Source organism: Arachis hypogaea, chromosome 15 (assembly GCF_003086295.3).
Source record: "Arachis hypogaea cultivar Tifrunner chromosome 15, arahy.Tifrunner.gnm2.J5K5, whole genome shotgun sequence".
NCBI classification, from domain to species: Eukaryota; Viridiplantae; Streptophyta; class Magnoliopsida; order Fabales; family Fabaceae; genus Arachis; species Arachis hypogaea.
This window is the reverse complement of record NC_092050.1, coordinates 120,728,358-120,872,536: the sequence shown is the minus strand read 5'-3', so window position 1 is coordinate 120,872,536 and position 144,179 is coordinate 120,728,358. Positions and strand designations below refer to the sequence as shown.

The window sequence follows — 144,179 nt, the reverse complement described above, 5'->3', positions numbered from 1 at the left end:
AGCTTTGCACCTATTCTCCTTTGTTCACAATCTTTGATTCATAATGCTGTGAAGTGCATGCACCACCTCAACAGAGTCATCCACAGTCCACACCTCTTTATCTCTTCTTCTCAACTGTCTTTCAAACCATGCATGAAAGCACTCCCTTGTTTTTTTTTCCCTCCCAATAATTACAAACCCAAGCAGTTCAAAGCACCCAAAAAATTATTTAAACTATATGGAAATATGCTGCCACAAAAAATCCACAATAACCTAAAAATATTTAAACTACCCTCACCTACAACTAATCCAAAACTTAAATAAACCAAACCCCGGCAATAACTAACCCCACTTAATAATTCAGAACTTAAACAATAACAGCATCACGTAATTATCAATATCTTGTTATCCATTGAGAACTTTTATTGATATGCACATATAACTCTAACAACTTTACAACAACTCAAGCATGTAATATCATCCATTTCAATAACTTTAATAATTTCTATGAGCTAATTAATTACAAATTAAGGCTCATTTTTTTTATATGAATGTTATGCGTGTGTTGTACTTTGTTATGGATATGGGATGTGTTATACATTGAGATGATGGCTGTTTTTTTTAATTGACAGGGTAAAAATCAGACTGTTCAATTTTTTTATTGTTGATGTATTGATACAAATCAGACAGTCCGATTTGTATGAAAGACTTTCGATTTGTAGGTGTTAAAATATTTTATATGGTTAAATGCGAATTGGACCATCCGATTTATATCCTTATATATATATATATATATATATATATATATATATATATATATATATATATATATATATATATATATATATATATATATATCCCTACCCGAGTTGGTAGAACTTTCTCTTTTTCTTCATTTCACCATCGTTCACATCTTCAGAAGTCTCCCACTCGTCTTCTTCTTCTGCTTCAAAAATTCAAACTTCTTCTGATCTGTTTCAAAAAAATACACTGAGTTTGAATATTTCAATGTGAGGTAATATATATAAGATGGACGATAGAGTTTTGTTGAAAGTATATTATCACAGTCAAATTTTGTTACAAATTTTTGAAGGAGTAAAATTTGTATGTGAAAATTCGTTGGAGATTGTTATTTCATTCACACTCTAATTTGAGAAACTGAAAGGTATAGTATGATCTGTAAGAAGATAAATCCTCAAATATCAAGGAAAATTTCATGTATTTTGTACAGGTATATGCTATTCAGTATTTGGTGGATTCTTTCAGTTTCAAACTAAATATGTGACTGATGAAACGAGCATGCAAGAAATGTTTTCAATGTATATTGAAACTCGCTCTCAGATATCATTCATTGAGTTTTATATTGAGTTCGAACAATTTGAAGTCGATCGACAAATTGAACGGGAATATTACAATAGTGATAGCGAGAAAGAGTTTGAAAATAACTATGAGGTCGTTGATCCAAATGGAGCGAAGATCAAGCTAAATGCACAATATGAAGGCAGATGTGGCGAAAATGGCAAATGTATTAGCAAACCAGTATCTATTTGAGGAATAATCTTTCATACGCGTGCTGAATTTAGAGGCCATGCACCAAAATTCTCTAAATATATGAATACAAGTATGTGTTAGATATTTGTATGAGAGATTACAATTTTGTTATTTTTTGTATTATTTGATTGATTAAGTACTTATGTAACATGTGAATGCATAATTAGGTAGCATTTGTTTACATATTTGTTTGGTTAAATTTGAGATAATAACCTTATTAGGTTTGAATAAGTTTTTAGTTTAATTTAAAGTAATTACTTGAGTAGAAATAAATACAATGTATATATTTATAATGTATAATTTTAATATAAATTTATAAATATTTATTTATGATTTATAACAGATAGGTGAATTTAAATTTTACTTATTTAATATTTATTTATTAAACATTTAATTCATGGTGTCGTTGTATCAGAATTTTCTGTTATCGCTGACGATGAATTTGCCGTGGGAATGGAATTCAATTCCAAGAATGCTGTCGTTACGACGATGAAAGATTATACCATTCATAGAAGTGTAGACTACCGAGTATATGAGTCAGAGCCAATGACATTTTATGCCAAATATACACAATACGGCTCAAGATGTAATTGACTGATCAGGGTTAGCATGATCCGCAGGAAGTACCATGTTGGGTTATAAGGAGGTGCAATGATAGCCACATTTATACTAAAGCCACAATTTCTCAAGACTATTCAAAGCTGAATTCCAACACAATTGCAGAAGTAATAAAGCCGTTGGTAGAGGCTGACCCGTCTATAAAGGTGAAATTAGTTATTATAGAAATACAGTCGAAGTTCAATTACACCATCAGTTATTGCAAAGCATAGTTGGCAAAACAAAAGTCAGTGAAAAAATATTCGGAGGTTGGGAAGTATCGTATGAAGCTTTGCCCATATGGTTTGTGGTCATGTGTCATAAGGAGCCATCAAGAGTCGTGCATTTTGAAACTATGCTTGCATATCAGGGCGACGACTTAGTAACTGATATTCAGGTATTACATCGAGTCTTCTGGAGTTATAATCTTTGTATTAGAGCATTCAGATATTGTAAGCCAGTTGTCCAGGTGGATGGAACTCACTTGTGTGGAAAATATAAAGGTTGTTTGTTGGTTGCAGTTTCACAGGATGGTAACAATAATATCTTCCCAATTGCATTTTCCAACGTGGAGGGAGAGATTTCTGATGCATTACACTTTTTTCTTAGTAACTTGCGACAGCATGTGGTGACTCAGGATAGTATGGGAGTTATCTCTGACCAACACGAATCCATCAGTTTAGCTATTGCCCATAGTAACGGAGCTTGGTCGCCTCCTAGAGCTTTTCATATGTTTTGCATCAGGCATACAGAGTCGAATTTCTTGAGAAAGTTCAAGGCACCGTACCTGCAAGCTTATCGTCAATATAGGTAACTTTGAATATGTTGAAGTTTGCTATTACCAGTTACAATTATAATGGTTCTCATTTATAGTTAGACTTTGTTTTTTTTTCAATTTCGCAGGATATTCGAGGACGAGTCACGAATACGACATGCATTATTAGCTTTTACGAGAATGGGGTGATGTTTACACTAACTGGTTAAACCGAATCCCACGCGAACAGTATGCATTGGCATTCGATGGTGGTTACAGATGGGGTGATATGACGACGAATCTAGTGGAATGCATCAATTCAGTCTTGAAGGGTGCACACAATTTCTCTGTTACTGCACTTGTCAAGGCAACATTTTACAGGCTTAATGAGTTGTTCACCTAGAAAAGAGCCGAGGCTGAGGCTCACATTAATGCTAGACATATTTTTTCTGAGCTTGTGACCTCAAAATTGCATGCAAATCAATGTGCATTGGGAAACATCCAAGTTAATTGCTTCGACAGGCTGAATGAGGTCTTTGAAGTATGTGAGATGCTAAGTGGATTGGAGTATGCCATTGACCTTCGTCGATAATATTGTGACTGTGGTGAATTTCAGGTGGACCGGATTCCATGTCGACTTGTATTTGCATGTTGTGCGAATCAACGGCTAGATTGGCAAGTGTAGGTTCATGATGTTTATAAGATGGAGCAAATTCAAAGGGTTTACCAAGCTAGGTTTAGGCCATTGGGGAATCCCACTACATGGCCTGCTTACCACAGACCTCGGTTCGTACGAAATCCATTTCTCAGACGATTACCAAAGGTCGACCAAGGATGACACCTTCTTGAACGAAATGGACACGTGAATGTTACGTGGTCCTAGGCGACATAGGCAACATGGGGAAGGGCCACAGCCGTAGTAGATGCTGTCAGCCCGATGGTGCAATTGCCGGTCCTAATACTCAATAGAGTTATATATTTTATCTAAGTATTCTATTAGGGTTGCAATTTTTATATTGTATCCAAGTCCTCTATGATATTTGCAACTTTATATTTTATCCAAGCACTCTATGACATTTACAATTTTATATTTTATCCGAGTACTCTATGAATTGCACATTAATTCTACGTAGAAAAGTTAAGTTAACAACAACCACACCAAATGAATTCACATAGTCATGAAACATAACTCTAAAAACATACTACTTTTTCATCGCCCACTTTACATATTTCACCAAATTTTTGCACTTTTTGGCTACCCTTTTAAATGTGGACAGGGTGTATCGATTAGTGCTACAACGTGGCGGATCAGCTCTAAGATTGTGGCCTTTGCCTATATCAGCTGGAGTTGATTCCTCACCTGTCCCTGCACCTGTACCACCTACATAACCATACAAATACATCATATACATCAACCCGATTACTTGAATATAAGAAGTAACATTGCATTTACCAACCAAAAAAAACAAATATGAATACTAGGTAATCAAACAACAAACTATTAAACCTGCACTAAGCCTTAAACCATTACCACGATTGTAATCGTCATTGTGGGATTCCTAATCGGCATCCTCATCCTCGTCCTCATCTTCATCCTTATCGTCATCCTCACCATCTGGGGGCTCTACTAGATAGTCATTAGTCTCGTGATCAATACATTTAGTGTTTTCTTCTATTAGACCCATTGAAACATATCATGGATTCTCACTGTGTAAAATCCCTCGACCCTAGTCACTCCTACTAGAGTCTCCAGATACTCTCCCTCCAGAATTACCCAAGGAAGTGCGGTATGGATGCCTCACATCCAAGGAATACCTATCCGATATCATATCAGGCTGATGGCTAGATTGTTATTGGCCTGGATCTGCAGCCATGAACCCAAGTAACTGGCTAAATGAAGCTCTTTCTCTTGTGTCAAACTGTGAAACATTCCAATACTACTGATGTAATGGGTATGACGCTACGGGATAAACTGTGTCTGAGGAATATATGGGTCGAGGACTGTGGTTATTGTGGTGGTGGCGGTGGCAGTGACTGTGGCTCCTGCTCTTGATTCTTATAATCACCAATAGGATTGTCCTTTTCATTCTCTTGCACCACAAGATCCGACAAGCTCAAGCAGTTGCCATATTTTGCACGATACCCATACATGTAAATCTCTAAGGGATGATGTGGAGGCATGGGAAGCTCAATAAGAATGTGACTATATCTGTTCGTGCACTGCATCACCCAAAATAAATGAGTGGTGGCTGTGGACAAGTCAAAATTCTTAGGACCTGTTAGGACTTCTTCGTGTGCTTTGTCTAGACACCATTTCTGATGAAGAACTCCCTGGATGAAACCAAACTGTTGTTTAAACCTATCAGTTACATGCCACTCAATGCATTCGAATTATATCAATGGTACCGTAGCGCTTTACACAACTAAGTGCTAACGAATGTCTGCAGGAATTACATCTGGCTCAATGCGATTAATACCATAGGCCTCCCACACAAACTTGACACAATAAGAGAAACAGATGATTACACACCAAATAATAATAAGATTCAACCCTAAACAAACACTTATTTAATGAAAATATACTTGGCCTTATTGTAAATCATCTAGCGACTTTCTAAAGTGAGCAAGACTAAGAAATCTATATCGTCAGTAAACACGCTCCTAGTTACGCCACCTAATATGATTTATTTTGTTAACAGAATTTCATCCTAAATATGAAAATACGATGTTACTCGATAATTGTACTTGTTTGCAAGCGGAAAATGGCGAGATGACTAAGAATCGGCGAAAGAAATAGTAGACAATATTTATGTTAATTAAATATCTAACAATAAATAAAAAATTATTAAAATTTAAAAATATAATATTTATTAAATCTAATTTACAAAAACTCTACAATAATAACTTAACTTCTAATAATAATTAATAAAACTAAATATAATTCTAATAATTATTACTAAATACTCTAAACATATATTTTCTAAAAATCTGCTACATTAGCCCAGTACTAACATTATCATTGACTAAAATATTCACTAAATATATATATTTCTAACTACTATACACACTATCATTAACAACATTAATTTCTAACATTATTAACAATATTTTTGTTAAATTAAAAAATTTAAAATACTAACTTACATAATAAAAAATGGTAGAAATAATTAATAATATAAAGTTCGGAATGATCTACAACTTTAGTTTTTTGTTTTCTTGGCATAGTGGTTCTTTGTTAGAAGCTTGAAGAACATTGATAATGAAGAGAAGAGAGAAAATGGGGTTGGGGTTCTGTGAATATGGAAAGAGACTTGAGAGAGAATGACTTCAGGAGAGTGGAGAGTGGGTTCGAAGAGAGTGATAGAGGAGGGAGCTTTAGCGAGGAGGGCCATCTTGCATGCGCGACATGTGGCTTGTATCATACAAATCAGACGGTCCGATTTGTGTACCCTAAATTAGATTGTCTGACTACTATACCTTGAACTCAGACCATCCGATTACTTATAATCTGACATCACAGCTATATAAAACATCTAAGTCTCCAATAACTACGTCCTACACTATTCTAACCTCCATATCAAAATTAAAAAATGACAAATTAACTCTAATTAAAATCAATTTTATCGCAAAATAATACTTAGTAATCAAAGAACAAACAAAATATTCTAATCCTCTTACCAAGAGGCTTTAAGCAATGTCATCGTAATCATTCCATCATCAATCAATCACAACCAAACATAATCAATTCCAATAAAATCCTCATAGTTAGATAACTTAGGATTTTGAGTAAAATAAAACTTCTACCTCTAATAGTGATTGAAAGCAGCAACGGACAAGGGCAATTGCAACAACATTAGCTTTAAACAGAGAAAAGGATGCTCCAGTGGTTAGAATAGACGCAACCTAAGTAGGAAAAGCAAGGAAGTAGCAAGGGATGTGCAAGATCAAGAGTAAATAGGGTGAAGCAGAAGCCGCAAGCTCAACAACGAGTCTAAACAAGCCACAACAAAGGCAAAACAAGAGAAATAATGATGGCAGTTGCAGCGACGGCAGGAAAAGTTTCTCCCTCCCCTATCGCAGTTTTTCTCGTTGTCTATCCCTCTCATTGCTCCCTCTTTCATCTAGGTCTCTCTCTCTCTCTCTCTCTCTCTCTCTCTCTCTCTCTCTCTCTCTCTTCATTCACTTCTTGATCGGCGTCGTCTTCGCTTCCTTCCCCGTCGATGGCGATGGCGGCCCTCATCCTCACAGGCACCACCTTTTGCTCCCCTTCTTCTTTCTCTCATTTAATTTCCCCATGCTTCTCTCTTTGTTCTCACTATTCTTTTCTTTGTCTTTGTATGTTCTCACTTCTCAGTGTGTGTGTCAGTGATAGGGGTGGGAATGGGGCAAGTAGGGACGTGTTTTTGCCCTACCGACCCCGTCCTGTCCTATAATAACCCGCATAAAATCCGCCACACTCCTACCTGCGGGTAGTAAAAAGTTGAACCCTAACCCGTCCTGCCCCTATAACTATTAAAATCTAACAAATAAAATAAAATTTTAAAATTTATATAACCATCATCATATAAATAACATAAATTAAGGCAAAAATTTAAATATGATACAATATTGTTAATTATTTTACGAATTATTTTATATATATTACATATATATACTGGGGCGAGGTCCGACCCCGCCCCATCCTACCCAAGATCCAGCCTCGCAAAAAATTCGCGCTGAACGGATAGGAGCGTGGTGGTTATCCACGAATTCGGGTAAGGTTGCCACTCCTAATGAGCAAATTAGGAGAAATTAGGGTTAGTCTTAGGGTTAGGAAAAAAGGAATAAAGGTAGTTTAGAAATTTTAAGAAAATATAGGATATAAATTCTTAATTATGCAAATAAAATTATATAGTTTTTTATTATTTTCTAATCACTTAAATTTTAAAATTTAAATATTTAATTATTTTAAAATTATATAAAAATATTAATTAATTTAAATGTAAATTATCAAAATATGAGTTAATTGTTTTAGTAAAATAATTTTTAGAAATAAAATCTTAAATAAATGAAATATGGATAATTTCAAGATTTTAGTAAAAATTAAGAACTTTAAATTTCGATTTTATTTTATCCTCCAATCACTTAAATTTTAAATTCTAAATTATGGATAATGCTTTATTATAAGAATAATTACTCATGAACCGTTACTACTTACTAGTCAAATTCAATTTGACATAAATAAAATTTTAAATTTTTTATTACAAATAATTTTAAAAACCAATAACCATTAAATTTATTAAATTAATCTTTCATAATTCATTTTTAAATTTCTGAAAATTCGGAGGTTCATAATGTATGTAAGGAAGGGTATGATATTTTTCATTTTTTAACTTTTTATTATTTTATTATCAAATATTTTTCTATTTGAGAAACTAATTTTTGATAAAAATTCAAAGTTGATTACAATAAATATTGGTTATATTGATTTTGTAAAAAATTAATTATTAGTAAGGATTAGATATATTAATTTTTTAAAAAATTAAAAAAAGTTTATTTTTGAATTAATAATTTAATCTTCAATTTTTATAAAAAATACTTAATTAACAAAATAATATTTTAGAAATATTAAAGTTTTGGAGCAAAATAAAATTACTATGCAAGAAATTATAAATAATTTTTTTCAACACTAAAAATTTTAACATCTTAAAAGTTATAAAATATTCTTAAATTGTGACAAACAAATAATGTATTACAAAAATATTAAATTTTGTGATAAATTAACTCTTCGTTACAAAACAATTGTAACTTTTGAAATAAATGGAAATTTTGTTACAAACTATTTTAAATTTTTGTAACAATTTAATATTTTATTATGAGAGATTATAAACTTTTGTAACAAAACACTATTTTGTGACAAAAACCACCACAAGTTGTAATTAAAAAAAATTATGTTGTTATAAAATATTAGAATATTTTGTAACAAATTTTTATGTTATTACAAAATATTCTTATTCTGTAACAATAATTACTTTTTTTTAAAAAATAAGAATTTGCAACAATTTAAAATTTTGATACAAAATTTTTCATGTAGATTGCTAGAATACATGTATAAATAATGGTGTTATGCATATTTTTAGCAAATCTTAGTTGGTTCGATATCTAATGGTGTGAGAGTGAAACCTACTCCTCTTTTGAACAAGTACCAGTTTTCAAATGTGCACCAAAGATCCTTCTTTGAACGAAACAAATAGAAAAGAAAAAAAAGAACTGGAGTACATTTAAAAGGTTAAATTAAATGGAAAGTAAATGCAGGAAGATAAAACTGAGAAGTGAAAGTAAACAAACAAAATCAAAGGATTCTGAAATTAAAATTGCTATTTGAAATTTAAAAGGAAGAAGAAGAGTACATTGTAAAAGGGAAATAACTTGCATAAAAGGAAATTACAGATGAATTTGAAAAGAAATATAAAGACATGGAAGGAATCTTATAGAGAAGAAAGCTCTTGGTAGACTCAGAAAGTTACTGGGGATGTGAGTGTGCGAGAGTGTTTTTTGAAACCGAATTCCAACCTTTGTTTCTTCTAAATTTCGTTCATTTGTAGACTTCTTCGACTAATCCTAAACTCTCACCTACCCCCTCTAAAGATTATGAAAAGTAACTGTTCCCGCCAAGTACACAAGATCACATAACCACTTATAGGATCTATATCCCTTTTCTTTTTTGAAAGAAGCCTCATTGAATCACACATCACTATATCAGCACACTGTCTTCGATCAACCTTAGGGCACTTGATCTTCAAAGCTTTGACAAGGATTTCTTTGATTCTCATTCATTTGTACATCGATCGCAATGTCTTTGATTTGCATAATATTGACCAACAAATTGCCGTCTTAGGATTATCATTATCGTCGAAACCAAGCCTTGAAGACGGAACATTAAATACCTAAAGAAAATGAAAAATACCTTAAATATCACAATTAATTAAAAATTAAAAGAGATCTTGGAAAACGCATTCCCTAACTGCCCACATTTACACAATCCCATTAATTACACCCACTTCGCATGATTCTACTTAATTACTTTTCCCTCTCTTTTAAACTTTAAACCTTCTAGTAATTGCAAACTTAAAAATCCTAAAACCTTCAAATTCAAAGAGCTTTTTCTCATAACTTCACGCGTTCTCCTTGACAGTTACAAGAAGCTTCAAGTTACAGGATTTTTCTTTAACCTTTTCTCTAGTATGTTTCTATCTTATCTTATATGCTTTATTTCATAGATTTCTTTTTCTTCGATTTCATTAAACATACTCCTCACAAAACTTAATTTTATTTCCTCTGTTACACAGAAATGGATACATCATCCTCTCTTGTGACCTCCTCAGCTAAGGTTAAAGGAAAACAAACTGCCGAGCAACTAGAAGAACAAGTCACCACCAAAGTTTTCAAACAATCAACCTTAAAGATCTTATCTCAAACAACAGATACCTTATTGAAGTCCCCATCGATATAACAAATGACAAAAAGATTCTCTTTCCCTTCTCTACCGAAAATGAACTCCATTGCTTCATAAGCCCTTTGAATTCTCTTGAGCTGGCTAAAAAGGTTTTTCACTACTTCCCTAGTCTCGAAGGAGAATATTTACTTATCAAAAATGATTTATTTGTAGCCCCCTTTGTTGAGAGTAAACAACCATTTTGCAATAACCCCAAGATCTCTTTCAAAAATTCAAATTTTCTTGCTTGGTACGAAAGAATCGAGTATGTGAAACAAGAAGAATGGAAATTTTGAGGAATCTATGATCTCCTCAGACTCTCAAATTTTCTACCAATAACACATTATTGGATGAATGGGGCTGCACTATGATTGTGGAATAAAACCACTAATAATTTTCATCTTTTGTGTGGTATGGTTGGACCCACACTCTTTGATGTGGCAGCTATCACATGGCTTTCAATAAGTGGTCCTATGGCTACCTTCGATATGAACACTACAAGAAAAAAGGCTTATCGGCACACTTTTTTCTTACCACGCTTTTAAAGCATGGCCAAAAGTGGTCAATGGTCACGCTTTTATGAGGGTGGCCACTGATTTGGGATTTGGCCACGATTTTTTTTGCCACGCTTTTAGAGGAGAACAGGCACGCTTTTATGAGAGTGGCCACTGATAAACCACTATTTTATGGTTTATCTTGTGCTCAATTGAGTGGTTTTTATCAACTTTTTACCCACTTATTCATACTATTTGCATGGTTTTACATTTGCCTTCCTAATTATGTGCTTTGATTGAAAACATGCTTCTTTGCCCTTAGGTTCCCTATGTTTAATCCTCTCTTATTACCATTAGATGCCTTGATATGTGTGTTAAGTGATTTCAGAGATTACAGGGCAGGAATGGCTCAGAGGATGGAAGGGAAGCATGCAAAAGCGGAAGGAATACAAGAAGTTGGAGAAATTGCTAAGCTGTCCAGCCTGACCTCTTCACACTCAAACAGCTATAACTTTAGCTACAGAGGTCCAAATGATGCGGTTTTAGTTGCATTAGAAAGCTAATGTCCGGGGCTTCGATTTGATATATAATATGCCATAGTTGCCTTGACGCTAGGAGACGCGAACGTGCGCTCCACGCAGATGCGTCGCAGTGACGAAAATCAGCGTGGCAGATTTCTTCTCCAGCGATTTCTGGGCTATTTTCGACCTAGTTTTCGGCCCAGAAAACATAGATTAGAGGCTATAAAGTGGGAGAATCCATTCATTCATAAGAAGAAGCTCACAATACACAATTTTAGGATTTAGATGTAGTTTTTAGAGAGAGAGGTTTTCTCCTCTCTCTTAGGATTAGGATTCCTCTTAATGGAATTAGGATTTCAACTTACAACTTCAATCACAGGTTCAATGTTTCTTTTATTTAATTTTTCAATTTAATTTATGAACTTTTCCATGTTAATATTTGAATATTTTATTAATATAATTGAGGTATTTCAGATTTATCACTTCTTCTATTGTTTGTTATTAATTGATGTTCTAAGTTAGATCCTAACTTGATTTTGGAGTTGATTGATATTTGGAGACCCTTGAGTTGAATTACTCAAGAGTTAAATTGTAATTGGGTTTATTGTTGGCTGGCTCTCTAGTCACTAACGCTAATCCTTCCCAAGGGAGAGGATTAGAACTTGTGAATAGAAGTAGACTTCCAACTTACTTGACTTTCTTTTACTTTACTTGGTAAAGGATAACTAAGTAGAAGCAACCTTCAATTATCAATTGATCTTGAGAAAAATCCAACAAGGATAGAACTTCCGATTAATCTTCTCCGGGTCAAGGGTTTTAAATTAATTACATAAAATCTCTTATTTATTTTTATTGCTTTAATTTATAAATATACCTGTGCCCATTGCCCAAACTTCAAAACCCCCAATTTACAAGACTCATAACCAATAATAAGAACATACTTCCCTGCAATTTCTTGAGAAGACGACCCAAGGTTTAAATACTCGGTTATCAATTTTAAAGGGGTTTGTTACTTGTGACAACCAAAACTTTTGTAAGAAAGGTTGATTGCTTGGTTTAGTAACTATACTTGCAGCGAGAGTTTACTATAACCTCTAAACCATCAATCTTCAGTTCTTCAGCCACGCTTTTTTGCCACACTTCAAAGCGTGGCTGTTTCGAGGGTTACCTGAAATGCTGAGGTCGATCTCGGACGAGATCTTTCGGTCTGTTTAGGCTTGTCGCGTCCAACTTGTTGGAGTTTGAGGTGTTGCTAATCCTTGATCACCGGTGGGTGGTGGTACCTGCAAGAGACTCCGATGCTTAAGTCAGTACGGGCTTTAGGCAGGTTTTTTTTTGTAGAATTGGAATTTGAGTTATACATGGGAGCTCCAGTGTATTTATAGTAATGCTTGATGACCTTCTCTTAAGATAAGTTTGTCATCTTATCTTATCTTTTGCGGGTGAGATCATTATCTTTGGCTAACCACCTTCCAACGGGCAGTGATTCCTTTTTGGGCCTCCTTGGGCCTCTGTGATGATTTGTTCGAGCTCTTTATGAAGAGGTCGGTGTCAAGCCAACCTTTAAAGAAGTCGGTCGATCCGTTTAGTCCAACCCGGACCTTACAGCTCGGTCCAGGGTATGAACAGTGCCCCTGCTTGAATTTCGACCTTTCCGAGAGGTTGTGCCCTTGAGCTTCGACCTCTTTTGAGGAAGTCGTGTTCAAGCATCTAGTTCTATTGCTCTTGGTTTCTTCCTTGCGTGAGTATTGCGTCTTTATTGTTCTCGAGACGCGAAGCATTTTTGCATTGATTTTAAATGCTGCATCTTTTTCGAAGGCGTTAGTTCCTTGGGAGTCTGCGAGCATCTTTAAAGCCTATTGATTGGGCTTTTATTTGTTTTGCCACTTCTTTTTCCCTCTTTAAACTTTGTTTGAAGTCAAAGAAGTGGTTTTTACTCTTTCAGTTTCTTCTTGCTTTATATTTGCTTCTTGCTTCTTTGCGAAAACCTTTTCCTCGTCTTCTTCGAAGCCTTTGGTGTGGATCGTTCGTGTTCTGCGTGCCTGTTGCTGTCGCTCCTTTCTTCATCGCAGGTTGGTGCTTTTTATGCTTTTCGTAGTTTTCTCGTTTGATAGCTATGATCCTTCTTTGCGTTGGCTTTCGTTGATGTTGCATGCTCTTATTTCTTGGGAAGTTTTGATCTTTTGTTTTGCTATACCTTTGAGGAAATGCTGGTGCCTGGGTTTCTGGTTTTTTCTTTGTTGAAAAGGGCTAGGGCTTTTGCATTTTTTTATTTCTTTTTGTTATCCGCATTACCTCCAAAGGGTGCCTCTGGGTCTCGATAGTAAGCTTTTAGCTTTTGCGGACCTTGGGGGGCCCTTTTTGCTATTGTATTTTGTTGTTTATGAGTTACTTCCTGCTTTCTGATTCTGCCCGAGTTACTTGGTAGTGATGCTTTTTTTCATTTTCTTACTGTAGGTGTAGTTTTCTATGTCTTCTCGTAGGAATATTATTGAGATTTCGACAAAGGTCCCTCCCGGTATGGCTGACTGATTAGATTCCATAGTGTTAATGTCTGTGACTGTAGCAGACCCAGAGTATTATGAGAAGTTTAGGGGGTTCCATAGAATCTGGGAGAATAGGAAAGATGAGAAGAATTACGAGCTGTTGTCGCCCGACCCTGAGGAGAGGGTCAGTTTTCCTCCCTTAGGTCGGGCAGAGCGCCCCTTCTTTTATGCTTATGACTGCTTTTTTACCAAATTAAGTGTTACCCTTCCTTTTACTGCATTTGAGACTGACATCCTTTGGAACTATAATGTGGCTCCTTCTCAACTTCATTCGAATTCTTGGACATTCATGAAGATTTTTCAGCTGTTGTGTCAGGAGTTGGGTGTTCGGCCTACTATTTCTCTTTTTCTTTATTTGTTTGTGATGACCAAACCCGGGGCGGCCAAGAAGAAGGCTTCTTAGATATCTTTCTGGGCTACTCAGGGAAAGAAATTTTTTTCTATTTTTGATGATTCCTTCCACGATTTCAAAAAATTTTATTTCAAAGTCCGGGCTGTCGAGGATGTTCACCCCTTCTTTCTAGATGAAAATAATGAACCGACCTTCCCTCTTTGGTGGCAAAAGGACCCTGTAGTTCTTAAGTATCCTTTAGAGAGTCTTGATGAGGTGGAGAGGGCCTTTGTGGGTGTCTTGGAGGAGCATTGGGGGGAACCTCCTCATCTGGATACTAAGAGATTTTTAGGGGATCCCGCTCTTCTCCGTTATGAGCTAGGTAGTGCCCGACTTCTTCTTTAGAAACTTTTCTTTATTTGTTGCGGTCTTTGTCGTTATCTGCTGCATAAATGTTTTCCTGGTTTCCTTTTTCAGAGATGGTGTCGAGTTCTGATTTGATGAAGGTTTTCCGCAAGACCAAGAAGGCGGTGGCTGCCCAAAACTTGTCGAGGAAGACATCGGGGGAGGGTTCTTCTCTACTCCCGCCGAAGAAGCCAGACTCGGGCCCTTAGGGACTGAGGAAGGTTATCCCAACTCCTCAAGTTCGGGTAGGCTCTACCGATCCGCCTTTGGCGACTTCAGATGCTGCCTCCTCTCTGACTTCATCTGGTCCTCTTCCAAGTAGCCGAGGACTGCCGGGACTTATGATCTTAATGAAAATGATTTCGATGGCGTGGCTTTTGCTACAGAGCTTATGGCTCCTTATGGCAAGATTCCAACCGATGATGTGTCCATCATTCATCATGTCGACTTTATATCCAGCAATAGTATTCGGATGGCTAACCTCAGCACTGCTCTTTCGAGGGAGTTCAAGAAGTCCCCTATCCACGCTACTAGTTCCTTTCTCAAGAAGGCCAATGTTGATTATGATAGGGTGGAGAGTTTAAGGCTTGAGCTGGAGGCAAAGAATGTGGGGTTGGAGCTTGCTGTGGAGAGGGAGAAAGCCCGAGCTACTGCTGCGGAGGCTATTGCCAATTTGGCAGAGGATATGGCAAAGAAGGCTAAGGAGATTTATACCCGGACTTACGGTGAGCTTCTGGAGGCCAAGAAAAAGCTTCAGTCTGCTTATGATGATTATGCTGAGCTTTAGTGCCATGTGGTGAGTGGTATCACTGCTCTGTATGAAAATTTGAAGGCCCAAGTCCGGGTTATCGCTCCTGATGCTGACCTCAGCTTGTTTAGTATGGATAATGTTGTGGAGGATGGCAAGATCGTGCCAGCCCCTGATGATGATGATGCTTCTCCTTCTGTGTCAACGGCTAAGGCTTCTTCAGTCCCTCCAACCGAGATGTCCCGACCCGTGGTTGATCCTAATGTGGAGATCCTGAATGGGCCTGATTGCGTGGTCGGTGCTGTCCCGATCTTTGTCATCCCTCTCGGCCCTCAAGACGTAGCGACTGGGGCAAAGCTGGACCCTTTGTGATTCTCTCCTTTATTTCTCTCCTTATTATGTGTTAATACGGTCCGACTTGTGGACCTTTTGAACTCTTTGTTTTTGTAACTGCTTGTGTGGCTCTTTTGACGCTTTTTTAGTTGCTTCTTGGCAACTTTTGGTTTTTTATCAAAACACTTTCGCTCTTGGGTTGCCGTTGGGCAGCCCTTGAGTCTTTAATGTTTTAATTTTCTGTGTTTGGCTGTTATGGTGGTGAGTTTTCGATTTTGGTGAAGTACTTTTATCTTTAGGTTGTTTTCTCAACTTTTTGCATTGCCTTATGTTTGGTGACGGCACCCTTTTGTGGGTTCTTGTGCCATAGGGTTTAGATGTTTGGAGCTTTCTGCGCCGACGCCTTTTGAGGTAGTGTCCGCTCTATAAACTTCTACCTTTGCTTTTTCGGGCGACGCCTTTTCTTATTTGTGTTGTCAACTTTTTTGTTTTGGCGATATCATCCTTGCGACTTGCTGCCCGGGCTTTTAGTCGATTTTCAATAACTTTCTAGGTAGCGTTCTTATGTAGAACCTTTTCCTTTTTAGTTTATTTGGACGACTTTTTAGCCTTTTTTGAGTTTTGAGGGTGCCTTTGCTTTTTAAGTAATGTCCTTTTCGGACTTTTACCCTTCTAGCTTAGCACTGTGGCACTAGGTTTTTTACTTTTTTGGCCTTTGCATGGTGTTGTTCCCTTTTTAGTGATCTTTTTATTGGTCTGACTTCTCGGTCGGGCCTTTTTAAGTTATTTTTAGTAACCCCATTTTAGTCTGACCTCGTCAGGCCGCTTTATATGGGTTACTTTTTATAACTTCTCGCATTAACTTGGGCTTTGTCGCTTCACCTTGCCAACCTTTCCAGGTCGGGCGATGAATTTTGCACTGTTTTGAGCGTAAATTAATGCGTCTTGATAGAAAAATTTTTAGGGAATCTTAAATTTTATTCAAGTAGTAAAATGTGAAGACAAAATATAAATAAAAGTATGTACATATGAAGGCTTACCCTGCTAGTCGGGCAGCTTTTAGGTCTTGACCTGGCGCCTCATTAAAAAATCTTTCAGGGAAAAAGAGCGCGCTTTGGCCCTAGATCTTTTTCTAACTGTAGTACCTTCTTAGGTTACAAGCATGCCATGACCTCGGGAGCTCCCGCCCTTGGAGGTCGGCCACCTTATAGTAACCTTTTTCTAGTACTTCTGTGATCTAGTACGAGCCTTTCCAATTGGCTGCCATCTTTTCTTTTCCTGACCGACCTGTTTCGATGTCATTTCGGATGAGGATGAGGTCATTGGTAGAGAAGCTTCGTTGGATTACCTTCCGATTGTACCTTGTGGCCATTCGATGCTTTAGGGCTTCTTCTTGGATTTGAGCTCTTTTCCAGAATTCTGGAAGCAGGTCGAGTTATTTTCTTTGTGCTTGGGAGTTGGTGTCATCGTTGTAGAAGATCACCTTAGGGGATCTTTCGCCTACTTCTACGGGGATCATTGTCTCCATTCCGTAAGCATGTCGGAAAGATGATTCCCCCGTGGTAGAGTACGGTATTGTCCGGTATGCCCATAACACTTGTGGGAGCTCTTCAACCCAGGCTACTTTTGCGTCCTGCAGATGGCATTTCAGCCCGGCCAGTATGACTTTGTTGGCGGCTTCCGCCAGTCCGTTGGCTTGCGGGTGTTCTACTGAGGTGAACTGGTGCTTTATCTTTAGGTCAGCCACCATGTTCTTGAAGCCTGTGTCGGTGAACTGGGTTCCGTTGTCCTAGTGATGGAGTTTGGTACCCCAAACCTTGCGACGATGTTCCTGTATAGGAACTTCCGAATTTTTTGGGTAGTGGTGGCAGCCAGTGGCTCTGCCTCAATCCACTTTGTGAAGTAATCTATTCCTATGATGAGGAATTTGACTTGTCCTGATCCCTGGGGGAATGGTCCGAGGAGGTCAAGCCCCCACTTTGCGAACGGCCAGGGTGAGGTGACGTAGATAAGTTCCTCTGGCGGGGCGGCGTGAAAATTAGCGTGCTTCTGGCAGGGAGGGCACGTCTTGACAAATTCGGCGGCTTCCTTCTGTAAGTTCGGCCAATAGAAGCCGGCTCAGAAAACCTTTTTGGATAGGGCTCGAGCCCCGAGGTGATTGCTGCACATGCCGCTGTGGACTTCTTCCAGGACTTCCTTTGTGGCGAAATTCGGGACACATTTTAGGAGGGGTGTTGAGATCCTCTTCTGTATAGGACGTCGTGTGATATGGTGTAATATTGCGCCTCTCGTATGAGCCTTTTTGCCTCCTTTTTATCTGTGGGGAGTGTTTCGGACTTGAGGTAGTTAATTATGGGGCTCATCCGCCCCTGGTCTTGGTCTAATAATGTTAGGACCTTTTCTTCCTCCGAGGTTGACGGATTTTTTAGGGTTTCTTTGATGAGGCTCCTATTGTTGCCCCCTGGTTTGGTGCTGGCTAGTTTTGAAAGTGCATCGACTCGGGCATTTTGTTCCCAAGGTATATGTCGGATCTTATATCCCATGAATTTCCCGAGCTGTTCTCTGATTTTGTCAAGGTATTTTTTCATGGTGGGATCCTTTGCCTGGTAGTTCCTTTCTATTTGTGAGGTGACTACTTATGAATCGCTGAAGATGGTAAGCTTTTGGGCTCCGACTTCTCTAGCCAGCTTCAAACCAGCCAGTAAGGCTTCATACTCGGCTTGATTATTTGAGGCGGGGAACTCGAACCTTAAGGAGAGTTCGAGTTGGATCCCTTGGTCACTTTCCAGGATAACGTCAGCCCCACTCCCAGCTTTGTTTGATGAGCCATCAACATAGAGGTTCCAATCAATGGGGTTTTCTGGAGTGTCGGTGTACTCTGCGACAAAGTCGGCCAGGTACCGAGACTTGATGGCCGTCTGAGCTTCATACTTGAGGTCAAATTCAGACAGCTCAACTACCCACTGAAGGATTCTTCCAGCCAAGTCAGTTTTCTGTAGGATACCTTTCATGTGTTGGTTAGTCCGTATTCTGATGGTGCGGGCTTGAAAGTATGATCGAAGCCGTCAGGAAGTAAGTATGAGGGTGTATGTGAACTTTTCTATATTTTGGTAGTTTAGTTCAACCCCTTGTAAGGCTTTACTGATAAAGTAGATGGGCTGTTGTCCGTTGTCATCTTCTCTGACTAGCGCTGATACTATCGCCTGACTTCCGACGGTGAGGTATAATATCAGTTCTTTTCCTTGTTGAGGTCGGGTCAGGATAGGTGGTTACCCCAAGAATGTTTTAAAGTCTTGGAAGGCTTGTTTGCATTCTTGGGTCCACTCAAACCGCTTTCCTTTCCTTAGGGTTGCATAGAAAGGTAGAGATCTTAGGGCCAATTTGGCTAGGAACCTAAACAAGGCTGCTAGTCTTCCATTCAGATGCTGTACCTCCTTGACGCAGGTCAGGATTTTCATGTTGAGTATAGCTTGGCATTTGCCTGGGCTTGCCTCAATCCCTCTTTGGGTGAGCATAAACCCTAGGAATTTGCCAGCTTCTACCGCGAAGGTCCACTTTGTGGGGTTCAGTCTCATCCCTCTTTGGGTAGCAGCATTTCTTCTCTTTGGGTTTTTACTAGCATGTCGTCTATGTAGACTTCCATCAACTTCCTGATGTGGTCGGCGAATACTTTGGTATGTGGCCCCCGTGTTCTTGAGTCCGAATGGCATCACTATGTAACAGTAGTTTGCTTTCGGGGTTAGGAACGAGGTATTCTCTTGGTCGGGTTGATGCATTGTGATCTGGTTGTACCCCGAGTAGGCATCCATGAAGGAGAGGTACTTGTATCTCGATGAGGCGTCGACCAGGGTGTCGATATTCGAGAGGAGATAGGGATCTTTTGGGCAGGCTTTATTGAGATCGGTGTAGTCTACACACATCCGCCACTTTCCGTTTGGATTTTTGACCAGCACAACGTTGGCCAGCCATAGTGGGTACTTAACCTCCCTTATGAACCCGGCCTCCAGTAAGGCCTATACCTGTTCCTCCACGACTTGTGACCTTTCCAGGCCGAGCTTTTTGTGCTTTTGTTGTATTGGTCGAGATCTAGGGTATACTGCTAGTTTGTGGCACATTAAGCCGAGATCTATGCCGGGCATGTCCGCGGCTTTCCATGCGAAGATATCGGAATTATCCCTTCAGGAACTTTATTAGCATCTCCTTTAGACCTCTTCGGTCTCGCCCTCCGGTTGAGGATGAAGTTCGTCGCGAGCCTGGGCTCCTCTGAGTTCAATGGTATTGGTTTCTTTACCTCTGGGGTCGCCCTTTAGGTTCAGGCTTTCGTTGTAGCAGCATCGCACGAGTTTTTGGTCTCCTTTAACAGTCGCTATGCCTTATGGAGTTGGGAATTTCATGCATAAATGTGGAGTGGATACTACCGCGGCAAGCTGATTTAAGGTTGTCCGGCCTATGAGGGCGTTGTATGCGGAGCTCACGTCAACCACGATGTAGTCTATGCTTAGTGTTCTAGACCGGGATCCTTTTCCGAAGGTCGTGTGCAGTGGGATGTATCCGAGTGGTTGGATTGGAGCGTCCCCTAGCCCAAATAGGCTGTTGGGATATGCTCTGAGCTCTTTTTCTTGCAGTCTGAGCTTGTCGAAGGCGGACTTGAATAGGATATTGATGAATCCATATTTGATGATGATTTTTGGTTAGAATTGAATGAATTTTCATCATATAAACTTGTACTTATTCCTTTGAATAACATGCTTTTGAACTTTCCTTCCAAATTGTGCTTGATTATGAAAATATGCTTTTTTGTGCTTAATTTAATCTATTTTATTCTGTTTGCCTTCCATTCGATGCCTTGATGTTGTTTGTGAGTGATTCCAGGTGTATAAGGTAGGAATGGGTTGGAGAAAATGGAAGAAGAGCATGCAAAGTAGAGGAAACATGAAGAATCAAAGGAGATGAGTTCGGAGACGTGTGCATGCGCATGGCTGCTTGTGCGTACGCACAGCTGTCCAATCAGAGCGCGTGGATTGCTTCGAGCGCGTCACGCGTCCATTCAAGCTTCGCCTAGTGTGCGTGCGCACGGCTACTTGTGCGCACGCATAGGACGGAATTTTTCCCAAGGTGTGCGGACACACGCATCTGTGCTTCCGCACATGGCTTCATTAAAGGAGCACATGACTCGTGATTTGGGGGCTTTGGAGGCCTATTTCTGAAGTCTTCTAGCCCATATTGGAGGGGAAATAAGGGACATAACATAGGATACCATTAGGATAGTTTCTTTTATTGCTTTATATGTTCATTTCTTCATTGACAACCCCTTGATCACTACAACTGGACTTGCACACTCATTGTTCTAAAGTACTCTTTGGGAAACGACTCGGGAGTCAAATACTCTTGGTTTTGAATTAGTTTTAAATTGTGACACATCTTTTGAGTTTCCAATTTGATTAATGGCCAACTTGTTGGGTTAGGACTATACTTACAATGCTAATTCCATTTTGGATAATCGAGTTCCTAATCCATGCAAATTGGCCGTTATCAGATGTATGCGGAGCTTTCCTGGTCGACTAGTGTCTGGTGAAGGTTGGCATTGGCCAGTATGATGGTAATGACCATGGGGTCATCATGCCCAGGGATGATACCCGCAGCGTCTTCTTTGGTGAAAGAAATAGTGGGGAGTTCGGGTGATCCATCCCCTTCTCCGACATGGTATATTTCTTTGAGGTGCCTTTTGCGGGATGATTTGGAGATTCCTCCTCTTGCGAATCCTCCGTTGATCATATGAACGTGCCTTTCCGGGGTGTGAGGGGGATGTTCAGCTCGTCCGTCCTCTTATTCCCTCCTTCTCTTTTTTGGCTCGTCCATTTTGTTTGCTAGGAATCAATTTAGTCTTTCTTCTCGGGCCAATTTTTCTATGACATTCTTTAAGTCGTAGCATTCATTAGTGGGATGTCCATAGATCTGGTGGTATTTACAGTATTCAGTCCGACTTCCCCCCCCCCCCTTTTGTGTTTGATTGGGCGAGGAGGTGGGATCTTTTCTGTGTTGCATATTTTCCGGTAGACGTCTACTAAGGATACCCAAAGAGGAGTGTAGTTATGGTACTTCCTGGGCTTCTCTGTAGATTGGTCTTCCTTTATCTTTGACTCCTTGTCTTTGTCCAATGGTGAGTAGGATGACCTAGCAGAGGTTTCTCCTAATCGGTAGATTTCTTCCATGTGGATGTATTACTCAGCCCGTTCTTGTACTTCATTTAGGAAGGTGGTGTGTTTCTTAGATATTGAGTGGCTGAAGGGTCCCTCACGTAGATCGTTGATGAGTCCCATGATGGCTACTTCTGTGGGGAGGTTCTGTATGTCGAGGCACGTTTTATTGAACCTTTCCATGTAGCTTTGGAGGCTTTCCCGATCTCCCTGCTTGATCCCTAGCAGGCATGGGGCGTGTTTGGCTTTATCCTTTTGTATGGAGAACCTAGCTAGGAATTTTTCGGCAAGGTCGTCAAAACTCGTGATTGATCTTGGTGGTAGACTGTCGAACCACTTTATAGCTATTTTGGTCAGGGTAGTCGGGAAGGCCTTGCAACGGGTGGCGTCTGAGGCATCCATGAGGTACATCCGACTCCTAAAATTGCTGAGGTGATGACTTGGGTTGGACGTGCCATCATATGGGGTCATGTCAGGAGCTTTGAAGTCTTTTGGGAACTTAGCTTTCATGATTTCTTTTGTGAACGGGTCTTGATCCTTATGGGGGCTAGTTTCACGGTTGGATCGAGTGGTTTTAGTTTTTAGGTCGGTTTCAAGTTTTAGGAGCTTGTCTTCTAGCTCTCGCCGCTGCCTTGCTTCTCTTCAGAGATTTCGCTTGGCTTCTCGTTGTCGTTCGGCTTCTTGTTCGAGCTGTTTGAGGCAATCCTGCTGTTCACGGATAGCCTCTAAGATTTCTGTGCTCTGGGGTTGCTTTTCTCCCTTGGGGTGGTGTGCATCCTTCGGGGAGGTTGGTGTAGCTTCCGTGTTCTTTAATGGCGTTCCTTCTTCTAATCCGTAGGTGTGGTCGTTGGTAAGAGGGTTGTTTGTCATGATGATGGGATGACTTCCAGGTCCCCAGCAACGGCACCAATGTTTTGAGGGTTACCTGAAACGCTGAGGTCGATCTCGGACGAGATCTTCCGGTCTATCTAGGCTTGTCGCGTCCGACTTGTTTGAGTTTGAGGTGTTGCTGATCCTTGATCACTAGTGGGTGGTGGTACCTGCAAGAGACTCCAATGCTTAAGTCAGTACGGGCTTTAGGCATGTTTTTTGTAGAATTGGAATCTGAGTTATACCTATGTGCTCCAGTGTATTTATAGTAGTGCTTGATGACCTTCTCTTAAGATAAGTTTGTCATCTTATCTTATCTTTTGCGGGTGATTCCTTTTTGGGCCTCCTTGGGCCTCTGTGATAATTTATCCGAGCTCTTTTTGAAGAGGTCGGTGTCGAGCCAACCTTTAAAGAAGTCGGTCAATCTGTTTAGTCCAACTGGGACCTTACAGCTCGGTCCAGGGTATGAACAATGGCCATATAGGAAAACAGTACGCTTTAAAAGTGTGGCTAATTTGTCTTCTAACAGTCACATTTTTAAAGCGTGCTCATATCCTGTATTTATTTGGGCACCCTACAAAAGTGTACCGATAGAATCTCCCTCCCTAAAATTAAAATTTTCGCCCATTTTTTCCAAACACTTTACTTTTTTCTAAGTTTTCACTTTTAACCCTAGAAGTGATAACAGCATGCACTTTACTTTGTTTCCAAATTCACTTTAACCCTAAAGAAGCCATCGCATCCAACAGCAGCCCGCCTTCATGTTCATCAGTTGCCATGTCTCTGTTCATCATTGATTTGTGAAGACCCTCGCACCTAGCTCACCTTCATGTTCATGTAACCCTCGCACCCAACCCTCTCTCTGTCGCATGCAGCTCGCCTTAATGTTCATCTAATCCTCGCACCCAGCCCTCTCTCTATCGTACCCAGCTTGCCTTTATTTGCTCTTGCTACTATGAATTCTCACCACTTTGGCTATGATTTTGGTCCTAATAATGTTGTAGAGAATGGAAGCTACAATAAGGATATGCATCATGGATGGGACAATCAAGAGTGGGAGGAGCCTCAAGCATTTGATCAACCTTCATGGCAATAAATCTCCACCAATGTACTATGATCAAGAGTCATACCATAATGCATACCAATCTAATGTGTGTGGTGGACCTCCTTGTGGTTATCAACCACAACCACTATATGCTTATGAACCCCCTACTCAACATTGTTATCCACCATATTCACAAGCCTCCTACCACCATTCACCTCCATATGATCCTAATCCATATCCACCATACCAACCACCATATGAACCATACCTAGAGCCACCACCATTTCAACACCAATACTCCCAAGAACCACCAATTCCACATACACCACCTCAAGACTTTTACCAATATAAACCACCTTCTAACTACAATACCTTTTCCTCAAATAATGAACCCTCTCTTCCACCACCATCCTCAACGGATGAATTTCTCTAACTCCTAATGCAAGAACAACAAGAACTTCTAGCTTGTTGCCAAAAGCAAGGGGAATTAGTGGCTAGCTTGACCGAAGTGATGAGTCAATTAGCATCATTGTGCTCAAATATCCAAGATACTCTTATTGTTAAATGTGGAGGATTAGTTGATGAGCACAAGGAGAAGGAGAATTCGGAGCTTCAATGTGGTGAAAAGGAGTTGAAGCAAGAAGTGCAACAAGAGGAGGAAGCCGAGATTGTTGGAGAAGAGGAAGAAGTGGTTGAAGACTTAGGAGATGTTGAATGCCCTTGGGAATCTCAAGTTATAGAACCTTCTTCCATGGAGTTTAAAAGTGATGTTCCTCCAAGGCACAATGTGATTGAAGAATTGGAAGAAGTAGGGCAAGTAACAAGTCCTCTTATCTATGATGATTCCGCAACAAGATATGTTCCTTTTGAGATTGATGAATCCTTCCCCGTTGGACTTGGAATTGATGTTGAGATAGATTTCACTCAACCTCCTATTTATGACTTGAGTGATGGGGAAGAGCTAGAGGATATTGGTGAAGAAGAATTTGAACTTAAGGAAGCTTGGTAAGAGGTAGAGCTTGAAGAACCTTGTCAAGTGGTGAAGGCCCTTAGAAGAGGATGGACGAGAGTGGAATGTGCTCTATCAAGATTATTGGAAACTCCTCTACCTAGGCCGTTATCTAATCCTTCATTTGAGTGGGTAAAACTTATCACTCTTAGCTTGATTATCCTACTTGAATTTGGTTTGCTTGAAATGGATGGCCAACTTAGGGCACTTTGTAGAATGAAGCGTAAGAGAATGATGTTTAGTGGTTGGCGTTGTAAATCTAGGCTCATTATGGTTGGAAGCTCAAAATTGAGGAGCAAGGGTTGGACTAGTGCTCAAATGGATAGGTCTAGGAGGATAGTTTGGTACCTCAATGAGAATTTGGCTTGCTTCTCACCCAATTGAAACTATGGTAATCAACTTGAAGATAGGTGTAAAAACAAAGTGTGGGATCCCGGATTAAAATATGAGGATCAATTTTGGGAGCTCATGATTTGTGAAGAACTCCATCAAAGCTTGATGCAAATGACATGGAATGATGGAGCTTATTGGAGATTCAAGCATTAGTGGATGTTCAAGGATGAATTCAAGAACAAGCCACCTTGATGAGAGCTCCTCATAAGTCCAACTTAAGGACAATAAATAAAAGTGCTAGGTGGGAGACACCCCACCATGGTAACATCTTTTTCATTTTTCTCTTTTGTACATATTGGTAAATTAGTTTAATTTCATGTTTAATTTGGTTTGCGGAGTTTATTTAGTAGTCTAATATATTAAATAAGGTTTTATGGTGTTTTGTTAGTTATTTGGATGTTTGGAATGCTTGGTTTGGTGCTAGAACTTGAAAATTTTTGAAAAACAAAGCACCCAGCCACACGTACGCGTCGCCCACGCGTACGTGTGACCCCCAGTTTCCAACACCTCCCGCATACACCTCACCCACACATATGCGTGATCCCCAAATTTTCCAGGTCCAGTACAAAAACTAGAGAGTTGCACGAGTAGTGTGATGAAATTGTGCGTCTAGCACAATTTTGACCCACGCGTACGCATCACCTAAGCGTACGCATCACCTATCTCTCTCTTCACTCACGTGTGCGCGTTGACAATGCGTACGCGTCGCATCCTATTGCTGCCATGCATGCGTACATATGACCTGACGCGTACGCGTGACCCTCTTCCCTATTTCACATACTTCTTTTCTTCTCTTTTTTCCATTTCTTTCCTTCTTCTCTCTTCTTTTCTTTTCTTTCCCTCCTTCAACCATCATCCAACACTACCAATTACCATCTATCACTAACTCAATTAGTTAGTTAGTTAGTTAGTTAGTTAGTTAGTTTAATTTTTGTTTTCATGATAAATATTGGATTATTAATTTTGTTTGCTGTTTATTGCTGCTAATTATTAACTAAATGCTATTTTAGCATAATTATTTTTGATATTCATTGTTGGGATTCATTGTTAAGGTTATATTTTGTTACTTGATTTTGAGTTTTTCAAGTTTAGCATTTGTGAATACCAAGTGTATGACATTGCCCTCAAGTATCCTAAATCTTTTAAATTGCATGTTTTGGCCAGCATGTGATTTGAATTCAATATCTATGATGAGGTAAATTGTGTGTTATCAATGCATTTTTTTTTGTTAGGAGATGCTTGTTTATAATTGACTTTTACTTACGTCACCTATTTCATGCATTGAGATTTTGGAATTGTGGAATTGGATCGAAAGCTTACCTAGTGACATATTTTTGAGCTTTGTAAAGCTTTGTGGACCATGCTTGCTATGTGATTGATTTTAATTTCTATCTTCTTTTTTCTAAGTTCTATAGCACCCATGTCTTTTACCTCTATGTCACTTAGGTGTTGCAAACAAATTTCAATATGTGTTATTGTTTGATATGTGAGCTTTATATTTCAATTGGTTCACTAAGTTTACTTGCACATCAATCAATGTCCATTCATTATCTAATTCACAATTGTTTGATTTTTGCTTGAATGCTTTTATGCTTCTTTATTGCTTGTTTGGTTGTCTTAACCTATAAGTTTTCTTTGAAGTATCTCAAGCACACTAGAATGAGTGAAGTGCATGCTTCTTTTGTGTAATTGTGACATAGGTTTTTATGCTAGTGTGTATTCTAAACCGCGCGAAATCTTAGAACTTACACACCTATTTTTCATCAATGTCACATTAATTCACTCACTCCATTATAGTGGTTCTTACCTCATTCCAACAATTTACTCTTCCTTGCTTTTGCATTTTCTCATCTTACAGTCTTATTTTCTATTTTTCATGGGTGAGTCATCATAAGCAAAAAACGGAAGCGGGAGAAAGAACATGCAGCAGCCGGTTGATCCACCAACTGAAGGTGGCAACTCGTGTATTTGTCGTACCCCCTTGCTCATCTTTGAATGCATCGAGGACGGTGCACACTTTTAAGTGTGGGGAGGTCGTCCAACCAAGCGGCATTTTTGGGTGACAAATTTCTAATCCCAACACTTTCACATTTAATTTTTAGGTCTTTTAGGATTTTTAGTTGCGTTTTCTTGTTTTGCATATATAATATTATAAGCTTAGTCAAAATAAAGAAAATTTTCAAGAAATTTATCTATAGGGCACCCCAATTGATTTGAGTAAAAAAAATTTTCATGAAACTTGCTTGAATTATATATTGTGGAACATGTTTTTGAGCTAAGAACACATAAACATGTGAGTTTTGAGCCTAATTGTGTGGTTATATCATATAACCACTATTTTCATTCTTGTGTGTATTCTCTTTCTATGATTGCAATCTTTGATTTGTTTGATTCTTTATGTTCATTATTCTGTGTATGAATGCATTTATATGATTGAGGCCATCGTTTCGTTTAGCTCACTTACCCAAATGGCATTATCTTTATCTTCCATTGTTAGCCAACTTTGAGCCTATGCTAAACCCTTTTCTTCTTAATTTTAGCACATTACAAGCCTCAAAGGGAAAAATAATGAATGTCCCTTGTTTGGATCTTTGATTAGCTTAGGTTAGTGAGGGTGTTTATCATTCGAGTTTGGGAAATTTGGGAACATTGGTTGGGAGAAAAGTGTATTTTGAGAGTTCATTGAAAATATTGGGAATTGGGTACATACTCATGCATTAAAAGTTTAAACCATATGCGTTGGTACCTTTATATATAATTCATCAAAAAGAAAAAGAGAAAAGCAAAAGAAAAATAAAAGAAAAAATGTAGAAAATAGAAAAAAAAAGAAAAAGAAAAGCAATAAAAAGGGAACAAAATGTCCCAAAGTAAAGTAATAATAACCAATGCATATGTGTTGTGAAAAAAAAAAGAGAATGCATGAGTGTGTGAAAAAGTGAAGAATGGATAGTTAGGTTAGTTTTGAATTGTATAGGTTGTAGGTTAGGTGAGAGCTTAAGTTAATCAAAGATTCAAATTTCAAGCTCACTTGACCATATGCATCCTTACCTTACCCTAGCCCCATTACAACCTGTGAATAAATCCTCATGATATTTGTATGCATGCATTGAATAATTGTTAATTGTTAGATGAAAAACAAATCTTAGAAAGCATTATTAGAGGAGAATTGAGTGAATCAACCTTATACACTTGACTGACTAGAGCGGATACATATCCGGTGAGGGTTCGATTGCTCAATTACATGTTTACACCTATAATCATCTCTTTTCTTGCAAGTTTGTAAACTATTTTCAATAACTAAATTCAATTATGGATTTGACTTGGTTGTTAATACCTTTAGCCTTTATGTTCATATATGTATTCTTGGCAATTGATTTATTTTTACCAAGTAGTTGCATGCATTTAGATGGATTGCATTTAGATAGAGTATATATAGATAGTTTATATTGAATAAATGTTGATACCCTTTGTCTCTTTCTTGAGTTTAGTAATGAGCGGATATTTTATATGCTTTTTGGCATCATTTTCATATAGTTTTTAGTATGTTTTGGTTAATTTCTACTAAGTTCTCATAGGTTTTAGTACAAAATTTACATTTTTTAATTCTACTATGAGTTTTTGTATTTTTGTACAATTTCAGGTATTTTCTAGCTAAAATTGAGGAGCTAGAGCAAAAGTCTGATTCAGAGACAGAGAAAGCACTGTAGATGCTGTTCGGATCTGACCTCCTTGCACTCGAAAGAGCTTTTCTGGAGCTACAGAAGTTCAAATGGAGCGTTCTTAATGGCTATAAAAAGCTAACTTCTAGAGATTTCCAGCAATATATAATAGTTCATACTTTTCTTCAGAATTGAAGGCCCAAAATTGGCGTCCAACGCCAGCCTCATGCCCCAGTCCAGGCGTCCAGTGCCCAAAGGAGGAAACCAGTGTCCAAATGCCTAAAGAGGACCCCCTAGCCAGTGTTCAATGCCTTAGAGGCCTCCTAGTATGTGGATCTCATCAAAGTTCAGCCCAAACACTCACCAAGTGGGCTCCAGAAGTTGATTTTAGCACTAAAAGACTGTTTTACCCTTTCTTATGTAATCCTTAGTCATTAGTTTAGTATTTAAGGGATATTTTACATAATCATAGAGACCTCTAAGACTTTATGCCATATTTTCATTTATCATTGTGTTTTCTATCAGTATAAGTTTCTAAACCTCCTAGGTTGAGGGGAGGAGCCCTGCTGAGTTCTATGAATTAATAAAAGTATTACTGTTTCTTTTCAATCTGTGTTTGATTCAATTCTAAGATGTATCTTCGTTCTTCAACTTGATGAATGGAATGACCTGTGAAAATCATCTCCATTCTTCATACTAAGACCGCGTGCCTGACAACCACCCGTGTTCTACTTGGGTTCGTGTAAATACGTGACTGGAAAGCATCGAACCGCCAGCTTGATTATACGTCTCTTAGATGGCTAATTCACGACTTCGTTGGGGACTTCTCAAGATACTAGTTCAGCTGAGGTATGGGGAGATTAGGGTCTCTATGGTAGAGGTTAGAACCCAAAGGCACATCATTCTCTGATCTGGAAGATCTGACCTTGTCTATAGCGTTTTGAGTAGGATCATTAAGGAGAATGGACTGCAGGAGCTTCACTCTCAATCAGAATGGATCCGCACTAACCATACGGCCTGCCATAGAAGAAATCATTCACAATTGAAGAAGACAGTAATACCAGAGTTAATCCAGAAGGACAAAGCATCTCCAAGCCTTAACCATCTTCTTATCACTGTTTACATTCAAATTCACAAAGTATTTTATACCCTTTTTCTTTGTTTCCTTTTTTTGCAATTAAACATGTCAACCTAGTTTAGATCTCACAAATCCAACAACTCTTCTATCCGCATGACTAAGACCTGCAAGATAACCATAGCTTGCTTCAAACCACAATCCTCGTGGGATCGACCCTGACTCGCTCAGGTATTACTTGTACGACCCAGTGTACTTGCTGGTACAGTTGTACGAAGTGTGGGGATTCGTACACCATTTAGCATGAGGACATGCTTAGTTTAAGTGTGGGGAGGTTTGATAAACCCCAATTTTGTGGTTTATCTTGTGTTAAATTTAGGGAATTTTATCAACTTATCCCATATTTATTCAATGAAATAGCATGGTTTTGTAATCCTCCCTAATTTGTGCTTAGGAGATAAAAACATGCTTTTGGGGCCTTTAATTTGCCAATTTTAATTCACTTCAATCCCATTCAATGCCTTGATATATTTCTTGAGTGATTTCAGGTTTATAAGGTAAGTATTGGATGGAAGAAGTGAAGAGAAAAGCATGCATGTGGAGAATTCATGAAGAAATGAGCATTTAGAGGATTCATGGCCTCGTGCACGCGTCATCCACGCGTACGGGCGAGAAGGTCATTTGCAAGGCCACGCGCACGCGTCATCTACACGTACGCGTGAGAAGGAAATTTGCCAGTAACGCGTACGCGTCATCCGCGCGCACGCATGACGTTAGGCGCATGACCTCATTAAAGTGAATGTTGGGGGCAATTTCTAAGCTTTCCAAGCCCAAGTCCAACTCATTTCTGAGGCTATTTGATGCAGAATTCAAGATTGGACAAGGGGGGAGCAATTAGATTAGCTTAGGATCATGCTTTAGGTAGTTTCTAGAGAGAGAAGCTCCCTCTTCTCTCTAGAATTAGGGTAAATTTAGGTCAAACTTTCTTAGATCTAGGGTTTAATTCTTGTTTTCATCTTATTTTCTTTGCAATTTCTTGTTTCTACATCCTTGTTCTCTTAGTTTATATTGTTAATTTCCTTGTTATGCCTCTTTTTATGTTGATGAATGCTTGTTGGATTTAGTTTTCATTTAATACAATTTTATGTTTTCATGTTATTGATGTTTAATTGAGCTATTGTTGTTATTTCCTTGCATTGGGTAGTTGTAGAATTTATATTTCTTGCAATTTACCATGCTTTCATGAAGCCTAATTGGTGCGCTCTTAATTGCGTTGGAAAGTAGACATCTTGGGCTTTCTAGAAATATATAATAGTCCATACTTTTCCCGAGATTTGATGGACCAAACCGGCGTTCTAAGTCAGCATAAAAATTCTGGCGTCAAAACGCCAGAACTGGCATAAAAGCTAGAGTTAAATGCCCAAACTGGCACAAAAGCTGGCGTTTAACTCCAAGAAAAGTCTCTACATGTGAAAGCTTCAATGATCAGCCCAAGCACACACCAAGTGGACCCGGAAGTGGATTCTACATCATTTACTCATTTCTGTAAACCCTAGGCTACTAGTTTTCTATAAATAGGACCTTTTGCTATTGTATTTTCATACATCTTGGAATACTTTTTCATACACCTTCAGATACTTTTCATCTTTGGGAGGCTGGCCATTCGGCCATGCCTAGACCCTTTTGTTCTTATGTATTTTCAACGGTGGAGTTTCTACACCCCATAGATTAAGGTGTGGAGCTCTGCTGTTCTTCATGAATTAATGTAATTACTACTATTTTTCTATTCAATTCACGCCTACTTCTTCTCCAAGATATACTCTCGTACTTAATTCAGTTAAGTCAGAATGAAGGGGTGACCCGTGACAATCACCCAATCTTCGTTACTCGCTTAGCCAAGGTCGCGTGCCTGACAACCACAAAGCGATCTACATGATGTTCAACGTAGTCATTAGACGACAGCTGGAGTATATTCTCTTGGGTTTCTAATCTAAGATTAAAATCTTTGTGGTATAGGTTAGAATTATTGGCGGCCATTCCTGAGATCCGGAAAGTCTAAACCTTGTCTGTGGTATTCCGAGTAGGATCTGGGAAGGGATGACTGTGACGAGCTTCAAACTCGCGAGTGTTGGGCATAGTGACAGATGCAAAAGGATCAATGGATCCTATTCCAACATGATCGAGAACCGACAGATGATTAGCCGTGCGGTGACAGTGCATTTGGACCATTTTCACTGAGAGGACGGGAGGTAGCCATTGACAATGGTGAAACCCAACATAAAGCTTGCCATGGAAAGGAGTATGAATGATTGGATGAAGGCAATAGGAAAGCAGAGGTTCAGGAGGAACAAAGCATCTTCATACGCTTATCTGAAATTCTCACCAATGAATTACATAAGTATCTTTATCCTATTATATATTTTATTCATCTTTTGATTATCAATTCTCCATAACCATATGAATCCGCCTGACTGAGATTTACAAGATGACCATAGCTTGCTTCAAGCCAACAATCTCTGTGGGATCGACCCTTACTCACGTAAGGTTTATTACTTGGACGACCCAGTACACTTGCTGGTTAGTTGTGCGGAGTTGTGACAAAGAGTTGAGATTACAATTGTGCGTACCAAATTGTTGGCACCATTGATGATCACAATTTCATGCACCACTTATCAACATTTGCAATTTTCTTAAGTAAAGAGCAAACATAAGGTGGCCCTTTCTTTAATTTAGCCAAATCGACTTCAGAAAATTCAAAATCAGATTCTTCACTCGAAGATTCTATTTCGATATACGAAACTTTTTCCTTTCGAGTAAAAGACTTATTCCTAAACTTTTTCTCACTTTTAAAAACTTATTTTTCTTTTTCAAGAATTTCTACCTATCTAACTCTTTTAGCCAAGTGATCCAAATAAAGTATGTACATTAAGCAACTTTCGACGAATATAAAAACATAAACCCATAGTTGCTATCTTCACTACCTCCCTTTCAAGAAGAGAAACATAGCATCAATTTCGAGCATTCTTAAATCGAATTATAAAGTCATCTATTGATTCACCATCATCGTACCTCAAAGCGACCAAATCGGTGATTGTCATATTTAACTCTCCCTTATAAAATTGAGTATGAAAAGCACTTTGTAATTATGCCCAAGTAACAATCGAGTTAGGTCTTAAGGTCGAAAACCAAGTAAAAGCATTCTTCATCAATAAAGAAGGAAAAAAACTTTATTTTCAAATTTTCAGAGGTGGACTCTCCCACTTCTCCTGCAAATTTTGTTACTGTTTTACAGTTTTTCACACCCTTTGGCACTTCTGCTATTTGCAGACAGCAAAGAATGTGGAAATAAAATATGGTCAATTCATAAAACCTACATTAATACCAACCCTATTAAGAACATCCTCAACAATCCTAGTTACTTGATAACATTTCTCTTGCTGATTAACACGAATCCTATCCAATACATCATCATCATTTTGATCACATCGAACTACACGAGGAACATTCCCATCTAAATTCATATTGTCATTCATATCTCTAGGATTATTCCCTAAGCTTTCAGGATTCACTCCTAGATTTTGATGATCACCTTCATTATAATTAACAATCCGAGCAACTCGTTCAACTTGTCTAGCCAAACGCTCAAATTTTGTCTCATGATCAGCCATAATGGGATTTAAGATAGTAGTCATCTGTTGAGTCAATAGATTGATAAAGTCATGATGACTCTCATTGACATGCTGTCGAAATGCAGCCATCGAGCCAAAATTATTCGATGTTGATCCCACCTAATAATCTCAAGCAAACTCAATATTATGTGGTTGATTATTAACCGCTCCTTATGCACTACCAAATCTAATTAGAGACACGTAACCATTCATAGGTGGGTTATTACCTGGAGGAAGGCCAAAAGGAGGCCAACCTGCAGTTATTGGTGGTTGAATAATCCTTCTGCAGTATTTTCTGTAGAAGGATTATTAACTATAGCATTATCTCTAGAACCGTTTCTTAGATTTTGAATGCTTCCTTCTGCGTGTGATGTTAATTCTGCAGACATTTGTGCAACTATTATGGGGACATTATTATTTGCAGATGACCAATGAATCTTTTAACATACTTTGTAAAACTGTCACATTGGGTGTGCCAATTTGTTATGCAGATTTTTAGCGAATCTTGGTTGGTTCGATATCTAATGATTTGGGAGCGAAATCTACTCCTCTTTTGAACAAGTACCAATTTTCAAATGTGCACCAAAGATCCTTCTTTGAACGAAACAAATAGAAAAGAAAAAAGATATAGATTTTAAAAGGTTGAATTAAATGGAAAGTAAATGCAAGAAGATAAAATCGAGAAATGGAAGTAAATAAACAAAAGACTTTGACAAAATCAAAGGATTCTGAAATTAAAATTACTAATTCGAAATTTAAAAGGAAGAAAAAGAGTACATTGCAAAAGGAAAATAACTTGCATAAAAGAAAATTACAGATGAATTTGAAAAGAATTGTAAAGACATGGAAGGAATCTTACAGAGAAGAAAGCTCTTGGTAGACTCAGAAAGTCACTAGGGATGTGACTGTGCGAGAGTGTTTTCTGAAACCGAATTCTAACATTTATTTCTTCTAAATTTCGTTCATTTACATACTTTTTTGACCAATCCTGAACTGCCACCTACCCCTCTAAAGATCATGGAAAGTACTATTCCCGCTAAGTACATAAGATCACATAACCGCTTACAGGATCTCTGTCCGTTTTCTTTTTCGAAAGAAGTCTCATTGAATTACACATCTGTATGTCGGCATGCTGTCTTTGATCAACCTTAGGGCACTCGATCTTCAAAGCTTTGACGAGAATTTCTTTGATTCTTATTAATTTGTACATCGATTGCAATGTCTTCGATTTGCAGAATATTGACCAACTAATGGAAAAAGAGAAAATATTTGGAAGTTATATATGTTTTAGAAGGAGAGCATTTAAGTAATTTTGCATGATTTAAATGATGGTCCAGCTCCCAAAGAAACTAAAACAACGCAAGAACAATAAAAAGGTAGGATCTCTTGCAAACAAATCATGTCGATTTTGCTGACTTATACCTAATACGCTGAAATGTCAAGTCATAACCACACTACCTCAGGATATGCCGCTGACCTACATCTAGAAACTAACTCCTCCCACCTGAAAGCACAATGCATTATTCCTAGGTGATATTCTCAATCTCCTACTCCAAGCTTGATTACTTGGACACCAACGTAACCTACTACCCGGTGTTCGATTAGGGGCACTATTCCTACTTGCACCCACAAATTAACATCTCGAGATCCTACAAGTTTATTTACTCGATGCCTACAGCATCCTCTGGAAGAATCTCAAATGACTAAGGCCTAAAATAGTATTTGGTCCACACTACTCAAATCGAGTACAAACTCGGGTCCTCGACCCGCTACTCGACTTGCTGACTTTGGCATCTGAGTCTCTTTATGCCCAAGCACCATTCGAGCATGTCTTGGGAGCTCTTAGACCACATACTTTCAAGGCCCAATCACCCTCGTTGGTTTAGGTGAAGCACCTCGGGACAAATAACGAACCACAAAAAAAAATGTTTTAAGAGGAAGAAGAGAAAAAGGATAAAAAAGAAAAAAAAAGTGTGAAAGATTTTGCTGTACTAATAAGTTATTAGACCAATTTGGTTAAATTTAGTTATAAAAAAGATTTGTTGGATTGACATTAAAATTTTATTTGACAAATATATTACCCTTTAAAAGATCTGAATTACTTGAAATAAAGATTTTGGCAATAACGGAATGAGCAATCTTATATGACCAATAAAATTTATTATTATTAGCCAACAAAGGTATTTTTATACTAAATTTTAAATCCTAAATCCTAAACTATAAACTCTAATAGTATAAAACTAAAGTATTATGTCAAAGAGTTGACTAATATTATAAAAAATATTAACACTTAATATTTTCTTAACCTAATATCACTGCAAAAAATTCAAACAGAAACCACAACCTTTTTGTTTTTTGTCATACACAATACATACGCCGACACTAATTTACACAGACTACATTAGAAGTTCTTTTTCAACTATTAGGGTCCAAACCTGGTATGGCTTTCTAGGAGGCAAACATATTTGCCACTAATACACATGCCTCAACCATGGAACTATAACCTCTTTTTTTTTTGACATACTCATACACTTGTCCACTTACACACACTAAAGGTTACCACAGCTCAGCTATAGCTTGGAACTTGAACCATGGATGTGGCTATTATTAGGAATGGTAAAAAATTTTGCATCCGCATATATTTGCAAAGATTATCCGCTACGGGGAAGTTAATGGATCCACAAAATTCTACGGGAACAGAAAATTGCCCCACAAATAAATGAGGATGAATGCGAAGATTGAGGTATCCTCTCCAAGGGAATCCGTGAAATCTCTCTGCGAAGAGAAATTTATTTAAAGGTTAAGTAATTTTTTCGTCCTTAAGGTCTGAGGTCAAAATCAAAATCGTCCCCGACCTTTTTTAGTTATTAAAATCATCATCGACGTTACAAAATGTTATAAAATCATCATTTACTCATAAAATATTAATTATATGACAATTTTTCCCTTATCCTCTTCCACCCATAACTTCTGCACAAAATCCTAGCACCCCTAGTGAACCCAGAAGCATCTACACCATCTGGATCTTGAAGAAGTGGATTGTTGTTCGGATTCAGAACTTCAAAAATTGGTCGTCAGAGCCAAACCTAGCCTTAGCGTGATCATCTCGTCTGGATCTGACAGTGACGAAGTGGAGAATGTGATTATGGGTTTGTTGGTTGGAACTTGGTGGATGTTGCGAGCGGTTTTAAAGCTGCGGTGGAGGGAGGCGGAGAAAGGGTCATAGAAGTAGCTAGTATAGGAGAGGGGATCGGTGGTGTCAAGGGAAAGGTTGGGGTTCCGGTCGTCGAAGTCGAGCTCGTCGAAGTCGAGCTCGTCGAAGTCGAGCTCGTCGATGGGGTCGTCGAAGTCGAGCATCATTGGTAGAATCAGAGAGGGGGAGGGGGAAGGAGGGGACTTGGTTGTTGGCGATACCAATCTTGGCATTGTTCAAAGTGGCAAGTCTGCATATGACCTGTTCGAATCGAAGCTCGAGGTTGAGATAAGCCAGAGGACTTCGATCAGGTTTCCTCTGCCACCTACTCTTTCTGCAATTTGTGTGAGCCTTACCCTTGTAGTGTTGTTCCTCTTTGTTGTATCCATGAGGAAGATTTATGTGTGCAAAGGTAAGATTCAAAATTAATAAGAAAAATGGCATCACCACCACCACCATCATCAATAGGAAAAATATAATGGCATTGATGGTGAAGTTCTAATAGGTTCAATGTTCAAGTTCTCAGTGTTCTTTTGTTTCTCTGACTTTTTTGTTCAAGTTGTGGTGCTTGATTTTGATCGATTTCTTTGATTTCAAAAGGGGCTAATAGAAATCATGTGAACTGGTTCTTTTATGGTGGTGAGTGAGGAGTAAAATTATGGCAATATAGTTAGCAGTGGATGTAGCAGAGGTGGTGGGGGTGAGGTGATTAGTGGAGAGAGAAGGGTGAGGAAAAGAGATGACGATGAAGGGTATTTTAGTCCAAGAATTAGGGAAAGGATGATTTTATAACGTTTTGTAATGTTGAGGATGATTTTAATAACAAAAAAAGGTCGGAGATGATTTTGATTTTGATCTCAAACCTTAGAGACGAAAAAAGTACTTTACCCTTTATTTAATTTTATATATATATATATATATATATATATATGAAAGTAATCCTAAACCAAGAATTATTATTTTGTTTTGTTACAATTTTTTTATTTTATTTTAGTTTATATGTTAAAATTTTTTATATGTATGTTGATTATGTGAAATTTGTATTTGTATTATATTTAATTTGATATATTTGATTGAATTGTATTTTAAAATTTTATTATGGTTATATTAATTTTTTTTATTTTTTAAAGCTTAATATCTATGGATATTTAAGAGTAACCGTCTCGGAACCTTCTATATAAGTGTAAATAATCAGAGGGCCAACAAAAATAAAAGGAGACAATAAATATTTTTACTAAACGAAGAGAGAGCAGACAAAAGATTCCTGCTCCATGCAGCCATTGCTATCCCTAGCTATTATTATTATATATTTATGAGGCAACATGACGGAGCTACAACTGTTACAGACTGCCAAGTCCAGCCCAATTAGCCGCCGGATCGGGGCACCACCCCCAACCCAGGCCCAAACCTCCAGCAAAGGAGTTCAACGGGTCGGTTCCAACCACCCGACCCATGGCCCGACCGACCTGCCACCCGAGGCGCGCCATCGCTCGGGTTGGTATCCTCGGGGCAGCGCCCGGCGTCCCGACCCGAAGTCCGGGATGACCTGCCCACGTGGAATATGACAGCTCAGCTCCTCAACCAATGGGCTTGACCATCACTAGGCCCACCCAACATAGTATATAAAAGGAGAGGACAGTTCTACCCCCGAGGTACGTCACATCTTTACCTAATTCGGCCATCCTTTGGTACAGACTCTAACTTGATCGTCGAAGTGTCCTTGCAGGTGGCCACCCCCCCCCCAAATTCCGTTCAACCTCCGGCGTCGCCAGCACACCTCAACCCTCACTCCACGTCCGCTCGAGGTCTCTCCCTCTCCCCTACTCACTACCATCCGACTACCCGAGAACATCAAGTGACGAATATTGGCGCCGTCTCTGGAGACCTGGCGCAGACATGGAGCGACCCATCACTTCAGAGGAGCTCCGCGAGGGAGGCGGAGACCGTTTGAGCAGGGCGAGTTTGACAGCCCGCGCTGCCGAACAACCGAGATCCTCCGTTCAACCCAACCAACAAATGTACACCAAGACCCCCGAAAGGCGCCCCTTCGGAGGGATGGGATCTGACAGCGCAAAGATCATGCAAGAACTCAGGCATAGAGTACAAAACCTTGAGCAAGAGCTGGCGGCAAGGGACCGATCCCACGAAGACGTCAGCCACTCGCACGGCGACGATAGCCGGTCCCACGCCCGCACCCGATCCTTCTCCCGGGCACACGACAGCCAGGGAAAAAGCCTAGCAAGGCACGAAGAAGTGCACACACAAGCAACTTCCCGACTTACCCAAGGAAACCTAGGAGACAACAAGATCTCATTATCATGGGAGCCACCCCCTTTCACCCCTCAATCCTCAAGGTCTGGCTCCCGAGAAACTTCGACAAGCCGACGAACATGAGGTACGATGGGACCAAAGACCCCCAGGAGCATATGACAGCTTTTGAAGCAAGGATGGACTTGGAAGGGGCAGGTGACGCGGTCAGATGCCGGGCATTCCCTGTAACATTGGCCGGTCCAGCAATTCGATGGTTCAACGCCCTCCCACAAGAGTCCATCACAACTTTCGCAGACATATCTCGAAACTTTCTAGCTCAGTTCACGACGCGCATAGACAAAGCAAAACACCCAATCAACTTGCTGGGGGTCACCCAAAAGCCCGGGGAGCCGACTAGGAAGTTTCTAGATAGGTTCAACGACGAGTGTTTGGAGATCGACGGCCTCACGGACTCAGTCGCTAGTCTATGCCTAACAAATGGCCTGCTAAACGAAGACTTTAGGAAGCACCTCACAACCAAGCATGTATGGACCATGCAGAAAATAAAAAGCGTGGCCAAGGAATACATCAACGATGAAGAGGTCAGTCAGGTTGTAGCAGCCAATAAACGGCAGATCCCTGGCTCGTCAGCTCGGCAGGCTCCTCAAGTCGACAGGTACAAAGAAGCCCCCAGGGACGGCACCCTAAACAAGCCACCCAAGCACCTACGGGTAGGAAAGTTCACGAACTACACGCCACTTGCGGCGCCTATAGTAGAAGTCTACAAACAAATTGCAGACAAGGGAATCCTATCCAGACCTAGGCCATTGAAGGAAAGAACGGGAGGCAACAGGAGCCTTTACTGTGATTATCACAAGGGGTTTGGCCATAAAATCCAAGACTGCTTCGACTTTAAGGATGCCCTGGAATAGGCCATCAGAGAAGGAAAGCTGAGCGAATTCTCCCGGCTCATCAGAGAACCGAGGAGGCGGGAAAGGAAATGCTTCGAGGAAGATCGAAGCCGAACTGTCAAACCAAGGCAAGAACCCACAGGGGATGCCAATAACCCCCCAACTTTCATAGTCAACATCGTGGTCGGGCGTGACAGCCCCCCTAAATCCAAGTCAGCAGCCAAAAGGGACACCCGAGTACTCTCCATCTCGACAGATGGCCCCGCCTCCAGCAAAAAGCATCCCACAATATCATTTGACCCAGAAGATAAGTGGTTCAGTGACCTCCCCGAAGACCCCCCCATGGTAGTTACCGTGATGGTCGGGACAGGACTAGTCAGGCGTATCCTCGTCGACACGGGAGCAGATTCAAACATTCTATTTAGAAATGTGTTCAATGCCATGGGGCTCAGGGAATCTGACCTCAAGAACCACCAACACGGAGTCATGGGACTAGGCAATAACTACATTAAACCCGACAGGACGATCTCTCTCCCAATCAGCCTAGGAACCAGTGACGCCAGAAAATGGGTTATGGCAGACTTCATAGTCCTTAGAGACTCCACTGCCTATAACATCATCCTAGAAAGAAAAACTATCAACAAATTCTCAGCTATAGTATGCACCAAGTTCCTAACAATGAAGTTCATAACGGACAAGGGAATAGTTAGTTCCATAAGGGGAGACCTAGAAACGGCAGTCACCTGCGACAGCGCTAGTCTCTCCTTAAAGAAAGAATCTAAGAGGGCAGCCAACGTGTTCCTGGCAAATTTGGACGTCAGGATGGAGGACAAGCCAAGACCAAAACCAGAAGGGGACATGGAAAAGTTCCAGATAGGAAAAATGGCAGATCAGTTTACCTTCGTAAATAGAAACCTGCCCCCATGAACTTAAGGGCCCCTTATAGAGATTGTGAGAGCAAACGGCAACCACTTCACATGGACCCCATCAGACATGCCAGGATTGGATCCCGAGGTCATGTCCCACCGGCTAGCCATAAAGCCTGATGCCAAACCGGTAGCCCAGCGGCGAAGGAAGATGTCGCAAGAAAGAGCTGAAGAAGTTGCCAAGCAGACAGCAGGATTGCTAGAAGCAGGGTTTATCAAGGAACTCGAGTACTCGACATGGCTGTCCAATCTCGTCTTAGTCAAAAAAGCCAGCGAAAAATGGAGAATGTGCGTCGATTACTCCAACCTGAACAAAGTATGCCCAAAAGACTCCTTTTTTCTCCCCAACATTGACACCTTGGTTGACTCAGCCGCGGGATATTGTTTCCTCAGCTTCATGGATGCCTATTCTGGCTATAACCAGATCCCTATGCACTGACCTGACGAGGACAAAATGACATTCATAACACCAGGGGGCATTTACTGCTACAAATTAATGCCCTTCGGGCTGAAGAACGCAGGGGCCACCTACCAAAGGCTAATGAGCAGAGTCTTCCATGATCTCATCGGCAAGATGGTAGAAGTTTATGTCAACGACATCCTGGTAAAAACAGCAGAACCGAACAAGCTAATAGACGACCTCCAGGCTGTCTTCAAAGCGCTAAGGAAATTCAACATGAGACTCAATCCGCTTAAATGCGCGTTCGCCATGGAAGCAGGAAAATTCCTAGGGTTCATGATAACACAAAGAGGGGTAGAAGCGAACCCAGAAAAATGTAAAGCCGTCCTCAAAATGACGAGCCCTGGGTGCATCAAGGATGTACAACGACTCACCGGGAAGCTCACGGCCCTATCTCGGTTCCTCGGCGCCTCGGCAGAAAGGGCCATCCCATTTTTCAACCTAATGAAAAAAGGGATCGCCTTCGAATGGACCCCGGCATGCGAAGAAGCGTCCAGCCATTTCAAGAAGATACTCTCGGAACCTCCCGTACTCAGCAAGCCTAAAGAAGGGGAGCCCCTATACTTGTACCTGGCTGTAACCTCACAAGCAATGGTGGCAGTTCTGGTCCAAGAAGAGGACAAAACTCAGCGCCCAATATACTTCATCAGCAAAATACTCCAAGGAGCGGAGATGAGGTACACCAAGTTGGAAAAACTGGCCTACGCCCTACTAATCTCATCCAGAAGGATAAAGCAATACTTCCAAGGGCACATAATCATTCTAAGAACCGACCAGGCCATCCGACAAGTCCTCCAGAAACCAGACCTGGCGGGAAGAATGATGGCATGGGCGATAGAACTCTTTCAATGTGATTTGTAATATGAGCCCAGACAAGCAATCAAAGCCCAAGCCATGGCAGATTTCCTCGTGGAAGTCACATGAGAGACTCCCGACACGCCGAACACACGGTAGAAACTCCACGTTGACGGAGCATCCAACCAAACGTTCGGAGGTGCCGGAATTATCCTCGAAAACTCGGCAGGAGTAGCCTACGAACAATCCATCAAGTTCGACTTCCCGGTCTCCAATAACCAGGCCAAATATGAGGCCCTGATAGAGGGACTGATACTAGCCAAAGAGGTCGGGGCGTCAAGGGTAGAAGTCAGTAGTGACTCCCAAGTCGTCACCTCCCAGGTAAATGGCAGCTACCAAGCTAGGGACGCGTTGCTACAAAAATACCTGGAAAAGGTAAAAGAACTATGCCAAAGCTTTGAAGAAGTCACAATCCAGCACGTCCTCAGAGAAAGAAATGCATGAGCCGATCTCCTCTCCAAGCTAGCAAGCACCAAACCCAGGACGGGAAACAGATCCCTAATCCAAGGGCTAGCAACTGAACCTGCAATCATCATGTGCACAGCCCAGGTGCCAAACCCCCTCTCGTGGATAGACCCTATTTTCCGATACCTGGAGCATGCAGAAACACCCCCAGATGAGAAGGAGGCACAAGATATTAAGAGAGAAGCTCTGTAGTACACAATCATACAGGGACAGTTGTACAAACGAGGGCCGCACCAGCCCCTACTCAAATGTCTGCACCCTGACCAAACGAACTACGTCCTCAGAGAAGTCCTCGAAGGATGTTGTAGTCACCACATCGGGGGAAGATCTTTAGCAAGAAAGATCATTCGAGTAGGATATTACTGGCCTACAATAATGTCGAACGCCCAGGAGTTCGTGAAAAAATGCAAAAAATGCCAAGAAAATGCCAACTTCCACAAAGCACCACCCGAAGAGCTCAGCTTAATGATGGCCCCCCGACCTTTCGCCCAATGGGGAGTCGACCTCTTAGGGCCGTTCCCACCGGGACACGGACAAGTAAAATACCTGATAGTGGCCATAGACTATTACACCAAATGGGTGGAAGCAGAAGCGCTTGCCAGCATATCCTCAGCATATTGCCAAAAGTTCATATGGAGGCAAGTGGTCACCAGGTTCGAAATCCCGGAAACCGTCATATCGGACAACGGGACACAATTCACCGACAAGAAGTTCAAAGGGTTCCTAGAGGGACTAAAGATCGAACAGAGGTTCTCCACAGTCAAGCACCCCCAAACCAACGGCCAGGTAGAGGCAGCCAACAAAGTTATCCTAAAAGGATTAAAAAAGCGACTTGAAGGAAAGAAGGTCTCATGGGTAGACGAGCTAGCCTCGGTCTTGTGGTCCTACATGACCACCTCCCAATTGTCTACCGGCGAAACCCCCTTCCGACTCACATACGGGGTTGACGCAGTCATCCCGGTCGAGGTCGGGGAACCAAGCCCCAGGTTACTCCTCGGAGGAGGAAGCGAAGCAATCGAAAAGGACTTGGCCGACGGGACAAGACAAATGGCACACCTAGCAGAAGCGGCAATAAAAAAAGAATAGCCCTAAGGTACAATGGCAAAGTGCTAAAAAAAAGCCTAGGAGAAGGCGACTTGGTCTTACGAAGAAACAACATAAGGCTACCTACCCCAGGGGAAGGCAAGCTAGCCGCAAACTGGGAAGGTCCTTACAGGGTAAGAGAGGTCCTCGGCAAGGGAGGCTACAAGCTGGAAAAATTGGATGGAAGCGAGGTGCCGAGAACGTGGAACATGGCAAACCTCAAGAAGTTCTACTTATAAAGGGAAAACGAAGAAACGACCTGACGACCTCGACCCTTCCTTTTTCTCCTTTATATTCCTCTTTCTATCAATCCTATCATTTTCCTCTTTTATTATCTTTTGCTTAATTACGCATTACATTATTTCCTTGTTTCAGAATCCTAACAATATGATAAGTTTTACTTTTCGCAAGTTTTGAATCGGAATAACAAGCGAGGGAAAAAGGCGAACGGTCGACATAACGGAAACCCGGGACTGATCACCCCGAAAATCATAGGGACCAAAAAACAAAAACGGCTCAAACAAGCAGCAAGAATAATAAATACCACGAAAACGGTAAACCAAAAGGCCGCGGTGGCCCGAGCAAACAAAACAGCAAAAGCAAAGCCACAACGGCCCGAATAAAACAAGCAATAACCAAAATGGCAGTTTAAAATAAAGACAAAGTATTCGGTACAACCAGAGGGTGCCTTATAATAGGCCCCAGAATAAAAAGCAAGTTACAAGATAAACCAAAAGAACATAAAAGTCGGGAAATATCCATCTAGCGCTTGAGGATGTCAACGATCTTCCCAGCCTCCACTGTCTTCATAGCACCAACTTGGGAGAGGTCAAGGTCGGGAGCCAACACGGCCACGTGGAGCTTAATCCCTTCCTCGGTCAACTTAACGGCCTCACAGGCCCCTTGGCAAGCTCTTTGTTCTTTTTCTTTAGAGCAGCCATCTCCCGGATAGCATCCTCTGCCGAGCTCTCTGCCAACATTAGTTTCTCCTCCAACTCCTCAACCATTTTCTTGGCAGCAGCAGCCTCACCATGGGAGGTGTTCAGATCCTTCATCAAGGCCATATCCCGATCCACCAGCCTGTTGATCTCCTTAGCATCCTCCTCAGCCTTTTTCTCCTGCTCGGACAATTTTGTCTTCAGAGACTCCTCCTGAGATCGTGAATCCGTCAGATCTTTTTGGGAGTTCCGAAGCTTTACCTCCATAGCATGATAATTGCCCAAGAGAGGCTCCACCTTCTTGGCGATAGCAGCAGCTCGGAGAAGACTGCGGTAGATCCACCTAGCCTGCCCGGAAAGGTCGGTCTCGTGAAAAAACTCCTCGGTGCCAGGGAGCAACTGGGACTCAATGAAACCCCCAGCATCGAAGTTTTTCTCCATAACTAAGAGCGCCTTCCCGGTATCCCGCTTCCTCTTCTTTGGTTTCCTCGCGACTTTCAACTCCTCGTCACCAAAACCAAAATCCTCCTCAAGAGTTTCCGTTTCCACACCCTGGGGTCCCGCAGCATTCTCGGGAGGAACAACTTTCTCTGGCTGAACCTGGTCGGCCCCGTCCACCTGACCACTGGCCTCCCCAGTTTCTCCCTGCTCCTGACTCACCGTAGGAGTCTCCGAGGAGTCATCCTCACGCTCATTGGTATGCAAAATTGTTACTCAGGTTGTGAATTATTGTTCGAAATTGATTCCCTGGCGATGGCACCAAAAACGGATGCACAGAACCATGGTCTAAACATATCTTCACAACTTCGCATAACTAACCAGCAAGTGCACTGGGTCGTCCAAGTAATACCTTACGTGAGTAAGGGTCGAATCCCACGGAGATTGTTGGTATGAAGCAAGCTATTGTCACCTTGTAAATCTCAGTCAGGCGGATATAAAATAGTTATGTAGTTTTTGAAATTTAGTAATAAAAGAAGGATAGAAATACTTATGTAAATCATTGGTGAGAATTTCAGATAAGCGTATGGAGATGTATTCGTTCCTCTGAACCTCCGCTTTCCTGCTGTCTTCATCCAATCCATCTTACTCCTTTCCATGGCTGGCTTTATGTAAGAATGTCACCGGTGCCAATGGCTACTTTCAATCCTCTCGGGAAAATGGTCCAAATGCTTTGTCACAGCACGGCTAATCGTCTGGAGGCATCACCCTTGTCGATGGTTGCATCCTATTCCTCTCTGTGAAAATGATCCGATGCGCTGTCACTGCATGGCTAATCATCTGGAGGTTCTCGATCGTACTGGAATAGGATTTACTATCCTTTTGCGTCTGTCACTACGCCCAGCATTCGCGAGTTTTGAGCTCGTCACAGTCATTCAATCCCAGAGTCCTACTCGGAATACCACAGACAAGGTTTAGACCTTCCGGACTCTCATGAATGCTGCCATCAATCTAGCTTATACCACGAAGATCCCAATATCTCGGACTCGGTCCCCTGTATTAGTAATCTAAGAGATACTCATTCAATCTAAGGTAGAACGGAAGTGGTTGTCAGGCACGCGTTCATAGGGAATGATGATGAATGTCACGTTCATCACATTCAGGTTGAAGTGCGAATGACTATCTTAGAAGCGGAATAAGTTGAATTGAATAGAAAAACAGTAGTACTTTGTATTAATCTTTGAGGAACAGCAGAGCTCCACACCTTAATCTATGGAGTGTAGAAACTCTACCGTTGAAAATACATAAGTGAAAGGTCCAGGTATGGCCGAATGGCCAGCCCCCAAACGTGATCAATAGATCAAAATATAATCCAAAGATATCAAATACAATAGTAAAATGTCCTATTTATAATAAACTAGCTACTAGGGTTTACAAAAGTAAGTAATTGATGCATAAATCCACTTCCGGGGCCCACTTGGTGTGTGCTTGGGCTGAGCTTGAAGTCTACACGTGGAGAGGTCATTCTTGGAGTTGAACGCCAGCTTTTGTGCCAGTTTGGGCGTTGAACTCCACTTTGCAGCTTGTTTCTCGCGCTGGATGCCAGAATTGGGCAGAGAGCTGGCGTTGAACGCCAGTTTGCATCGTCAAAACTTGGGCAAAGTATGGACTATTATATATTTTTAGGAAGCCCTGGATGTCTACTTTCCAACGCAATTAGAAGCGCGCCATTTTGAGTTCTGTAGCTCCAGAAAATCTATTTTGAGTGCAGGGAGGTCAGAATCCAACAGCATCAGCAGTCCTTCTTCAACCTCTGAATCTGATTTTTGCTCAAGCCCCTCAATTTCAGCTAGAAAATACCTGAAATCACAGAAAAATACACAAACTCATAGTAAAGTCTAGAAATGTGAATTTAACATAAAAACTAATGAAAACATCCCTAAAAGTAACCAGATTCTACTAAAAACATACTAAAAATAATGTCAAAAAGCGTATAAATTATCCGCTCATCATTCATCATCCCCCTTGATGAGGCTCATCAAATCAGCCAAGGTCTTCTTTCCGCCAGTGATGGAAACTACGAGCAAAGAAAAAGAGAGCAAAGGTGTGAATAATAGAAGAATAAAGCATGAAAAAGTACAAAAGAAAAGGAACTCACTAACATACAACCGACCGGCCTCCTGATCCCCCATAACCATACGGGGATTAAGGTTCTTTTCACCAAAAATGGCCAACAGAATATCAGCAATATTGCGATCTTCTGGACTCAGCCAATCATAAGAGACTTTTTATTAGATAGTCAGATCCCGCCCCAAAACTCCAGTAGGTCAGGATCCGCCTAGCTCCTTCGGCCGTAAGCCAGAAAGGTTGGTGACCTTCAACTGGCCTAACTTTAAAGAAGGTAGACTTAAAGCCATGATAAGAGTCCTCAAAAAGGCCAAAGATTCTACGGCCTTGCTGAGCTGTAAAAGGCATATATCCCTTCTTAGCCTTCCCCTGGCTAGAAGGGTTCATGAGCAGGATGAGGTAGAGGAAGACATTCACTGAAGTCGGCAGCTCCAGATACTCGCAAACCATCTTGAAACATCGGATGGAAGCCAAACTGTTCGGGTGAAGCTGCGACGGAGCAACATCGCAGCGATTTAACAAACCCATAACGAAGGGGGAGAAAGGCAGACGAAGCCCCAAGGTCGTGAACATAGGCTCGTAAACCCACAACCAATCAACAACTCGAGGGGAAGCCAAGTTTTTCTGGCATACGCGCTCCCGACCAGCAGGAACGTAAACTTGATAAAGCGCCTCCTCGGGACCCCCTCCACACAAGAGCCCTGACTGGCGCAGTTTCTGGAGTCCCTCCTTTGTAATTCTAGAAGGGGTATCCTTCACATCGGAGGAAACCCAGGCGTAGTGGTCGACAAAATCGGCTAGAGGGTGCTGAGCTTGACTCAAGAAAGCAAGGCGCTCGGCCATACCTACAACGGGGACACCACTTAGTCAAAACGGGAAGTCGGGAACCCTCGAAACAATAAAAAGCGAAAATGAAAACTACGAATCACCCTCTAGATCCCCTATACTAACCCAAAACGCAAGTAAAAACCCAGAAAAAATCCAGTGGCACCCCCTCTAGAAGAAAAAGCAACAAGAAAAACGCAGAAACCTAGGCATGCATAAACAAGAATGCACGAAAACTAAAGGGAAGAGGCAACCAGAAAGGAAAAACCACAAAAACTTACCAGGAAAGCAGAATCTGCAAGATGCTGGAAAACCCAAAGAGGAGAAAGGTCACTGGAAGCAAGAAAGAACTAATGCAGTAAGAAGTGGAAGCAGAGGCAGAAGCAGCAGCAACGTGAAAAGATTAAGATGAGGGAAAAGGGAAAAACAGAGTGGAGAGGGGGTTACGAAATAAAAATAAGGGGAGGAAAGCGTAACTGCCGAGGAAGAGCGCCAAAAGGCAGGGGCATATTCGCCATTTCACCCAAAATTTCAAATTAATGAAATGATGAGCATTTAATGTCCAGCACAGAAGCCAAGAAAGCAGCACAAGGGCCGAGGCGACCACGCATAAGGGACACGAAACGCCATCGACGAGTTCCCGAGAAAGAAGAAAGCTTGCTGCCTTGGTGAGTAGGACAAACGCGCACAGCCACGAGTTCTCAACCTCAAGGCTGGCGCGTTGGGGGCACTGTTACGGACTGCCAAGTCCAGCCCAATTAGCCGCCGGGTCGGGGCACCACCCCCAACTCAAGCCCAAACCTCCAGCAAAGGAGTTCAACGGGTCGGTTCCAACCACCCGACTCAGGGCCCGACCGACCTACCACCCGAGGCGCGCCATCGCTCGGGTTGGTATCCTCGAGGCAGTGCCCGGTGTCCCGACCCGAAGTCCGGGATGACCTGCCCACGTGGAATACGACAGCTCAGCTCCTCAACCAATGGGCTAGGCCATCACTAGGCCCACCCAACATAGTATATAAGGAGAGAGGACAGCTCTCCCCCCGAGGTACATCCCATCTTTACCTAATTCGGCCATCCTTTGGTACGGAATCTGACTTGATCGTCGGAGTGTCCTTCCAGGTGGCCACCCCCGCGTGCCATTCAACCTCCGGCGTCGCCAGCACACCTCAACCCTCGCTCCACGTCCGCTCAAGGTCTCTCCCTCTCCCCTACTCACCACCATCCGACTACCCGAGAACATCAGGTGACGAACAACAACCTTGAACGATGAATTCCCTCTTAGACAATGAACTACTTTTTTTTCCCCTTCAATGTTGTTCCTTTTAGTCTATTGGGCTTTTGCACTTGTGCTGATATTCTAAGCTGGATCATATCTCAGCTTCTCTTTCTTTTTTAAAAAAAAAAATTATATAACATCTTCAAATACAAATAGTATTTGTTTGGCGTAAGCCCGCAATGCCAATCAACTCCAGTAATGCGACCCAAACTCAAACAATTGATTCCCGAATAACATACAAAATATTTTTCCGAATTCCAATTACTTTTTTACCTAACACATTCGCCACATCCAAAAGCCACTTCTTACACAAGAAGATTGAACGATAATACCATAAACAAAGGGATTATTTCGGGGAGGATTCAGAAAATTTTGATTGTATGACCATGAGCCTATTAAGTTCAATTTTTTTGCATCATCATTCATCAGTTGGTGAAATTACGTAAAGAGGCATGAGGCTCAGCAGCCTTAGCAGCAGGAGACGGTTCAACATTAGGCGAAGGCTCAACCACCTTTCCAAGAAGCTCAACCGGCAAATCGGGGATACCCTTCAAGTAGAAAGTGTAGAAGAGTTTGAAAGGGAACACAAGTTGCTGAAGCTTCACCTGTCCAGAAACCCCTTCGAATATTCCAGATCCACCAGTCACAGCGAGCCACGTGTCCTGGTAGGTGAGGTACGCACCTTGCACTGATATGTGGCCGTAGTCGCCAAAGTAGAAGCTGTAAATGGCCTCGTAGCGATCACCCTTCTTTTGAGGCACGTGCTGGATGAGGATGCATAGTCCGGCGGTTATTCCTAACCGTTTTTGTAGGTTCCCGGAGTAGAGTTTGTTGCTGAATGGCACTAAGTCACCAAGGTGGTTTACGGACTTTTGGCTTAGCCTTAGGTATGCCGGGCTGCCACGGTCACGCTCGTTGATCTCGTACACAAACAGTTCTTGAACTTTGGCTGCTACAGCAATGAAAAACTAACAAATAAATATCAATGAACAATGTTGATACAACCCAAATCGACAGGTTCTCACACGGACCATTTGATTTGACATGGAACATACGATATCTTGAATTCCGATTTGGTCTAATCTTCTCCATTCCAAGTTGTTGATTTAGAATGAATTTATTATTATTATTATTATTATTATTGTTATTATTATTATTATATTAAAAAGTGATTAAAAATTATTATTTTTGACCATCACTTTTAGTTATTAATCTAATTTCTTTTAGTTATTAATCTAATTTCTTTAGTTTAGTAATTTATCAACTTACTTTAGCCTATTATTTTAAACATTGATGGATAAGTGATGCAAAAAATAATAAATTTTAATAATTTTTTAATATTTTTTGTTGTTATTATTATTATTATTATTAGAGTTCCAATTAAGAATGCTAACTCTTTATGTAGTGTTTGGATAGTGTAAAAGTAAAAATACAAGGAAATTAAAGATAAAATAAATACGAAAATAAGAAAAAGAAAAGCATATTTGGTAATACTGTGACAATTTTTGTTTCACAAATTCACAATGTTCTATACTTCTGTATCTAACTACACTATTTCTGACTGCCTCTCATTTTAAACAAGATATGCAAAGTCAGTTTTTTGTGTTTCTATCTCAAACTAATTAGTAAATACTACGAATTTGTAGATAGAGTTTGGTTAAAAAATGCTAGTCAGTGATCCAAGTAAAGTGAAACATATGAACCATTGTAATTTTATCGTATTAAATCCATAATCATTGATTTTTCTAGTTGATGGTTCAAATGTTGCAATTCATTTTACAATATGTAAGTGTATATCTGCTAGTAAAAGAGGTCAACATATGACCCCCAAAAAAAAAAATGGGAAATAGATCTATAGAAAGTAGAAACACTTGCCTGGTTTTGGAGATTCTTGCGGCTGCTTGGGCTTGTTGAAGAAAAATGCTTTGATAGTAGTGTTCTTGAAATTTCTCGGTATAGGTACTTGAGTGGGACTTGAGAATTTTAAACTTTTATTGGCTGGAAAGTGCTGAAAGAAACTGGAACCTACCTGCTTTTGGGTTTGATAACTAGGAACAATAGAACTAGCATGCTGGGATCCATGAGCAGCGATTATTTTCAGAGAACCTATGGATGCCATAGTTAATGACAATGTCGGAATTGGTAAAGTATATGGTTTGTGTAGGGAGACTTCTAAGTGCAAAAGAAATTGTAGAATATTTGTGTTTCTTTAAGACTTTAACACGTGATCATACCTTATAATAATTTTTTGGTGGGAATCAATCATGGATGGTAAAAGGTGCACATGAACACCGCTTGTGCGTTCCCCACGTGGATTGGCAATTTTTCTATTTCAATTTTTCCATCTTTATTGTGAATTTTCTTTGTAGGCTCTACTATCAACGGTTGAATATTAAAATGTTGCTATCTACTGGGTGACTTCTTTCCACCTAGATACCAAGTTAAATGATGGCTTTAAGCCAATGTGACAGAAAGCTGATTTTTTTAGTTATGAATTAAGTTTGTGTTATGTATTGATAAGGAAGTGGGGTGTGTTGTACTCTAATGTGAAGTTTTTTTTTTTTTTAATTTAAAGTAGTGAAATTGGAGGGTCTTATTTGCTTTGCAAATGAACAACATTAAAATCAGACTCTCTAGTTTATTTGGTAGAGAAAAATTTTAATTTCTACAGTACTGAAATCAATAAATCTAATTTAGGCCTTTTAATTTTTTTTTTAATTTCAGAAACATCCAAATTAATAGGTTCGATTTATAATAAAAAAATGTGGTCTGATTTGTATAGGATATAAATAGGTCGCGTCTTTGCCAATTGTGTATAACTCTCTTCTTCTTTCCTCGTCTTATGCTCTCTTCCTTTATTTCTAGAAAAGAGTTATAGTGAAGTTTTGTTTTGTCAATTTGAGTAGAAAAAACAAAATGGATGATAGACTTTGCCATCCACTACTTCAAATACCATCAACAAAACAACCACTAGTTCAACTTAGGATAATTTTTCAAATATTAAGGAAAAAATTATCTACTACTACTAGTAGAAAAATACATAAGTGATAGCCAAGTTATCACTTCACTTTGTAAATATCTCATCAATTTAAATATTTTTTTTGTCCCAATTCACTTAAATTTACTTTAAATCTTTAGTAACTTAAGTATCGAAATTTTTTATAAGTATCCCACCACCATTCAAGAAAGGACGTCGAATAAATACACCGTTCTAGTGGACAAGTTAAAACCTTTATTTAAAGGAATGTAGACCTATATTACTATAGTTTCAGATATTATCTCGATCAACAATTTACTAAATATTTATTGCTCCACTATGCATTTATTACTCCTCTATATTAAAAACAATCATTAAACATTTAAAACTCACCTAGAAAAACTAAAATATCTTTAGAAAAGTGTAACATCAGACAAAATATACTTAATTAAACTAATCATTTAAGCACATTCTTGATTACTTTGATTTGGACTTCATGTTGGATAGCACATCCATTGAAGGCTCCAAGATATACACAAAATTAAATAAATAATTTAATTAAACTCTTTTAAAAAAAATAATTTAAATAATAAATATTTATATTAAAAATATTTTATAAATAAATTATTTTGTATTTAATTTTTTAATTTTAAAAATTTTTATTTTAAAAAAAATAATAAAAAAATTTATTATGAAAAAAATTAATTTTTTTAACTTTTTTATAAACACTTAAATTTAATTTTAAAAATTACATCATGCATTAATACTACTATTTTTATAAATTAAAAACTAAAAAAAATAACTTTTAAAATTTCTCAAACAGTGTTGAACAAATCTAATTTGCTTTCTTTTTTGTTCCAACTTGAATGGATTAAATTTGCTCGTGCTCCTTGCATCTTTAAATATTTTGATGAGATATTACTCAATTTGGTCTCTGAACTTACACGCGAGTCTCAATTTAGTTCCTGAAGTTTCAATTGCCTCTATTTAGTCCTTAAACTTTGTGAACATAACTCAATAATTTTTAACGTACAAACGTTAACGGAACATTGTCGTGACAGTCAGATGCCACACTAAACTTTGTAAATTAATGTCGTTTTGGTTTTGGCACTCAAATAACCTAAAAACATCCTAAATGGTGTTTATTAAAATTTTATCTAACAAAATAAGTAATACGATGCCGTTTTTGAGCTATTTAAATGTCAAAACCAAAACTGCATCATTTTACAAGTTTTAACGTGATATGTGATAGTCTACAACAGCGCTCTATTAACGTTTTTATACTAAAAATGGTCTCAGGGACTAATATGAGGCACATTTATAAACTTCAGGGACTAAATAAAGGCAATTGAAACCTCAGGGACTAAATTGAGACTCGCGTGTAAGTTCAGGGACTAAATTTAGTATTATCTCTATTTCGATCTTCTCATTGAACCGACTATTTTTCTTAAAGAATCCTGAACTCATTTGAATATTACAATTCTCAAGTAAAATTAGTTTTTTTTTAAACAAACACTTAAATGGGTCTTTAAAAACTTGCAGTTTAATTTTTAATAAATTTTATTATTCTAAAATTTTTCAAAATGAATTGATCCTTTCATAAAGAGAACTAATTGTTTTATAATGATATTTTTAGAGTTATTTGTATATATATATATATATATATATATTAAAAATTTTATTAGAATGATGGAAAAATCATTGTATCTCACTGAATTAGTTTGTAGAATTATTAAAAAAAATTACTAGAGATTAATTTGGGTATTGATTTGTTAGTTTTTATTATGCAGAAGGATACATTTGCTAATCAATTTTACATTTAATTGTAAGGAGATTTCACATGCATGTCAAAGTTTCTTTGTTCTTAGGGCTGCTATTCCAAATTGTTGTATATGAGTTTATTAGGGGATGTTACAGTACTTTTTGTCTCATTACAGAAAGGATCTAAATGTTATTTGATGAAAAAGCATCTTCTTTGGAAAAGAATAAAATTTTAGAATATTGGTTATCCCCGAAAGCTGTTGAATTGAAGTGCAAAGCAATTTCAATACGGCACTCCCTCATAAAAAAACATTAAAAACAAGATCAATTGAACCAAACATGATTAATTAATAGAGTACTGTATGTACAATCATTTATTTTTCTGCTAGGCTTTTGATAGGAATTATTACATCATTCAATCACAAATAATGGTCACTTTTTGACAAGTACACGATAAAAGAAAATTAAATAAATAAATAAATAAATTTTTAATTTTTTTAATTTGAACACAAACACATTTTTAACTAATTAAAAATATAAAAATATTTATCTTTTAAAATACGGAAAATTTAAATCTCTCCATCTAAAATATATAAGAATAAATAGGTATTCCAAAGAAACTTAAATGTCTCGCTCTTTAGAAAGTGAAAAACGTTTTTAAATTTTTAAGTAATCGAAAACTTATTTGTCTTCAAGGTAAAAAGTTAAAAACTCATTTGTCTTTTTAAAAAGGCAAACGGGTCATTAACTTTTTATCTCGAAGACAAATACGTCCTTAACTAATTAAAAATACAAAAACGTTCATGACCTTTTAAAAAATGAGAGTACGAGACATTTCGTCCAAAATATATAAAGACAAGTCGATCCTCTTAAAAAACCTAGATGTCGCACGTTTTAGAAAGAAAAATATTTTTTTATTTTTAATTAGTCACGAACTTATTTATCTTTGAGATAAAAAATCAGAACCTATTTATGGTTTACTCAATTTTTAAAAGAGCACTTAAAGTTAAAAACAGAGCATTTAAATTGAGATTAAAAGTTATTATATGCTTAGATAATGTTTGGTGGAGAGACAGAGAAGGAAAGACAGAAACTGACAGATAGAGACTAAGAGACAGAGATTGAAATAAATCTCAGTATTCTATTTAGTACAAAATGAGAAACAGAAATGGAAACTAAAATGAAACTCTAATTTAATTTGCACAAAAGACAAAATTGAAATTAATTAATTGAAATGAAGATATTTTAGGTATAAAATGTTATTAAAGTTTCAGTCTCTATCTCTAAAAATTTTAATTTCCTGTGTCCCTACTTTTTAGAGGTACTGAAATACTAAAATTTTAAAAACAGAGACAAAAATTTTAGTACCAGTACCTCAAAACAAACGCTATCTTAATGAACAATAAAATATACTACAATTAGTACGGGTATAAGTGAAAAAAAAAATAGAATAGAACATTTAGAAACTCAAATAACATATTGGATAAAAGAGGGAGTATGGATGGACAAGCCTCTTAATTTGATACTTCGAACCTGAAATTGAACATAATAAAGCTCATGTAATCTGGATCATCAAGTAACCCTATTGCATGCCACCGCCAATTTTTTATGAAAACCCAACATAACCCTTTACTACAATTTTTTTTTTTCTTACACTACACAGACTCACACACCCCTTAGACACTACTATGGCTTATATTCCACTCTTTTTTTTTTTTGGTCATACAACTCGCACACACATTCACACTCTATTAAGGGTTCATCCACTGTCTCTAGTGAGACTTGAACCCAGATGCGGCACATTTGAGGCATGATGATGGACCACTAAGCTAAAGCCTCAGCTGCTTCCATTCCTTGTTTAAACCCAGGTTTTGAACCCTGGTATAGCATATTGGGATGCCCAACAAATCCTCCATTCTTGCCAAGCCTCAGCGGTCCCTTTACGATAATTTAAAAGCATTAAATTGGACACACAGAGTTAGTGATCTTGAACTACACTGTTACTAAAAGTGCTATCTGTCTATGATGTTACGAAATCCCTAATCTCTCACTTTGAACCGAAAAATAAAAAAAAGAGGACACGACAGAGAACAACCACCAAAATACCAAATTGTAGTAACTAGCCAACAATATACTGCTATTTGATGATAAAAGCATGAACCGGTAAAGCTCTGTTTATACTAGCTACTAGGTTTCAGAACGTTTTATATGGTTCCTCAAACAATCTTTACCTACCTGTGCATAATGCTCCGGAAGCAAATTTAAGATGGATATTATTTACAAATAGAAAAAGTATCTAGATGTTGCAGGCTTGCAGCATGAAACAAGGAATATTAAAATAAAAAATAGAAGAAAAAACAAAGAAAGAAAAATACGTATCAACATGTAGTCAAAATCTCAGCACCAGTCCTTGTTATCAAAATGGTATGCTCAAACTGTGCAGCTGGACACCCATCGGCTGTTACTGTTGTCCAGTTGTCTGGCCATGTAACGGCGTCAGTGCTTCCCAATGTGAGGATAGGCTCTGCAGTTGAAGAATTTGTAGGATTTCATTTCAATACTAAATAAATAACAAGCATGATTAATAGAAAGCACTTGACTTATGTAACAAGTAACCACCTTATCATGTATTCGTGAATAGAAGATATTCACTTCCAATAAACATCAAGAACTATTAGGCATAAACATATGAAAATATTATTAAAACATTTATTTTTGTATTTAATTTAGGATGAATTATGAAATATAGAATAAATAATCTACAATCGGTGCATTTTTCTTAAAGATATCCACTAGTAAGGACCTAGTAAAACATTTTTATTAAGTACAGGACCTAACTATAAAATTTTAAATTGTAAAGACTTAGTTAAAATTTGGTACAATAATAGAGACTAATAGAGTAATTAAACCGAATTAATAATGAATATGACAAATAGTAACTGATTGTTTGCAGATACAATGAGCAGATTAGAATTGAGAAATAATAAGAAAAAGGTCATCACATCCATGTAGGTCTGCTTTCATAATGGAAAATCAAAATATAAATTTTCTTTTGGGATGGGGTGAGGGTGTACAACAAAAACAGGACTGAAAAACTTAGAATGCACAATAGATCGTAAGTTTCACAACTTAATTGGATGGACATGGAGGAAAAGTTTAACCATGAACCATCCATTGTTGTCCGGTTGAACCACAATGTAACATGGGAGGCAGCATAGCATAGAAAATTAGCAGTGAACAACTCTAAATCTAGGTAGAATTTAACAATAGAATTTAACAATTCACTTACCAATTGTAAATGTTTGACCTTCAACCATGCAACCTGCTTTGTTATTGCCTGTCATGATATAAAAGTAAAAGTTATCTGGAAAGAAAATATACTGAATTACTATTCTGAAACTTCTGGAGCTTTCTAGTAGCTACACAACAAAAAGTAAAGGAAAACAAGAAGGGGCAGGGGAAGGCCGCTCAGGTTCTTATGTTGATTTATAGCATCTACATTAAAAAAATAAAATAAAAAGGTTTATTGAAGACAACCAAATGGCCAATTTACCAGCATTTCACCATAATGAACCAACAGTAAGATTTTCTGTTAGTATCTTTCAATAGGATATCAATAATTTATCTACGGAAACTACGAATTCTTATATATCCAAATATCAATACTCTATCTATGGTACACTGGCCTTATAGCTTTAGTTTTCATTGTGTAGTTGAGACATATGGTTTCTCATAAGTCTTTCTCTATGTCTCTGTTCTCCTCTCTTTTTCACTGACTGGTTTCAAATAAATGTGATAGAGACCAGCTAAAGTGGAAGTGCCCATTACGGGTTGCAAGGAAACACATGGTCCCAACTTCTTTGTTTTGTATTTTTTGTACTTTCTGATGGCAGGGGTAAAAACATCCATCTCTATATTTCTGTCGCAGAGACAAAATCCAAACACAATGTAGCACCTTTTTTAATGTGGGCTTAAGCCATGGTCTTAACTCCACACAAATTAGGCTATCACATTGACTCAAGACTTAACTCTCCTAGACTCGATCTCTAATAGTCAACCTATAATTGTAGCAGTCTTTTTCGAAGTTAGGTCCTCTTTTATTTTAATACACGAGACGTTGGTACGGAAAAGTGAACCATAAGGCACACATATGTCATGGTATACCTAAGCATACAAATTTAATCTAACATCCACATGTAGATCACGATAAAATGATGCATATGCAAATGATGACTGTGCTGCTACAACAGTATAAATGTAAAAGTTTGAGATAATAAATAGCAAGTAGCGATCATAACAGAGTCTATGTAAATATACAATATTCATCATCCATGTTCATGTCATCCATATCCATTGTCATCCATCATATACAACAACAACAACAAAGCTTTGTCCCACTAGGTGAGGTCGACTACATGAATCAAACGACGCTATTGAGCTCTATCATGTATCATGTCTACAGAGAGACCGTTTACATGTAGATCTCGTTTGACCACCTCATGGATGGTCTTCTTAAGTTTTCCTCTGCCTTTTACCCCCTTATCCATCTTCCATCTCATCCATCCTCCTGACTGGGTGTTCTGTCAGTCTTCTTCTCACATGTCCAAACCACCTGAGACGCGATTCTACCATCTTTTCCACAATGAGTGCTACTCCAACTCTCTCCCTTATATCTTCGTTCCTTATTTTATCCAATCGCTGAATCACGTATGACCACTCATCCATCTCAACATCTTCATCTCTGTCACACTTAGCTTATGTTCGTGCTCCTTTTGGCCGCCCAACATTCTGTACCATAAAGCTTCTTGTAATCTCATTTCATTGATCACCCTCACATGCGTCAATCACCGCCGCCCCTTACACGATGACAGATTGCATGAACCCATACTCATGACGGCACCGCTTTCCCACTTTCCAAACTCAAATAGCGCACACAGGCATATCTTTGGATGTAGCCCTTTTTCATCATCATGACTACCACACAGACTCATCACAATTTGCAAAACTATTGCAGAGCACCCTTGTCCGATTTCATATTTCATTTGCGGAACTAGTACAGAGCACGCTTATCTGATCTTATCTCATTTCATCAGTTACCCTCACTTGGTGTCGGCATCGCTGTCCCTCTTTCATGACGACGGATTACATCAAAATCAAAAACAAAACTTTCGTGGAACTAATGCAGAGTGTTATTGTCTGTTATGCCAGAAATGAATATTTTTATTTAATATCAAAATCAATTGGGTCAATATCCTTAGACACGTGTTCAAACAAATCCCTAGGCTAGGACATCAATCTCAAATTCTCAATAAGGTCATTAGGGAGTAATTACCCAAATCAGTTTTCAAGGATTTTAAGAGCGGATATTTTAGTCTTCAAGAAAAATTAATACACCGATTAATTCTCAAGGGTTTACTCCAACAGACAAATCAATCCCCGATTTATTTTTCGCCAGAGTAATTACCTAAATCAGTCCCCAAGATTTTAAAAGCAGACATTTTAGTCCCCAAGAAAAATTAATACACAGATTAATCCCTAACGTTTTTCTCTGTCAGACATTACAGTCCCCCGTCAATTTTACTTTTACTATATGTCAACCTTTATTATTATTAACTTAGCTTTGTACATGTGGACCATGACACTAGCATATTAATACTCTTTTCGTTAGAAACAAGTAGGGTGAATAATGATACTCTGAAATCCAAATTAAAACATTTTCTTTTAATATAAACATGTTTTTTAAAATAGGACATCTTTTGATTATATTAAATACAAAAATATTAAATGGTTTCAACCTTAATTTCTTGTAGAATAATCTCTAATAATTTTATTGAATACAACAACAAAACCTTGTCCCACTAGGTGTGGTCGGCTACATGAATCAAACGACGTCATTGAGCTCTGTCGTGTATCATGTTTACTGCGAGACCGTTTACATGTAGATCTCGTTTGACCACCTCATGAATAATCTTCTTAGGACTTCCTCTACCTTTCACCCCTTGTCCATCGTCCATCTCATCCACCCTCCTGACTGAGTGCTTTGTCAGTCTTCTTCTCACATGTCCAAACCACTTAAGACGCGATTCTACCATCTTTTCCACAATGGGTGCTACTCTAACTCTCTTCCTTATATCTTCGTTCCTTATTTTATCCAATCGCGTACAATCGCTCATCCATCTCAACATTTTCATCTCTGCCACACTTAGCTTATGTTCGTGCCCCCTTTGGCCGCCCAACACTCTTTTGCCATAAAGCATAGCCGATCTTATAGCAGTGCGATAGAATTTACTTTTAAGTTTTAAAGGTACTTTTTTATCACGTATAAAACCAGATGCACTTCGCCATTTTATTGAATATTATTATTATTATCGAGTATATATATATATATATATATATATACACACTTTTTATATTATAAATACATACACAAGAATCTAATGAATAAATTTATCATTACTTTTGCCCAAAAAATACAAAAAATTATGGTATAGTATTATTGTGCAATTAAAAATAATAATAAAAATTTTATTTCACTTTTTTTTTACGGAAGACTGTTATGTCTGACGGAGAAAAACGTTGGGGATTAATTTGTGTATTAATTTTTCATGTGGACTAAAATTTCTGCTTTTAAAATTCTTGGGGACTGATCTGGGTAATTACTCTACCAGAAAATGAACTGGGGATGTTTTTGTGTATTAATTTTTCTTAGGGACTAAAATGTCCGCTTTTAAAATCCTTGAAGACTGATTTGGGTAATTACTCGATCACTAGGGCTTGGAGGACTCGCATCATGGCCTTTTTATCTCAAATCGTATGTAGTATTATTCAATGGTCATCAAATTCCTCTCTAGGGTTCAGCACATCTTGGCCAATCATTCATATAAATTCTCAACGATTTTCAATATCCACAATTAAGCCCTATAATTAAAATCATCTGACTAATCCTAAACTATATCAAGGTTCACCCCATAATTATTTGCCTCAAACCAATTCCACAAGGCATTCTGCCAATTAGGTACAATTCCCATCAACTAGGGTATCTAGATCAAACACTCCAACTGAGGCAATTCACACATCAACCCATAACATTTTCCATAAACTTTACCACTGTAAAGGACTGAAGGAGTGCAAGGCTCTAGATCAACAGTTAACCTCTCCAAATACTCAAAACTGCAGTAAGGCAGAAGTTACAACATAGACCTATTTCTCCAAAAATTCACTATATACCTTAGGGAATCCCACAAATTCCCATTTCAAACTAGAGTTCACAATCTTTCTAATGATTTTGTCCCCATAGAAATCAGATCACTGAGCACATTGATACAAATTTTACAAAATACTGCATTATGCAGAAAACCTGAATTCGGAAAACCAACCTCATAGGCAACTTCCAAAAAATTGGATAAATTGCTACATCGATCGGATTCAGCACAAACTTGGTGTACCTCAACTAGGGTCACTAATTTCTCACTTCCAATTGGTTACCCAAAATTCAGATAACTGAGCAATTTGTTGTAGATTTTACAAAACACTGAGTTATGCAGATTTTCTGGTTCAGTAAAACAGCAAGATAGGTTTCTTTCAGAAATTGTACAAATTTCATCACTGATCTGATTGCCCTTAAATTTTGTGGTTATCAACTAGACTCACACCTTTCCATTCTAATTGGTTGCACATAAATCAGACCACGGAGCAATTAGTTATAAACTTTACAATATACTACATAATGCAGAAAATCTATTTCAAGAAACCAGCGCCATAACCAACTTGACAAAATTACATAAAAATGCTACTCTGATCTGATTTGGCTCCAATTTGATGTGCAGCAACTAGTCACATATCTTTCATTTCCAATTGGTTTCAAGTGAATAGAAGCTCTAAAGAAGTTATGCATCTTGGAAGTAGCTGCCCTGTTTTGAAAATCGGCTTTTTAAAATATTGCAAGGGCCATTTTCCAAAAATCATAACTCATTCTCTAAAACCCCAATCCACCTGAAATTTGGTGAAAACAAACTAGGTATATCAAATTTTGATATAAAATTAATCCCATACAAAAATTATTTCTGACGTGAGAGCAGTAATTAAAACAAGTTACTCGTTTATGCAGAAAATTTTGCATAAACCAGATTTCACAAAATCAACAACCTCAACCTAAATTTTATACCAAATTTTGATATAAAATTAATCCCAGACAAAAATGATTTCTGACGTGAGAGCAGTAATTAAAACAAGTTACTCGTTTATGCAGAAAATTTTGCATAAACCAGATTTCACAAAATCAACAACCTCAAACTAAATTTTAATTTAGGCATTTTCAAAAGCTCAATCCAAATTCGTCACACCTATTCTACCAATTGAAACTTGTTCCAAGGGTTAGTTCCCCTTAATTGGCCAGAATTCACTTTTTCACCATTTTTCAGATTCTAATTAGGCAATTGCTTGCTGCACAAGCCTAACCACTAACACTCCATCAATAACCATTTTAAACCTTCAAACAGATTCAAAATCACTAATATAAGGTGGTGAACAGTAATTAGGGTTCAAATATCAACTCTAACACAGTTTTGGCTTTCCACCCTCAAACTTTGTACTAGTAGCTAAAAATTCAGCAAATTCACCAACACAAACAATTATCAAACAACACAATCAACCACCATCATCAAAATCAGCCACATGCAATCAGTTTAATTCATCAAAACTCAGATGCAAACCTCTGTTCAAAGTTCACAACAATAACTAGCTGCATGCATCCTTCTAAAAATCAAGAAAACATGTTTGCCTACCTCATTGGTGAAAATCGATTGTGTGATTGTGTGATTTGGTTGTCATGCAGTGCAGCAGCTCAAGCTCCTCCCTTCCTCTTGAGCTCATCTAGTTTTCAATGAGGGAATGATGGTTGTGGTGGGTGATCACTAAAATCCCAGCTCCTCTTCTCTCTTTCTTGAGTCCTTTAGGAACCTTATTCCAAAATTCTGCTCCTTTGTTGCTTTGAGGTTCCAGCCGTCTGATGATGATGATGGTGAGATTGGATGATCAAGTTTTGCTCCTTAATTTTCTCTCTCTCGAAGTCACGGCCCCATTTCTCTCTAATTCTCCAAGAACTTGATGATTTCTTGAAGAAGATTGGTGCTGTGTAATGTGTTTATGGCCGGTTATGTGGTGTGGGAGTGGGCTGAAATTTCTGCACCTCCTCGGCTATATATATAGAGGGGAGAGGGTTCACAAGTAAGCCCCTCACTGGGAAAGGCTTGACTGATAAGCCTCTTTGAGCTCGGCAAACAAGCCACTTTCCCGCGTCTCACATTTTTGGGTACTCAAGTTCGTCAGGTTAGAGTTTTTTAATTCAAACTCTAACTTTCAAGACATTCCAAGTGAACCCTCCAAGAATCATATAACTACACTCCACACACACATCATAAAATTCCGAAATTACAGTTTTACTCCTAAGGGGCCAAATTGCAATTTACTGAAACTTTGGGGTCAAAATGCAATTATTTTCGTACTAGCCATTATATTTAATTTTAATCGGATAAGTTCTATTCTATTCCTTAATCGTTTCCTCTTTTAGAGGGAAAACGGGTAAATCCATATTTTTAAGAAATAAAATTCTAGACTTTAACACAAATTTTGATCTCCTAAAAATTCGGGATACACACAACCTAAATACTGAGCTGTACAGTTGAGGGTAGAATAGCAGTGAATGCATGTGCTTGGTGGCATACGTATTGGAGAGACTTAGCCTTGCTAATGCTCAGTCCATTTTCCTTTTTCTGCAACTGGTAATCCTTTTTTTCTCATTCCTCCTCAAATGATTGACAGACCACACAAGTTCATCTCGAGTAGGCAGATTAAGATACAACTATTCATATGTCTATCAAACAAATTAGACTTTTTTTAGAGAAATAGTTCATCAAAACTACCGAAGTGACAAGGTAATCAAGCATACACACTATTACGGTAACATGAAACAATTTATACTCCTAATAGATGTGCTTTTATTTTATTTGTTTAGTGTTTTTTGGAGAATATCAATTATGAATGTAATTAACAGATGGTCATTCTAAAAATCCTGATATTTGTATCAAATCAACATTCTATATCACATTATCACATTAACAAACCATTTCATACTTTCTGTTACATACCATATACAATACCAATTTTCTTCAACAATCCAAATAAAACACATCACTTCAAAGTTAAATGCATTCAAAACATAATTGGATTTCACATGATCAATCATTAAAGAAATTAGATATACGTGTAGCCAATTGTTGAAATACTTTTAACCTCAGCTAAATTGGTCTTAGGGAAACAAAGGCAATGCAATGAAATCATAAAATTTAATACATCACTTACGGTGATGTAAAATAATTGGCTCAGAATGGAACACTTTTCCCACACCATGCCCAACAAACCGCTCCACTACACCATAGCCATACTTAGCAGCATGCTCACTGAGGTAACATTTCAAGCGAAGAGATAAGGCTAGAGAATTTATACAAGAGGCCATCAAGTGTAGTTAACATCATCAATTGATACAAATGATAATCGTGCCAAAGCAGAAATAGATGCAGAAACAACTCAGTATAACACACAAAATAAATGTAAAAATTTTGAAATCCAATTCTTGAGAGTTTGAGTGAATTGCTTTAATTTAAAAAACAAAAAAAGGTCAAAAATGAAAACACATCTGCAATGACATGCCATATAAATATACATATGCTTACACCTGACGAAGAATGTTTGTATGACATCAAACTATTTGCTTCACAAAGACCAAATTAAAGTGTTAAAGACCTTATTGAGCTTCCCAAATCATGCTCAAGCAGGTTGCTTGACAATATAGAGACTTGGTCACTTGGAAAACTAGGTTCCATTTCCCTAGCAACTAACCCAAGAGATAGAACCATGCAAACCTCTCAAAACCACTTAATAGGTCTCTTTCACAATATGCCACTGTTTCTAAACAAAATACCACCCTTTTTAAACTATTTACTCAGGTGTCACTGTTTTGCCATATTGGCACCTCTTTTTTTTTTTGCATACTGACTGGGAGGCATCTAAGGAAAAAAAGTGTCTTCCACGTGGAAAACACCAATCAAGAAGCGCCTTCAGTTCCAAAAATGCCAAAGCGTGTAGCACCTTTTGCTAGGAAAACACTGAATCGAAAGGCGATTTCAGGCTGAAAATGCCAAGCGTGAAAGCGCCTCCAGTGATGTGTAAACATGAATAGGTTGTTGATTTATATAACATAAGTAATAATTAATAATCAATAATTAACTAATGTTAATATAAATGTTAACTAATGTTAATTATTATGTTACATAAATTAACAAACTATTACTTTATCCATGCAGCGGAAGTCCTTTATTTGGCATTTTCAGCTTGAACTCGCCTTCTCATTCAGCATTTCCACGCGCTTCCCTGATTGGCATTTTCCACGTGAAAGACGCACTTAGGCACCTCTCAGTGAGCACCCCAAAAAAAATACATGGTGCCACTTTGGCAAAAGATGGCACTTGGATAAATAGTTTGAAAATAATGACATTCTGATAATATGTTTTAGGAACAGTGGCATATTGGAAGGGGGAAAAAACCACTTAATAAGAATGCCTTTTCAATAAAAGTAAGCTTTTTCTTGACAACCATGAACAGGAAAAGTTAAGGAAAGGCTACAAAGCCATAATAGAAGGCACCGGAACTAAAATTAGGACCAAATATCTGGCTTTATTCTTTATTTACAAAATGGGCTTTCAAGCAATCACTTGGCCTTCACGGTTTGAAGACCAACAACTCATCATTAATATTATGTTAATATCAAGAAGTTGAAAAGCCATGATTAATCTTAAATCTTAGCAAACATCGTTTCAAGTGAAATTCATGATTTAATGCTTCTAGTGAAATATTTACTTGTATATTTATTTTTCTCCTTTACGAAGCAAGCTCTAGAAAACTGTACCTGATTCTCTTGCCAATTTTTCTAAAAGGAGCACCATCCTTGCAAACAGCTATTCCCTTCTCCAAGCACTCTTGAGTTACCTGCAAACATTATGTAAAATGATTTGCTCAATAACTAATCTAAATTATTTCTTAACTAGCATTGCTAATGAGGTATTAAATTTGTCCATGTTACAAAGAATGGAAATATATAAAAGATTAACAATATAACAGTATAGATCATAATGACACCAAAAAAAAAAAAAATTTCCCCACTGGTAGAGAACTATTTACCACAACAAGATTTTTCATTTCATCACTGACTTCCCCGCAGAAAAATGTCTTTGACGTGTCCCCATGATATCCCTGAAACATACAATTAGCAAAGAATACAATTACTTGATAATTAACAATAAAAAAGAGGAATTGGAGGGAAAGCAGAAGATCAACTATGCAAGCAGAAGGGCTAATGAGGAAAATTTGTATATATTGTTATGGTGAGTTATGGAATTAGTGTGAAAGTAGGATCGTAATATAAAAAAGGAACAAAATGATCCCACGACCTTTTCAGGGCTTTAAGTCTCTCCCTATCACATTCCACTACAAATCTAACTACCGTATCATGCTGCTTATTCCCCCTCAATATTGATGCAGTATATTCTGACACACTGTCCTATACTACCCTGGCCCTTTCTATTCCTTACTTGGACCCCCTTCATTCCCCTCTTTATTTGTTCTTTTATGTACTCTACTAATAGGTGGTGCAACATGTGAGGTCCTACCAGATTATGTATACACTTTACTTTCGGATTACTAATTACTTAATCCCAACCCTAAGCACTTTCTTGAACATACATATAATTATAATTCTTAAAACAGCAAGAATGACAATTAAGAATGTAGTTCAAGATGATTTCCATTTTCTGGATATAGGGGCATACACAGAAAGGCAATTAAAAAAGTGATCTGTTCACTAAATAAATTTTCACCAGGAAATTAGAAGCATACATTCAGGTATACTGTCACATCAATATTAATAATGTCACCATTCTGCAGAAAAGAGATAAATGTCATCAGCTTATGAGTGATATGCATACCAAGGATAAAGTGAAAAAGTAAATTGATAATTATGTATATAGAGAGGCTTGTGAAACCTGTAACTGCCTAGAATCAGGTATTCCATGGCACATGCACTCATTAACTGATGTGCACACACTTTTTGGAAATCCACCATAGCCAAGGGGTGAGGGATAAGCACCAGCATCAATTATCATCTGATGCACTGCTTTATCAATTTCATTAGTTGTAACAGACGGCTGACAATATAAACAAAAATAACATCAGATACAGAAAGGAAAGCTGTGTACACTACTTTACATAGAGGCATCAGACAGAATGGAAAAAACATATCAAACAAAAATAACATAACTTGCCACTTGAATAATTAAATTAAAATCCAAACGAGGTCATGAGCAAACTTCAAATGTTATTGGTGCTTACTACTTAGTTCTAAACCCTACACCCTAAACATTACAATAGAAATCTTAAACTTATCTAATTCAATAAATACATAAGAATACATGTAGATATTGTGTGTTTGTGTGTGTGTGTGTGTGTGTGTGTGTGTGTGTATTCCCGAGAGTGCTAAATTAAGAACCAATGAACTAATAGTTAAAAAAATTGTTTTTTTTTATTATTTTAATAAAAGAAGAATTTCATTAAGAAGATGGGAAGGATAATACAAATTGGGGGATAAGGGATCCCCTATACAAAAGTAAAAGCAAAAAACAAGATTTACCTATAAAACATAGCTTTCCAATCTCTCAACATGTCCAAGAGGGAAGGTCCCTTATAAAGATTATGAGCTTTACACAAACTAGATGCTAGGCATCTAATTGTAATAATCTCTATCTTGCAAGAGAAGGCTAACATAGAATAAATAAATGGCTTGTAAAGTACGCAATAAATCTTACCCTAACCAATGTTCCTGCATAGTTTAAGACCCTTGCTGCAAGCTCACATGAAGCCCTCATGTTAGCTATACCTTCAGAATCATGAATTTGATATTCACTTGAAATTTCTGGTAGTATTTCTGAAGCTGCATAAGGAGGCCTTGGTATGTGATCAGGAACAGGGAGACGTGGTGATACTCTCCCACGCCTCAACGGTGGACTCCTTTTAGACTTTGTTAGAACTTGACGTTCACGTTCTCTTCATATGACCAGAGAAAAGGTAAGAATCTTCACAAAAGCTGCATCAGCTTTCATGCGCACATACACATTCACCATTACTTGGATAATAGAAAATAAATGGGCAATGAATTATTTTCTGAATACAGAACTTCAGTATTTCTTGGCAAAGAAGATATTAAAGGAGGAAAGGAAAATTGGATGCCTACAAAATTTAAAGAAGGCACCTTAATATTCCAAGATCTAAACAATAGGAAACCTAAAAAATGTTATACAGAACAGGGGAAAATAGAGAAAAGATGAATGAAATTAATATCATTGAAATTCTATTACACAAGCAACAGGTCAAGCATTCAACAGTGAAAACATGCATACAAGTACATCACTAAAGCCTCAGAACATAAGATACATGTATACTGAGCAGTTTTCTATGCTAAGGTTGCTAACAAACTGTCTTACATATATTAAGAATTCCCAGTGTACAAGAGAAAATTGTTATAAGAATCAATATCAACAATTAACTTCCAATCTAAACCAGTCAAATGTTTCCATAATGTTCGATCAATCAAAATAAGCAGTAGAAGGGACATTGTCGAATGTTTTTCCTAGAATAATATTTAGAGGATCATGCATGCATTTATTTCTTTCAAGGGCTAAATTGTCAAATCAATAATCTTTCGGAGCTAAATTGATAGCTTCCATTAAACAAAGTTCTTTTTAATACTTTTTATCTAAATGGAAATCTTTCATACATTATTACACAATGAAAAGTACAAGTTCAATCCACTGTAACACAAACAATAGCACAATAAGTGTACCTTCTGATTTTCATGGCCTCCTCCAACCCAGCCAACTTCCGAGCAAAAACCACAAAGTGCTTTCTTGAAAGTGATTGATTTCCTGTCGTAACAACACAGGAAGTGTAGATTAATTCATATTATTTGTCAACAATTCAAAAACTAATGATATATTAAATACGCAAAATAACAGAAAATTGGGCAAACCGTGAAGGGTAGTAGAGCGTGGGAGAGTGAGTGGGGAGCCAGTAAAAAGGGAGGAAGTTGAAGAGGAAGGTGATACTTCGCCATGGAAGGAAGATGAGAGTTTGAGAAATGAAGTGTGAGTTAGCGAAGCAGTGAGCACCATTCTACCTCTTGGTCTGTGTCTGCACAGAGTGAAGATAACGGAACAAGAGGGGGTTTGATATTTTTGAATGAAAAAAATCCGAGCAGAGAACAATTTTTTTTTTTTTTTTGGTTGTGAAGCAGAATAGAATTTATATATGCGCTAGGAGTGTATGGGCTGGGTCCTGCCTTGGCCCAAATTAAGCCACAATAGGCTGAATTAAGACAATCAACTGTCTGACCAAAAACAAAGACAATCGAATCGATTATCCAACCATGCAGTTAGAGTCTTAGAGATTCAAATATCTCAAACGATTGTATCGAATATAATAAAATATATATTTATTAAAAAATAATTTTTGCATATTATATTAATTTAAATTAGTTGATTGTTAAAAATTAAAATAATTTAATAGATTTTTTTTACGGTTCGTCTACAATTAATTTTTATCCTAAATAATGACTATTCTGGTGGCTGATTCTTAGAACTATTTTTTCTTTTTTGATGTCGAACTGTTTAAACATACCTTACATTGACAACCACTTTTATCATAAGTATTCATATTTTGATGACACCTTTGAATTTACTCAAAATCAAGATAGGTCTTCGAACTAAGTTGTTAAATTTTTCAATTCAAAGTACTCAACACTTCTTTTAAACATTGTATGTCTATATATTTTATAGATCTTTCTGTAAACTAATCTAATAGTAATAATAATCTCTAGTTTTAAAAAGGGTTGAGGAAAGAAAATTTAAAAGGAAAAGTCTAGGGCCAGCAATTTTATTGCATTTTGGCCAGCATGTAACCAGCAGAGAAAGGTGAGCCATTGGATGAAATCTCACACCAATCTCACACCATCAAATCATCATTGATGGCTAGTTGATGGCTACCAATCACAAATGTTGCTGGCCCCTAGCATTGCTTAATTTAAAATTCTCAAATTGGTGGAATGTTGAGTCTTACCTGAAAAAGTTAGTTAAATAAATACATACATATATATAGTTTTACTTATATTGGTGAATCTATTTTTAATATATAAAAGTATATACATAAGTTTATCCACATTATTTTTAAGACATGTTTCTCCTTCTACTAATGCCATATTAGCAACATCACTTGACAAAATTTTAGAATCAACCATACAATTTTTACCAAATCACCTATTATTTCTAAATTAGCAAAAAAAAAAAAATAAACTATACAAAAAAATAACTCATTAAATGTAACAAACTATATAATAAGTTTATAACCCTCAATAATTAATTTCTATAAATAACTCATTAAATATAATAAATATCTATATTACAAAGTTCATAATAATATTATTAATTATAATAAATTTTATGTTACAAATATTCAAATTTCATATTATTTGACCTACTTATATAAGTCTCTTATCACTATTCCTTCAAATAACATCAAATTTAGCAAAAAAAATTTATTTCCGAACTACATGACATCTCAAACTTACTTAATGAAGTATAATTCTTTAGACAATATTACCAAACAAACAGACAATTGGTTTATCAAAGTTTACATGGTTTGTCTATGAAAAACATTAACAACCACAAACGAAGAGGAGCCTCTTTGATTAGAAATGGTTATATTAGATGAAAATGAGACAACTACATTTGTGGCACATGTAATCAAACACCACAATATCCAACAATAAGGTAACCCTATATACTTTTTATAATCTCACCTATTAAATTATTAGTTACTAACCCAATACTTATTTCAGATCAAAGTGCTACAACAATTTTTGTACTATTTGATGGCGAAGAAAAGAAAGTGTTGGGCACAACTGCTTCAAATCTAATGACACTCCAGAAAAATAATGACATTGAAATATCATCCCAATTGAAAAATTTGTGCAACTTTACACTTATATTTGAACGTAAATGATTTTAATCTCAAAAAAGATTGTCAACAATACACTGTTACTAAGACATTTGTTCCAACCAAAAACACCGAACCTCAACACCCATTACAACAAATAAAATAGGTAATACTCTAGAAAAAATTCACTTATTTAAGACATCATTTTTATTTCTAATTTAAATTATTCATTGATTATAGGAACCAACTTCGCCAACACTAATATCATCAAACGAAGATCACATACCCATTAAGAAATTAAAGAGAAAGAAAATCATACAAATTCAAGACACATCTTCGAAAGAAGAACATACATGCAAAGATGGAACAAATAACATAATAGAAAGTGCATACAACTCAACAATTCATAAAGAATATGCCTTCACAAGAATCTACGACAGAAAGAAGAAAGTAAGAACTCTAACAACAACCAATAAAGAAAAAGGAGAACGAACACTACATAAGAAGACTAAGTCCATCAACAAAAGTAAATGCAAAAATCAAACTACCAAATAAAAATATTACTTTGTACAATTTTAACATCCAAATCTTTTGTACTACAAATTATTTTAAATAAAACACCTTTTAAATTTAACTTTAGTTTACACATATTTAATTTAATTCTATAAAACATAGCAATTTCTAATAAAATTTGAGAAAATAATATTTAAAGTTTTTAGATTAGCAAAAAACAGATCTGACTAGCTTAATAGATCTAAAAAGGCTTGATGAAATAATATCGAACGCTCTCATTAGGTTGGTTGTGATCCAATCTAAGCCAAAACTTAACTTGTGAAGGTTTCAAAAAAGAATATTAATTATACACTCATTTTATTTTATTGTGGAACTTTCAAGTTACTTTTGAGAACTAGATTTAAGTATTTTAGATCAAGCTAGTATATATCACTTATGTATATCTTTTCAACTCTTATATTAAGTTTGGAAGTGAGTTTTAGTTTTACTTATGATGCCTCAGAAACGTTTTTAAAAGCTTTCTAAAGTTGATCTAGATCTCAAAAAGTGTGCTTTAATATATATAGATGAGTTCTATTAAATTTCGTCTAAAACAACATGTAATTATCTTTTATGATATAGTACATTTTAATTAGATGTTTAGTTTTAATTTGAGTTAATTCAACTCAATAAGAATTAATATCTTAATTAAAGTATGGTCATTTTGTAATTAAATATTTTTATAAGATGGATAATTATATAATTTTTGTAAATATTAAAAAATAAATTTATATTTTTTATCAAATCAGTTTTAATTTGATTCGTTCTACCATTCCATTGAAGAACATCTCCCCTGTTGAGTGAAGAACATTTTCTCCCTTCCATTGTTCTTTCATACTCAAATTCGTTCCTACTAAGCTTCACCGTCGTCGTCGTCATCGCCGTCGGGAGAAGAAGCGTCTGCTGCCCTTTCGCTCGGAACATATTTCTTCCTTTGATCATCCCTTAACATATTTCTATCGCGGCTCTCCCTGCAACCTCCTTACTTCTGCAATTAGGTTTTTGTTCTATCATTTTTTTTTGCTTTATGTCCTTTAATTTTATTCTGAATTGAGTTAATTGAAATTGAAATAGGTAATTGGAACAAGAGTAGCTCTAATTTTGATTAGAAACACCTTGGATATTGTTGTGTTATTTTTCTGAACCTTTCATCTTGTTATAGTTGCTGATGTTGTGTTGTTATTGGTGCTGTGTTTTGTTTTTTTAATTTATCTTCTTGCAGTGCTCCTGTTTACTGGTGTTCTTCTGTTATTTGTAATGCCCCGTTCACTTTCACTTTCATATGGAAGAGGATGGTTACTGCTTTAGCTTTGGTGTATAATCTTCTAAAAATATTTACTTAATCTGAATTATTTTTATTTTAATTAAGTGTACCGCTAACTTTCCAAAGTAATTTTAACTTTGCTCATTTCCTTCAAAAGAAGTGAAATAGAAGTTATGAAGTAGAAAAGGCCTTAACAATTTGTATGATATTAATTATGTATATCTATTGAATGATTATGAAACAAATAAAAATGGGTAGTAGCCATCTAGAAATAAAAAGAAGTTGAATGCTTTTTCTTGTGTATGTCCTCATGATTTCTGAACATTAGATTAAAATGCATCCAACTCAGTGTCGTCTTCCTTTATACGTCTCATTTGAATCAATTTCTAATATTTATCATTTATCTTGTTTCTATAAACATAATGTGCGTGACTTTGTTCTGGTCAGGTGCAAGTATTACTACCACATGTTTTTATTGTTACATACACTTCCTTCATTTTAACTTTGGTGAGAATCTCATTTCTACTTTGTACAAACCATGACAAATGAAATTCTGAAATGATAAAAATCATAATAAATTTCTAGCATGGTCCAGTCTGAGATCAAGGAGAAAGACAACTAAAGAAATACCAAACTTAAAATTTGAAATTAGATGAAAAATATCTAAAATAAAATTCAAAAATCAAGAAAAAGATAAATAAGATAAATATCAAAAATTAAGAAAGATAAACAAGATAGGATTCAAAATTAAAAGAAAAATTAATTAAACCAAAAAGAAAATTACTAAAGAAACACTAAAATTAAAAATTGAAATTAAATAAAAAAAGATAACAAAGATTTGAAAATAAAAGAAAAAGATAGATAAGATAGAAATCGAAAATTCAAAAAAAAAACTAATAAGATAAAAAGAAACACCAAATTTAAAATTTGAAATCAAATAAAAACAAGATAGCCAAAATAAAAGAAAAAAAATTTCGAATTTAAGGGAAAGATAAATAATATAACAATCGAAAATTAAGAAAAATAAATAAGAAAGAATTCGAAAATCAAAAGAAAGATAATTAAACAAAAACTAAAAAATACCTAATCTAAGCAACAAGACAACCTGTAGTTATCAATCACGAACAATTTCCGGCAATAGCGCTAAAAATTTGGTGCGCGAAATTAGAACTCGCACAGCTGAACTGGCAAGTGCACCATGGTTGCATGCACAATGACTCAAGAGGAAAAAATTCGTTCCGAAGGTCCAAAGATATGGTTTCTTCCACCTAGGGTCTCAGTAAGTCATATGAAGTCAATATTTACTGTATACTGTAATACAACAAACAATTTTAATCGCAATTTTTTTTATTGGTAAACTTTTTAGGAACAAGCACTTTCGTTTTGCTACACACCAACAGCTATGGTAATGGACCATTAAGCATATTTGTCTAATGTTAGCAGGTTGTCAAAGGTAGCTAATGTATTAGTTTTTAATTTGAAACCTACCCATTTATTATTAATACATGATATATGCAATGATTTTATATTTTTGATGATGATGATAGCGGTTGAATATAAGAAGTAAATGTTGATTGCCTGTGGGATTGATATGTGTGGTTAAAAGGATATGGATTAATGATTAGTACCTGTGGGATATTAGTTTATGAACCAAGAAACTTTATGAATGGTTCAATAATGCTTAATTGATTAGCTTTGTGAAATTAGTCGAAATTGATAAACCGGTAACACATACAGTTCCTGAAATAAGTAACTGGGGAGATATATATGCTACTGAAATGGTATGTTAGTAAGTGTTCTAGATTGGTATTATTTTATAAATGATCATCTAATTTATTTACTTTGTTGTATTTATAGACTTATAATATATGATATTCGATACACATATGATCTAACTTTATTGCATTTGAATGATGACTCTCCTATTATTATTTGTAAATATAGTTCCTAATAATTTTGAAAAGTTACCAAAGTAAACCTTGCTGCTATCTCCAAGAATCTTATTTGTAAATATATACCCTCCATTGATTCCCAAGATCCTTGATCATTATGATCTTTGGGTTTGGAGCATTTATTTGACGCACACTGTTTAATGAATGTGATTCCTATAGCACAAGAAATTCTATGGTTTTACTTCTTTGTTAGCTGTGCTTGCCAATAATTGAATTACACGTTGTCGTTGCTTGTAAATTCATTGTATCAAATGATTGAATGAGAGTAAATTGTGGAATCTGAGGCCTATTTTTTTGTCCACTTTCATTTTAGTTTTGATTAAGTTTTCTTTTGACTTTGGACAATTTCATTATACGATTACCCAATTTACATAACAATACATTTTAATCTGGGTAGAACTCTAACACATAAATTGATTGCTACCAAATTTATCTTGTTGGATAATTTTGTCAAGTCTGTGTTAATTTTAATATGTTTGGCATCAAATTTTGAGTTATATAACTTCTTTACATGGATAGCAAGATGACTGATAGATGTAATATTGAAGCAGCAGACATGTTAGCTACTGTTACTTTAAACAAGACTTTAGTATTAATTTTACTTTTAAAAAAATATGATTTGAAAATTGGATTTTCAAAAATTGATTTTAAAACTGGATTTTAGTTTAAAACACTGGTTTTGAGGTTAAAAATATGGTTTGAAAATTATTTTTCTAAAAGTTGGTTTTAAAATTGGACTTTTAGTTTAAAAATTCTGGTTTTGAGGTTAAAAGATTTGGTTTAAAAATTGGATTTCTAAAAACTGGTTTTAAAAGTGGATTTTTAGTTAAAAAAATCTGGTTTCGAGGTTAAAAATCTGATTTTAAAACTGGATTTACAAAAATCCGGATTCAAAACCGGTTTGTATGTAAAACCGGATTTAAATATTAAAATTGGTAGAAAATCGGTTTATATTTTTCCATAACGGTTTAAAGTTGGTTTCCCTTTTTAATTTGGTTCTAATTTGGTTTTATAAACTACAAAACTGGTTCTAAAGTGGATGCAGAGTGGATTTTTAAAAATCCAACCCATTCCCACCCCTTTGTTGTGTAGCCAAACATCGGTCAAGGAGAAACTGTACTTAAATTGCATATTTGCACAAAAAACTAATGTAGGATCTGCACTATGAGGCTTCTATGAAGAAAGCTGGATCTGGGTATCATTGGAAGCTTGGAATCGAGGATGGTGTGAAGCCTTAGGTGTACAATAAAGAGCATGGGAAGCTATTTTCTAACTAGTTCAATGCGTCAATGGGCTGCAAACTTTCATTTGCAACACATTGTATATTACAGAATTGGGTTTTGACTTCAATGTACTAGAAGGACATTGTCCTACTAGTCTTTTGAGGGACTATTCTCCTTGTTCCCTCCGTTTCAATTTTACTTTCATGATCACCAGAATTTTTATTGATAATTGTCTTTTTTAACTATCTCAGTACCTCTAACACTCGTATTCAAGTTTTTTCAAGTGTTATTCTCCCAGAAAAAAAGATGCCTCTTAAATGCAAGGATCTTCTCTCTTTCTGTACCGTGGAGGAATGGAGATTGGGTGTATACTTAATGAACTTCTATCTTCCCCCATATTTATATCAACAAGTATTGATGTTCTTGTGTTTAAAATCTTGGCATTTATAGTTGCTTATAACATGTATTTGTACAGTGAATAATAGTAAAATCTTATACTTGTTCATCCTACATTTTCCTTACTTTCATAAGAACATTTAGTTACGTTTCAATGTTTTTTGTTTCGATTATAGGTCCATGCTATTGAGAGAACCCCATCCGTCAGTGAGTTGAATGAAATTCTTTGTTGGGCAGGTATTTGTGCTACGTAATACTGACATTAATATTAGTTGTAAAGCTATCCTATTCCAACAAAGGCAGCCTTTTCAAACCATTTGCTAAAACTATATGCAGGAACTTGTTCTATTTTTTTTGTTTTCATTTTTATTGGGGATGGGGTTAATAAAAGAAAGATGCGATGAAGTCGATAAGAGTGGTTGTGATGCCTATATGCTTAGTTTATTATTATTATTATTATTATTATTATTATTATTATTATTATTATTATTATTATTATTATTATTATTTAACTGAACATCCTTCTAGGTACTAAGTTAATTGAACATGAGACATTTTTTATGTATTTCAAATTTTATAAGGCAATTAGTTCTTTGTTTATTTATTAAATAGAAGTATACTTAGAAGAATTTCTTAGGAGGACTAATAATTTCTTTTTTCAAATCTGCAAACGTTTAGGGCTACCAGTAGATATTGCCTCCGTTTACTAGCTTATTAATCTTATTCTTGAAAAGTCCGTAAGTATTTGTCACAATATTGCAAGAGTCAACAATACAAGACTCAAGATATGAAACTCTATTAGGTAATTAGTTCACCATTTTCACTATACAAACTGCTATACCTAATTTACTTAAATTAGTGAGAAATTGAGACAAATTTATCTGAATTAACCAGTGCAATCATTGACCTTTAATACATTTTCTGTTACGGGGTGATTTAGTTTTCATATTTACACGTTTTCAACATCGATTTGTAAGGCATAATTAAGGATACCATCTATGTCAAGCAGGTAATGATTTGCTTTAGTTTTATTTTTCAGAATGTGATAGCAACTAAATAATTTCCATTATAAGTAGAAGGGAACATCAGAACTCAAGAAATGATCCAAACAGTAGCAATGATACATGAGCCAAGCCCTGGGTTTTGTTATCATGTTGTGTTTTTATTATATTTGCTTTGAGCAATACTCATGATAACAGAAGATGTTGTACCCTTATTTTATTTTTGCATTTTTTGTTCTTTCTTGTGACTTTTTAATAATTGCAGTTTTAAAACATATAGTTGAAAACCTTTTTCTGATGTTGTTGTTGGATCAGTGGCTGTTGATTCAGGATTCCCTCCTCTCCAGCAAAAGAAATAGCCTATATCAGGTTCAGAGAAGGGTACAAAGCAAAGTAATCCCAGTAATCAGATCGCAAAACGAGTTAATACAGCTACTGATCATCAGTTATCTCAAAAATCTCAAGATATATCATTAACTCAAGGACCTGTTGATAGTAATGGTAATAATAGCAACAGAGATAGTGATCCATTTTTAAAGATAGGTAGCAATGTGGTGCCTGTACACATGAACGGTGGTGAGAGGAGCCAATCATTTTCTTATGCAAAGAATGTGATGGTGTATGTTGGCTTTGAGAATGAGTACCCCCGCGCGTCATCGTTTCTTGTTAAATGCAAACCATCTAACCGAACTTGGATCTTTATATTCTTTCTCCGAAGAATCTCGCAGATCTTCTTCTATGGATCCTACTGGCAGAAATCAGGCTTATCATGCTAAAGTCAGCAAGAATGCTTCCCGGGGCAAAGTGCATCGATGCTTAAATGAAATTCATGGTGCTTTCATAAATAAGGAAAGAGATGTGACCAAATTAAGTTAAATGATTGCTAACAGTGATTTGACTTCAGATGGACTAATATATACTTCCATTCCACCAAATGAACACAATTTGGCATATGTGGTTGAGTTGGCAAAGACCCTGAATCATGCAAAAGAATTTGGGAAGGATCTTCAAGCTATTAATATGGATGGTGATGATCTTGCATTCTCGATGTTGAACCGCAACTTGCCTATCTACATGATATGTCCGCACTGCAGGAATTATAGGCATAAGAAAGATACACCAAAGGTTAAGTTTGCCAGTGGTATCTCACAGCTTAAGAGAATATTCATGGTATGTTTGATACTCATTTAAGCATTTTTAAGTTTCACTTAGCATCATTGATTTTTGTTCCCCCCTTTTAATTTAATGCATAATAATACTTAAACATCAATACTGGTTCCAATAAATTTCTCTCCATGCTGAGCCTCTTTTTTGGTGTAATTCTTATTTTACAAATCAGGATCCTGATCTATATTATTGCTGTAGGTTACACCTCCATTACCTGTGATCCTAGCAACATGCCCTAACATACAATTCGAGGTTATGTCTTTTTCGTTTCAGTATGCATGTCTTGAAATCATTAATGTAACTATATAATATTTTGCATATTTTAGACGTAGGCTTTTGGTAGATAAGAGTGAAATATGACGAGAAATGAGTTTAGTGACTGGTGGTAACAACTTTCTGTTGTGTAGTTATAGGTCCCAATGGCCTTGATATATGTAGTATTTTTCATTGTCTCATTTTTGCAATTGGTAGGAACAATTCCACCAAACATTATTCAGTTAAGCAGAAGATCAGAAAACTTTTAGAGTTACTTATTTCTTTTTAGTATACTATCCCTGAATGGTTGCATTAGTGAAGTTAGATTAATAAGGTGATGGTGTTTGATTAAATCTAGTTGTGCATTGTCATTACCTCTTTGCCCAGCATTTTTTATTGGACTTCTATTATTATGTTGTGATCGTTGTACATTCTGCTAAATTCGATATTATTCTCCTTGTAGACATCATGCCTACCTATGTCAGTTCCAGATCGTGAATGAAAATTGCAGTTTAGCCTTGGATGTCAAGTGATCCTACCACCAGAGAGTTTCTTTACCCTTAAATTAGCATTCGTATATGGTGTGTAGCTTGATAATGGAAACAAGCATCCTCTTAACTCCTTTGAAATACAACCAGAAATGACTGCCTGGATTACCAAGGGTACAGTACTGTAGATCTTGTCCAAGGGGATCAAAGATGAGAGTAATCAAACACAGTAAAAGCTTGTTAAAATCTTTGGGTGGCATTGCTAGAGTGAAAAAGGAACGATGTCCATAGCTTCTCCAAAACTCAGGTGAAGTTCAACTCCCATTTTATCTAGCAGAAAAATTTATGGGCAAAGTATACCAAGTTAGGCATCAAATGTTAAGCCATTAATGCAGTTCTTGCATTGATAAAATTAATTGCTGTTTCAAATAAAATTATTGTCTTTGACTTTTCCAGGATACTATTTATATTCTAGTGCGCCTTGAATTAATATTTCATGTATATTTTACAATATACTTGCTACATGATATGCATACCAAGTTATGATGGAGATGTCCTTGCAGGACAAGAGACTTTGTGGATGATGAGTGTGGTCCAGGTGGATGAAACTTCTTAGCTGCACTCGGAAACATAGTATGTCCATCATTATTCAGGCTCTCATGTAGGTGCTGCAAATTGGACCTACAGAATGCTTATATCCCTGTGGGTGGCTTTCTAGCTTGTTCATCCATTCTTATATAATCTTATGTAGATTAATGCAAATGAAGTGCAAATATTGCTGTCTCCACAAAATAAAGTACTAAATCATTAGGGGTGTCTATATAAGCATCAATAAGCAGGGAATCAGAACAATCCATTGAATGGTACTTATTTTATGCAGTCTTATCATTTATATATATTTAATTTCTCAATTTATTTATTATAATAGTAATTTACCCTTCATTCTCTTGATTCTTGAACCTTCTTACTAACTATTGTCCCAAATTTCAAGAGTAAATAGGAGGCTTCAGCCTATCAAAGACCTCATTAATGCCAATTTTAATCCTGCTACGTGTTTACGTCCATGTGGATGCCACTAAACATTCCTTGTAATGAACTTCATCTGCTACAAACTGATTATAGAGCTGAAGGTTAATTGCAGGGGATACCCTCAAATTTTTACTTGATGCAACGGTTGATGGCATCATCAACAAAGATCTTGTACTTCAAGTCTTCAATATGAAGCATTGCAACTAATGATCATAGACCTCGATCCTTGTTCATTTCATTTAATAAAGTTGGAGAATGGAGATCAACAATAAAATACAGGATCTCGATCCTTGTTCTCATTTTAAGCATAACTATGATGTAACGATTCAGGACCGTTTGAAATAATCTCAAGTTCATCGTTCGGGAAGTATACATTTTTGAAATTTCTAGCCATCTACTAAGGGCTAATTAACTAGATTGTTGTTCATCTACTGAGGGCTAATTAGTTAGTTGTGTTATCTTTTTTATTCAATGTTCATTAGAACTTCAACTCATGTAATGCTTTTGAGAAAATTTTTCTTTGGTCAAAGAATATTTTGTTATATGCTTTAATTAATAAGAAGATCGAAAGTTATAAAAGGAAGAATCGATACATATTCTTTGAGGATATTTGGACTCTGGCGTCAAGATTATTGGAAATAAGAAACTCCTATTCTAGTTCAGTTGGTGAAATAATTTCGTGGGAATTTAACTCTCTTTTTCATTTTTAAAATATTGTATAAGTCTTGATGATTGATTTTTATTGTATATCCTACTTACTAGGATAAATCTGCTTCTTGTCCAGGGAACTGACTTGGGAAGTTCCCCAATATGTTGAGACTCGAGATCTGCTGATTTGCTTGAGAAGTTTGTCCAAGAAAGCTAGTATAATAATTTATACCTATTTTACGAATAAATTACTGGTTTAGTACCTAAGATTTGGACTATGTAATAATTTTTTCAGTAACATTTTAAACATCATATTTTTATTCTAAATGTCATATTTTGTCCTATTTTAATAAACGAAAAAAGTGATAATATCTTAAAAAAAAAGAAATTTTTGAAAATAAAATTAATTTTAAGTAGAGGACTAAAATAGGATGGACTAAAATATTTGGGACTAAAAAAAATAACATTTCAGGTATTAAAGACAAAATTAAGACTCAAGTCAACTATTAGAGACCAAAATAGTACTTTACTCGTTATTTAAACTGATACTATAAGTCTCTAACTCATTATTGAAAAGATAAACTTATGTAGATGCATTAACTAATAATACATGATTTCCAATATGATCACATGTTGATATCCTTGAAAAATAACAAATTTTGCAGCGTAGAAGCAGAGTTTGGATCGAGGAGTGAAAGTAAGTGTGAAGATGCATAGCAGTCTTGTGAGAAAACACGAGGGCTAGTGCAGTTACTGAATAAACCTTTTGTCTCACTATGTATAGCAAGTCAGATTGAAGAAAAGATGCAGCATTAATACCTAACCAAACAGATCCTGAAACAGAAGGGAAAGGGTAAGTAAGAATTAACATTACTACTAGAATTTTGACATATATACATAGATTACTCTCTACAATGAAATACCTCATTAATTTCAATGTCAAACTTGGCGTTATCAATCCCAACTTAAATTAATTAGTTGTGGATACTAAATAGCTTAGAAGTATGAACACTCGGTCTTTAAAACTAGTGCATCCATGATCAATCACAACTCGTGCTCAATACTAGTGCACATATAATGTTCAAATCTCCATTAACAGTCAGGCAAAGGTGCATCAAATATTGCATCATATTTTACTAGGAATATAGGTAATTACTTCCTACAGTACATGGGGACACATCAAATCAACTATAATTAAGCTCGAGTTCTGTTATTGATAGAATAAGTCAAAAAGCAATGTCAAAAGTTTAATAGTAAATGAATAAAATGACATAATCTTCCTAGTTCAACAAATTTCAATTCAATCAATGAATGTAAACTATACAAAACATCAATAAAAGGTAATTAGTAAACGATACAAAATTACCAAACATCCCAAAATCTGGATCATCTTCAGTCTGCCAGTCCAGTTTCAGGAGCCACAACAGGAGACTCGGCTGGTCTGGAACTCATCTCGAATTCTTCGTTACTTGTAGATGCACAAACAGGGATATCGGGACCAGGACTTGATATATTCACTTGATCAGTAAAAGCAGATTTAGCTGCTGAGGTTGGTGCTGTTCCACCTCCAATGTACTAACCTTTTTCCATCTTCTACTGATTTTTCATACTGTCATGGCTTTTGCGTTGATCAAAAACCAAACATCATCTTCCGTTACAACATCATAAAAATAACGTAGTTTAAAAATTCAAAACACAATATGCCGAATCACCATACAACGACATTCTAGACATAGTTATAGTATGACATACCTTAGTGACGATGTCAAGATAGCTACTGATATTCTTTTATGTATCATCGTCTACTGGCTCTGATAAACCCCTATTTTATGATTCATCTTGTGCTCAATTGAGTGTTTTTATCAATTCTTTACCCACTTATTCATATGAATTGCATGGTTTTACTATTCCTTCCTTATTTTATGATATATGTGAAAACATGTTTCCTATGCTTTAAAAATATTAATTTTAATTATCCTTTATTACCATTCGATGTCGTGATTTGTGTGTTAAGTATTTTCAGGGTTCATAGGGCAGGAATGACTTAGAGGACAGAAAGGAAACATACAAAAATGGAAGAAAAGCACAAAAATGGAGTTTTGAAGAAAAAGGCATCGACGCGCACGCGTGGACGACGTGGACGCGTGCCCAGAACAGAGCATAAACGACACAAACGCGTGACTGATGCGTACGCGTGACAAGAAAAAACTCCAAATGACGCGAACGTGTGACCCACGCGCACGCGTGACGGACGCCATGTGCAGAAAATTGCAGAAGTCGCCCCCAGCGATTTCTGGACCCTTTCTCGGCCCAAATCCAAGTCCAGAAACACAGAATAGAAGCCAGAGAATGAGGGAATCAATAGAGAGAACTCAGACAACATTCATAATTGACAATTTTAGGTTTTAGATGTAGTTTTTTAGAGAGAGGCTCTCTCCTCTCTCTTAGGATTTAAGATTTAGGATTTCTATTAATTTTAGAATTGTCTCTTCATTCCAGGTTCAATATTTCTTTAATTTATGTTTCTCTTCTACTTTTAGTTACTCTAATGCCTTTATTTATTAATTACTATGTTGCCAAATTGGCTTATGAATCTTTCCATGTTAGATTTGAATATTCTATTTAATATAATTTGAGGTATTTCAGATTTATGATTGTTTTATTCTATTTATGATACTTTCAATTTAATTTAGATTTTTTTCCTTTTGGTTTTGGTTAAGTAATTGGTGACACTTGAGTTATAAGACTCAACTGTTGATTGAAAATTGGAAATTGCTGATTGATTTGGATTGCTCTAAAGCTAGTTTTTCCACAGGAGTTGACTAGGACTTGAGGATCAAATTGATTGGTCTACTTGACTTTTCTTTATTTAGTAAGGGTTAACTAAGTGGGAGCAATAATAATTCTCATCACACCTGGTAAGGATAACTAGGATGGGATTTCTAGTTCTTATACATCGCCAAAAGTTTTCTTTATAATTATTAATTTATTTTTCTTGCCATTTAAATTACTTGTTCCTTATTTCAAAAACCAAAAAATATACAATTTCATAACCAATAATAAATCATACTTCCCTGCAATTCCTTGAGAGACGACCCGATGTTTAAATACTTTGGTTATAAATTTTATTGGGTTTTGTTACTTGTGACAACCAAACTTTTGTACGAAATGATTATTGCTTGGTTTAGAAACTATACTTGCAACGAGAATTTATTGTGAATTCTAAACCATCAATCATTCAGTTCGATCAAAAATGGCGTCGTTGCCGGGGAATTGCAACTGTGTGCTTTATTATTGGTTATTATAAATATTTTATTTTGCTTGTTTATTTGTTTTATTTTTGTTTTTAATTTTTATTAGTTACTATGAGTTCTCACCCCAGTCGCTTTGAGTTTGGTTCTAATGTTATTGGAAGGAATGGAAGTTATAACAGGAACATGCATCAAGGTCAGAATAATCAAAGTTGGAAGGAGCCACGAGGATCTGATCAACCCTTTCGGCAACAACATCTTCCAAGATACCATGGACAACGACCATCCTACAATGCATGCCCAGACATTAGATATGGTGGACCCCTTCGTGACAACCAACACCCACCAAATTACTATGGTCAAGAGTCATTCCGAAGTGCGTACCAAGATAATAGATATGGTGAACCCCCTTATAGTTTCCAACAAGCCCCATCATACACCTATGAACCACCTCCTCAACATAGATATGAACCACCACACTCACAAGCCACCCACCACCATTCACCTCCATATGACCCTAACCCTTACCCACCCCAATTCCAATCCAATTACTCCCAAGAACCACCACTTCCATATGCACCATGTCCATATCCATCAACCCGAGAATCATAGGAACGTCTCAAGAAAACAGTGAATAAATTTCATGCGGCCCTTCAAGAATTGGATCAAGCGATCAATCGATTAGCTTCCCGACGTTCGGACACTCAAGGAACCCCATGGCTTCATGTGGACAATCTGATGAAGAACGTAGCATGAAGGAGATACTAGAAACTCCAATGGACAGTACAGAGCATGAATTTGTACTGGAACAAGTGGAGGAAGCCATAATTATCAAAGAAGAAGAACTGGTTGAAGACTTAGGAGATGCTGAACCTCCATGGGAACTAAGAATTGTGGAGAATTCCACCGAGCAGTTTTCAATTGATGCTAAGGAGGATAGTGCACAACTCCAGAAGCATATATCTTATGAAGAACTGGACGGAACAACTCAAGAAGCAAGTTTCCTTGGTAATGATCATCATGAATTAAGCTCTCCTAGTAATGAACTTGCATCCACAAGTGAATTCCTTGAGATTGAAGAATCTTTCCCAATTGAATACGAGGATGATGCGGAGGTAGACTTTTCTCAACCCCCAATTTATGACTTAAGTGATGAGGAAGATATCGAAGACTTTGATCAAGACGTGGTTGCAGTTGAAGAAGTTTGCAAAGAAGTGGAGGAATTCGCAGAAGAATACAAGGGAGTAGAGCTTGCAAAACCACTGGAAACACCTATCTCAAAGCCATTACCATCCAATACAAACTTCAAGTGGGTAAAATCCTTAGCCTTTATCTTTACTTTTCCACTTGAATATGGTTTGCTTGAAACAGATGGCCAGCTTAGAGCTCTTTGCGGCTTTAAGAGCAAGAGGGAAATGGCTCGCACTCAGAGCTGGTATGCAAGATTCAATAAAGCTCCACGCTTCAATTTGAGGTACAAGGATTGGTTTCGAGTTCGATTGAATGGGTCTCAGAAGATGTTTGGTCATCTTAGTGAGAGTTCATATTCCATACTGCCCGGCTGGAAAAATGTAGATCAAAACAAAGATGGGTACAGAAGCAAGGTTTGGGATCCTGGAATTTATCCTGATAATCAATACTCCTGGAGTCTGAAAACCTGCTTTAACTTGCTCAAAGGCTTTACTTGCCTAGTATGGGACTTCGGAGGCTATTGGAATTGCAAACGTTGGTGGAGATTTTTGGATGAGTTTAAGCACAAGCCACCATAGCAGGAAGCTCATCAAATGTCCAACTTAAGGACTTTAACCAAAAGTGCTAGGTGGGAGACAACCCACCATGGTATGATCGTTCCTTTTTCAATTTTAATTTTATTTTTTTTGTTTGTTTTTCATTTTATTTTATTTTATTTTTATTGTACCTGGATTTATTCATAACATCCGCATCAGCATTTCATTCTGCATGCTGCATAAAAAAATGGTGCACCCCACGCGTGCGCATGGGCCACGCGTGGGCGTCGACTCAAAATCGGCGTCAACATCCAACGCCCAGAAAGTTGGGATGGAATCGTGCGGCTGTTATGTGTTAGGCACAATTTGGGCCACGCGTTCGCGTCAATGACGCGAACGCGTCACTTTCACTTCACACACACCATGCAAAAGCGTGGGCGACGCGTACGTGTCGCATGGAAATTATTGCCCCCTCAATTGAAACAGAGAGTTGCGCCAAAATGACGCTGGAATTGTGCGTTTAGCACAATTTTAAGCGACGTGTACGCGTGCCCCATGCGTACGCGTCACTTTCATTATTCCTCACTCGCGCGATTGCATCAATGACGCGACCGCGTCGTTGCGTTTTCGCCCCAACTACGCATTCGCATGATTCACGTGTCCGCGTGAATTTGAATCCACTTATCCCCTTCGACGCGGAACTCTACCCATTTTGCGTCCGCTTTTTCCCCCCTTCTTCTCTGCACTCTCTCCTCCCCTCTGCAACCACCACCAAATAGCCACCCATACCGCCCCACCGCACCACGCCCTCGCCACCGCGCCGCCCTGGCCGAACCACCCCCTCCTCTTCTTCTCCTCCCACCCTTCTCCCTCCATTGCCCCGCCGCCCCATCACCGAACCACCACCACGACCCCCACCACCCTCAACCTCCTCGTCCCTTTCTTCTCTTCTCCCCTCCATAACCCTCTTTCTCCCCTCTCCCTCTGTCAACCCCTACCGCCGCCAAAAACCGTCGCCGCGCCACCCTGCCACCGCCGCAAAACCCTAGCTCCGCCGTGTCAACCACCCGAACCACCACCATCTCTCTAAGTCCAATTTTTGTTCCTCTGCCCATCAGGTTCTGCCATAACACCGATTCCTTTTTTAGTTAGTTAGTTAGTTGCATATTTTTCAAATTTTGTTCAAATTAGGATAGTTAGAGATGCATGATCGTAATGGATTTTTGGTGGTTAGGCAGCTAGGATGTGGTTAGTAGATTTAGGTCTGATAATTGCGCTGTTCTTGCTGCTTATTTTATTTGTTTCGTAATTTTTGAAACTGCTGTGATGATAATGTTGTTCATATGCTGTTCTTTACTGTTGTTACACTGTTCAACTTGAATTGCATTCCTTGCTGCAGATTGAGTTTGTTTAGTCTGAATTTATGTGAATTACTATTTGTTACTCTTTTCTGCACCCCTTTAATGTCATATGAACTGTTTCTGCTGCTGTCTATCACCCGGGAACGTTCAATTTTTAGCCGAAATGCTGTCCGATTTTTTTCCAAATTGTTTCACTAAACTACCATTCATAAATTGGTTTTGGTAAATTCAAGTTTTGCTCTAATTGGTCTCAACCAAGCCAATTCATGAATGCACGGGCTAGCTTTCTTATTCTTTCTGATTCCCTTATTAATTAAATTGCATTATTGATTATTTCAATTTCATTTTGCAATTCTTTTCTTTATATGATTTATCATCAATAATTTGCAATATCCACTTGAATGTGAGTTGCTTGTTATTCAAGTTTTTGCAATTTGTGTTAATTAAGAACCACAACACCATGCCACTTACTTTAACCTCACTTTTTAACTATTAACTACTTTAACTTTCTAACTTCCCTTTTGGTTTTTACTTAACTATTTTCAACCCATTTCAAGGCATGATTATTGTTGTTCCTGATTAACAAAAATTCCGCATATCATAGATTTTGGATTGTGATTTTTATTCTCTGCCTCTTAACTTGCATATAGTCCAATATTTTCCATATATTTAACTCACTTCATGCTTTTATTGCTCTTTTATTACTCTTTTGACCCTCTATGCTGATATTGATAAATTCCTATTTGCTTACCTGTTTTTCTGCTTTAGTTTCTTAAACTGTATCCTGGAACTTCTGTTTTTCAGGATGTCTGACCCCAAAAGCAAGGGAAAGGGCAAGGCTACCACAGGCAAAAGGAAAAGAGGAGAATCCTTTACCTCTATCTTAGATACCCTCCATGATGATTCCTGGCGGGAAAAGAATTTTACCCCGTAGGAAAAGGCTGATCAGCTTCTGCCTGCCACAGACCCAGTCAAGTTTGCCAACAGATACTGTGAACTCAAATATCCGGTCTTTCAAACTTCAAGGAATTTATACCTGGAAAAGACCCTCAAAATTCCAAAAGAACTACAACAATACACCTCAGAACAAATTAAACAGAGAGGCTAGTTCTTTCTGGAAAGGAATCTGACTGAGGTCAATTCATCCTGGGTCAGAGAATTCTACTACAACTACTTCAAAATGACCCTGGATGCAGTGCAACTCAGAGGGAAGCAGATTTTGGTTACTGAGGAAGCAATAGAAGATATCCTCCAGCTCCTACCTAAATCAGATAAACCAGATGGTTACCAGCAGGCTGAGAAGGATATGAGATTTATGAGATTTGACTGGGACGCAGTAAAGCAGACCATAGCTCTTGATCCTACTGTCTCATGGGTCATGGGCAAGTCCACAGTGGCCCCAAAAGGAATTAAGCTTATCTATCTGAATGATGAGGCTCGACTTTGGCAGCAGATTCTGAGTAACTACGTGATGCCGAGCACTCATGAGACTGAGGTGCCAGCTGCCATGATTACACTCATTTGGTGTGTGATGGAGGGCAATGACCTGTTCCTTCCCAGATTCATCCGGTATTATATGTCCAGGGTCCACGTCCGAGGCGCTCTGCCCCTTCCATATTTGATTACTCAGATGGGACGCCGAGCTGAGGTGCCCTAGGAGATTGCTGATGAGAAGCCAACTGCCGCCGAATGCAAGAAAATTATCCCACACAGCAGGAAGTTCCAGGCTTTGGGCTACAAACCGCCATTTCTCACTGCCTCCGCTGAGGCAGCCACATCATCTGCTGCTCCTTCAGCCCCTGTTACACCAGCCACCACCACAGCACCTCCACCTGCTTCAGAGCCCATCTACCACCTCGTGCATCACCTATTTGATCGGTTGGATCAGATGGAGTGCCGCAACCAGCAGCAATATGAGAGATCTGAGCGTCGCAGCAAGTGACGCTTTGAGCATTTAAAGTTGATGATCCGATCTGGCCACCATGACATCCCCTCCGAGCCTGACACCCCTTCTGAGCCATCTGAGGAGGAGGCGGATGATCATTAGGAGGAGGCACGTGTAGAGGCTGAGCAGGCAGGACCTGAGCAGGCTGTGCCACGTCATGAGGAGCACCATCAGATACAGCCAGCAGATCCAGAGGTCCCTCTATAGACAGAGCCTCCACTTCAGCAGGCAGATCCTCAGGCACCCATATAGACTGCAGACCCTCAGGCCACCACAGAGACACCAGCAGCACATCCGTCCGGAGATGCCACTCCTTCACACCCAGCTTGATAGAGCATCGAGGACGATGCTATTATTTAAGTGTGGGGAGGTCGCCATCTCTGGCAAATCTTTTTGGTGAACTACTTTCAGACTCTTTTTATTCTATTTTGTTTATTTTTTGTATTTTTATTTTATCTTATTTTATCTTATCTATCTTTCAGTACTTGCACATTTTCTTTTATTGTATTTCTGTTTACTTTATTTTGCACTTTGGTTTATATATATCGTAGACATTTAGTTTAATCTGCACTTTTAGCTTATTAGTTGTGATATAGAAAATATTGATTAATTAAGTTTAGTTTACCCTTTTAGCATACGATAACTTGGTTTAATTGAGAATAAAAAGAGTAAACTAGGAACTTTAGTTTTTCAGAATCACAACAATTCACATACTATATATATATATATATATATATATATATATATATATATATATATATATATATATATATATATAGCAATAAATGTTGGTTAATTGACAACATTTTTCAAGGAAAATACTTATTTTTTATTTGAGCCATTCAAAGATTTACATTGAGTTGAATGGAAACTCTTGATTTCTACTTGCATGATATATATAACTGATATATGGTTTTTGAGCCAAAGAACACACAACCCGTGAGTTTTTGAGCTTAATTGTATGATTACACTTAACCATAAATTTTATTCTTGTATGTTTCGCCCTTCTTTTATATGCTTGCAATCTTTACTTTGTTTCAATCTATATGTCCAATATAGAATGTATTTACATACTTGCATATGATTGAGGCCATTATTTGAATTTTTGCTCACTTATCCCAAATAAGCCTACCTTTTACATCACCCTTGTTAGCCCCCTTGAGCCTTTTATCCCCATTTATTCTGTTCTATAACCACATCACTAGCCTTAAGCGAAAAAACAAACTAAAAATCTCAAGTTGAATCCTTGGTTAGCTTAAGATAGAGATTGTGAATCCACTAAGTATGGAGAAACGTGGGAACATGGGTTGATAGGAAAAGATTAAATTAATAAAATAATCAGAAATTTGAGAGCATGCTCATGTGAAACCAAAATAATTAAAATACCATGTGCATTGATATGTTGTATTTATTTTTCAAAAAAAATTTTCTTTTTAATTAAATAAATAAGGGGACAAAATTACCCTATTATTAAGTTTAATAGAAAAATCAATGCACATGGGATAAAATCAAAAATAAAATTGGTACATGAGTATGTGATAAGAAAGTGGAAAAATTATGGGAAGCTAGGCATAATTTTAAAAATGTATAGAGTATGTATATGTTAGGTGAGATCTTAGACTAATCAAGGATTCAAGTTATAGCTCACTTAGCCTTATATATATACCCTCACCTTTACCTTAGCCCCATTACAACCTTAAAAAAGACCTCATGATATTTGCATGTATACATTATATATTTGTTGATTGGTTAGATGAAAAACAAAGTTTTAGAAAGTATGACTAGAAAAGAATAAAGTGATTAACCCCAAACACTGAGTGATTAGAGAGTAAACACAAATCCAGTGAGGGTTCAATAGCTCATTTCCATATATCCATGTTTAATTATTAATTGTCTTGCAAGTTTGTGAAATCCTTTAACTCAACTCAATTGTGAATGTGTTTTAATATGATTTGGCCTTGGTTGTACATATATGATTCCTTGAAAATATGAATCAAATTAACCACATGTAAGCTTTATATATATAAGTGGATAGTAGGTAGAAATTGCATGATTCATTTAGGTAGCTTGCATTTAGAATAGATTGCATTGCATAAGATTCCACCATTCTACCCTCATTCTTTTATCTTGGATTTAGCATGAAGACATGCTAATGTTTAAGTGTGGGAAGGTTGATAAACCCCTATTTTATGATTCATCTTGTGCTCAATTGAGTGTTTTTATCAATTCTTCACCCACTTATTCATAGGAATTGCATGGTTTTACTATTTCTTCCTTATTTTATGATATATGTGAAAACATGTTTCCTATGCTTTAAAAATATTAATTTTAATTATCCTTTATTACCATTCGATGCCGTAATCTGTGTGTTAAGTATTTTCAGGCTTCATAGGGCAGGAATGGCTTAGAGGACAGAAAGAAAACATAAAAAAATGGAAGGAAAGCACAAAAATGGAGTTTTGAAGAAAAAGGCATCGACGCGCACGCGTGGACGACGCGAACGCGTGCCTAGCGCGAAATGGCAGTGACGCGTACGCGTTGACGACGCGGACGCGTGCCCAGAACAGAGCATAAACGACGCGAACGCGTGACAAGGAAAAACTCCAAATGACGTGAACGCGTGGCCCACGCGCACGCATGACGGACGCCATGTGCAGAAAATTGCAGAAGTCGCCCCCAGCGATTTCTGGACCCTTTCTCGGCCCAAATCCAAGTCCAAAAACACAGAATAGAAGCCAGAGAATGGGAGAATCAATAGAGAGAACTCAGACAACATTCATAATTGACAATTTTAGGTTTTAGATATAGTTTTATAGAGAGAGAGGCTCTCTCCTCTCTCTTAGGATTTAGGATTTAGAATTTCTATTAATTTTAGGATTGTCTCTTCATTCCAGGTTCAATATTTCTTTAATTTATGTTTCTCTTCTACTTTTAGTTACTCTAATGCTTTTATTTGTTAATTACTTATGTTGCCAAATTGGCTTATGAATCTTTCCATGTTAGATTTGAATATTCTATTTAATATAATTTGAGGTATTTCAGATTTATGATTGTTTTATTCTATTTATGATGCTTTCCATTTAATTTAGATTTTTTTCCTTTTGGTTTTGGTTAAGTAATTGGTGACACTTGAGTTATCAGACTCAGCTGTTGATTGAAAATTGGAAATTGCTGATTGATTTGGATCATTCTAAAGCTAGTCTTTCCATAGGAGTTGACTAGGACTTGAGGATCAAATTGATTGGTCCACTTGACTTTCCTTTATTTAGTAAGGGTTAACTAAGTGGGAGCAATAATAATTCTCATCACACCTGATAAGGATAACTAGGATGGGATTTCCAGTTCTTATACCTCGCCAAAAGTTTTCTTTATAATTATTAATTTATTTTTCTTGCCATTTAAATTACTTGTTCCTTATTTCAAAAACCCAAAAATATACAATTTCATAACCAATAATAAATCATACTTCCCTGCAATTCCTTGAGAGACGACCCGATGTTTAAATACTTCGGTTATAAATTTTATTGGGTTTTGTTACTTGTGACAACCAAACTTTTGTACGAAAGGATTATTGCTTGGTTTAGAAACTATACTTGTAACGAGAATTTATTGTGAATTCTAAACCATCAACCATTCAGTTTGATCAGGCTCCTTAGGGATTCTACCAGGAACATTAGGACAACTTTTATTGTAGTGCGCTGTCACACCGCAGTTTGAACACCTTCTCTATTGCTTAAATTTTGATTTCTTGGGAGCTCCTTTACTCTTCACCACCAATGGGTCAATAACGTAGTCATCGTCTAAATTACAGTTGCATGGATTTTCACCTCGCTTTTGGAGTTTTGTAATTGTGTTGACAATACCATTCATTGCTTCGACAAAATCACTTGAGTTCTTACATGCAACATCCATCAACCTAGAACACTCAACACCTAATACACCCAAACGACACTTTAATACCATATCAGAATCACTTGGATCATCGACGTTTGACTTCATGAAATCACTCTTGTCGTTCTTCGTCCATCGCTTGCACACTAAGTGTTCTGGAGTAACTTCAACGTGTTGGTGCTTTAGGTATGCGAATATGTGCATGCAGGGAATCCCTTGATTTTTGAACCACAAACACTCACAACGAAGCATCCCTCCAACTCTGTCAAACTCAACCACATGATCAATCTCTGGCATTCTAAAACTGTTACACTTGAGGTATAGTTTTTCACCATCCTGAATTACCAACTCTATGTTCATAGCACAAGCACCCTCAATTTCCTTCCTAACATCCCGGAACATGTTACGAGTAAAAGTCTTCGCAGCAAAACCTTCAAGTGTCGGCAAAGAAGTCACAAGTACTGGATCGGTATATTTACTATTGAACTCTGCAACTCTTTCATTGTTCCTGTAATGGCTAATAACGGTCTCGATGTTATTGATGAATTCAAGAAGGGTATCTTTCTTTCTTACATATACTTTTATTAGAGAGTTAATCTCTTCACACTGGGATGTTGTCCTGATTCGCCCAAAAAATTGGTTACTCAAATATGCAAGAGCCCATAAATTCCTCAACTCATAGGTTTGGTCGACCCAAGAGCTGCTTGATAAGTTATACCTCGCCACCATGTCTCCCCACATGACCTCAAACTGTTCAACACTCACATTATCATAAATCAATTTTTTGAAGTCATTTAGAAATCCACTGTTCTTAACCTTCTCGCATGCATTCCTATGTAAGTGCCATGCACATAGTCGATGTGTTGCATAAGGAAAGACTTGTTTAATGGCTTCTCTCATCGAAAGATCTCTGTCAGTGACAACTGCCATAGGGTGTTTATTACCCATTGCTTCCAAAAAAATTTCCAAGAGCCACTTGTATAAATCAATATCCTCGTTAACAAGAAGACCACATCCAAATATGATGGTATGTCCATGATGATTGCTACCAGAAAATATCACAAGTGGATTATTGTAGACGTTTCTATTGTAAGTCGAATCAAATGTCAAGACATCCCCAAAGCACTCATAATCAATACGGATAGTCCCATCAGCCCAAAACAAATTTTCCAATCGATTCTCATTACTTAATGTGTACTTGCCAAAAAAATACGAATCATTCCCAGCTTTACCTCTCAGGTAACTTATTGCAGCATTTGCATCACCACCCTTCACCTTTTCCTTCCTATGTTGAGTAATGAGGTTGTACATATCTTTTTGGTTGAATGACAAGTTTGCATATCCACCTTTTTGAGCAGCCAAGTATCCCAAGATGTGACAGGTCCTGTTGCCTATGTCGTGCAAATTCTTCGCTTGAGCTTTATCCGAGACACTGAATGTGCGATACTCAGGCATCATGTTAACGTCGAGTGGATCAACTAATCCATGAGAGTGCTCTTCGTAGAATGAAACAACCTTCCATTTACGAATTTTTCTATCTAGTCTTGCACGAATTCTCGCACGGCAACAACTTTGAGTTAGGGGTCGGTGGTCCCTGATTCTTTCGTCCTTTTCAACCTCTTCCTTTCTTGAGCCCGCCCGATTGCAAACAATTTGGCACATAATTACGCAACCATCGCTATCACGTTTGACTTCATCCAACCTCACAGCGAAACCATGCATATGGCATAAGTCTTATAGAATCGATAAACAGCATCCTCATCTGTAAACTCAAGTTGCATGATGTCTTCTCGTAATAGCTCTGCTATTCTCTTATCTTGAGGTTTATCTTCATCAATCTCCGAATTCCCGTCTAAAAACTCTAGATCGTCTCTTCTTGGGAACTCCTTATCGAAATGTATTTCAAAAAAATCGCTATCTGACGGCTCTATCTTTCAAAAATCAGCATACACCTACAATTTATAAAAATACTAACACATTACTATACAATTAACATTTTATAAATATGTAGACTCGATTTATTACTAACAAGTTTAATTTAAATTCACTAAATTCGATTTACATAAAATTACGAAACGAAACATTCAAATAACGCTTTTACATTTAAAAAATTCAAGTAATATGGTTTTTTCTTTGGTTTATAAGGGTGAATTACTCTTATTTTTATGAGTATTAAAGGTTGATTGATATACATTAATGTTAATTAATACACTAAAATTAATGCTGTGTAATGGCTCAATTCGGCTAATTCATATAATACTCTGCCTGATTCTGTGATGAGTTGTTTAACTTTGACTGAGGGTTGGAGATGCTTTGAAAATGTTTGAAAAGACACCATGCACACATAATTAGTTATTGTTAATGTTTATTTTATTAACATAACTACATAATCTAAACAGCAGAATTATTATGCATATTCAGAGAGTAGTGTTGACTTTATTATTTTCAGAAGTAAGAAATGGATGGAGATAATTATTATTATCATACCTAGAGTTCAATGTCTTTTCTAATTATTTAGCTTTGGAAACCAAATTCATATGCTGAAAACCATAAATTAATTAAGCAGATCCAAATAAAAATTTATACTAGATATACTCCTAATTAATTTTATAGTAGAAATAAAAAATGGGTTATTATTATTATTCCTTCTGGCTAACTATGATTAATTTTCACAGCCTTAATATATCTAGATGTATACACGAATATTACAAATACATTGTTGTCTGAAATGACCCGGAGAATATAAGAATTAAAAATAAGAATATGTTGTATACCGAGGGAATAAGGATAGCTTACCTAATCTCCATCAACATTATTCTTTCCAAAACTAGCAGAGATAAAGATAAGGATTTTTCTTTTAAAAAAAAACCGCTAGTAGCAGAAGCAGTAATAGTTTGAACTTTGAACATTCAGTTTGTTTTTATAATTGACAAAACCTATAAATAATAATCCTTCTCTTTACGAGTTTCATCCAAAAAATTGAAATAATAATTACAAATAGATTTTTATTTTTAATTTCATACAGTGATAATATAAAATCCTAACATTGTCACCCAATAAAAGTTTTTCTTTTGTATATTCTTTTTAAATAATAAATATAAAAATAATTACTTTTATTAACATAACTCTATATATAATTTATACAAATAACGCCTAGAACTTAAGAGTATATGTACTTGTGTCAATTGTTTTTACCAAAAAAAGAGAAAAAGAAAAAAAGTAAAAAAAAAAATCATATAGTTATATAAACTAATAAAAAACTGAAGTTAAAATACTAATTTTCAAATTTTTTCTATAAAAAAATTTAAGCAGAATAATTTGTAATTAAAATAAAATTTAACTTTTTAGCTATACTAAAAACAACCAGATTATAAAATCATTTTGCTAAATCAAAAACCAAACGCGTCCTATTTTTTTCTCCCCAATAAGCAGTATTATTCAATCAAAATGATATCGATGTTCCCAAAAACATGTCTAGAGCAAAATCTGTGTTCGAGATTCCATAGTCGTAGTGCCATAAACGATTCCACAAACGAAGAAAGCTTATTCCTTCGTGTAAAGTTGACCGTTCCAAAAGCGACGTACATACATACTTTGAGAAATTTTCTAATTTTTCTATTCTCATAATAATTTCTAAAATATCAGAAATTAAATTAAAATTGAGATGGATGGGGGCAATGTACACTGTATAGAAACACCATCACATTGCCCACTTGCCAAGCAGGCTCTTTCTTTATTGGACAAATGTCTCATTATCAACTTGTTCACATTTTCTTAGGCCATGCCTCCACTGGGGTCCCCCTCTCCTCCTTGTTGCAGGAATGCCCCTCTTTATTTCTTCCCCTTTTTATATTCATAATAATAATCTTGAATAATATTCACAATCAGACAAATATGTCTCATTACTATCATGTGGATAATTATGTAAACTATTTACTTTTAAAATTATTATTTCCCTCAATCGCAACCCTGGTTAGCATTATACCCTTTGATTCTCCACCAAAATAATAATAAACAGCTCTTTTTATTATAATTTTTCTTTTTTTGGAACACATGTTGCTGATGCTCAGCTCCCCCATACAATTAGAAAGAAGAAATTAGAAGCTTATGTTTATGCAGACGTTTTTGCTGAACGGATCATGGAGTACAAGTGTACAACGCATATATTGCATCATAAAACATTCATGAAAAAAAACATATACAATTGAACATTTATCCTTCATTATTATTTCCTTTTTTTTTTCCCTTGTACACTTGGATCTGTTACACCTAATTTCATCTTCTTCTTCTTCTAATTAATTTACAATTTGCAACTTGCAACTGCACCATCTTCCTCCCCCCCCCCCCCTCCCCCTCCATTCCTTTCATCATCAATCACAAAACTCAACTAAAACTAAAAACTAAAAACAAATAAAATGAAGAAAAAAGAAGCACTAAATTAAAAAGAAAAAATTAAAGTGGAAGCTGAATGTTACAAAGCTCCAATGATCTTAGGCTTCTTGCTACCCTCCAACGTAAACAGTTCCATCTCTTTTCTCTTCCCATTGAAGCACCCACCAATTGAACCAGCAACATTATTATCATTATTGATATTCAAAATATTATTGTTATTGCTATCACCGGCATCAGATCCAGGAAGCTTTAAAATGTTAACACCAAAGAGCCGAACCATCTGAACCGGCTCCAAAACCGGTCCAACCGGTCCAAAAAACCCAACCCCATCATTACCAACACTTCTCGCCTTCCAGTCTATAAACAGTTGTCTGTCCGGTCCAGTGGACCGGTGGAAACAAACCGTATCACCGGCTTTCAGGTTCTTCTCCTTAACGAACCGGCTCCACCCTTTCGTTAGCACGTAGCTCTGGCTACTGTTCCAGTACGAGTAACGAAACCGCCACACTTTTCCTCCGACGTCCTCGAAGTTCAGCAAAACGCCCTTCGCCGCCGTAACTACTCCGCCGCCAGCTCCGCCGCAACCGTTTTGTAAGGGAAAGTGTTTCTCCGCGTGTTGTTTTGGTATAACTAACCGATTCAGTTTTCCCACGTCACTTGGCGTAACGGCCTTCTCGAACAACTGCTCACGCGCCTTCCCTCCACACGCGCCGGATGAAGACATCATCCCCGCGGAACCTCCGTTACCCGCAGCTCGGTTGAGTCGCCGCCCTATGAGGCCGCGGCTCCGCTTGCTCTGCTCCAGCTCGTCATTGTACGTGTGTTTTCTCAGCATGTCCACGATCTCGGATTTTGAATGTGAGTTGAGAAACTCGCTCTCGAAATCCTCGTCCTCGACCGCGGTGTTGTTGGACACAACACTGCCGAGGGGCTTGAAGTTGGTGACGGCATCCTTGCCACGAAACCGTTGAGCTGCGATGTCGTAGGCTCTAGCGGCCTCGTCCTCCTCGTTAAAGGTCCCCAACCAAACGCGTTGATGCTTCTCATAAATCTGAGCACCCCAACGTCCGTTTGGTTGGGGAACCACACCTTTATACTTGGACGAAGGGAGTTTTCGTGACTCCACTTCGGTGACGCCGCCACCGACGTCCGGATCCACGATTGTGCTGGCCCCGCTGCCGACACGACATAAGCTGTTTGGTGGCGGCGGTGACAGCTTCTTCGATGTGGCGGTGAATGGCGACGCGGGTGTCGCCGGGGTTAGGGTTATGGAAAGCGAGTCATTTGTGCACGTGGTGCTTTCATCTACGGAACTTGTTGCATCCATTTTTCTCTTTAATTAGAGAGGAGAGAAGGGAAAGAAGTTTTTTTTTTTTTTTTCTTTTTTGTGTTTGGTTTGGTTTGTTTGACTAAGAAGTAGCAGAAAGAGTTGTGTTTGTGTTGGAATAGGGAAGGAATATATATAGAAGGAAGGTGTACTAATGAATGTGTTATTTTATTATATAAATTGAAAAGGAAATATACTTAGTTGGGAGGGATTATAAATGATGAGGTGATAACTAATGGCTTGATTTTTGTTAAATTAATAATAATAATGTGGATTTGGGTATGGTGTGGTGGGTCAACTCAGATGGAGATAGAAGGTAAGGAACTAGGAAGATTCATGGTGTGAGAAAAAGGGTGGGGACTTGAAGGAATGGGAAGAAAGTAATGAAAGGGGTAAAAATTAAAAAAATAAAAAATTTTAAAAAATAAGAAGAAGGGAGAAGCAGAAGGAGAAGGAGAAGGGGTGGGTCTATATCCTCTGTTGTTATTGTTATTGATGTTGTATTGTATGTGTGAGTTGTGGGCTTTGTATGTTAGGTAGGACCCACATAATACCAAGTTGATGAGATTCACATGAGAGGGTGGACCTTGATTTAGTGAAGTTCATCCCCCCTGAACTTTGCTGCACCCTTCTATCATGCAAAGCCCCTCGGCATGGTCTATTCCATCTCACTTTTGTATATCATAAATTAAAAATTTAATGAGACATTTTTGCATCAATTTAACTATAAGATCTGATATTCAAGCACATCCATAATAAGAACATTATTTCACTGACTTTGATTTATTTAAGAAAAAAAATGATTAATCATCTTAACACGTAGCCCTATCGATTTTCATCATTATTAAATAATATTTGGATACAACCTATTTAATAAATAAAAAAAATGTGAATAGTAATGAATAATTTTTATATCTATAAAATATTATTATTGCGCTTATTTAATTAAGTATGTCTATAAATAAGTGCTTCAACAAATTAAAAGAGTAAAAGATTGAAAATTCTAATCAGAAACACATTTATATACACACTCATATCTCAAAAACTTCCTGAGTTCTCCTAAATTAGTTTTCTGTAGATTTCTTCCGCTCATCTTTTATTTTCTTTACATTTTTGCGATTTATCTTTCTGCAAGATCTAGTTTCTTTTATCTCATTTTGCCTAGTTCTTTTCTTATTAATTGTAAAATCGTTGGATTACTGAGAAGGCTTGAAGTTTGTATTTAACACTGATTTTTGAGAAGTGTTGTATATTTATATTCATACCATTTACAAGTTACATCTCAGAATATATTGATGTTGCATGCATGTTTATGATTCTGCAAGCTTCTAGCTTTCTTTTGTCTTCTTCTTCTCGTTGCCAAAGAGAGAGATTTTGATGTACTTTGAAATTGATACATGCAAAGAGGAGTTAATTAGTTTCGCTCCCAAAATATTACATTCTGAACCGAAATCAAACATAATAAATCTTTTATTTTAAACAAATTCTATATCAAACAAAAATTATAAAATAGAACAAAACCTAGAATATTTTGAAACATATATGCATTCAAAATCAAAGAAACACAGAAATGAAAGTAAAATCCTATATTTATTAAAGTGAAATTCAAGAAATTTCGAGTTATCTTCTATGATGTTATTCAACTAGGATTTCTGTGTATAGCAAAGTATAAACTAAGAAAGTGACTAATGAGGAAAAAGATAAAAAAAAAAAAGCACGAGATTGAGAGTGAGAGTGAGAGGATGCGAGAGTAAAATTCTGAGTTTGTGTTAGGAATTCTGCGTTGAATTAGTAAATTATCAAATCAATTTAATTAAACGTGATTAGAAAATAAACTCGATCGTGTAACATAACTGCTTGTCTAAAATATAATAAACCTTCAAAAGATTTTCTGCCTAAGTGCCAAAGCGGATATCAAATAACTCATATTTAAAATTTGATTGGATGAGCTTATAAAAAATATTTTATTTTAAAAAAATAAAAATAATTTTATATTTAAATATTTATATAAAAAAATTTTTATTTATTATTTATATCTAAATATAACAATATAAAAATATTTTTTGTTTATTTATTATATAAAAAAATATTTTTTAAAAAAATAATTTTTTAAAAAAAATATAAATTATAATTTATAAAAAAAATATTTTTTAATATTTTAATATTTTATTTTTATTACTAAAAATTTATCAAATACTTATACACCCTCGGATTTAAGTGGGTATCACAAAGTTTATTCAAGATCCATTTACCCGTTTAGGTGGGTTTTATATTTTGTTTTTATATAATTGTGTTAAAAGTGCACTAGGAATGTCATATATATTAGAGATGATAGAGTAAGTTAATAATATTATACATTATTTCGCCATTTGGTTTAGTTAAAGTATTGCATAAGCTGTTCTATGATGACCTTTTATATATGTTAAAATGCATGATGAATAACTTTATATAACAATAGACCACTATTATTTCATGAAAGAAAAATTTTATCTAATAATCATTTAAGATAAATATCAAATTATTAATAAGCATATAGTTTTATATCTATAAAGTTATTAAATATGATTGTGTATTTAGTAAAAAAAATTGATATAAAAATGAAAAATAATAAGTATATATTCAAACGAATTTAATAATAAAATAAATATAACATTTAATCTATTTAAAATATATTTTATTTTTATTTGCCAATTATTTATTCTAAGGTTATTTTTATTAGAATTTTCGCTTTATATGCATGTTATATACTACAATATCTTATGCGTTAGTTATTAACACTTGACATACAGAACATAAATATTGTATAATATATATCAAAATGTTTGCGGAATTTAATATAAATCGGAAATTATAATATTTCTTCTTATTTTATCAAGCCTCATAAAATTTAAATATAAATTGTTAAACGTATATATAGTCGTCTTTCAGGCTTTATACACTTCTTTGACTTTATTATCATTGTACATATAATTATACATATATCATATATGGGTCTCTATCTCTCTGTCTCTGTATATATATATATTCAATTAAAACTGACTTCTTTATTTTCCCTCACTAAATCAAAAAGATATATCTTATCAAATACTGGTGCATGATCAAAATCTTCTGTATAATCTTTTGACGCTTTAAATATGGAGAATCTAGATAAACATAAAATTAAGTGAAAAGGGCAAGAGGAGGGTGGGGATCATCTTCCACTTGGATGGGTTGTGGGGCTGAGGTTTTATGAGAGGGCATGGGATAGGCATTGAAGGGAGGAAGAATAGACACACTCGCATCCAACAAGAAATTCTCACCCTTGTTCATTTGTCCCCACTTGGCCTCATCTCATTCGCCGTTGCCAAGTTACACTTTGTCCTATTGCCCAGGTTCACATAAGAATTTTCTTCCCACATCAAATAAAACAAAACATGAATTTGAAAATTAAAAAAAATAAAATAAAATAAAAACTTCAGCAAATTTTTATTCTCTATAAACATAAAATATGACATATTTTGTTTGTCTTAAAAACTTTAAAATGTTAATTTTGATCCCTACTATTAGTTTATTTCATTAATAAATATTTATATAAGAAGCTAAATTACGTTAAATAATGCCATAATAGTGACTATTTTATAAAAACATTTAATACTAAAAAAAATACCCTCGAGACCGTCAAATTTATTGTCAAAATTAAAATAAAAATTCAACGACAAATTATTTTAGAGTCGGACTTATTAATCCATTAAAAAAAATCTTTGACGACAAAAATCTATTATCATTAGATTTATCCGACGAAAAAGATTATTTAACTAATTCGCACAATTATTACCATCGATTTATTTTTTTACAATAAATTTGACGGTAATGTTTCGACAATTATTTATATTTAAAACAAACGAACAATATTATTATCGGATAAATTCCATGTAATCCAACAATAATAAATAATAATTTTTAAAAGAAAATATCCTCTACCATTTTTCTTTAGCACCGGGTCAAGTAAAATTTTTAATAGTTGCTATCGATTATTTTTTTTAAATGGATTGAAGCTCAAGTATTGGCTAAGATAACATCTCAACAAATGATCTCTTTTGTTTGAAAGTATATTATATGTAAATTTGGTATCCCTCGACACATTATCACTGACAATAATCACCAGTTTGCCAATAAAAAAGTCACATCTTTTTTTGCAAAATTTAAAAATAACTCAATACGAACTTCAGAATCTGCCCTCACAATCTTCGACACATCTATCTCACTCACACTTTTCTTATCCACAAACAAAGACTCCCGTACCTTCACATCTTCACTCACCCACTCATATGTACCATTTTCTACTAATGATTGTCCTTTTTTTTTTCTTTTCATTTTTCATCTTTATTTCAAACAGAAAGAAAGCGGAGAAGAAGAAAATACAATAAAGTAAACCAAATGGCAGGAAGTACTTACCCCTTTTATTCATATCTTTTTCAGTACTCTTTCCAACACGTTTTGATAGAGGAGAGTGAAAATCATGAAAATTGTTTGGATTCCAAAATTAAAACAACATGCAAGTTAAAGATACTGGTTAGGTTTCACCATGAAATCCCAGCCGTTGCACACTATCACAACAAACGGCACAAGTAACATTGGTAAGTGGAAGAGGTAAAACAACTTATTTAATGATGTAATTAGTTTTCTCCTCATTCTTTATTCATTTAATTTTTTAATTATTGACTTCCTTTAATTTCAATTTTAATAAAGTATGTTGAACTAAGAGCTCTATACCCATAAAATCTGCCGAGTTATAACTTATCCTCTAAAAAGCTCAACCTGCTTTATTAAAATTCTGCCAGGCTAAGCTTGGGGGCTATGATATGGCTATTATAACTCGGTTAAATGTTATAATGCAGCTTCGTATGTTATAATTCGGCAATCATATGTTATAATTCACTCAAAGCGTTATAACTCAGCCTTATCTATATCAAAACGAATACTATAATTCAGATAAGATATTATACTTCTTTAATGTAAATTATTTCTAAAATGTAACTGTAAATACCTCGCCTTACATATAAGGAAGGTAAGACATTTTTATTGGATATAAACACTTGAATATACATTTTAACTGACTTAAGTATCGGAGTGCCTTTTGCAGATACTCTCCCTTTTTAATCTCTTTGCACCAAGACTTTCCTCTTCCTAGACAAGAAGCTCGGAGTTAACAGCCGAGGATGAGCTATACCTAGTCAATCTGTACAAAAACAAAACATATTTCTAAATTTATTTCTAAATCACAATTACATAAATCTAAAAAAAGTCTAGTATTTATTATTTTTATTAAAATAATAAATAAAATGTCAACAATACAAACAAAAAACTCAAAATTCCAAGCCAAATGTACAAAATGAAAAAAATATCAAATGAAAAAAGAAAAGTCTAGGAAACCAACTATAATATAAGCCAACTCAATCAATTCCTTTTTATTTTTAGTTTAAAATTCAAAAAATTAAGGTAGTGAGGAGTTATTCTTTTTATTTTTGTAAGGGACTTGTTTTTCAACTAATTGGTTCTAGTTGGCTATATCCCTAGTTGGTTCCCTAGTGGGATCGATGAAAAAACCGATGCACCAACAATTAAGCTAAGATATCTTGTAGATCCACACTGTCATCAACATCGTCTTCCTACCTATCTTGATGTCTTGCATCATCGGTGGTATTGGTACAATGACGGCCGACTGTAGAGTTTGATCCGACTCGCATCTACTTGTCGTACACGACCATATCCTCATATTGTGAATCTCCTTTCAGTCCCTTAGAATCTCTGTACGAGTTGCTGCAATGACTTATCTATCCTCCACAAACATCAATTCACACTTATCAAGGCGAGTGAGCAAGTCACGGATGCTATCTTTAAATTCGTGGTATGGTCGATCTCAATCAGCTAAACTGTGTGTGAGGCTGTAATCCACTCACACAACTCGGCAATGATTTCCAGAGAAAATAGAGATGACTTGTAGCTTCGAAGAACGCCACTAGAGTAGTGGTATCAATATGCTTGGCCTTACTTTATAGGGCCAAAAGAACAAAAGGCCCTATAGCTAATAGGGTCAAATTTTCAAAAAGCTCACAGAGCCAAAAGTCCTCACGGGCCAACCTGCGAGCCACCTAATCCTCTTTTTTTTTTAATATTGTTCTCTATCTCAACAACACATATAAAACTTATTAAAAGTAATTGACTTCTTCTATCCCTTTGTCATTTTTTATGTGTAGAAAATAAAAAAGTTAAAAAATAAATATCAAACAATGTGCATTGTTCATATTAAATCCAACTTTTAACTATATACATTAAGAAATCAAACATGGGATTCACTATCTCATCACTATTCTCCTTAGTATCCACCATCAATAATGTCTCTAGTAGAAAATTAAAATAAAGTTTACACAAAAATTCATCATCTAAAATCATGAATGTTAAGAAGGATGTATTGATTCTGTTGACACTTCTTCTTTATGAATTTCACCAATGTAATCGTCTAAAATCAACCAATTAAAAAATAAATAGAAACTCAATTTAAAACGTTATTTAAAAAATAACACAAATTTTTACCATCATAATTTGGAACAAATCTACGCAACCAACTTTTTGTGCAAATAAGCATTTGGACATGCTCATGAAGAGTGAAACTTCTGTATTTTATTAAAATACGTCCACTAATACTAAATGCAGACTCAGATATGCTTCTATAGTGATGAGAACACTTAAAACATCTCTGACCATAACTGACAGAGTAAAAAACCTATCCTCATTAGTTTTCTAAAAATTCAGCACATCATACTTCAAATCATCTTCATTGGTGTGAATCGAACCTTCCTTTAGATAAATCTCTAATTCATCTTTATCTGTGAAAATTTGGATTTCACAGTCAAATTCTCTAAACTCCTAAAAGATGTAATATAAAGATTAGTTAAGTAATAAATAAACATAATAAGAGAAAAATAATACTATATTAGAATTAAATACTTTTATCACCATTTTGCTCTTCTTTGTAAGACTTCCTTCTTCAGGTGACTAAAAGATTAGTTACTACTTTGAGAAATTGTTGAACCACAAAGTATTCATATACTTTCTATATAACCTTTTAAATTTCTCTAATACTTCATTTGCCTTCAATTCAAAGGTTGAAGGATCTAATTTTTTTGTAACAAAACCTCAAGAACTTTAACTTTAATTGAGGATTAAGAATTGCCCCAAAAATCAAGATGGTGTTATAATCCTTCCAATATTTATCAAACTTCACCTTCATTCTCAAAGCCATGTTCATAATAACAGCATCATCACAAATTTGATTGTCTTCCAAAAGGCATTCAATTTTCTAAACTTGCATAAAATACAAATTTGATGTTGGATGAACCTGAAATGAGGTTTGTAGTTTCATAAAATGGCTCTAAAAATTCACACATTTTTTTTGCTAAGCTACATTCTTCATTTGTCGAACAATGTTTATAAGCTCCATCTACAATACTAAGGATGTCAAACGCTTTTTCAAATCTAAGTGAACTTTCCAACATCATATATGTAGAGTTCCATCGAGTTGGAACATCTAATTTTAGACCAACACCTTCTTTAATTTCTCCTTGTTGTACACAATCTTTAAATTTTACCATTCTCCCATATGAAGCCTTGACGAACTGGTTTTCCTGTCGGTAAAGAAATTCACAAATATAATCACGTTGTAAGTATAGCTCCTAAACCAACAGAAAATTCTTTCGTACAAAAGTTTTGGTTGTCACTTAAGCAAACCCAATAAAATTGATAACCGAGTATTTGAACCTCGGGTCGTCTTCTCAAGGAATTGCAGGGAAGTATGACTTATTATCAGCTATGGAAAAGGTAGAATTTTGGGTTTTGAAAGGTTTGAGCAAGGAAAATAAATTGCAGGAATTAATACATTAATATCTAATAAAACTCTTGGCAATGTATGAAAATTGGAAGTCCTATCCTAGTTATCCTTATCAATGGTGATGAGAATTGAGTTTTAATCCCACTTAGTTAACCTTTACTAAAGCAAAGGAAAGTCAAGTGAACTAATTTGTTAGATCCTCAAGTCCTAACCAACCCCTAAGAAAGGACTAGAGTTAGTGGAATTCAATTCAATTAGCTAAAATAACAATTATCAATCACGATGAGTTTGATAACTCAAGAGTTACCAATTAATCAACCAAAGCCAAAAGGAAAAAATCTAAATTAAATTAAAAGCATTCATATAAATAAAGCAAAGTAAAGTCAAATCTGAAATACCTCAATTTATATTAAATAAAACATTCAAATCTAAATACGGAGAATTCATAAGCCAAATTGGTAACATGAGTCAGATACGAATAAAATTATTAGAATAAATATAAAAGGAATATTGAACCTAAGAAGAAGTTGAAATAATAAGTTGAAATAATAAGAAATCCTAATTCCTTTAAGAGGAATCCTAATCCTAAAACCTAAGAGAGAGGAGAGAACCTCTCTCTCTAAAAACTACATCTAAAACCTAATATTGTGAATTATTGAAGACTTGTTAATGAACGGATGCATTCCTCCACTTTATAGCCTCTAATCTGTGTTTTCTGGACCGAGAACTGGGCAAGAAACAGCCCAGAATTTGCTGGTTGCGAATTTAAACACGCTAATTTTTGCCACTGCGATGCGTCTGCGTGGATCACGCGTTCACGTCACTTATCGTCAGGGAAACTATGGAAAATTATATATCAAATCAAAGCTCCGGACTTTAGCTTTCCAACGCGACTAAAACTGCATCATTTGAACCTCTGTAGCTCAAGTTATGGTCGTTTTAGTGCGAGAGGGTCAGGCTGACAGCTTTGCAGTTCCTTCAACTTCTTGTATTCCTTCCACTTTTGCATACTTCCTTTCCATCCTCTAAGCCATTCCTGCCCTGTAATCTCTGAAAACACTTAACACACATATCAAGGCATCAAATGGTAATAAGAGAAGATTAAACATATCAAAATTAAGACCAAAGAAGCATGTTTTCAATCATAGCACAAAATCAGGAAGGAAAACGTAAACTCATGCAAATCATATGAATAAGTGTATGAAAGATTGATAAAATACACTCAATTGAGTACAAGATAAACCATAAAATAGTGGTTTATCAAGCCTTCACATATTTCACACTCTCTCTGATTTTAAATAAAGTTTCAGTAACCACCTTTAATCCTTCTTGCACAGTCAAATTTAAAATGTGAGTAGAGCAATGTACATGAAAATATTCTCCATTGCAAAGCAAACTATATTCTGCTTCGTAGATGAATTTTTAAGATATTTTGTATGTTGTCTTTTGTAGAAGAATTATCTAAAGTAATAGAGAATACTTTTTTTTTTACCAATACTCCATTGCTTCAAAGAGTTAAATAAGAATGCTTTCAGATCAGTCCTAGTATGGGGAGGAATCATTCGACAAAAATTCAAAATCATTATCCATGTCTATAAATTTCCTACTCATATCCAAATAATGTGTATTAAAATTCTACAACAACAACAACAACAACAACAACAACAACAACAACAATATTCATGGATTCATATTAATTATTCATCTTATCTAAATATGTATATGCAACTGCTCGGTGCTACTACACTAGTCCTTTCAGCTACACATACACTAATTAGATTGTCTTCAAACTTGGTGGAGATTAACTAGACCCACGTACAACTAGCATTCTAGCTCGAATTTCAGCTTGATCAACCAAAATTCAACAAATCAAGTAATAACTAACATAAATACATTTCTAACTAATACTATTAATTTTTGCAAATCATAGACAAGGACTTGTTTAGATTGCTAAAAAAAAATTTAGGTCCAAACTTCAATTCCTTTATAAGACAAAAGTTGACACTCGTTCTAAGGGATATTAATTGTTAAGCTTTAAAAATTAATAAATTTTTACATCAATGGATAAGTTTGCTAAGCACACAATGCAAGTATAGTACTACATAGTAAAAAGTTTATGTAGCATATTCATATTCATATTTCATTTATACACTGCTTTTGACAAGAAGAATTGAAGAATGGCAAAAAATATAAGGGTCTAGCTAGGAACTACACTCATCTAAATATAGTACATTAGTTTGATTCATTATAGAAAATACGAAAATATCACAAGATATTTTACTATTTTGTAGATGTTAAAAGGTTGATTGGCAGAAAATAAAAAGATTCCAAAATTCAAAATGATCTTAAGTTGTCTCATTTAGGTTATTAAAATGAGACAAGGAGTGTTGTTTCATGATTTTGGTTGGTAAAAAAGTGATTTTGAAAACAGCCCAAAATGCATTTCAACATGAAAAATGAAGAATAAAGAAATAGAGACATATATGTAGTTGTTGATAACTAACACAAATACATAATTTTTTTCCTGCTATTTTAGATTGTATAGAATAGAAGTTGTAGATTCAAGAGATCACAAAGGGATGCAAAATTCAATGACCCAAATCACGTAAGAGAAAGAAAAATATGATTAATCAAGCACCATTAAGATTAATCAAGCACTCAACAACAATCAAGTTAGAAAGAACATAATTAAACTCAATTATAAATAGTCAGGCACTGATGAGCGGATATTTTATACGTTTTTTTTATATTATTTTCTTAGTGTTTTCAGTATATTTTGTTAAGTTTTATTTTGTTTTAGTAGGTTTTTATTGCAAAATTCACTTTTTGGATACTAATTTGAGCTTCTGTATTTTTTCTATGATTTTAGATAAAATTTGGGTGAATTTGGCAATGTCTGATTCTGAGGCAAGGAAAGCATAACACAGATGCTGTTAGATTCTAACCTCCGTGCATTCAAACGAATATTTCTGGAGCTACAGAGGTCCAATTGACACGTTCTCAACGGTGTTGGAAAGCTAACTTCTAGGGATTTTCAAAAATATATATGGTCTATAATTTTCTTTGGATTGGACTGCCCAAAATGGGTGTTGAACGCCCAAACTACCTTCTTTCTGGCGTTCAACGCCCCAAGAGGATAAAGGCCAGCATTGAACTCCCAAGCCTGGCGTTCAATGCCCCCAAGGGAGCTCAAAGTAGCGCATCTTACCCCTCAGTGGGCGTTGGACGCCCACTCTTTCAAGTTAGAAGCCAAGCTCAGCACAAACACTCACCAAGTGGGACCAGAAGTGGATTTTCGCACCTTTCTACTTAGTTTGATTCAGTTTTGTAATTTTTAATTATTATATTAATATATATATGGGAAGATCACCATTGTTTGGGGAGCTCTACCACATTCGAACCTTTCACTTTATTCTCTGTACAGTATGAGCAACTAAACCTCCTAGATTAAGGGTTAGGAGCTCTGCTGATTCCTATGGATTAATGCAATTACTTTTCTACTTCAATCTATGTTGATTTTATTCTATGATGCATTATCGTTCTTCATCCTTATAAATTTAGGGTGGAAAAAAAGTATGACCCCCGGTTCTATATGAGTTCTTTACGAGTCCTGACCTGGATAGTATTGAGCTATAGCTTGAGAGTGCATCACGGGTTCCAACAAGTTACTTGGGCTAATTGGGATATGTGACATAAAATCCTGTTAGTCAAGGGTAATTGAGGTTCCTATGGCTCTAAGGGCTAGAATCATAGAGCGTCATTCTCTGATCCCTCTGATCCGGAAGATCCGACCTTATCTGTGGCGTTTTGAGTAGGATCATCAAGAGATTGAATTGCGCGCGCTTCACCCTCTCCCAAATTGATCTAGCCTGTTCGGGTGTTTGGTTTGGATTTGAAGAGATTAACGACCACGACCAATGGCTTAATCACTTACAACCTTGCCATTAAAGGAATCATTCATCGTTTGAGTAGTTAGTATGACGTGTTAATCCAGAAGAATAAGCATTCCCGAAGCCTTAACTGATTTCTCACTACTGTTTCTACGTTTTATTGTTATTGCTTGTTTATGCGCCTACAACAAACAATAACTATCTTTCTATTTGCTTGACTAAGATCTGTAGGAGAACCATAGCTTGCTCAATCCGGAAATCCTCGTGGGATTCGACCCTCACTCACCTGAGGTATTACTTGGACGACCCTCACTCACCTCAGGTACTTTTTATTTTTTTCTTTTAATTGTGTTTCTTATTTTCTTTTTCAAAAACTTTTTCTCTTTAGTCATATTTTTCTTTTGTTTGAGTCTTGTGTCAATTTTTAAATTTGGTATCCCTTTGGTTTTTATTTCTTTTCTTGAGTTTTTCGAAAATTGTTCTTGCTTTTCTTTATTTGTGTTCAAAAATTTCTTAGTAGTTTTCTTTCTTTGATTTCTAAATTTTTAAGTTTGGTGTCCATCTTGTATTTGTCTTTTCTTTTTAATTTTTAAATTTTTCGAAAAAAAATATTTATATAAATATATATATATATATATATATATATATATATATATATATTTTCGAAAATATTTCAATTTTGAATTTAAAATTTTAAGTTTGGTGTCTTGATTAGTAATCTTGTTTTTTTTGTTTATCTTTTCTAGCTTTAAATTCTTTATCTTATTTTTTTCTTTAATTTCAAAATTTTGTTATCTTATCTTTCTTTTTTTAATTTCAAATTTTAAAAATTTAGTATCTTGATTAGTTTTTCTTTCTTTTAAAATCTGAATTTTAAAATCTTTAAAGTTTAAAATCTTATCTTATCTTTTTTTTTTCTCTCTCGACTTTTTTAATTTGTGAATTTCAAAAATCTTTCTTTGACCTTCTTTTCTTAATTTCAAAATTTTTCAAAATCAAATCTTCTATCTCAAATCTTTTAAAATCTTATCTTATCTTGCTTGACTTTTTCTTTCCAAATTTAAATCTTAAAATCTTTGATTGACTCTTTCTTTTTAAATTTCAAAAAATTTTTAAAATCAAAATTTTCATTTTATTTTCAAATCTTGTTAGTTAGTTATTTGTTTTATTTTATTTTATTTTTAAAAGTTTGGTGTCTCTTTAATTCTTCTTTCTCTCTCTTCTTTCGAAAATTTTCTTCTTTTTTTTTCTCTTTCTTCTTTTTCAAAAATTTTTAATTAATTTCTCTCTTTATTTTCGAAAATTCCTTTTAATTTCAAAGACATCTTTCTTTTCTTTTCTCTTCATCTAACTCTCTCACAAGGAGTCCTCTATACTCTGACATAGAGACTCTTTTCTTCTTCTCTTCTTGGTTTCTTTCTTCTCGTTTATGAACAGAAGTATGGATAAAGAATCTCTCTTTGATCTGGATCCTGAACCTGAAAGGACTCTAAGAAGGCGTCTGCAACAAGCTCAAGCTAGCAGAGCCGTAAGGAATCTTACAGGAGCTCTAGAACAAGAAGCTGAAGATACAATTATGGCAGCTAACCCAAATCATGGGGGTGATGCAAGAAAGGTCCTAGGATCTTACACTGCACCCAATTCTGATTTCTATGGGCGCAGCATCTCCATTCTTGCCATTGGTGCAAAGAATTTTGAGTTGAAACCTCAACTAGTCACTCTAGTACAACAGAATCGCCAATTTCATGGACTTCCACAGGAAGATCCAAACAAGTTCATATCTAACTTCCTGCAAATATGTGACACTATCAAGACTAATGGAGTAAATCCAGAAGTCTACAAGCTCGTACTCTTTCCCTTTGCTGTAAGAGACAGAGCAAGACTGTGGCTGGATTCCCAACCTAAAGAAAGCCTAGATACTTGGGAGAAGGTGGTCAATGGATTCTTGAATAAGTTCTTTTCACCTCAGAAGCTGAGCAAGCTTAGGGTGGAAGTACAAACCTTCAGACAGAAAGAGGGTAAATCCCTCTATGAAGCTTGGAAAAGATACAAGCAACTGATCAGGAGATGCCCTCCTGACATGATCTCTGATTGGACAATGTTAGATATCTTTTATGATAGCCTATCTGAGATGTCCAAGATGGCACTGGACCACTTGGCAGGTGGATTCCTCCACTTAAAGAAGACTCCTGAAGAGGCACAGGAGCTTATTGACATGGTTGCCAACAACCAGTACATGTACACTTCTGAGAGGAACCCTGTGAACAATGGGCCACTCAGAAGAGAGGCGTCCTAAAAGTAGGCACCTTAGATGCCATCTTGGCTCAAAACAAGCTCATGTCCCAGCAGATCAACATGATCACTCAGCACTTGAGTGGGACGCAGAGCTCAGAGGCTTACTGTCCAAAGACAGCCTATGAGGTAGACACAGGTGATAATGCCTGGACCACCATGGAGGAGGTGAACTACATAGGAAACCCCTCTAGAAACTCCAACAATAATCCCTATTCGAATACTTTCAATCAGGGATGTTGGAACCACCCTCATCTTGGGTGAAGAGATCAGGAAAAGCCTCAACAAGGCTTCAGCAACAATCAAAATGGAACGAACCAGAATAGGTTCAATAACACACCATTCGAACCCTCTCAACAACAGATGGAGACACCCAGGCAGAGCCTCTCTGACTTGGCTGCTATAGTCTCTAACCTCTCCAAGACCACGCACAGTTTCATGGCTAAAACTAGGTCCTCCATTCGAAACTTGGAGATACAGGTTGGCCAGCTGAGCAAGAGGATCCCAGAGATCCCATCCAACACTCTTCCAAGCAACACAGAGGTAAACCCAAAGGAAGAGTGCAAGGCCCTCATGGTGGAGGTTGTGACCGAACCCAAAGAGGAGCCTGCTGTTGAGGAGCTCAAGGAAATCAAAGCTCATGAGGAGACTGATAATGTTACCTTGCACGCCCCTTTGCTGAGAGAGGAATCTAAAGAATACTCTTCTTCAGAAGAGGATGAGGAGTCCAAGGAAGAGCAAATTGATGGTACCTGGTAATCCTCAGGAAGCTGAAGGCAAATTCTTCTCATACAGAGGCGTTAGATGAGGAAGATGAGCCTATGATACTGGCCAAGGAGTGCGGTACTTTGGTCTAGAAGAAACTCCCTCAAAAGCTACCGGATCCCAGAAGCTTCCTGATTCCCTGTACTATAGGGATCATCACCTTTGAGAAGACACTATGTGACCTTGGCTCAAGCATCAATCTGACGCCTCTATCTGTAATGAAAAGGCTAGGAATTCTAGAGGTGCAGCGTGCCAATATCTCATTAGAGATGGCAGACAACTAGACAAGTACCTAAAAAGGGCATATGGCTTGGTGGAAAGTGTCCTAGTGAAGGTTGAAGACCTTTACATCCCTGCTGATTTTGTAATCCTAGACAATGGGGAGGACAGAGATGAATCCATCATCCTTGGAAGACCTTTCCTAGCCACTGCTAAGGCCTTATTAATGTGGAAAGAGGAGAGTTAGTCTTGAGACTACATGAGGATTGTATCTTGTTCAAGATACTCAATCCTCAATCTCCCTCTGACAAAGGTGGTACCATTGTGCAACACATAATATTTCAACCTTCCCTCTCAGTGCAGAGCTTTACAGAACCCTCAAACACCAACTCTAAGTTTGGTGTTGGGCAACCATCATCAAGCACTGGGGAGGAAGGTACCAAGAAGAAGGTACCTAAAAGCTGGAGGGACAACAAGATTCCTACTGAAAACCTCTCACCTGGCATGAGAGTTGTCTTCACTAAGAGTCCAATCCTTCCACATACAGTGAATAGGATCTTGTCTCTAGAGCATGTGGAGCTCATTCATGAAAGCACAGGAAGAAAATTCACTGTAAAGGGTGAAGATTTGACCCTCTACCTACCTCCGTAATGGAGTTGTTCGTCAAGCTAATGACGGTAAAGGAGCGCTTGTTGGGAGGTAACCCAACTATTAGTTTAGTAATTTCTATCCCTTTTCATTTACTTTAGTTTGAATTTATATTTTATTTTTTCTCTTGCATTTTGATGTTTGTAATCATGTGCAGCACTTATAACAGTGACACAAATACTCAGAACTGAAAATAGAACACCCTGGGGAGAGTCCCTTGCTGGCGTTGAACGCCAGACAAGGAGAAAGCTGGGTGTCCAATGCCCATAAAAGAGCTAAGAAGCCCCTCTCCCTGATCCTCTCTGGGCGTTCAATGCCCTTTGAGGAGGAATAGCTGGCGTTGAACACCAGAAAGGGAGAACTTTGGGGCGTTCAACACCTCACATAGGGCATATTCTGGCATTGAATGCCAGTCAGGGAGCGATGCTGGGCATTCAACGCCCCAAAGGGAGCAGCCAGGCCTGCATTTTAACCCTCCTATGGGCGTTTAACGCCCATTCCTGGTGTTGAACGCTAGGTAGGGGGCAAGGAATTCGAAGTTCCTAGCTTCTCAGGCCAGTGAGTCCCACCGAATCTTCACCTACCCCACCTTTCTTCTCTCTCCTACCTTTTCTAAACCTTGAAACCCACACCCTATTTTCCCTCTTCCCCATACACACTCTTTCCCACACCCATCATAAATCCCATCACTTTAATTCTCCACCAACCCCACCCACTTCAAATTCAAACCTTTCCCACCCATTCTCCCCTCCCACATAACCGAACCCTAACCCCATCTCCACCCTATATATACCCCTTCATCCACGCCTTCATACACACACCTCCTAAACACTCTCTCCCTCTAACCCTATACACTTTCTACACCCTTCTTCCTCCACATTCCCCCACTTGGCCAATGCCTTCCTCCCCCTCTATCTCTTTCATTTCGTTCTCTCTTCTACTCTTTTCTTTTCTTTTGTTCATATTTGCTCGAGGACAAGTAAAATTCTTAAGTTTGGTGTTGCAAAAGTTTTGCTTTTTGACTTCTACCATTCCTATGTATGGCACCAAAGGCTGGCGAATCTTCAAGGAAGAGAAAGGGAAAGGCTCCCGCTTCCACTTCCGAACCTTGGGAATCATGGAGATTCCTCACCAAAGTGCACCACGATCACTTCTATGATGTGGTAAGGCACAAAAAGGTGATCCACGAGGTCCCCTTCAAGCTCAAAAAAGGGGAATATCCGGAGATCCAACAAGAGATCAGGAGAAGGGATTGGGAAATTCTGACCAATCCTATTTCAGAGGTCGGAACACTAATGGTGCAAGAATTCTTTGCCAATGCTTGGATCACCAAAAATCATGATACAAGTGTGAACCCAAAGCCCAAGAACTGGTGCACCATGGTGAGAGAGCAACTCATATTCAGCCTAGAAAATGTGAGAGTGGCGCTACAATTGCCACAAATGCTAGGAGATCCAGACTCTTGGGCTGAAGGGTTAATTCAGACCAAAGATTGGATCAAGTCCTTGCAGACATTTGTGTGGAAGAAGCACACTAGAAAAGGCATGCACAAGGCAAGGCTTACCAACTGGGTAGGCTTGACCTCAAGCCTGTTGCACGAGGATGGTTGGAGTTTATTCAACGCTTCATCATACCCACAAGTAACCGATCTGAGGTTAGCATTGACCGAGCAATAATGATTCATTGCATTATGCTCGGGAATGAGGTCGAAGTACATGAGGTGATACCTTAAGAATTGTACAAAGTGGCTAAAAAGACCTCCACCAACGCAAGGGTAGCATTCTGATGAGCGGATAATTTATACGCTTTTTGGCATTATTTTTAGTATGTTTTTAGCATGTTTTAGTTAGTTTTTATTATATTTTTATTAGTTTTTATTTAAAATTCACTTTTCTGGACTTTACTATGATTTTGTGTGTTTTTCTGTGATTTCAGGTATTTTCTGGCTGAAATTGAGGGACCTGAGCAAAAATCTGATTCAGAGGCTAAAAAGGACTACAGATGCTGTTAGATTCTGACCTCCCTGCACTCAAAGTAGATTTTCTGGAGCTACAGAAGCCCAATTGGCGCGCTCTTAATTGCCTTGGAAAGTAGACATCCTGGGCTTTCCAGCAATATATAATAGTCCATACTTTGTCCGAGATTTGATGGCCCAAACCGGCGTTCAAAGTCAGCTCAAGAATTCCCAGCGTTAAACGCCGGAACTAGCACCAAAGTGGGAGTTAAACGCCCAAACTGGCACAAAAGCTGGCGTTTAACTCTAAGAAAAGTCTCTACACGAAAATGCTTCAATGCTCAGTCCAAGCACACACCAAGTGGGCCCGGAAGAAGATTTCTGTATTAATTGCTGATTTCTGTAACCCTAGGCTACTAGTTTTCTATAAATAGGACCTTTTGCTATTGTATTTTCATACTTAGGAATCTTTGAGTAGTTCTATGCTACCTTAGATCACGTTTTGGGGCTGGTCTCATGGCCATGCCTAGACTATGTTCTTATGTATTTTCAACGGTAGAGTTTCTACACACCATAGATTAAGGTGTGGAGCTCTGCTGTACCTCGAGTATCAATGCAATTACTATTGTTCTTCCATTCAATTCAGCTTGTTCTTGTTCTAAGATATCACTTGTTCTTCAACTTGATGAATGTGATGATCCGTGGCACTCATCATCATTCTCACCTATGAACGTGTGCCTGACAACCACCTCCGTTCTACCTTCGATTGAGTATTTATCTCATGGATTCCTTAATCAGAATCTTCGTGGTATAAGCTAGAATTGATGGCAACATTCTTGAGAATCTGGAAGGTCTAAACCTTGTCTGTGATATTCTGAGTAGGATTCAAGGATTGAATGACTGTGACGAGCTTCAAACTTGCGAGTGTTGGGCGTTAGTGACAGACGCAAAAGAATCACTGGATTCTATTCCGACATGATCGAGAACCGACAGATAATTAGCCGTGCTGTGACAGAGTGCGTTGAACATTTTCACTGAGAGGACGGGATTATAGCCATTGACAACGGTGATGCCCAACATACAGCTTGCCATGGAAAGGAGTAAGAAGGATTGGATAAAGACAGTAGGAAAGCAGAGAGACGGAAGGGACAAAGCATCTTCATACGCTTATCTGAAATTCTCACCAATGAATTACATAAGTATCTCTATCTTTATTTTATGCTTTATTTATCTTTTAATCATTCATCCTCCATAACCATTTGAATCCGCCTGACTGAGATTTACAAGATGACCATAGCTTGCTTCATACCAACAATCTCCGTGGGATCGACTCTTACTCGTGTAAGGTTTATTACTTGGACGACCCAGTGCACTTGCTGGTTAGTTGTGCGAAGTTGTGATAAAGAGTTGAGATTTTCAATTGAGCGTACCATGTTGATGGCGCCATTGATGATCACAATTTCGTGCACCAAGTTTTTGGCGCCGTTGCCGGGGATTGAACGAATGAACGAACAACAATTTCGCATACCAAGTTTTTGGCGCCGTTGCCGGGGATTGTTCGAGTTTGGACAACTGACGGTTCATCTTGTTGGTTAGATTAGGTACTTTTCCTTTTTATTTTTCGAAAAAAAATTTTCAAAAAATACAAAAAGATTTTCTATGTTGTTCTTCAGAGTTTTTAAGAATGAATTCTAGAGTTTCATGATGATTTGTTGAAGTCTGGCTGGTTGTGAAACCATGTCTAATCTTATTGGACCGAGGTTTCAACTTATCATCACAAGAGCTTGTTGATTTCTATCAATTTTGCTGTTGAGAGCAATGATCTGCTAAAGCTTGGCTGGCCATTGGCCATGTCTAGTGTTTTGGACCGAAGCTTTCTTTGAAAGCTTGGCTGGCTAGTAAGCCATGTCTAATTCCTGGACCGGAGTTTTAGACTAGCATTGCAATGATTCCTGGAATTCTCATTAAGAATTTTTAACCCTTATTTTTTCTTTTCCACTCAATTTTCAAAAAAAAAAAAAAACCACAAAAAATTTATAAAATCATAAAATCAAAAATAATTTTATGTTTCTTGTTTGAGTCTAGTGTCTAATTTTAAGTTTGGTGTCAACTGCATTCATCTAATTTTCGAAAAATTCATGTATTATGTTCTTCATTGATCTTCAAGTTGTTCTTGATGATTTCCTTGCTTTGATCTTTAAATTCTCTTGTTTTGTGTGTTTTGTTGTTTTTTTTATATGCATTCTCAATTTGTTAGTGTCAATAGTATATAAACTTCTAAGTTTGGTGTCTTGCATGCATTGTTTGTTTGATTTTAGTTTTCCATGTTTAGTTGCATTTCGATTAAAAATCCAAAAAAAAAATTTTAAAAAATGTGTGTCTTTTCAAGTCAATAATACAGAGAATTGAAGATTCAGAACATGCTGCAGAGGAATTACACAGAAAAAGCTGGGCGTTCAAAACGCCCAGTGAAGAAGGAAAACTGGCGTTTAAACGCCAGCCAGGGTACCTTGCTGGGCGTTTAACGCCCAAAAGGGTAGCATTTTGGGCGTTAAACGCCAGAATGGATACCATTCTGGGCGTTTAACGCCAGGATGACACTAGAGGGAAGATTTTGTTTTTAATTCACATTTTTTTCAAGTTTTCATATTTTTTTAAAATCAAATCTTTTTCAAATCATATCTTTTCAATCATATCTCTTTCAAAATCAATTTCTTTCCATTTTATATTTAATTTTACTATTTTCAAAAATCCTTGCTTCAATTAAAGATTTACTTCAAAATTTTCAAGTTGTTACTTGCCTATTAAGAAAGGATCAAACTTTAAATTTTAAAATCATATCTCTTAATTTCTTGTTAGTCAAGTAATTAACTTTAATTTAAAAAAAAAATTTCTTTTTCTAAATTGATTTTCAATCATATCTTTTCAAACATATCTTTTCAATCACATCTTTTTCAAAATTAATTTTTTTCAATCAAATCTTTTTCTAATTTCAAAATCTTTTTCAAAAATCACTTTATTTCTTTCCCAATCTTAGTTTTCGAAAATCTCAATCAAATTTTCAAATTTTTTTTTAAAATCTTTTAATTAATTTTCGAAAATTCTTCCCCTCTTCTCACATCCTTCTATTTAAGGACTAACACTCCTCCATTATCAATAATTCGAATTTTATCTCTCTTGATAAGTTCGAATTCTTCTACCTCCTCCTTCTATTCTTCTTTTCCTCTGACACCTCAAGGAATCTCTATACTGTGACATAGAGAATTCCATACTTTCTTGTTCTCTTCTCTTTCATATGAGCAGGAGCAAAGACAAAAGTATTCTTGTTGAGGCTGACCCGGAACCTGAAAGGACCTTGAAGCGAAAGCTAAGAGAAGCTAAAGCACAACTCTCTGGAGAGGACCTAACAGAAATCTTCAAACTAGAAGAAGATATGGCAGCCGAAAACAACAACAATGCCAACAATGCAAGGAAGGTGCTGGGTGACTTTACTGCACCTACTCCCGACTTCTATGGGAGAAGCATCTCTATCCCTGCCATTGGAGCAAACAACTTTGAGCTTAAGCCTCAATTAGTTTCTCTGATGCAACAGAACTGCAAGTTTCATGGACTTCCATTAGAAGATCCTCATCAGTTTTTAGCTGAATTCTTGCAGATCTGTGACACTGTCAAGACCAATGGGGTTGACCCTGAGGTCTATAGACTTATGCTATTCCCTTTTTCTGTAAGAGACAGAGCTAGGATATGGTTAGATTCATAACCTAAGGAAAGCCTGAACTCTTGGGAAAAGCTAGTCAATGCCTTCTTGGCAAAGTTCTTTCCACCTCAAAAATTGAGTAAGCTTAGAGTGGAAGTCCAAACCTTCAGACAGAAGGAAGGTGAATCCCTCTATGAAGCTTGGGAAAGATACAAACAATTGATCAGAAAGTGTCCTTCTGACATGCTTTCTGAATGGAGCATCATGGGTATCTTCTATGATGGTCTGTCTGAACTGTCCAAGATATCATTGGACAGCTCTGCTGGAGGATCTCTTCATCTGAAGAAGATGCCTGCAGAAGCTCAGGAACTCATTGAAATGGTTGCAAATAACCAACTCATGTACACTTCTGAGAGGAATCCTGTGAATAATGGGACAAGTCAGAAGAAAGGAGTTCTTGAGATTGATACTCTGAATGCCATATTGGCTCAGAACAAAATATTGACTCAGTAAGTCAATATGATTTCTCAAAGTCTGTCTGGAATGCAAGCTGCACCAGGCAGTATGATGAGCGGATAATTTATACGCTTTTTGACATTGTTTTTAGTATGTTTTTAGTAGAATCTGGTTACTTTTAGGGATGTTTTCATTAGTTTTTATGCTAAATTCACATTTCTGGACTTTAATATGAGTTTTTGTGTTTTTTTGTGATTTCAGATATTTTCTGGCTGAAATTGAGGGACTTGAGCAAAAATCAGATTCAGAGGTAGAAGAAGGACTGCTGATGCTGTTGGATTCTGACCTCCCTGCACTCAAAATGGATTTTCTGGAGCTACAGAACTCAAAATAGCGCGCTTCCAATTGCGTTGAAAAGTAGACATCTAGGGCTTTCCAGCAATATATAATAGTCCATACTTTGCCCGAGTTTAAATGATGCAAACTGGCGTTCAACGCCAGCTCTCTGCCCAATTCTGGTGTCCAGCGCCAGAAACAAGTTGCAAAGTGGAGTTCAACGCCCAAATTGGCACAAAAACTGGCGTTCAACTCCAAGAATGACCTCTCCACGTGTAGACTTCAAGCTCAGCCCAAGCACACACCAAGTGGGCCCCAGAAGTGGATTTATGCATCAATTACTTACTTCTGTAAACCCTAGTAACTAGTTTATTATAAATAGGACTTTTTACTACTGTATTAGAGATCTTTGAATCGGGGATTGTTTCTTAAGAACATCTTTGGAAGCCTGGTTCTTAGATCATGGGGGCTGGCCTCTCGGCCATGCCTGGACCTTTCACTTATGTATTTTCAAACGGTAGAGTTTCTACACTCCATAGATTAAGGTGTGGAGCTCTGCTGTTCCTCAAAGATTAATGCAAAGTACTACTATTTTTCTATTCAATTCAACTTATTCCGCTTCTAAGATATTCATTCGCTCTTCAACCTGAATGTGATGAACGTGACAATCATCATCATTCCCTATAAACGCGTGCCTGACAACCACTTCTGTTCTACCTTAGATTGAATGAGTATCTCTTAGATCTCCTAATCAGAATCTTTGTGGTGTAAGCTAGATTGATGGCAGCATTCATGAGAGTCCGGAAAGTCTAAACCTTGTCTGTGGTATTCCGAGTAGGACTCTGGGATTGAATGACTGTGACGAACTTCAAACTCGCGAGTGCTGGGCGTAGTGACAGATGCAAAAGGAGGGTGAATCCTATTCCAGCATGATCGAGAACCTCAGATGATTAGCCGTGCTGTGACAGAGTATTTGGACCATTTTCACAAGAGGATGGGATGCAGCCATTGACAAGGGTGATGCCTCCAGACGATTAGCCATGCAGTGACAGCGCATCGGACCATTTTCCAGAGAGGATCAAAAGTAGCTATTGCCAATGGTGATGTCCTTACATAAAGCCAGCCATAGAAAGGAGTAAGACTGATTGGATGAAGGCAGCAGGAAAGCAGAGGTTCAGAGGAACGAAAGCATCTCTGTGCGCTTATCTGAAATTCTCACCAATGATTTACATAAGTATTTCTATCCTTCTTTTATTATTTATTTTCGAAAACTCCATAACTATTTTATATCCGCCTGACTGAGATTTACAAGATGACCATAGCTTGCTTCATACCAACAATCTCCGTGGGAATGACCTTACTCGCGTAAGGTTTATTACTTGGACGACCCAGTGCACTTGCTGGTTAGTTGTGCGAAGTTGTGATAAAAAGTTGAGATTACAATTGAGCGTACCATGTTGATGGCACCATTGATGATCACAATTTCGTGCACCAAGTTTTTGGCGCCGTTGTCGGGGATTGTTTGAGTTTGGACAACTGACGGTTCATCTTGTTGCTCAGATTAGGTAATTTTCTTTTTGTTTTGTTTTCAAAAATTTTTCAAAATTTTTTTAAAAAATTTCTCCTTTGTTTTCAAAAAAAAATCTTAAAATAAAAAAAATGTTTTCAAAAATATATTTTTCTTCAGAATTTCTAAGAATGAATTCTAGTGTTTCATGAAGCATGTTGAAGCCTGGCTGGCTGTAAAGCCATGTCTGTAGGGAATGTCAGGCGTGTCATGTCTGAATTACATACTAAAGCTTGGCTGGCTATTAAGCCATGCCTGACCCTTTGATTGGAGCTTTAGACTAAAGAGCATAAGATTCCAGGAATTCATATTAAAAATTTTAGAATCCTTATTTTTTTTTTCAAAATGATTTTTGAAAAATTAAAAGAAAATACAAAAAAAAAAAATCATAAAATCATAAAAATCAAAAATATTTTTGTGTTTCTTGTTTGAGTCTTGAGTCATGTTATAAGTTTGGTGTCAACTGCATACTCATCTTGCATTTTTCGAAAATTTTCATGCATTCATAGTGTTCTTCATGATCTTCAAGTTGTTCTTGGTAAGTCTTCTTGTTTGATCTTTGCATTTGCATGTTTTGTGTCTTTTCTTGTTTTTCATATGCATTCTTGCATCCATAGAGTCTAAACATGAAAGATTTCTAAGTTTGGTGTCTTGCATGTCTTCTTTGCATATAAAATTTTTCAAAATAAGTTCTTGATGTTCATCTTGACATTCAAAGTGTTCTTGGTGTTCATCTTGACATTCATAGTGTTCTTGCATTCATCACATACTTTGATCCAAAATTTTCATGCATTGCATCATTTTTCATGTTTTTCTCTCTCATCATTAAAAATTCAAAAATCAAAAAAATATCTTCCCCTTTTTCTCTCTTAAAATTTCGAAAATTTGGATTGACTTTTTTAAAAAATTTTAAAAATCTAGTTGTTTTTATGAGTCAAATCAAATTTTCAATTTAAAAATCTTATCTTTTTCAAAATCTTTTTCAAAAATCAAATCTTTTTCTTCTTTCTTAGTTATTTTCGAAAATTCTAAAAATATTTTTCAAAAATCTTTTTCTTATTTTTATATCAAATTTTTGAAAATAACAATAACAATTAATGTTTTGATTCAAAAATTTCAAGTTTGTTACTTACTTGTTAAGAAAGATTCAAACTTTAAGTTCTAGAATCATATCTTGTGATTTCTTGTGAATCAAGTCATTAATTGTGATTTTAAAAATCAAATCTTTTTCAAAAACTAATTTCAATCATATCTTTTCAAAAATATCTTCTTATCTTATCTTTTTTCAAAATTTGATTTTAAAATATCTTCTCTAACTTCTTATCTTCTTATCTTTTCAAAATTGATTTTCAAATTTTTTTCAACTAACTAACTAACTTTTTGTTTGTTTCTTATCTTTTTCAAAACTACCTAACTAACTCCCTCTCTCTCTAATTTTCGAAAATATCTTCCTTCTTTTTCAAAATTTCTTTTTAATTAACTAATTATTTTAACTTTTGATTTTAAAATTTCAAAAATTACTAACCTTTTTCAAAAACTATTTTCGAAAATCTCTAACCATTTTTCAAAAATAATTTTCGAAAATCCTTCTTTCTCATCTCTTTCTGTTTATTCATCTACTAACATCTCTTCTTCACATCACTCACCAAAAATCCGAACTCCCTCTCTCTCTCTGAGTTCAGATTTTCTCTTCTTCTTTTCTTCTATTCACACAGGGACTCTATACTGTGGTAAAAAGGATCCCTATTATTATTATTATTCTGTCCCTCTTTTTCATATGAGCAGGATCAAAGACAAGAATATTCTTGTTGAAGCATATCCAGAACCTGAAAGGACTCTAAAAAGAAAACTAAGAGAAGCTAAAATACAACAGTCCAGAGACAACCTTTCAGAAATTTTCGAACAAGAAGAGGAGATGGCAGCCGAAAATAATAATAATAATGCAAGGAGAATGCTTGGTGACTTTACTGCACCAAATTCCAATTTACATGGAAGAAGCATCTCCATTCCTGCCATTGGAGCAAACAATTTTGAGCTGAAACCTCAGCTAGTTTCTCTGATGCAGCAGAACTGTAAGTTCCATGGACTTCCATCTGAAGATCCTTTTCAGTTCTTAACTAAATTCTTGCAGATATGTGATACTGTTAAGACTAATGGAGTAGATCCTGAAGTCTACAGGCTCATGCTTTTCCCTTTTGCTATAAGAGACAGAGCTAGAGTGTGGTTGGACTCTCAACCCAAAGACAGCCTGAACTCTTGGGATAAGCTGGTCACAGCTTTCTTAGCCAAGTTCTTTTCTCCTCAAAAGCTGAGCAAGCTTAGAGCGGTTGTTCAAACCTTCAGACAGAAGGAAGGTGAATCCCTCTATGAAGCTTGGGAGAGATACAAGCAACTGACCAAAAAGTGTCCTTCTGACATGCTTTCAGAATGGACCATCCTGGATATATTCTATGATGGTCTGTCTGAATTATCTAAAATGTCATTGGACACCTCTGCAGGTAGATCCATTCACCTAAAGAAAACGCCTGCAGAAGCTCAAGAACTCATTGACATAGTTGCTAATAACCAGTTCATGTACACTTCTGAGAGGAATCCTGTGAGTAATGGGACGCCTATGAAGAAGGAAGTTCTTGAAATTGATACTCTGAATGTCATATTGACTCAGAATAAAATATTGACTCAGCAAGTCAATATGATTTCTCAGAGTCTGAATGGAATGCAAGCTGCATCCAACAATACTCAAGAGGCAGCTTCTGAAGAAGAAGCTTACGATCTTGAGAACCCTGCAATAGCAGAGGTAAATTACTTAGGTGAACCTTATGGAAACACCTATAATCCATCATGGAGAAATCATCCAAATCTCTCATGGAAGGATCAACAAAAGCCTCAACAAGGCTTTAATAATGGTGGAAGATACAGGTTTAGCAATAGCAAGCCTTTTCCATCATCTACTCAGCAACAGACAGAGAACTCTGAACAAAATATCTCTAATTTAGCAAACTTAGTCTCTGATCTGTCCAAGACCACTGTAAGTTTCATTAATGAAACAAGGTCTTCCATTAGAAATTTGGAAGCACAAGTGGGCCAGCTGAGTAAAAGGATCACTGAAATCCCTCTTAGTACTCTCCCAAGCAATACAGAAGAAAATCCAAAAGGAGAGTGCAAGGCCATTGAATTAATCACCATGGCCGAACCTGTGAAGGAAGGAGAGGACGTGAATCCCAAGGAGGAAGACCTCCTGGGACGTCCAGTGATCAATAAGGAGTTTCCCTCTGAGGAACCAAAGGAATCTGAGACTCATCTAGAGACCTTAGAGATTCCATTGAATCTCCTTATGCCATTCATGAGCTCTGATGAGTATTCCTCTTCTGAAGAGGATGAGGATGTTACTGAAGAGCAAGCTGCCAAGTTTCTTGGTGCAATCATGAAGCTGAATGCCAAATTATTTGGTATTGAAACTTGGGAAGATGAACCTCCCTTGTTCACCAATGAACTAAGTGATCTGGATCAACTGACATTGCCTCAGAAGAAACAGGATCCTGAAAAGTTCTTAATACCTTGTACCATAGGCACCATGATCTTTAAGGCTCTGTGTGACCTTGGTTCAGGGATAAACCTCATGCCCCTCTCTGTAATACAGAAACTGGGAATCTTTGGGGTGCAAGCCACTAAAATCTCATTGGAGATGGCAGACAATTCAAGAAAACAGGCTTATGGACAAGTAGAGGACGTGTTAGTAAAGGTTGAAGGCCTTTACATCCCTGCTGATTTCATAGTCCTAGATACTGGGAAGTATGAGGATGAATTCATCATCCTTGGAAGACCCTTCCTAGCCACAGCAAGAGCTGTGATTGATGTGGACAGAGGAGAATTGATCCTTCAAATAAATGAGGACAACCTTGTGTTTACAACTCAAGGATCACTCTCTGCATCCATGGAGAGGAAGCATAAAAAGCTTCTCTCAAAGCAGAGTCAAACAAAGCCCCCACAGTCAAACTCTAAGTTTGGTGTTGGGAGGCCACAACCAAACTCTAAGTTTGGTATCAAACCCCCATATCCAAACTCTAAGTTTGGTGTTGGGAGGTCTCAACAAAGCTCTGCACATCTGTGAGGCACCATGAGAGCCCACTGTCAAGCCATTGACATTAAAGAAGCACTTGTTGGGAGGCAACCCAATGTTTATTTATCTAATTTTCATTGTTTTTCATGTTTTATTAGGTTCATGATCATGTGGAGTCACAAAATAAATATAAAAATTGAAAACGGAATCAAAAACAGCAGAAGAAAAATCACACCCTGGAGGAAGACCTTACTGGCGTTTAAACGCTAGTAAGAAGCATGTTTTGGGCGTTCAACGCCAGAACAGAGCATGGTTCTGGCGCCGAACGCCAGGAATGGGCAGCATCTAGGCGTTTGAACGCCAGAAAGGCACCCTGGAGAAGAGCTGGCGCTGAACGCCCAGAACAAGCATGGTTCTGGCGTTCAACGCCAGAAATGGGCAACAAATGGGCGTTCAACGCCCAGAACAAGCACCAATCTGGCGCTGAATGCCCAGAGTTGTGTGCAAGGGCATTTTGCATGCCTAATTTGGTGCAAGGTTGTAAATCCTTGAACACCTCAGGATCTGTGGACCCCACAGGATCCCCACCTACCTCCACTCACTTCTTCTCACCCCTCTTTTGCACAATCCCATAAACACTCTTCCCCAAAACCCTTCACCAATCACCTCAATCTCTCTTCCCCATCACCTCTTCACTACTCACATCCATCCACTCTTCCCCATAAACCTATCTCATAAACTCCACCTACTTTCAAAATTCAAAAATCAATTTCCCACCCAAACCCACCCTAAATGGCCGAACTTACCCCCCCTCCCTTCCCTATATATAACCCTCCATCCTTCCTCATTTTCACACAACACAACCCTCTTTTCTCTTCTTGGCCGAAACACACCTCCCCCCTCCTCTCCATATTTTCTTCTTCTTCTTCATCTATTCTTTCTTCTCTTGCTCGAGGGCGAGCAATATTCTAAGTTTGGTGTGGTAAAAGCATAAGCTTTTTGTTTTTCCATTACCATTGATGGCACCTAAGACTGGAGAATCCTCTAGAAAAGGGAAAGGGAAGACAAAAGCTTCCACCTCCGAGTCATGGGAGATGGAAAGATTCATCTCCAAAGCTCATCAAGACCACTTCTATGATGTTGTGGCCAAGAAGAAGGTGATCCCCGAGGTCCCTTTCAAGCTCAAGAAGAATGAGTATCCGGAGATCCGACATGAAATCCAAAGAAGAGGTTGGGAAGTTCTAACAAACCCTATCCAACAAGTTGGCATCCTAATGGTTCAAGAGTTCTAGGCCAATGCATGGATTACTAGGAACCATAATTAAAGTAAGAACCCGAATCCAAAGAATTATGTTACAATGGTTCGGGGGAAATACTTAGATTTTAGTCCAGAAAATGTGAGGTTGGCGTTTAACTTGCCTATGATGCAAGGAGATGAGCGCCCCTACACTAGAAGGGTCAACTTTAATCAAAGGTTGGACCAAGTCCTCATGGACATATGTGTGGAAGGAGCTCAATGGAAGATTGACTCCAAAGGCAATCCGGTTCAACTAAGAAGAATGGACCTCAAGCCTGTAGCTAGAGGATGGTTGGAGTTCATCCAACGCTCCATCATCCCCACTAGCAACCGATCCGAAGTCACTGTGGATCGGGCCATCATGATTCATAGCATCATGATTGGAGAGGAAGTAGAAGTTCATGAAGTCATCTCCCTTGAACTCTACAAAATAGCCGAAAAGTCCTCCCCCATGGCAAGGCTAGCTTTTCCTCATCTTATTTGCCATTTATGTTACTCAACTGGAGCTTTCATAGAAGGAGACATTCCCATTGAGGAAGAGAAGCCCATCACTAAGAAAAAGATGGAGCAAGCAAGAGAGCCCATTCATGGAGCTCAAGAGGCGCAGGAAGCTCATCACCATGAGATCCCAGAGATGCCTCAAATGCATTTCCCTCCACAAAACTATTGGGAGCAAATCAACACCTCCCTAGGAGAATTAAGTTCCAACATGGGACAACTAAGGGTGGAACATCAAGAGCACTCCATCATCCTTCATGAAATAAGAGAAGATCAAAAAGCAATGAGGGAGGAGCAACAAAGACAAGGAAGAGACATAGAAGAGCTCAAGGACATCATTGGTTCCTCAAGAAGGAAACGCCACCATCACTAAGGTGGACTCATTCCTTGTTCTTACATTCTCTGTTTTTTGTTTTCTATGTTAAGTGCTTATCCATGTTTGTGTCTTCATTACATGATCATTAGTAGTTAGTAACTTTGTCTTAAAGTTATGAATGTCCTATGAATCCATCACCTCTCTTAAATGAAAAAAATGTTTTAATTCAAAAGAACAAGAAGTACATGAGTTTCAAATTTATCCTTGAACTTAGTTTAATTATATTGATGTGGTGACAATGCTTCTTGTTTTCTGAATGAATGCTTGAACAGTGCATATATATTTTGAAGTTGTTGTTTAAGAATGTTAAAGATGTTGGCTCTTGAAATAATGATGACAAGGAGACATGTTATTTGATAATCTAAAAAATCATAAAAATGATTCTTGAAGCAAGAAAAAGCAGCAAAGAACAAAGCTTGCAGAAAAAAAATAGAAAAAAAAATAGCAAAAAAAATAGAAAAAAAAAAGAAAAAGCAAGCAGAAAAAGCCAAAAGCTCTTAAAACCAAGAGGCAAGAGCAAAAAGCCAATAACCCTTAAAACCAAAAGGCAAGGGTAAATAAAAAGGATCCCAAGGCTTTGAGCATCAGTGGATAGGAGGGCCTAAAGGAATAAAATCCTGGCCTAAGCGGCTAAACCAAGCTGTCCCTAACCATGTGCTTGTGGCGTGAAGGTGTCAAGTGAAAACTTGAGACTGAGCGGTTAAAGTCAAGGTCCAAAGCAAAAAAAAGAGTGTGCTTAAGAACCCTGGACACCTCTAATTGGGGACTTTAGCAAAGCCGAGTCACAATCTGAAAAGGTTCACCCAGTTATGTGTCTGTGGCATTTATGTATCCGGTGGTGATACTGGAAAACAAAGTGCTTAGGGCCACGGCCAAGACTCATAAAATAGCTGTGTTCAAGAATCATCATACTGAACTAGGAGAATCAATAACACTATCTGAACTCTGAGTTCCTATAGATGCCAATCATTCTGAACCTCAATCGATAAAGTGAGATGCCAAAACTATTCAAGAGGCAAAAAGCTACAAGTCCCGCTCATCTGATTGGAGCTATGTTTCATTGATAGTTTGGAATTTATAGTATATTCTCTTCTTTTTATCCTATTTGATTTTTAGTTGCTTGGGGACAAGCAACAATTTAAGTTTGGTGTTGTGATGAGCGGATAATTTATACGCTTTTTGACATTGTTTTTAGTATGTTTTTAGTAGAATCTGGTTACTTTTAGGGATGTTTTCATTAGTTTTTATGCTAAATTCACATTTCTGGACTTTACTATGAGTTTTGGTGTTTTTCTATGATTTTAGGTATTTTCTGGCTGAAATTGAGGGACTTGAGCAAAAATCAGATTCAGAGGTAGAAGAAGGACTGCTAATGCTGTTGGATTCTGACCTCCCTGCATTCAAAATGGATTTTCTGGAGCTACAAAACTCAAAATGGCGCGCTTCCAATTGCGTTGAAAAGTAGACATCCAGGGCTTTCCCACAATATATAATAATCCATACTTTGCCCGAGTTTAGACGACGCAAACTGGCGTTCAACGCCAGCTCTCTGCCCAATTCTGGCGTCCAGCGCCAGAAACAAGTTGCAAAGTGGAGTTCAACGCCCAAACTGGCACAAAAGCTGGCGTTCAACTCCAAGAATGACCTCTCCACGTGTAAACTTCAAGCTCTGCCCAAGCACAAACCAAGTGGGCCCCGGAAGTGGATTTATGCATCAATTACTTACTTCTGTAAACCCTAGTAACTTGTTTATTATAAATAGGACTTTTTACTACTATATTAGAGATCTTTGAATCGGGGATTGTATCTTAAGAACATCTTTGGACACCTGGTTCTTAGATCATGGGGGCTGGCCTCTCGGCCATGCTTGGACCTTTCACTTATGTATTTTCAAACGGTAGAGTTTGTACACTCCATAGATTAAGGTGTGGAGCTCTGCTGTTCCTCAAAGATTAATGCAAAGTACTACTATTTTTCTATTCAATTCAACTTATTCCGCTTCTAAGATATTCATTCGCTCTTCAACCTGAATGTGATGAACGTGACAATCATTATCATTCCCTATGAACGCGTGCCTGACAACCACTTCCGTTCTACCTTAGATTGAATGAGTATCTCTTAGATCTCCTAATCAGAATCTTTGTGGTGTAAGCTAGATTGATGGCAGCATTCATGAGAGTCCGGAAAGTCTAAACCTTGTCTGTGGTATTCCGAGTAGGACTCTGGGATTGAATGACTGTGACGAACTTCAAACTTGCGAGTGCTGGGCGTAACGACAGATGCAAAAGGAGGGTGAATCCTATTCCAGCATGATCGAGAACCTCAGATGATTAGCCGTGCTGTGACAGAGCATTTGGACCATTTTCACAAGAGGATGGGATGCAGCCATTGACAAGGGTGATGCCTCCAGACGATTAGCCATGCAGTGACAGCGCATCGGACCATTTTCCAGAGAGGATCAAAAGTAGCTATTGCCAATGGTGATGTCCTTATATAAAGCCAGCCATAGAAAGGAGTAAGACTGATTGGATGAAGGCAGCAGGAAAGCAGAGGTTCAGAGGAACGAAAGCATCTTTGTGTGCTTATCTGAAATTCTCACCAATGATTTGCATAAGTATTTTTATCCTTCTTTTATTATTTATTTTTGAAAACTCCATAACTATTTTATATCCGCCTGATTGAGATTTACAAGATGACCATAGCTTGCTTCATACCAACAATCTCCGTGGGATCGACCCTTACTCGCGTAAGGTTTATTACTTGGACGACCCAGTGCACTTGCTGGTTAGTTGTGCGAAGTTGTGATAAAAAATTGAGATTACAATTGAGCGTACCATGTTGATGGCGCCATTGATGATCACAATTTCATGCACCACAGTACTAAGGACGCTTCATCTGAAGAAGAAGCCTATGATCCTGAGAACCCATCAATGGAAGAGGTGAATTACATGGGTGAACCCTATGGAAACACCTACAATCCTTCATGGAGAAACCATCCAAATCTCTCATGGAAGGACCAACAGAGGCCTCAACAAGGCTTCAACAACAACAATGGTGGAAGAAACAGGTTTAGCAATGGCAAGCCTTTTCCATCATCTTCTCAGCAGCAGACAGAGAACTCTAAGCAGAACCACTCTGACTTAGCAACCATGGTCTCTGATCTAATTAAAACCACTCAGAGTTTCATGACTGAAACAAGGTCCTCCATTAGAAATTTGAAGACACAAGTGGGTCAGCTGAGCAAGAAAGTTACTGAACTCCCTCCTAGTACTCTTCCAAGCAATACAGAAGAGAACCCAAAAGGAGAGTGCAAGGCCATAAACACAATCAACATGGCCGAATTTGGAGAGGAGGAAGAGGCAGTGATCGCCACTGAGGAAGACCTCAATGGACGTCCACTGGCCTCCAATGAGTTCCCTAATGAGGAACCATGGGAATCTGAGGCTCATAATAAGATCATAGAGATTCCATTGGATTTACTTCTGCCATTCATGAGCTCTGAAGAGTATTCTTCCTCTGAAGAGGATGAAAATATTACTGAAGAGCAAGTTTCTAAGTACCTTGGAGCAATCATGAAGCTAAATGACTAGTTATTTGGTAATGAGACTTGGGAGGATGAACCCCCTTTGCTCACCAAAGAACTGGATGACTTGACTAGGCAGAGACTACCTCAAAAGAGACAGGATCCTGGAAAGTTCTCAATACCTTGTACCATAGGCACCATGACCTTTGAGAAGGCTTTGTGTGACCTAGGGTCAAGTGTAAACCTCATGCCTCTCTCTATAATGGAGAAGCTAGGGTTCCTTGAGGTACAAGCTGCAAGAATCTCACTAGAGATGGCAGACAATTCAAGAAAAGAAGCTTATGGACTTGTAGAGGATGTCTTGGTAAAGGTTGGAGACCACTACATCCCTGCTGATTTCATAGTCCTAGAGACTGGGAAGTGCATGGATGAATCTATCATCCTTAGCAGACCCTTCCTAGCCACAGCAAAAGCTGTGATTGATGTAGACAGAGGAGAATTGATCATTCAAGTGAATGAAGAATCCCTTGTGTTTAAGGCTCAAGGATATCCCTCTGTAACCATGGAGAGGAAGCATGAAGAGCTTCTCTCAAAACAGAGTCAAACAGAGCTCCCACAGTCAAACTCTAAGTTTGGTGTTGGGAAGCCACAACCAAACTCTAAGTTTGGTGTTGAACCCCCACATTCAAACTCTAAGTTTGGTGTTGGGAGGTTCCAACATTGCTCTGAACATCTGTGAGGCTCCATGAGAGCCCACTGTCAAGCTACTGACATTAAAGAAGCACTTGTTGGGAGGCAACCCAATGTTATATCTATCTATTTTCCATTGTTATTTTATATTTTCTGTAGGTTGATGATCATGTGAAGTCACAAAAACAATTGAAAAAGCAAAAACAGAATGAAAAACAGAGAAAAAAATAGCACACCCTGGAGGAAAAGCTTGCTGGCGTTTAAACGCTAGTAAGGCCAGCAAATGGGCGTTTAACGCCCAGTCTGGCACCATTCTGGGCGTTTAACGCTAGAAAGGGGCACCAGACTGGCGTTTAATGCCAGGAATGGGCAAGGAGCTGGCGTTAAACGCCAGAAAAGGGCAGAAGCCCAGCGTTTAACGCCAGAATTGGCAGAAAGGGCATTTTTGCACGCCACTCGGTGCAGGGATGAGCTATCCTTGACACCTCAGGATCTGTGGACCCTACAGGATCCCCACTTACCCCACCACTCTCTCTCTTCTTCACCCTCTCACCAATCACCTCAATACCTCTTCCCCAAAAACCCCTCACCTATCAAATCCCACCATTCTCTTCACCACTCACATCCATCCTTCATAAAACCCCACCTACCCCACCATCCAAATTCAAACCACTTTCCCTCCCAAACCCACCCATACTAGCCGAACCCTACACCCCTCTCAACTCCTATATAAACCCATCTTCACCCCTTTCTTTTCACACAACATACACACTACCCATCCCCCTTGGCCGAACCACAAAGCCTCCTCCATCTCCTCTATTTTTCTTCTTCTTCTACTCTTCTCTTTCTTCTTTTGCTCGAGGACGAGCAAACCTTCTAAGTTTGGTGTGGTAAAAGCATTGCTTTTTGTTTTTCCATAACCATTTGTGGCACCTAAGGCCGGAGAAACCTCTAGAAAGAGGAAAGGAAAGGCAAAAGCTTCCACCTCCGAGTCATGGGAGATGGAGAGATTCATCTCAAGGGTGCATCAAGACCACTTCTATGAAGTTGTTGCCATGAAGAAGGTGATCCCCGAGGTCCCCTTCAAACTCAAAAAGAAAGAATATCCAGAAATCTGACATGAGATCCGAAGAAGAGGTTGGGAAGTTCTTACCAATCCCATTCAACAAGTCGGGATCTTAATGGTTCAAGAGTTCTATGCCAATGCATGGATCACCAAGAACCATGATCAAAGTGTGAACCCGGACCCAAAGAATTGGCTTACAATGGTTCAGGGGAAATGCTTAGACTTTAGTCCAGAAAATGTAAGGTTGGCATTCAACTTGTCCATGATGCAAGGAGATGAACACCCCTACACTAGAAGGGTCAACTTTGATCAAAGGTTGGACCAAGTCCTCATAGACATTTGTGAAGAGGGCGCTCAATAAAAGAGAGATTCAAGAGGAAAGCCGATTCATTTAAGAAGGCATGACCTCAAGCCCGTGGCTAGGAGATGGTTGGAGTTTATCCAACGTTCAATCATTCCCACTAGCAACCGGTCCGAAGCTACTATAGACCGGGCCATCATGATTCATAGCATCATGATTGGAGAGGAAGTAGAAGTTCATGAGGTTATATCCCAAGAACTCTATAAGGTGGCAGACAAGTCCTCTACCTCGGCAAGATTAGCCTTCCCTCATCTCATTTGTCACCTCTGTAATTTAGTTGGAATTAACATAGAGGGAGACATCCTCATTGATGAGAACAAGCCCATCAGTAAGAAAAGGATGGAGCAAACAAGAGATCCCACTCATGGACATGAGCATGAGAAAATTCCTCATCATGAAATCCCTGAGATGCCTCAAGGGATGTACTTTCCCCCCACAAAACTATTGGGAGCAAATCAACACCTCCCTAGGAGAATTGAGTTCCAACATGGGACAACTAAGGATGGAGCACCAAGAACATTCCATCCTCTTCCATGAAATTAGAGAAGATCAAAGAATCATGAGAGAGGAGCAACAAAGGCAAGGAAGAGACATTGAGGAGCTCAAGAACTCCATAAGATCTTCAAGAGGAAGAACAAGCCGCCATAACTAAGGTGGACCCGTTCTTTAGTCTCCTTGTTCTTTACTTTCCTATTTTTCGAATTTTTTTTTATGCTTATGTTTATCTATGTTTGTGTCTTATGATCATTAGTGTCTTAGTGTCTATGCCTTAAAGCTATGAGTGTCCTATGAATCCATCACCTTTCTTAAATGAAAAATGTTTTTAATTGAAAAAGAAAAAGAAGTGCATGAATTTCAAATTTTAAAACAGTTTAATTATCTTGATGTGGTGGCAATGCTATTGTTTTCTGAATGAATGTTTGAACAGTGCATATTTTTGAATTTGATTGTTTATGAATGTTAAAATTGTTGGCTCTTGAAAGAATGAAAGGAAAAGGAGAAATGTTATCTGATGATCTGAAAAATCATAAAATTGATTCTTGAAGTAAGAAAAAGCAGTGAAAAGCTTGCAAAAAAAAAAAGATATATGCGAAAAAATAAGATATATGCAAAAAAAAAAAGAAGAAAAAGCAAGCAGAAAAAGCCAATACCCCTTTAAACCAAAAGGCAAGGGTGATAAAAAGGATCCAAGGCTTTGATTATCAGTGGATAGGAGGGCCCACAAGAATAAAATCCTGGCCTAAGCGGCTAAACCAAGCTGTCCCTAACCATGTGCTTGTGGCGTGAAGGTGTCAAGTAAAAACTTGAGACTGAGTGGTTAAAGTCGAAGTCCAAAGTAAAAAGAAGAGTGTGCTTAAGAACCCTGGACACCTTTAATTGGGGACTCTAGCAAAGCTGAGTCACAATCTAAAAAGGTTCACCCAGTTATGTGTCTGTGGCATTTATGTATCCGGTGGTAATACTGGAAAACAAAGTGCTTAGGGCCACGGCCAAGACTCATAAAGTAGCTGTGTTCAAGAATCAACATACTTAACTAGGAGAGTCAGTAACACTATCTGGATTCTGAGTTCCTATAGATGCCAATCATTCTGAACTTCAAAGGATAAAGTGAGATGCCAAAACTGTTCAGAAGCAAAAAGCTAAAAGCCCCGCTCATCTAATTAATACTGATCTTCATAGATGTCTTTGAAATTCATTGTATATTCTCTTCTTTTTATCCTATTTTATTTTCAGTTGCTTGGGGACAAGCAACAATTTAAGTTTGGTGTTGTGATGAGCGGATAATTTATTCGCTTTTTGACATTATTTTTAGTATGTTTTTAGCATGTTTTAGTTAGTTTTTATTTAAAATTCACTTTTCTGGACTTTACTATGAGTTTGTGTATTTTTCTGTGATTTCAGGTATTTTCTGGCTGAAATTGAGGGACCTGAGCAAAAATCTTATTCAGAGGCTAAAAAGGACTGCAGATGCTGTTGGATTCTGACCTCCCTGCACTCAAAGTGGATTTTCTCGAGCTACAGAAGCCCAATTGGCACGCTCTCAATTGCGTTGGAAAGTAGACATCCTGGGCTTTCCAGAAATATATAATAGTCCATACTTTGCCCGAGATTTGATGGCCCAAACCGGCGTTCAAAGTCAGCTCAAGAATTCCCAGCGTTAAACGCCGGAACTGGCACCAAAGTGGGAGTTAAACGCCCAAACTGGCACAAAAGTTGGCGTTTAACTCCAAGAAAAGTCTCTACACGAAAATGCTTCAATGCTCAGCCCAAGCACACACCAAGTGGGCCCGGAAGAAGATTTCTGCATTAATTATTGATTTCTGTAACCCTAGGCTACTAGTTTTCTATAAATAGGACCTTTGGCTATTGTATTTTCATACTTAGGAATCTTTGAGTAGTTCTATGCTACCTTAGATCACGTTTTGGGGCTGGCCTCATGGCCATGCCTAGACCATGTTCTTATGTATTTTCAACGGTGGAGTTTCTACACACCATAGATTAAGGTGTGGAGCTTTGCTGTACCTCGAGTATCACTGCAATTACTATTGTTCTTCCATTCAATTCAGCTTGTTCTTGTTCTAAGATATCACTTGTTCTTCAACTTGATGAATGTGATGATCCGTGACACTCATCATCATTCTCACCTATGAACGTGTGCCTGACAACCACCTCCGTTCTACCTTCGATTGAGTGTTTATCTCTTGGATTCCTTAATCAGAATCTTCGTGGTATAAGCTAGAATTGATGGAGGCATTCTTGAGAATCCGGAAGGTCTAAACCTTGTCTGTAGTATTCTGAGTAGGATTCAAGGATTGAATGACTGTGACGAGCTTCAAACTCGCGAGTGTTGGGCGTTAGTGACAGACGCAAAAGAATCACTGGATTCTATTCCGACATGATCGAGAACCGACAGATAATTAGCCGTGCTGTGACAGAGTGCGTTGAACATTTTCACTGAGAGGACGGGATTGTAGCCATTGACAATGGTGATGCCCAACATACAGCTTGCCATGGAAAGGAGTAAGAAGGATTGGATAAAGACAGTAGGAAAGCAGAGAGACGGAAGGGACAAAGCATCTTCATACGCTTATCTGAAATTCTCACCAATGAATTACATAAGTATCTCTATCTTTATTTTATGCTTTATTTATCTTTTAATCATTCATCCTCCATAACCATTTGAATCCGCCTGACTGAGATTTACAAGATGACCATAGCTTGCTTCATACCAACAATCTCCGTGGGATCGACCCTTACTCGCGTAAGGTTTATTACTTGGACGACCCAGTGCACTTGCTGGTTAGTTGTGCGAAGTTGTGATAAAGAGTTGAGATTTTCAATTGAGCGTACCATGTTGATGGCGCCATTGATGATCACAATTTCGTGCACCAAGTTTTTGGCGTCGTTGCCGGGGATTGAACAAATGAACGAACAACAATTTTGCATACCACGTTCCCACACCTCATACATCGCCTATGCAGTTCAGATGGAATCGGCATAGCTGGAGATACCCTCATAGAGATGGACAAGCCATCACGAAGAGGAAGATGGAGCATGTGAGAGAGCCGGCACATGAACCACAGCAAGAGCCTATGCAGCCGTCTCCACCAGAGATCTCTGAGATGACTCACGGGATGTATTTTCCTCTTCGTGGATATTGGGATCAACTGAATACCTCAATAGGGTAGCTGAGCTCAAACGTGGAGTAGCTGAGAGTAGAGCATAGGGAGCACGCCAGTACCCTTAATGAAATAAAAGAAGATCAGAGAAGGTTGATAGAGGAACAGCAGAGGCAAGGGCGTGACATAGAGGAGCTCAAATGCTCCATTGGCTTCTCAATAAGGAGCAGCAGCCGCCATCACTGAGGTTGTTGAGTCCCATTACATATCTATTTATTTTGTTTCTGTTTTCACAGTACTTTTATTTATTGTCTGTTTTCTTTTCTAAGTTCATGCTCACATTTAGTAGTTTGTTATTTTTTAGTTTATTTTCTTGTTTTATTTTTGTTATAAGATATCCTCTGTATTCTCACCATGCTTAAAAGAAAAATTATTTGAAAACGAAATAGGGAGATGCATAAGTTTTAAGTATATCATGAGTTATTCCAATTAATTTTATGTGGTGGCCTTGCATTTTTTCTGAATGTATGAATTAATAGTGCATGATTGATGTTGAAGTCAAGAATGTTAGCTCTTGAAGAATAATGAATTTAGAAAAATATTATTGACTCTCTGAAAAATAAAAAATATTGATTCTTAAAGCAAGAAAAAGCAGCATAAAAAGAAAAAGAAAAATAAATAAATAAATAAAAAGAAAAAAGAGTGCTCATAAAAGAAAAATCAAAAGAGCAAGGATCCAAGGCTTTGAGCATCAATGGTTAGGAGGGTTAAAAATTAGCCTAAAAAGCTCAATTGAGTTGCTATCCCTAACTAAATGCTTGTGGTGTGAAGGTGTCAAGTGAAAAGCTTGAGACTGAGCAATTAAAGTCGTGATCCAAAAGCAAAATAGTACGCTTAAGAACTCTGGGCACCACTGACGGGGAATTTAAGCAAAGCTAAATTCGAATCCAAAGGGTTCCCCCAGTTAAGTGCCTGTGGCGTTTATGTATCCGGTGGTAATACGGAAAAACAAAACACTTAGAGTCACGGCTAGGCTAAAAAAGGTGCAAAGCACCAAAGGAAGCGGTGTTCAAGAATCAAGAAGAGCTAAACTAAGAGAATCAATAATATCATCTGGATTTTGATCCCAAGGTATGTCAATATTTCTGAACTTCAAACGAAAATGAGATGCCAAAGCTGTTCAGAAGTAAAGAGCTAATAACCCCATTCAATTATTTGGAACAGAGCTTCATTGAAAGCTCTGAAACTTATTATATCTTTCTCTTATTTTTAGTCCTACTTGTTTTTGGTCGTTTGAGGACAAGCAATAGTTTAAGTTTGGTGTCCTGATGAGCGGATATTTTATACGCGTTTTTTTTATACTATTTTCTTAGTGTTTTCAGTATATTTTGTTAAGTTTTATTTTGTTTTAGTAGGTTTTTATTGCAAATTTCACTTTTTGGATACTACTTTGAGCTTTTTTATTTTCCTATGATTTTAGGTGAATTTTGGGTGAATTTGGCAAGTTTTGGCAAAGTCCGATTTTGAGGCAAGGAAAGCATAGGAGATGCTGTCAGATTCTGACCTCCGTGCATTTAAACGAGCATTTCTGGAGCTACAAAGGTCTAATTGATGCGTTCTCAATGGCATTGGAAAGCTAACTTCCAGGGCTTTCCAAAAATATATAATGGCCTATACTTTTCTTTGGATTGGACTGCCCAAAATGGGTGTTGAACACCCAAACTACCCGCTTTCTGGTGTTCAATGCCCCTAATGGAGCTCAAGGCAGCGCATCTTACCCCATAGTGGGCGTTGGACACCCACTCTTTCAAGTTAGAAGCCAAGCTCAGCCTAAACACAACCAAGTGGGCCCATAAGTGGATTTTTGCACCTTTTTGCTTAGTTTATTTCACTTTTGTAATTTTTAATTACTAGATTAGTATATATAAGGGAAGATCATCATTGTTTGAGGAGCTCTACCACATTTGAACCTTTCACTTTATTCTCTGTGCAGTATGAGTAACTAAACCTCCTTGGTTAAGGTTAGGAGCTCTATTAATTCCTATAGATTAATGCAATTACTTTTCTACTTCAATCTATGTTTGATTCTATTCTATGATGCATTGTCGTTCTTTATCCTTATGAATTTGGGGTGGAACGAAAGTATGACCCCCTGTTCTACATGAGTTCTTTACGAGTCATGACCCGGATAGTATTAAGCTATAGCTTGAGTGTGCATCACGGGTTCCAAAAAGTTATTTGGGCTAATTGGGATATGTGACATGAAATCCCGTTAGTCAGGGTAATTGAGGTTCCTGTGGTTCTAAGGGCTAGAATCATAGAGCGTCATTCTCTGATTCGGAAGATCCGACCTTGTCTGTGGCATTTTGTGTAGGATCATCAAGAAATTGAATTGCGCGCATTTCAGTTCGGGTGTTTGGTTTGGATCTTCATGACCAATGGCTTAATCACTTACAGCCTTGCCATTGAAGGAATTATTCATCATTTGAGTAGTTAGTATGACGTGTTAATCTAGAAGAATAAGCATATCCGAAGCCTTAACTGATTTCTCACTACTGTTTCTACGTTTTATTGTTATTGCTTGTTTATGCGCCTACGACAAATAACAACTATCTTTCTATTCGCTTGACTAAGATCTGCAGGAGAACCACAGCTTGCTCAATCTGGAAATCCTCGTGGAATTCAACCCTCACTCCTTTGAGGTATTACTTGGACGACACGGTGCACTTGCCGGTTTAATTGTGCGAGTCACAAATTCGCACACCAGGCACCATTAAGATTAATCAAGCAGATTTTTTCACATAAGATAATTGAATTATAAACAATTGATAAAATAGATAAAAATCAATGAATCAATTAAATCAATTTGATTTATTTTGAAAATCCTATTTTGTGAAATCCCAATTTGAAATCAAGCAGAAATAAACAAATTAGAAAAGCAGAAACTCTTAGAAAGAGAGAGAGAGAGAGAGAGAGAGAGAGAGAGAGAGAGAAAGAGAGAGAGAGAGAGAGAGAGAGAGAGAGAGAGAGAGAGAAAGAGAGAGAGAGAGAGAGAGAGAAAATAAAAAGAAAAAAAGTCACCTTTGAGGTTCTGAAGTAGAAACACACACTCTCTAAAGTAGAAATATGTTGAATCGCTGATAGGAGGACAAGCACCACATCATGGGGTTAGGGAAGAGGAAGAGCACTGCTTCAGGGAGGAGGAGGAGTAGGAGGAGCACTGTGTCACGGCATCAGGGAGGAAGAGGAGCACCGTGTCAAGGAGGAGAAGAAGCACTGCGTCATGACGTCAAGGAGGAGGAGGAATACCATGTCATGGCGTCAAGGAGGAAGAGGAGCACCATGTTAGGGAGGAGGAGCGCACCGAATTTGTCTTTAACAGATTTCAGTGCAGGTTTTGTTGTCACTCATCAGGGTCTCAAGGAGGAGGCGGAGGTCACCAATTTGATTTTAGGGCTTTTAGAGCTAGCCCTATTTTAATTTTAGGTTAGGGTCAGGGCTTACAAAATGTACTTTTGTAATTTTTGGGCCTGTGGACTGAAATTATTTTGAAGGGTATAGGGCTAGCCTTAGGGTCTTGGGCTCAATTGACACCACTATACTAGAGGACCTGATCGAAGTATGTTAGAGAAGAAGAATCCTTATGGTTGTCTGATTGTCCCCAGCCAAATTGCATTAGGATTCACCACAGTAGCACTGTTCAATCTGTTGCCTTCATGTGTACTCTATTGGGAATCCTAAGTCCGAGTCTTGAAGGATTTTGTATACTTATTCTATGTAATAAAAGGAGAGATTTAGTTACCATAGTTGAAATTAATATTATTTAAAATAAGTATTATAAGAAAATCGAGATTCACATGTAAATGCTCAAATTACTCATCCATTCACAAAGTCTTGTTCTCCTTTCTGGTATGGAGATGTCTCAAGATCTTAGCGTGAGTCGGGTTGCACTCCAACTTCTTCGTTTAGACATAGTCAAGCATAAACAAAGACAAATATAAATACAATGATGATATCAATAAAATCTAAATTAACTATTATTTAAAAACTACTTTATTATTTTTTGTTTGGATACAATGGTCACTTAATTCTCATAATGCAAAGAGTCATTGTTGGCTGATGTTCTATTTTTCCTAATTATTGTTTTATTTTGCTTGAATATGGAAAAGTTTGAAGCATGGGAATAAATTCTCTAGAGTTTATGTTACATATGAACAAGGGAGTGTTTGATTTTATCTGAACTTTTTCAATAAAATCTATTTCTTTACATAAGAAAGCACAAGAGTATTTATTCTAAGCGCATGCTAACTGCATGTTAGTTAATTTTGAAAGGTACCAGATACTAGTGAGTCAGAGGAAGATAAGATCATAAGAGAGAAATGAAGAAAAATAGGGAGATTGAGATTTTCATTATCAACAAAACATGCAGAATTGGTTACACCAATATACAGTTGAGGTATATCTAGACATAAGGGAAAGGGAAACTATCTAGAAGGAACTAGAAGAAGCTGTGTAACTAACTTGACAGCTCATCATACTTGTAATAGAAGCTCTAACTAACTTCTCTTCATTCTCTCTACTCTTCTCTTGCTGACTGTTTTGCACACTCTCTATCATGCCCCCCGCAAACTTAAAGGAGTTAAATTTGATAAATTCTGCATCTTGATTTTGTCTCTAAGTGAAATGAAAGCAGCTAAAGGGAGTGCCTTTGTGAACGTGTTTGCGATTTGAATCGAGCTTGGTACATGACTCACCTGTATCACTCTTTTCGACACATAATCCCTCACAAAATGCAAGTCAATCTTGAAATGCTTCAATTTCGAATGGAGAATAGGATTTTCAGCTAGAAGCACTACACTTTTATTATCAAAATAAGCGATGGGTACCTCTGTGACACTCCATTTTAATTCACCGATGAGGCTTTTAATCCAAATCAGTTCAGCTGCCAAATCTGCCATAGCCCTATATTCCGCCTCTGTATTCGATCTTGCTACAACATCTTGTTTCTTTGAATGTCAGGAGACCAAATTCCTTCTCAGAAAGACACAAAAGCCTCCAATGGATTTTCTATCACTTGGACTGTGTTTGGTTTATGTGTAGTTTGAGACATAGACACAAATAGGTAGACATTGAAGACATAGACATAGTGATACATGTATTTTTTTTAATTTCTTTGATAAGTAAGCACAAGACACAACAACAAATTAACTCTTCATAAAATTTCAACATTGCCCTTAACACAAAATATCACCACTACCATCACCATTTTCTCTCTGTTACTGTTTAAACAACCACCTCCACTTTTCTACTACTATTAACAACTCTTGAACTAGTAAAAGAAATTAATTAAATAAAACAACCCAAGATATTTAACAAATGGTCATAACTAGTCTCCAATAAAATACAATTTATTTTTAAAAAAGCAAAGAACACTCCATCAATAAATAGTCCTAACCATTTGCCTCTAACAACATCAAGGTCTTCCTTCCATCTTCAGTTTAAAGATCCACCAGCAAGGCCAGTAGCCATTGTTGTAACCTTGATTTCAAAAATGATGAAAATGATGAAAATCTTGAACAAGAGAGACAAAGGCAAAAGCAAATCGAGAAAAGGAGAAGAAAAATGGTAGATCTAGAAGCTAACAACATTAAAGACGATGATAGATGCGATATGGAATAGTAAGAATGGCGGATTTGGGCATAAACAAAGGTAAATACAACAAGAAGTAGAAGAGGTAGAGGAATATGTGAAGAAGAAGAATAAAAAAAGAGATTAGGGGAATAGACAAAGATGAAGAGGAGGAAGAGAAAAATATGTAGCTATCCTGGAAGAAAAATAGACCATGATGAAGAAAAAAAGAAAGATGGAAGTGAGGATATAGAGGAGTTCAGATTCACTGA

The 144,179-nt window shown here is 37.2% G+C and overlaps 6 protein-coding genes, 1 long non-coding RNA gene and 2 other non-coding genes across 15 annotated transcripts; 3 read left to right on the top strand and 6 right to left on the bottom strand.

The window, feature by feature from the left end:
- The first annotated feature begins 39,232 nt into the window (after positions 1–39,232).
- Positions 39,233–40,930, top strand: LOC112748776 (uncharacterized). The gene is made up of 2 exons (XM_025797018.1): positions 39,233–39,865; positions 40,025–40,930. The coding sequence occupies exons 1-2, from the start codon at positions 39,233–39,235 to the stop codon at positions 40,928–40,930; spliced, it is 1,539 nt and encodes a 512-aa protein (XP_025652803.1).
- An 8,665-nt stretch (positions 40,931–49,595) lies between these two features.
- Positions 49,596–51,775, bottom strand: LOC112750538 (allene oxide cyclase, chloroplastic). 2 transcript variants are annotated; one of them, XM_025799307.3, is made up of 2 exons: positions 51,272–51,775; positions 49,596–50,348 (listed from the first exon to the last, which is right to left on the bottom strand). In XM_025799307.3, the coding sequence occupies exons 1-2, from the start codon at positions 51,513–51,515 to the stop codon at positions 49,822–49,824; spliced, it is 771 nt and encodes a 256-aa protein (XP_025655092.1). In that variant the 5' UTR covers positions 51,516–51,775; the 3' UTR covers positions 49,596–49,821. The 2 variants fall into 2 exon arrangements, with proteins under 2 accessions (XP_025655092.1, XP_072072796.1); XM_072216695.1 differs by having other exon boundaries at positions 49,596–50,339; positions 51,266–51,743.
- Positions 51,776–55,235: 3,460 nt separating this feature from the next.
- On the bottom strand, positions 55,236–69,512 carry LOC112750537 (methionine aminopeptidase 1B, chloroplastic). 3 transcript variants are annotated; one of them, XM_025799305.3, is made up of 11 exons: positions 69,268–69,502; positions 69,082–69,163; positions 68,048–68,285; positions 67,229–67,390; positions 67,083–67,124; positions 66,369–66,440; positions 66,097–66,176; positions 64,494–64,591; positions 57,424–57,471; positions 56,510–56,658; positions 55,236–55,667 (listed from the first exon to the last, which is right to left on the bottom strand). In XM_025799305.3, exons 1-10 carry the CDS (start codon positions 69,407–69,409, stop codon positions 56,513–56,515), a joined length of 1,110 nt encoding a protein of 369 aa, XP_025655090.1. In that variant the 5' UTR covers positions 69,410–69,502; the 3' UTR covers positions 55,236–55,667; positions 56,510–56,512. The 3 variants fall into 3 exon arrangements, 2 of the variants coding, with proteins under 2 accessions (XP_025655090.1, XP_025655089.1); XR_011872194.1 differs by lacking the exon at positions 55,236–55,667 and having other exon boundaries at positions 56,245–56,658; positions 62,918–64,591; XM_025799304.3 differs by lacking the exon at positions 55,236–55,667 and having other exon boundaries at positions 56,245–56,658; positions 69,268–69,512.
- A 3,031-nt stretch (positions 69,513–72,543) lies between these two features.
- Positions 72,544–81,079, top strand: LOC112747120 (uncharacterized). Of its 4 annotated transcripts, none has more exons than XM_072216693.1 (7): positions 72,544–72,778; positions 76,792–76,852; positions 77,932–78,786; positions 78,982–79,035; positions 79,502–79,833; positions 80,090–80,389; positions 80,668–81,079. In XM_072216693.1, exons 3-5 carry the CDS (start codon positions 78,493–78,495, stop codon positions 79,538–79,540), a joined length of 387 nt encoding a protein of 128 aa, XP_072072794.1. In that variant the 5' UTR covers positions 72,544–72,778; positions 76,792–76,852; positions 77,932–78,492; the 3' UTR covers positions 79,541–79,833; positions 80,090–80,389; positions 80,668–81,079. The 4 variants fall into 4 exon arrangements, with proteins under 4 accessions (XP_072072794.1, XP_072072793.1, XP_025650925.1 ...); XM_072216692.1 differs by having other exon boundaries at positions 80,657–81,079; XM_025795140.3 differs by lacking the exon at positions 80,668–81,079 and having other exon boundaries at positions 80,090–80,468.
- Positions 81,080–93,213: 12,134 nt separating this feature from the next.
- On the bottom strand, positions 93,214–95,100 carry LOC112748775 (protein FAR1-RELATED SEQUENCE 5-like). The gene has a single exon (XM_025797016.1). The coding sequence runs from the start codon at positions 95,098–95,100 to the stop codon at positions 93,214–93,216; it is 1,887 nt and encodes a 628-aa protein (XP_025652801.1).
- A 2,477-nt stretch (positions 95,101–97,577) lies between these two features.
- On the bottom strand, positions 97,578–99,592 carry LOC112750536 (AP2/ERF and B3 domain-containing transcription factor RAV1). The gene has a single exon (XM_025799303.3). It carries the CDS (start codon positions 99,095–99,097, stop codon positions 97,850–97,852), a length of 1,248 nt encoding a protein of 415 aa, XP_025655088.1. The 5' UTR covers positions 99,098–99,592; the 3' UTR covers positions 97,578–97,849.
- Positions 99,593–103,217: 3,625 nt separating this feature from the next.
- LOC140179530 (uncharacterized) lies at positions 103,218–110,470 on the top strand. Its single transcript, XR_011873029.1, has 3 exons — positions 103,218–103,406; positions 103,556–103,713; positions 109,834–110,470. It is a non-coding gene; the product is annotated as an uncharacterized lncRNA (long non-coding RNA).
- Positions 110,471–120,570: 10,100 nt separating this feature from the next.
- Positions 120,571–120,678, bottom strand: LOC112753083 (small nucleolar RNA R71). The gene has a single exon (XR_003177483.1). It is a non-coding gene; the product is annotated as a small nucleolar RNA R71 (small nucleolar RNA).
- A 4,424-nt stretch (positions 120,679–125,102) lies between these two features.
- Positions 125,103–125,210, bottom strand: LOC112753524 (small nucleolar RNA R71). The gene has a single exon (XR_003177909.1). It is a non-coding gene; the product is annotated as a small nucleolar RNA R71 (small nucleolar RNA).
- Between the last annotated feature and the right edge of the window lie 18,969 nt (positions 125,211–144,179).

Coding starts and splice junctions, on each gene's coding strand:
- LOC112748776 (XM_025797018.1), top strand. CDS start 39,233: ATGAGGTACGATGGGACCAAAGACCCCCAGGAGCATATGACAGCTTTT. Junction 39,866..40,024: donor CGCCACTTGCGGCGCCTATA/GTAGAAGTCTAC, acceptor GCCCTGGAATAG/GCCATCAGAGAAGGAAAGCT.
- LOC112750538 (XM_025799307.3), bottom strand. CDS start 51,515: ATGGCATCCATAGGTTCTCTGAAAATAATCGCTGCTCATGGATCCCAG. Junction 50,349..51,271: donor GCAAGAATCTCCAAAACCAG/GCAAGTGTTTCT, acceptor TCATTGCTGTAG/CAGCCAAAGTTCAAGAACTG.
- LOC112750537 (XM_025799304.3), bottom strand. CDS start 69,409: ATGGTGCTCACTGCTTCGCTAACTCACACTTCATTTCTCAAACTCTCA. Junction 69,164..69,267: donor ACGCTCTACTACCCTTCACG/GTTTGCCCAATT, acceptor TTGTTACGACAG/GAAATCAATCACTTTCAAGA. Junction 64,592..66,096: donor AAAATTGGCAAGAGAATCAG/GTACAGTTTTCT, acceptor ATGTTACCTCAG/TGAGCATGCTGCTAAGTATG.
- LOC112747120 (XM_072216693.1), top strand. CDS start 78,493: ATGATTGCTAACAGTGATTTGACTTCAGATGGACTAATATATACTTCC. Junction 78,787..78,981: donor AGCTTAAGAGAATATTCATG/GTATGTTTGATA, acceptor TTATTGCTGTAG/GTTACACCTCCATTACCTGT. Junction 79,036..79,501: donor GCCCTAACATACAATTCGAG/GTTATGTCTTTT, acceptor TTCTCCTTGTAG/ACATCATGCCTACCTATGTC.
- LOC112748775 (XM_025797016.1), bottom strand. CDS start 95,100: ATGCATGGTTTCGCTGTGAGGTTGGATGAAGTCAAACGTGATAGCGAT.
- LOC112750536 (XM_025799303.3), bottom strand. CDS start 99,097: ATGGATGCAACAAGTTCCGTAGATGAAAGCACCACGTGCACAAATGAC.